Source organism: Vulpes vulpes, chromosome 13, assembly GCF_048418805.1.
Source record: "Vulpes vulpes isolate BD-2025 chromosome 13, VulVul3, whole genome shotgun sequence".
NCBI lineage: Eukaryota > Metazoa > Chordata > Mammalia > Carnivora > Canidae > Vulpes > Vulpes vulpes.
The window spans coordinates 116,605,574-116,748,566 of record NC_132792.1 but is presented as its reverse complement, the minus strand read 5'-3'; the positions used below and the strand labels follow the sequence as shown (position 1 = coordinate 116,748,566).

The window sequence follows — 142,993 nt, the reverse complement described above, 5'->3', positions numbered from 1 at the left end:
ATGCCAGTCAGGGCGCCCAGCGTCTCCAGATGGCGGAGAGCTTACTCTATAAATCCCATGCCAACTCATCACTAGGAAGTGTGTATATGTGTGTGGAGAGGCCCAGAGACAGAGACACAAAGCCATCATGGGGAGAGATGAAATATAAGATGGGTAAGACAGGAAAAATGAGAGTGCAGGGAGAAGGGAAAGTGCAAGTCAGGAGAGCCTAGATTCTGTCTTATAGATTAACCAGCAGGTGCTAAGGACCCTAACCTTCCTTCAGGGAAGCTTTCTCCTCCACAAGGTTGATGGTGTGTGTGTGTGTGTGTGTGTGTGTGTGTGTGTGTGCACGCATGCACGCATGCCTGAGGAAGCTTCTCTGGAGGACAAGGAGGCTGGTGGTTCTCAAAGTGTGTTCCCTGGATCAGCAGAGTCAGCATCGGGGGCTGGTAGAGGTGCAGATTTTCAGACTTCACCCCAGATCTCTTGAATCAGACGCCGTGGGTGGGGCCCAGGCATCTGTGTCTCAAGGAGCTTTGCTGGTGTTTCTGATGCCTGCTGAGAGTTAGAGAACCACACTCCGGAGGCTGCAGTGCCAACCCTCCACAGGGGCCCGAGGGCTCTGGCGGTGGTGAACCTGTTCTCCATCAGAGCCTCAGGGCGGCTGCCTTCCCAGAGGAGTGAGGTGGGTGTTCTTGAGAGTTGGCACCATCTTGGTTCAGAGTTAATCAAATGATACCTTTCTAGCTTTCAGTGAAAGGTCACCACTGATTGGCATTGGGGACACAGAGAGGGAGTCAGGGACCGGCCCAGAGGAAGCAAAAAGACAACCTGGAGAAAAATCTACTTAAATGGGCCAAGGCTCCAGCTAGTCTGTGACAGCTCATGAGTAGCAGGCCCTGGGCATCTGTTGCGCAGGACCAATGTGAAGGGGAGGCCCTCAGGGAGATGCAGCCGGACCCCAGCTTCAGGTGCATTTGACGGAAGGGCAACGTGGGGAACAGTTGTGGTGTGTGGCCTGGATTCTGTGGGTGACAGGGCACAGAGGGACAGGAAGTGTGTGGGGGAGGGGAGAAAGCAAGAGAATTAGGGGGAGGAAGGAAGAGAGACTCTAGGGAAGGGGCTGCAGGCAGAGACTACTGCTCCAGGCCTGGAGTTGCCAGCGACCATCATCTTTACCAGCAGCGGGGACAGTGCTCTTCTGGCCTCTGAGGCTAGAGACCAGGGGTGAAAGGCTTAGCGTGGCCCTTGGTGAGGCATCTGTTCTCACGTCTGCAGGTAGGGATGTTAGGTTTGGTCCATGTGCTGGGCACAGGGTAAGGTGATCTGTGACCTCAAAGTCAGAGGTCTTCAGGGTCTGGGTAGACAGCAGAAGAGCAGAGCACACATTTCTGCTGGACATTGGGTGACCCGAACATGCCAGCCTTGCCTGGATCATGCAGCAGTCACACACTCCAGCCTGTTGTCAGCAGCTGGAAATGCCACCAGCCTGCCACCAATTGACCTACTGATTTGAAGGAAGCCCCAAATCCAGTTGGAGCTGTAAGATAGCAGGTCCTGCAAGAGGGGCTGTAAGAGGCTCACATGCTGTGTGAGTGGCAAGGGTGATCTGTCTGGACCGGCAGAGAAAGAATGAGGTCATGAAGGGTCCAGGACTCCATCCTGTGGCAACAGGGGACACTGAGGCACCCTACAGCAAGAACCACTGTGGTCAGATCCCAGTAAGAGCAGGTCTTGAATTTCCTCTGTCTTCTGATGGCTGCTCCCTTCTCTTCTCTCTCAGGGGCCAGCATTATGCTGAGCATTCTGCATGCGTTCTTTCCATGAGCCCCTGCCTTGGAGAATACAAGATATTTATCTTCTCAACTTGATACAGCTGAGGACCAAAAAAGTGAAATAACCTGTACTAACTTCCCTGCCAGGAGCTGGGGGATTAGAAGCAGGACAAGAACGTAGCGTTTGGCCCTCGTGAGTGGCCTGGTGAAGACTCTCGTAGGGAGGGTCCTACAGCTGGGCAGGTGGGTGGGTGGGGAGCTTGAATGAGCAGGACTCTCTAGGGCCTGCATTTATCAAGGAATGCCTTTGCCACTGGCCTGGAGTCGCAGCTGCAGATCATCTCAACTTTGCCTCCTCCAGAGGTCCTCAAACACCCGAATATTTATTTCCACTTGATGGAGGAACCCCAGGGATGGCAAGGATGAAGGAATGCCATCTCCTGCTACAAGGCTCAAAGCCCTGTTTCTTACTTTCCAGTTTGTGTGTGCGGTCATTCAGGCGGATCTGTGGTGGTTTGAAAGCTAGAGGTGGAGGAGACTTAAAAACTATCACAAGTGGTTTCTTTTGTTTTTAATTTTCAGTTGAAGAACCGTGGTTACTTTTTATCTCACATACTTTGGTATGATTTGAGGGTGTTTTGTTTTGTTTTTTAACAAAGAGCAGGTGCACCATGTAACGTTTTAAAAAAATAAGAAAAAACAAACTAAAGGATTTGTAAAGAGAAATTATTATTTGTACCAAACTGTTCACTCTTGCTTATTTTAGTTTGAGTTTTGGTGGTGGGGCTAAGCTCTGAATGCATCCGGAGCAAATGAATTCAACATCAGGCTGCTTTGAATTCCCTTCTCTGCCAATTAACCCTCCCCAGGAAGACTGAAGTGCCTCTTAGGATTGGCTTTGGAGCACCAGCACAGATGGATTTTTCCATTTCAGTAGTCAAATGAGGTGGGGGCGGGTGGAGATTAAGGTGAATTAAAGGATTACATTTAGGAATATTTAATCGAATGCCCAGCATCTAAAGAATTGAATTTGGGATTGGGGTTAATAGCATATTTCTGTGAAATCAGGTAATTATTTTAGTGAGTACCCGCTTAATTCAGTGGGGAAGTGACTCCTGCTTTACTAAACACCCGTATGTGTCAATATCTCGAGTGCAGAATTGACAGCGATTGCTTTAGTAATGACCCGAAGGCGGGTTTGTTTGTTTGTTTGTTTTTCTAACCCTATTGATTAACTTGGTTTTCAGCAATATTTTCCTGTCTCTTCTGAAGTTGCAAACAGGAAATGATATTCTGAAATAAATTTCCCTGGAGCACAGCTATTCATTAAAAAAGGAAGGAGCAAAAACTGAAAGACTTGGTTCAATATATGGAAGATGCAAGACACCCCCCCCCCCCCCCCGCCCCGGGTGATATGCAAAACAGAGAGTGAGGTTGCAGGCAGCAGCTGGGCAAGGAATTAGAGCGCCCAACATATTCTGATAAAAGCAAAATAAATAGATATTGCTAATTGTCGGAGGAGAAAGAAGGGAGAAAATAGCCCTGTTCCCTCCTCTCCTTAGGTCCACCCATCCCCACCACCCCCTGGAATAATAACAGCTCGTTACACCTTGACAGCTCTGCTCCTGGACAGGTTCTGAAAAAAGAGAGTTTTGAGGGTTCTGCACCCCGGAGGGGGATTGTGTTGGCTTCATGGAGAGCTCTGGGTTTTGGAAGGCTGGCCTTTGGCTTGAGGTGAAAGAGATTTGTGGAGGCTGAAGGGAGGAGGGGAAGCAGGAGGGTGTTCCCGCCTGACTGGGCATTGGGTACAGAGCGTGGAGGGCCAAAGGCAGGCTCAGGCTCCCGCTGATTCCCTTCCGTGTCCTGGTGGCTTCGGCAGTGTGGGGGCTGGTGATGCTGAAGGTGGCCAAATGGGGAGCCAAGCTGAGCGTGTGTTGGTTTGGCCTAATGGGAGTGCAGGGGACCAGGGCTCTGGCTTCTTCCCAGGGGGATGAGAAGTCCTGTGGCATTGGGCTTGCCTGCAGGCTGTGACAGACACCCCAAGCCTGCTCTCTCAGGTGCCTGCAGGGCCCAGGATAAATCTGCAAAAGCCCTTTCACAACTTCAGTAACGGTTCAGATGAATTAGGTTTAAGACACAGAATCCAATGTGGTAAAGGAAGAGCCAAGGCTGAGGGGAATTAGGAAATGAGCTGGGGTGGCAAGCAGAGCCACTGATGGTAGCGTGGCTGGAAAATACACAGGGTGCCCAGTTAAATTTGAATTACAGAGAAATAATGAATAATTTTTAGTATATATACAGCCCAAATATTGCCTTTCTTTCTTTCTTTCTTTCTTTCTTTCTTTCTTTCTTTCTTTCTTTCTTTCTTTCCTTCTTTCTTTTCTTTCTTTCTCTAAATCCAGCAACCCTCTCTGATAAGAATTACACATGATTTTTATTTCCTCCTTTGATTCTTGTCTGTTTTGGCTAAATTAGCTCCCAGACAGGTATTACTTTGGAACCAAGGGTGGAAAAGCCTAATCCTACTCTTAGGCTCTCTGATTTCTGAGCAAATGGTCTCTTTATTTTTGGGTCAGGCTTAGGAGATGGGCAGTCTGGAGGCAGGGAGGACACAGAGCAGCACCAACACCCTGCCAGCTCCCATGTCTACCAAAACCCCCAGACTGCAGCGACTTCCAGGTTTCTGCCCTTATTATCATGTGTCAATCTCTGTCACATCCAATCTCCTTAAAACTCTGCGTTGCTTCTCTCTCTTACCCTCTAAACCCATTAGCAGCCTCTGTACCTTGAGTCCTTTGGCCTCCTAGATCTCTCCTGTCCATCAGACTTTCCTGGGAGGAAGGGGGTGAGCCCCATTGTCTGTTCCCCTCGAAAACTTAAGTGCTCAGGGCATCTTTCTTGTCTAAGACGCTGATCTCTTGGGACACCCTTACCGGGAGGTTAGATATAAAGATACCAAAATGTGTCCTGTTGCTCCAATGCTTAATCCTTGCTTATTTTTAGCCTATTTGAATTCTTAATGAAATTCTGTTTAAATATACATATATATATATTAGAAGCATCTTAAAATATTTAAAATCCAGACTATTGTCAGAGCACTCGACTGAATCTCACTATTTAGCACTAATTATAAACAATCCCGTCTAGCCTTTGTCTTTAATGGTTTTATAAGTGCTAGGCTTGTCTTTCTAATTAGACTATAAACTGGTCTTTTGCTTCCCTAATATCTCTCAGAGCACCTGCCACAGAGCGGGTGTGCACAATAGACATTTAATGACATGTCTCAAGCTACTTCACTCTGTTTGCTTCTCTCTCTGCTTAAGTGGCCCCCTCCCAACCCAGTCCTCACCCTCCATTAAAAACAGGCTCAGTTTTCTCACTCATGGCTTTTAACATCTGTATCCCTCAATGGACAAGTTACACTTTTTAAATTTAATTGGCACGTCATTTAGAATCACACTTTCTTAGCTATTAAGTATGTCCAGAATGAATTCCCACTTCTCTCAAAATGGGGGGCGAGTGGTGAGTCGCCCTGATTTCCTGATGTCTGTGAGAGTGTTTTCAACACTCATTTAGTTATTCACCAATATTGGTGTCTATAGAAACCTGTAATGGTTCAGATGAATTAGGTTTAAGACACAGAATCCAATGTGGAAATGGAAGAGCCAAGGCTGAGGGGAATTAGGAAACGAGCTGTGGTGGCAAGCAGAGCCACTGATGGTAGGGTGGCCGGAAAATACACAGGGTGCCCAGTTATGCAGAGCAATGCCACATAATGTCATTTAAAGAAATAAAATATACATTCTTCCTAAATACAAAAGTAACACAAACTTTAAAAATACAGAAAATCCCAGAGGCAAAAAACAAAAACCAAACTTTAATTATCTCTTACTGCAATCATTATTTCATATGTATCTTTCCAATATTTCTCTATTTGGATAGATATGTATCTACATACGCATGAATACATGTGCATAAATATATATATATTTTTATCACAAAGCAAAGGCATGCAGAATTTTGTCTGACTTTCTTCATTAAGCAGCATAAAATATTAAGCAAACATTTTCTTGTGACAAGTCCCTTATTATCAAACATTTAGGTTGTTTCCCCTTTTTCTGTGTTATAAGTCATGATGCAATAAAAGTTCCTCCTTCATCTTGTGCCTCTGTGATATTTCCTTAGCAAAGGACTTCTTAGACAGGAAATAGTTGGTAATGCATATTTGTAAGGCTTTAAATATTTAGCTAAACTGTCTTAGAGAGAGGATTGGCTAGTTGTTACCCTCTGCCCATGGGAATCTTGGCCAGAAGGTGGATGGTTTTGCATTCCTCAACCTATTTATTCAAGTCACTTGGTGGTGGTGGTAGTAGAGGGGGGTGACAATGGCTCTTTCTGGGGGTCCCCAAATGCTTGAGTATTTCTAGCCACCAAATTCCATTCTACCCTTTCCTTTAGGTGCATTGATTCTTCCAGCCAACAAAATTTGTTTTGAGCATTTACTATGTGTCAGGCCCTGTTCCAGGTGCTGGGGACATGGGAGTGAGCAAAACCAAGGGTCAGTATCAACTCTTGTCCTAGCCCACAGAAAGCCCCTATGTCATGATTTCTTTAGGACATTTTCACTGGTTATGAACAGAATACCCAGCACTGTACCAAGCTGGGGGGTCTGGGGGGTGTGGTGCACAGGAAGTTTAGGGTGGGCCTCTGCCCTCTGGAAACCTCCATCAATTTGGAGGAGACAAGCCTATGTCACACCTATCAAACAAAATAAATAAGCAACCAAACAAAAAAACCACCTAATCTTTGGCGAGAGGATGTAACCGGGTGCTACACTGTTGGGTATGGATTATTAAATGCCGCAGGAGTTCAGGAGAGAAGCGGTACTTGTAGTAACTTTCTTTCTTTTCTTTTGCTTTCTTTCTTTTTAAAGATTTTATTTACTTATTTGACAGGGAGAGAGAGATAGTGCACAAGAAGGCAGAGCAGCAGGCAGAGGGAGAGGGAGAGGGAGAGCAGGGTCCCCGCCGAACAGAAAGCCTGATGCGGGGCTCAATCCCAGGACCCTGGGATCATGACTTGAGCCAAAGGCAGATACCTAATCAACTGAGCTATCCTGATGCCGCCCCCCCACCCTAGTAACTTTCTAGGTGCATCAAGGGGCCCTTGACATGCTCTATCTGGTCTAGTCCTTTCCTATTCTAGATGGGGACGCTGAGTGCCCAAAAAGGGGAAGGAAGCACATCCTTTACATGTACGCCTTTGTCCAAGGCAGGGATTTCTTTTTTTTTTTTAATTTTGTTTAAAAATTTATTTATGATAGTCACACACACACACACAGAGAGAGAGAGAGAGAGAGGCAGAGACATAGGCAGAGGGAGAAGCAGGCTCCATGCACCGGGAGCCCGATGTGGGATTCGATCCCGGGTCTCCAGGATCGCGCCCTGGGTCAAAGGCAGGCGCCAAACTGCTGCGCCACCCAGGGATCCCCAAGGCAGGGATTTCTTAAGGGCCAAATTCAACAGAGGGATAAAGCAGAGTGTGGAAAATATCTCAGAAATTTAAAAGAAAAGTAACCCTTTGGGAACTGAGTTCTTGACCGGCACTCCCTTTAGAATATGGACCCCAACGACTGTGGGCCGCCAGCTTTTCCCCATGGGGCCTGCCAGGACATGCCATTGTCATTGCCTATGGTGGGGCCTGAAAGGTCACAGTAGGATTTTGGCCTTAGTTTATAAACGGAAGCAAAAAACAAAGAAACAAAAAAACCACAGCAACAGCAACAACAGCCACAGCAAAGCTGATCCTGTTTCCAGGGCTGTTCTACTCCCCTTAGAAGTGAAAGGGAAAGGAACCATTATCACCTATTTGACACTTGTAACACTTCTTCTTTGAAGTTTCTATCTTTATTCAAAGTTATACACATACAAGATATGTTTTATAACACTTCTAGCTTTGCTCTAAAAAACCCATATATCATTCCATTGCTTGCCTCCCCTCATCTCTCTCTCCCCAGAAGAACTTTTATTCTCTCCACTAATAATTTTTGTATTTTCACCTCCGTCTCTAGTATCCCTGTATTGAACTTTCTGCTTGGAGGTTGGGCCTTTTTTTTTTTTTTTAAGGTTTTACTTATTCATGAGACACAGACAGACAGAGACAAAGGCAGAGGGAGAAGCAGGCTCCTTGCAGGAAGCCCGATCCCGGAACCCGGGGATCACGCCCTGAGGTGAAGGCAGATGCTCAATCGTTGAGGCAACCTGGTTTAGCCATTCTTTAATGCCCTATGACCAGGATGGGAAAGACTGCGGTCCCCTCCCTACTGCCCCAGCGCAGGCGCGCTCCCTGCCCAGCCCCCGCCTCGCATCTAATACCACCACCTGTTGAGTGGGATCAATGTCCACTCTGGACGTTATCTGGCTCCGCCCAGCTGTGCACTAGGCTGTGATTACCTGTCTGTACTCTCTGTTTTCATTGGAATCGTTACGTTGTTTTTTTCATTTGCGGAGTGGTCTGCTTTTTCCAATTCGAACTCAAATTCTCCCTCCAGTTGTGTAGAAGCTTCTCTCTAGGGGATCACCTGTGTCAGTTTCTCTAGCGCTGGAATCTGCACGGCCCCAGCCCAGGGCCCTTGCTCCTGCTGCAGCCTGGAGCGGCTGCTCCCCCAGCGGGGTCCATCTCTGCTCCACACTCAGGTGATCCTCAGCTTTCCTGTGGCCCGCCTCTCCTTCTCGGTTTACACTCTCATTTTGGTGGAGCGCATCCTCTAGCAGCTGCCACTAAACACGGCGTGGGAAATAAATTCCCCTTCAGACTTGTGCGGTGTGAAAACGTCTTTTCCCTTTCATATTTAATGCGATGTATTTTTGAATAGCCATGACTAATAGTCTCCAGATAAGCTCATAAGCAAGTATTTGGAAAAATATATATTCAACAAAATATCTTTTGTTCCATTATAGACTTACCAAAAATTTTATGTCATTCCAATATTTTCACGTTTTTCCCCCAGCTTTCTAAAGATATATTTTATGTATTGTATAAGTTGTACAATGTGGTGATTTGATGTACATACTCATGTCTGGTGAACTGATCATCACAGTAAGGTTAGTTAATGCAGAGAATGTCTTGCTTGGTTATTTGGCTAAGCATGGAATTCTAGCTCAGAGACTATTTCCCTCCCAAATTTTGAAGACTTTGTGTCATTACTTTCTTGCCTCCAGTGTTACTGTCGGGAGATCATGTGCCTTCTCATTTTCTGCTATTTTACACCTGATTTTCCCCCTCACTGGAACTGGCAGGAGTCACTCTAACCTGGTGTTTTGAAATTACAGGCATATACACCTGTGTCGGTCCATTGGGACACTCATGGGCTTTCTAGTCTAGAAAATGTCTCAGGTCTCTAGGAAATTTTATTGGATTATTTCTTTGATTTTTCTTCCTTTTTAAAAAATATTTTATTTATCTATTTATTCATGAGCGACCCAGAGAGAGAGGCAGAGACATAGGCAGAGTGAGAAGCAGGCTCCCTGCAGGGAGCCCAAGGTGGGACTCCATTCCAGGACCCCAGGATCACAACCTGAGTTGAAGGCAGATACTCAACCACTGAGCCACCCAGGTGCCCCATTCTTTGATCTTTCTATTTTCTCTTTTCTCTCACTTTCTAGAGCTTTTATCCTTGGTTATGAGAACCCCACAACTGGTTTAATTATCTTCTCCTTTCTGTCCAATTTTTCATCTATTTTACATTTTACTTTGCTTTCTCGGAGATTTCCTCAATTTTTACTTCTAAGCTTCTATTATGTTTTTCAGATTTACTCTTGTATTTTCAATTTCCAAGAACTCTGTGTGGATATGTATATATACACAAAATACATACATTTTAATATATTATGTGTTTACATGCATTTCCACAGAAATATATTTTTATATTTTATATAAAAAATGGGGGGTGTGTGGTTGCGGGGTTGGGTTTTGTTCTCAGTAGCAGAATCTCCAAGCAGCTTTATTCTGTATTTGTTTTGGTCTTTACTGGTCCTTTTAGAGACTTTCTTTAGATGTCTGATAATCTTTATTTTGTCTGTGTTGCTCTCCATAACAATAACTGACATAAGTCCTCCTATGTGCCAGGCCCACTTCTGAGGACTTCACAAGGACCATCTCATTTTATCTTTACACCACTTCTATGGGGTAGGGATGTTGCTACCTCCACTTTAAGGGGGGTTGTTCATATTTATGTCCAGGAAACAACCTTACTGAAAGCTCTGGGCTAGAGGTGAATTTTTCAAATGTAGACCTCACCTTGGCATGTTTGGGCTCCTTCCTTGTTGAAGTCCAATGTCAGTATCTTTAGGTCTTTCCTTTGGGACTGATCAGGTCATCAGAGGTGACTCTATCAAGCTCTTACCTAGAGGGTAAAGGTCTGGCTGCCAGTCTTCCAGGAGCTGGGTGGGGGAGATGGCACCTAGGGACTTTGGCATCCCCAGGCCTCAGCAGTGCCTGCCTCTCCAGGGCCAGAGATTCCTCCTCCTGCCCTCCCTCTCTTGTCTTTTTCCAGAATGGGAGAGAGGCAGTCACTTGGCTGCGTGGATTTGGGGAAGGAATCTGGAAATGTGACTGCTTCACAAACAGACCTTCAGCCAGTTCTAATTTTAGCACCCCTTGCCCTCACCCACACTCCCAAAGGTACCCACTGCTGCCAGTTCATGATCCTTATGGGGATTCTGGCTTACAAATTGGGGTGGTTTTCCACATTCCACACTGTTAGGTTGGGATTCAATTTTCTCTCCATTTTCTTGGGCCAGCTGGGTAAATTACCCCTTCCCTAGCTGCTTCTCAGCTTTCAAATTTTGTTGCTGTTTTCTGCTCTCCCATTTTCCCCATTCGCGTGGGCTCGTACCTTAAAAAAGTCTCTACTGGCATCTTAATGGGGTTTCGGGAGGGAGTGAAATCAAGTGTTTGCATCTTTACACAAAACTCCCTGCTGTTCAAATTCCCCCTTCTTTTCCTCATCCACTTATTCTTCCACCTAGAAACCAAACAGTGAGAACACAAAATGCATAACCTTGGTCATAAGCTGCACAGCATTATATTTAGTGAGAGTAATCAAAGCAGTGAGAGTGAGGATGGACAGGAAGGACATGAATTGTGTGTATATGTATCAGAAAAGTATACTGAGCATGAACATATCATCTTAATCTTTATCCTTTTATAATAATACACATTCTGAAAAGCTGGGTTGAACAATGTCTTGGTTTATGAGATTACACTGAAATTACAGCAGTTCTTCCCTGAGGATTACATGCCGCTAGAACTTGATTTCAGAATCCCCAGGGAGACATGAGATTTTTTTTCTTTGTTTGTTTGTTTGTTTGTTTGTTTTGAGAGAGAGAGAGAGAAAGCATGCAGGCACCCGTGTGAGCAGGTGTGTTTGCGGGGGGGGGGGGGGGGGGAAGCAGAGGGAGAGGAAGAGAGTCTTAAGCAGACTCTGCACTAACCATTGGGCTAGACTGGGGGCTCAGTGTGGGACTCCATCCCAGGACCCTGAGATCATGACCTGAGACAAAAATCAAGAGTCAGACACTTAACTCACTGAGCCACCCAGCTGTCCCAAGAGATGAGATCTTAATTTTGATCTAAAAGGGGCATGAGTTAAACAAAACAAAATAAGACAAAACAAAACAAAACAGGAGGGGGTGCGATTGGACCAAGCCCTATGCAAATGATGATGCCCTTGGTTACACCTCAGACTCTGGCTCCCCAGGCTAGAGACCTCTTTGGACAGGCCACAGGCCACGCTCAGCCCACTCAGTGCAAACCTCAGCCAGGTGGCTTGTAGGTATGCTTATCTCTCTTCTCCAGCCTTCTATAAATTGTCGTTAATGTAAATTGTCAATAGTATAGTCTTTTCCTTTTTGGTCATGTCCATTAAAATTGATGTTTTAAAACCGTGGCTCTTAGCTCTGTGCTGTGAATCTCTGATGGAACTTTAAAAAAGATTCTCAGACTTCAAATGAGAACTAAATTCAACTCTCTGTGGGCTTGGGAACCACTGCTGGACAACAGCTCCATGGGGGTGGGGGGTATAGAGAATCCAGGAACTTCTGGAAATCATAGGCAACATTAAATCTTTTTTCTTTCTTTCTTTTTTTCTTTTCTTTCTTTCTTTCTTTCTTTCTTTCTTTCTTTCTTTCTTTCTTTCTTTCTTTCTCTTTCTTTTCTTTCTTTCTTTCTTTCTTCTTTCTTTCTCTTTCTTTTCTTCTTTCTTCTTTCTTTCTTTCTTTCTTTCTTTCTTTCTTTCTTTCTTTCTATAAATACACCTTAGCTTTTATCATATTCTTGTAAGGAAACTTCATACTACTTTATCAAATACTCTGCATTATATATATTATATGATATTGTATAATTATGTGTTAGCTTTCTGTTTTACTCATTACAAAAAGGTGGAAACTTTGTCTATTGCCTGTATCACCAGAGCAGAAATAACCCTCTTTCCAGTATTAGATAAATAATGGTTAAACGGATGAAAGAATGAATGAATGGAAGGAATTGATGAGCTGCCCTGCATCCTGAAGGCTAAAATTATTCCCTAGAACAAACTGGCATGGAAGCTCCAGAGGGAAATGAATTCTTTATTCAGATTCCATGGGCACGGCGCCAGACTGGATGCTGTGGGGTGCACCCAGGGACCCGTGCCTCCATCCCTTACCCTGAGTCATCTGCAAACTCCTACCTACACTCTCATTCAGGATGTTTCATTGGTGGGGGTATTTTTCAACAAAGACACATTCTGGCCGCTCTTCTGGGCAGTTCACCCTGGCTTTATTTTTAGCTTCTCTGATCTTATCAAATAACAGAAGGGACCCTCTGTCTCTTAAAAAACAAACCATTGTTTCACAGCCCCCGACTCTGGCTGCTGTGCAAATGTTCGTTGTGGTGAGGTGTCCTGTCCTAAGAGACCCTAACAGGGACTCGGTCCCATGTCTGGGGCGAGCTGTTTTGCTGGCTCAGGCCAGCAGAGGTAGGATTTTGCTTATCTCCAGAGTTGCAAGAATGCTGTCTGGCTGACATAGGGAAGGGGAGGTAAGAAGTAGCGGGGAGAGGGCAAGGGAATTAGCAAGGTGAGTACAGTTTTGTTAAGAGCTTGTATGATAGTGATTTGATCATCAGAGAATATCATTCTAAGAGACCACAGTTCCCACTGCAAATCCTTGAGAATGCCCCAGAAGAAGCAGAAATAACACAAACTGGTATACTTCCTCTTTACTGTCTTCTTAGCTCTCTCTTGACATAGCACAGCTAATACCTTCACTTACTGCTTTTAATCAGCTCTCAGTGACACCCCGACCCCTGAGGACCTCTGAGATGACCAGGCTAGTTCCTTCCTTACGGGGCACCCAGTGCTAGTGGCCTGGACTGAGAAGGCTCCATGCCAGGGGGAGGGGAGGGCACTTGTGGCAGAATTGAGGCAGAGCATAATGACTGAGGTGCTGGGGGAGTGGTGATAGAGGAGGGGATGGGGAAGATTTTATTTTTTAGGATATTATTTATTTATTCATGAGAAACACAGAGAGAGGCAGAGACATAGGCAGAGGGAGAAGCAGGCTCCATGCAGGGAGCCTGATGTGGGACTCCATCCCGGGACTCCAGGATCACGCCCTGAGCTGAAGGCAGATGCTCAACCACTGAGCCACCTCGGTGTCCCTAGGGAGGGTTTTCCAAGACCAGTTGGTATGTGGCATACCTGGGCATGTCAGAGGTGAGGGGCTGGGAGTCAGTGTGATGGGGCAGGAGTGGGGGTGAGTGAGAAAGAACTGCCTCAACTGGCTTGTACTTTAAAAAGAGGCCTGGGCAGCCCCGGTGGTGCAGCGGTTTGGTGCCGCCTTCAGCCCAGGGTGTGATCCTGGAGACCCAGGATCGAGTCCCACATGGGGCTCCCTGCTTCTGGAGCCTGCTTCTCCCTCTGCCTGTCTCTCTGCCTCTCTCTCTCTCTCTCTGTGTGTGTGTCTCTCACGAATGAGTAAATAAAATCTTAAAAAAAAAAAAAAAAGAGTTGCAAAACCTGTGTGCTGATCCTGTCTCTGTCCCTCACCAGCTTTTCTGGACCTGGACCTTCTCATCTCTACAATGGGAGGGCTCCCTTCCAGAGAGATGGCAACATGCACATTTGCGTCACTGCTGTCTTTGAAACCCACCAGAACAAACCGATTCCAAAACGAAGACAAAAAATTTCGACCCCATCTCACACAACAAATTAAAAAAAGACTCATTCATTCATTCACACTTCACTTATTCACCAAATATTTACAGAGCGCCTCTGAGGCGCCAGCACTCTTCTAGACACTGGGGGTTCTAGCTGCCAGATGTTAAGAAAGCTGAGCCTATGGGAAGGCGAGCCCCAAGGTCTGGCACCTTCTCCCCCTAATTTGAAACAGATAGAGATTTAGAAACTATGAGCGTTCGAGTGTTCGAGTGTTCCTAGGGGCTGCGTGTGAAGAATCTACTGTTGCCCAAAGAGATGTTTGGTCTTTGCCCTCTGCTTCTGGGAGGTAATCTCTAAAGCCCTTGGAATGTCATGCCTGCTAGGAATGTTTTTGTTTGTCTGGGAGCCTTGGGTCACTCCAGAGAGACTAACAATGCGTTTTAGGTGGGGGATTTGGGTCATGAGGTATCAGCCCTCCGGAAGGCCTGGAGGTTGAGAGCAGTCACCTGGGTGTTCACCCGCGCCCACGTGACAGAGCTCTGCTCAAAGCCCCCGGGGGCTGAGGCTCCTGTGCGCTGCTCTGGTTGGCAGCACTTAGTGTAGGTCATCAGGCAGCAGTACTAGGGAAAGTGGCAATGTCCCCAACACCACTGGGACAGGACAACTGGACACTGTGCGGTGAACTCTCCTGGACTCTGCCCTCTGCGCCTATTCCCTTGGCCGATCTTAATCTGCATCCTTTTGCTGTACTAAACCATAACTCTGATCGTAACAGCTCTAGTTCTGTGAGGCCTTCTCATGAATTTTTTTTAAAAGATTTTATTTATTTATTCATGAGATACACACAGAGAGAGGCAGAAACACAGGCAGAAGGAGAAGAAAGGTCCTCACAGGGAGCCTGATGTGGGACTCGATCCCAGGACCCTGGGATCACACCCTGAGCCAAAGGCAGACGCTCAACCCCTGAGGCACTCAGGTGTCCTGAAGCCTTCTAATGAATTATTAAACCCACGTTCCATAAGTTTGGGGACCCTCAGACTTTTGATTGTTGCAATTGTTGAAGTGAGGGTGTCATCGTGGGCTGCTGTTCCCTGCAGTTAGAGGATCCCTTACCACAGATGCGGAATAGGAGGCAGTGAGCAGACAGAGAGGAAAAAGGGACTGTGTTGCTCCAGGTCCATTTCCCCGGCAATGAAAAGTCAGTTAGGTGGGCCTCGAGGGAAGCTGCAAGGCTATTGTCTTGCCATTTCACTGAATTCCCTACCTGGGAACACCCTGCAGGATGTCTGGCTGGTCCTAAAGGAGGAAACAGTCCAAACCAGAAGGTCTCATCTTACATGGGATGAGCTATGTGCAAAGGAGGGAATACTGACGGTCTTTTCGGGCCCCTGCCTGCTACCGCTCCTTTCCCAGCCCTCCCTGCAGGCAGAGGTCACCCTCAGAGGCTGCCTTTGCTACCCCGAACTCCCACTCAAATTCTAAGTACACGTGGAGAAAAAGGGAGAACAATTAAGGATGATCCACACACAAAATTCTCAGGCATGTAATAAGCTGGAATAGAATGTTCTATCTAAAGATGAATTAAGACGCTGCCCCACACTCAGTCCTATGCATTAATACTACAAGGAAAAGAGAGGGAAAGATCGTAAGGAATATATCAACTACACGTCAGATAAAGAGCAAGAGAAGAATTACTCTAGAAAACAGAACACGGTTTTAGATTCAACCTCTGCAATATTAAAACCATAAAGTTTTCTAAAACAGTCTAGAAAAGAGACCCCACCACAAGATGATAATAATAAAATCTGCGTTTTATGTGTATTAGTCACTTAGTGCCCACAACAATACTATTGTTACCCCCATGTTACAGATGAGAATGGTAAACAACCGTCTCAGGTTTTCTGGTTAGTGGTGGAACTCGGCTTCCAGCCCAGATGCTTTGCTCTTAACCTCTGTGCTAGACTACCTGAAAGATTAGCAAATTTTTACCAAATAGGCCACAATGAAAACCTAAGTGACTCTTGAGAGGAACAGGCTTTGCTGACTCTATTATCTGACTGCAATGAAATAGTGTAATGCTTGCAAGAATAACTTTTTGCTCCTCTATCCTAAAAATTGAAAAATCTGAATGAAATAGACAAGTTTCTAAGAAATTTAAATTATTCGAAATGAATGAATAAAAAAGAAGGCCAATTCAAATTAGCGACACGAACAAAAACAATTGGATACACTGAGAAAGAAAGTTGTCGAAGCACCAGGCTGGAGAGTTTTATGGGTGAACACTTCAAGGAACAGAGTATTTAAGTATTCCAGAACATTGCTAGATAATGGCAATTTTTCTGCTGTCCTTTTTACCCCCACAAATCCAGCATTACAGTGGTGCTCAGAGCTGATGTATATGGCAGACGCACACGCTGATGAGATGAGATGCTCTGAATTACATGTAATAGAATCCTTGAGTAAAAGTAACTAAGGTACCAAGCCATTTATTATTAAACCTTACAGAAGTTGAGGGGTAAGTGTTTTCATTATTGGGTCAGACATTTAATGAGGCCATCGGGGACCACAGTCCCTGCGGTCCTGGCCTCAGAGGTGGAAGAAGGGGAGTCGATTGGTAGAGGTAGATCAAAGAGCCAGAGCCGACCCTGGAATAGATCTGTGTGGCCTGCACCCACCCTATGTTCTGATGTGCTGATGTCCTGTTCTCAGTGATTGGGGGTGTTCAGGTTGCATCTGTTTTAAAATATTTTGAATATCATTCCTGAATATACCAAAGATTTCTGGACATTTAATGTCTTCTAAAAATATTTCAAATCAACAGGGGAAAATATGGCTTCTAGAAACACCCACTTCAGTATTTAGAAGAAAGTAAAGTTGGTTCCTTGTCTCACTTGTCCTAGGGTTCATTACTGATAATTTAAAGATTAAATGTTAGAGAGAGAGGACATAAGATTACTAGAAGAAAGTAAAAATGACTTATTTTTATAATCTTGCAATGAGAAAGGATTTTTTCCTTTTCCTTTCTTTTTTTTTTTTTTTTTTTTTTTTTTTTTTTTTTTAGAGAGAGAGAGGGTGGGGAGGGGCAGAGAGAGAGGGAGACAGAATCCTAAGCAGGTTTCACACCCAGCATGGAGCCCAATGCAGGACTCAATCTCATAACATAGCCCTGAGATCATGACCTGAGCCAAAGTCAAGAGTTGGTCACTTAACTGACTGAGCCACCCAGGGACCCCAAGAAAGGATTTCTTTTCTTTTTTTTTTTTTAAGAAAGGATTTCTAAGTGTGATAAAAAGCATAAAATTTGATAAATTTGACCACTTAAAAAACTAAAACATTTTACATGGAAAAAAAAAAAAGAACATTTTCATAAAAACATAGGGGCACCTGGGTAGCTCGGTGGTTGAGCATCTGCCTTCAGCTCAGGGCATGATCCTGGGGTCCTGGGATTGGGTCCCACATCAGGCTCCCCACAGGGAGCCTGCTTCTCTCTCTGCCTATGTCTCTGCCTCTGTCTATGTCTCTCATGAATAAATAAATAAGAATCTTTAAAAAAAAAGTCAAAAACATCGAAACACAGCAAAAACTTATTTATAACACATTTGACAGGTAAGGGGATAATTTCCCTTATATAAAAATCAATGAGAGCTCTTACCAATTAAGGTCTAATAATGACAAAAAAAGTATACAAAAAAGGTAGCAGGCCAGACTTGGTCCATGGATGATGTTTTGCCAACTCCTGCTGTAAAACTTACACAAATGCAAATAGAACAATAATGAGATTGGTTTGTCCATTAGATAATAACCAATGTTGGCTAGGGTGTGGGAAAATGGACATGCTTACATAGTTGTTAATGTAACTTTTTAGGAGGCAAATTTGTCAAGTCTATTAAAACTTTAAATATTTATACCTATTGGCAGACTCATTCCTAGCAACATCATTTGTAGCTTTATGAAATTGAAAACAACTCAAATATCTATTTATATGGGATCAATGAACCAAATAAGAGTACATTTATTAATTCAACAACATGTTGGCTGTCTGCCGGCTGGTGAAGCCTGCATTCTTGTGGGAGGGACAGCAGATCAAATGAGGGAGCAGAGAGCTACCCAAGGTTCGTGATAGACGCTTTAAGGAAAACAAACATGATGATGTTTTATAGCAAGGGTGGGCAAAATATGACCCCCGGACCAGATCTGGCTGGCCAGATTTTTTGTCTCATTAGGAATATAGCCATGCCTGTTTGTCTGCACAATGGCAGAGTTGGGTCGTTTTCATAGAGCAAAGCCTGGAATATTTGCTATCTGCCCCTTTGCTGGAAAAACATGCTAACCCTTATATTAGAGGGGAGTAACAGAGGACTCAAGAGAAATGAAAACATGTCCATACAAACACTTGCTCACAAATGCTCAGAACAGCATTGTTTGTAAAAGCCCCAAAGTGAGAATAACACAAACACCCATCAACTACCAACGTGGGTCAATAAAATGTGGAGCTGCCTACTTGGTGTCCATGCAATATTCTTTACTGACTTAACCCTGAGTAGCACTGTGTCTGCCCCTAAAAGACATTTCTTGGCATCCCCTCCCTCCACCCCCATGCTAAGGGGGGAACCCCCAACATAGAGCCTAGCTCTGAGACCTACGTGAAAGTGTGCTGGGAATTTCTAGGAAAAGTTTTTGTTTCTTCATCTAGATGACAACCTTTCTTCCTTGTGGCTTCCTTCTTTTTTGTTCTGCCTGGACAGAGGACAGAGGAGGCAAGAGATTGGACAGTCATTTTGCAACCATGACTCACCAAGCGGATGAAAGCCACATGCTAAGGCTAGAGGTATAGAATGAGGCCACCTGGGAGACTAGGGACACTGGAGAGCCACTGCACAGTCCTGGACTTTTTGTTTCTGCATGACATATAATAGAAGAAAAATGATCTGCATTTTATTCAGTCCTTGTAGTAGGATTACTACTTTGTGAAGCTAAATGTAATTCCTAATCGATGCAGCAAGTTAGAGAAACCAGAGAGAAGGGAAGGTCAGATAGCTAAGAGGAGAACTAGAGAGGGGTAGCATCCCAAGGGCCAATGGACTAGAGTCTGCACCAAAGAGTGCCACTTGCTGCCAGTCGCCGAGTGGGCCAGCGGTGGAGGGGGCCGGCTAAGGCCCAGCTGTGCCCAGAGCAGAGCCGGGAATGAGAACATGCAGCTGGCTGGGTGGCTCCCAGGGACTGGAGGAGCAATCCATGGAGTTGAGTAGGCCAAAGTCAAAGCATTTGTCAGGTTGTTGACATAAATGTTGAAAGTGACTGGGATGATGGCAGCTCGGAGAGAAAGAATGAGAGTCTGGTGCCAAAGAGTTAAGTGAGGACTTTAGGAAAGGGTCCCGAAGAGCAAGACTGGGCATTGCATTTAAGAAGAGGAAGAGCCAGCATCCAGTCAGGGTTTTGCCAGCCAGTCTGGTCTCAGTGGTTTCACAGCAACTCAGTTTGTTTCTACGTATCAATCTGTTGGCTAGAGGCTCAGAAATAGGCTCTCACTCTTAATAAAGGTGGACCTAGAAAGCCAGGTGCCTACTGACTAACTCAGGGGCAAGTACACCTTGCCTTTGACCATCAAGTGCAGAGTTTGGTCTGTGGCTCTTGCCCCCTCTACCTGTATCCAGGTAGCTGGGAAACGGAACCCAGATTCAGAAGATCGATGAGCCCAGAACCAGAATAAAAGCATTCCTGCTTGAGTTCATGTGCTTTCCGCAAGAGTGGCAGTGCCAACGACCCCCTTTGGCTTCCCTTCCTCTGGGCTGTGTGCGTGTCTCTCAGCTCTGGTCCCCAAGCCTTTCTTGGGTCACACAGAGCCATCACTGCTGCCTGGACTATGGTTTTCCTCATCCTGTGATCCGAGCAGGACACCCCTTGGTCGCTTGGGTAGGTCTGATGCAGGTGTGTCCCTTGTCTTTTTGGCAACTAATTTAGAAGCCACCTGTACCTCAGTGGAGAGACTTCTGTGGTTAGTTTTTCTTTTTTTTTTTTTTTTAAAGATTTTATTTACTTATTTGAGAGAAAGAGAGAGAGAGAGAGAGAACACAAATGGGGGAGGGGAGGGTCAGAGGCAGAAAGGGAAGCAGACTCCCTGGGAGCAGGGAGCCCTGATGTTAGGCTTGATCCCAGGACCCCGGGATCATGACCTCAGCCGAAGGCAGATACTTAACCGACTGAGCCCCTCAGGCATCCCTGTGGTTGGTTATTCTCGTCTGTCATGCATTGATTAGTACCATTTTCACGTTCAGGGAGTGGTAGTTATCTAGCCTCTTCCTCAAAATCGGCAGTGCAATACTTAGACCCCTGGGAACCGATGACAACTGTGGGTAGTTGTCACTTCAATTCTTTCCAAGTCGACATCATAACTTCAAATCACAGAATCAATACAATGCCTCATGGTGGTCACCTGTCTTTTTCAGAGACAAGCTATGAACTTCTAAGAGCCGGGAACCCTTCAGCTGAAGAACCAGCCCACCTGTGCTTGTGCTTGCTCCTTTTCACCTGGTGGACAATGTGTGTACTTTTTTGGCTCAGAAAATACGGCCACTAATGCATGGGATGATGTTTGTTCTAGATGTTTTCAAAGTAAGTAGAGAAATATTTGGAAAGGATGAGCAAGGTCTCAAGCACTATCCTTCTGTCCTTAGGCATGACCCTGCCAACTGCTCTGAGCTGGCCAAGCCCCCGTTGTGTGGCCCTACCTGGTCTGAGCACCTCTTTTTCAGACAATATGGCAGCAAGGCACCTGCTCAGGACAGCGGGGGTGTGGATATCTGGGTGCTTCCAGAGAAGGGCGATCTGAAAACAAGACCTGGGTTGCCATGGTAGCAGTCATCAGATTCCTGAAAGGAAGGCAAGCTTTTCCTTGTTATAAGAAGACTGTAAACACCATGGAGTTAGGATGGCTTATTTTGGGAGGAAATGGGATGTGTATGGAGCTTACCTCAATAGAGATGATGTGACACTGTCAGGAAAAAATGTGTAAGGGATTCTTTTTCTGGGCAAAAAGTCAGACCAAATGACATTTAAAGTCCCTTCAAACACCGAAGTGTGACCTGATATGATGGCAGTTTATCGGACTTGTACAAGAAGCATGGCCAACATTTATGTGTGTGGATGACTTTGTATCCTAACCGTTAATTGTTAAAAATACTCCCAAATCTCATCTTGAAAAGAATAGAAAGAAAGTACTCATATTTGGTATTGAAAATCCACAGCTGCCTTGTTTTGTGCGTGCTAATGCAGAACAATAATCAAGGCATAGCAAGTGAAAACAAAGCAAAAGCAGCAGTGTAAATAGTATACTTCCCCCCATTTTCAAATGACAGATTTGTATATAAATATGTACATTTGTATATTCATGGAAATATGAAACATGGAAAAAATATATATATTCATGGAAAATCTGATAATAGCAGTTGTATCTGAGGATGGGAACTGAGTGTCTGAGCATGAGAAAGAGAATCACTTTCCACTAGATATTTCTTTGTTTTTATGGGTGTTTCTTGTTTCTATATCTGTGTAATGTGCTTATATCATCTATCAAAACAATAATAATAAATCTTAGCTGTCTTACTGAGAGACCCCCATTAATGGCAAGTGCTGGGGGCGGGGCTCTGGAAAGAGCAGCCTTTGTGGGGTGGGGGTTCCCAGGGAGAAGAATGCTTGTATTTTAATCCAATGCCAACAGTGCCCAAGGTTAGAAATGGTTTGTGGTATGTTCCTTGTGGGACTAGATTAGTTTGAACTTGAACTACCCCCAAATGAATCATAAAAATGAAAAAGGGTTTCATGACTGTTGATAAGTAAACAAATAGTATTACCTCAGGTTGTGAGCATTTTCACCTTATTTCTTGTACTCCTGGATGTGCAGGCCAGACACCCGGGCAGGATCTTCATTCCACCACCAGCCAGCGGTGTGACCTTGGGCAAGACATGCGTTGCCTCTAGCCTCCTAGAGAAGTAACAAGCATACGAATTCATTATCTAATTCATTCTGTCTGAGCCAGGGTGTGTGTGTGTGGAAAAACCACGCAGAGCAATAAAAACCAAAGGCTGGTCTTGGGAAATCAGAGAGCATATCAAGGAAACCACAGCCGAGTTGGGCTAAGCCTCGAGAGAATTACCATATCCTGTTTTCTGTCAGACTCTCGCCAGACTCTTCACCAGGTTCCAGTGAATCACCAAATCTCTGTCCCAGGCTGCTCGAGGCACAGCTCCCTGCACAGATGGCGCTGAGAGCCGAGCAAGCCTCGTTAGATGGTAAATCTCTCCTCCGGCTTTAATCCCAGTAAGCATATGCTTAATTAGGAAGGGTGTGTTGGCCTTCCACAATGCGGATGATTGGAAATCAGTGCAGGGGATGGCTCACTTTCATTTTAAACACTCTCACACACACACACACACACTCACACACACACACTGAAAGATACACATGGATAAGGTGTAACTAAATCAAGGAGGCCAGCTTTGTTAACCTTTGCATTTTTGTTGCATACCTAACTTCACAGAAACTAATTTTCACTGAAACACCACCCTAGATTCTCTTCTGATCTTGTTTAATGTACAAACTCTTTAAAAATATTTCTTCCACTTTTTAATTTCCAAGGTAATGCGTGCTTTTGTAGAAAGGTGATTGTATTTCAAAGGCAATACAAGCGTTTTATAGGAAAAACATCAGAAAATGCAGACATGGGTCATCGGAAAAAAAAAAAAACTTGTGATAGGAAAAGAAAGAAGATAGCGTGTGAGCAGGGTGGCGAATTACTCAAGCTACATTTAGTTGTGTTAAGAGACTGGTGTTTCGTTGTGGCTTAAAAATACTCTGATTTTCCTCATAAGTGCTGGATGGTGGGAGCCCTGAGGTTTGCCAGTGAGCAGTATTCCTGTGTCCTCTGGTTAAACATGTACTTTGGATTTATAAATTCAGATTTCTCAGAGGTCAGTTCCTGCAAGATGTCCGCTGCTGGGGGATTGGAGTGATCTGTTACCTGAGCCTGGTCCTGCTGATGGGCACCTGCCCCATCTGGCCTCTTGGGATTCTGTGCTAGCAACCGTTGCTCAGCCCACGAGCCAAGCAATTTAGCCCCACTTTGCTTCTTCGGTCTGTCAGCCCTGTTCCCACTAAGGCATTTGGCTTCCTGTGGATCCTTGGCTTGCAGCAAGCAGGCCGTGGAGAACAAAGAGCTTACAGTTTGCTAACTGCCCATCTGCCTGTCCCACCTCAGCGCCTCTCTGTGCTTGAAGGGGCCACAGGTGGGGATTCCCATACACTTTGCATCTGTAGAAGTGAGCTGCTGGCTCCTATGGCCTTGGGCTTCTCAAAACCCGTTTGGAGGTTTCAGTGCCTGCCTGGCATGAGCGGAGAGGAAAATCAGTCTTTCTCCTGTGTTCTTCCCACCCGAGCAGAACAGGTCTGCCTTTGGGCTCTCTGCTGTCCCTGTAGCATACCCTCCCTGTCCCTCAAGCAGCAGATCTCAGAGTTTAGCCATCACAGGCAGAGGTAGACAATCCTCCTACAGTGGAAGGAACTGTATGCTCTGACCCTTCTTGGATTAGTTCTCTAATCTGGTTAAACAGGTGCTACAGGAATTTAGAAATCCTGTTTTTCCTGACAAGGTCTGTCTTTCAAGACCTTTTACTGGTATATATCCCTATTTTCCATATCAAAAGCAAATTATTAACTCCTCCTTTTTCTTACACTGAGCACTCCCTGGGCCCCTCCTGCCTCCTAGACCCCCACCTCCTCTCCTGCTCCACCCAACACAGATGGGTTTCACAGGCCAATCAAAGTCTAATGCACAGGACAATGAGGCAAACACTCATGTTAGTATACTTGGAAATATGACTCCAGTTACACGATTTTTAAAGTGTAATTTTTTGGTGGCTAGTAAAATTGAACATTTAAAAAAAACTTTAATATAATATTTCCTATAAAATAACTTTGGTCCTATAAAATGTTTTATGTAGACAGGTATATCATTCTTGTATTTCTCTTGTAATTTTCTACTTAGAAAATCTGTTCCAAGACCATTTAAAATATTCACTCACGTTTTTCAATCACTGAATTTTTTATGATTTTAGTTTTTCCTTTTGTTACTTTGTGAACATGCTTTGTTAACGTACTTTAGAATGTAGTATAAGGTGAAAATCTAACTTGACTCTTCCTAAGTTCCCAATTTTTCCAAAATCATTTGGTGAATATTCTAGAAACATAAATATTTATATTGCCGTATTTGGTGCAGATGCATTAGTTTATGCTTTTCATCACTAAACTTCTTTCAAATGGTAAGCATATACAGCCTCTTATACCCAAACGGGTGGTTCCCCTTCTGAGTAATCTCTTTAGAAGACTACATAATTATTTCAAGGATGTTTCCATTTCTGAAAAGTTCTTTGCTGATTTCCTTTGGAAATTGTTTTCAAAAACAGCTTGTGAGCCACATAGAAAACCAATCTTATAACTTAATAATACTTTTTTTGGACTCAAAGTAGCATACTGCAGCTCGATTACCCACCTTATTTGCCAGATAATGTGGTTCCAAATTGTTCCTTCCTATAACCAGAGAGAAAATGCACTTTTGAAGCATTCTGAATATGGAGAAAGTTATGCTGTGTTTTAGAACTAGCCTTATAGCTTTATAGTCGCATTTGATCAAGTTTGTGCGTGCATGTACACAAATAAGGTTTAAGCTTCCTGCCCTGCCTATTTGTCTGTAACTATAAATTAAGTCCACTCTGACAAAGAGAAGCCTAAAGAAGGGTCATGTGCACTTGGGAAAGAAGATGGCCCATTAAAGATACTGACCTTTAATCTTACCCATTGGTCTTCTTCTCACTCCAGGAAGAGACTCATCAAACCTTGATCCTCCTAGAGTTAGATTCACCAATGGGGATAATAAGCCATTCTTGGAACAGGATGAGCTCTGTATAAACAGGATGAGCTCAGTAGCAAAGCCCATGGTTCCATTTAATTTTTTTCTAGGGCCTTACACATTTCTAAAAACATTGACTAGAGGAGAGAAATGCCAAAATTGATATCCCTCTGGATTTTATACATTTCCCAATTTTCTAATTGCTACAGCTACTGCCAACAAAACACACTGAAAGAATGCCCCATGAGGAGAGGTCTCAGAACACACCACAGGATAGGACTGCAAATTTCAGTGATTACAAACAATTAAAGTGGGCAGCCAACATGTAATTTTCTTTTTAGGCATGGACATAGAATGAGAAACTACTTACTGGGTTGGAAAAGATAGAAACAGAGCTGTTTCCCTTTGTGTAAAAATCATACTTGATCAAGTTGAGATTAAAGCTAATGTGCTCTCCCCCAATTTGCTTTTAAAATTGAGGGATGTGGAAATTAGTGAAATTAAATTCACAGCTGCATTAGTTGCAAGTCACACACACAAAAATTCTATTTGATCCTGCATAAGCGAAAAAGAGGAATGTTTGGCTTGTGGGGAAAAAAAAAAGAGTTGAACATCCAAACAATGAGAGAGGCAGGGATACAGTGGAGCCTCCAGGAACAATTGGAATCATAGCCCCAAATATGACCAGAACCATCTCCCTCTGTTCTGCATTTTGGCGTCTTTCCACACACTGATGTCATCCTGTCTCACTGCACACCAGCCTTCTCCGTGTGTCAGAGCCCGTGTCTGTCCTAAACTCCTGAATGTTATTATTTTTGCTACTGGAGAGACTGCTATCTTACTGTTTTTGTTCTGAGGTTTAAAAATCCTGCCACAGGGAGCCACTGCACAAAGCCCCGGCACCGTTCATACCATGAACTTTGTAGGTTGCAAAAATTTTCTCACAGATGGGCATGAAGTGTGTTGAGGAAGGGAGGCCTTTTATAATTTCCACAAAGTTGCCATATGGGCCGGTGCAGGGGGCTGCGGGTAGGGTTCTGATTGGCACAAGTCAGGTCGGTCAACTGTGGCTGTAGGATTGAGGTCATTGAAGAATATGGCAACCCCTATGGGATCTTTATACGTGAAAAGGGAACAGTTTGTAGAAAAGAGGATACAGTTCCATAAAGAAACGGATGTACGGGGGAAGTGATGCATTAATTCTCCACCACACTGCTAAAGCAGTTTCGTGAGCCTGTTGTACATTTCCTTCTCCTTTGAAAAACTCCTTGTTTCTACTCTCCTTTGCTAAATTTAAACTCTGGTAGGTTAATGATGGAGGCTCCATGTGTTCCCGGAGCCAGGGAAAATACTACTTGTTAAAAGGATACATCAACTCATTTATTAGGTGGTTAGTCTGAGTATGGAACATTCTCATTGAATTGATTGACCTACTTTCTTTGGCCTCTGTGCTATCCAAGCAAGGTTTGCTGGCCCTTGGTTTGCTGGTTTGTTCTTTCTCTTGGGAAGAGAGGCAGTTTAATGGACTTGGGCAGGCAGTGGAGTTCTAGTCTTGGCTTTAACTTAGCATGATACCTACCTTAGGTGATTAGGTAGCTTCCTTAGGATGGGTACTTCAACTCTCCGTGTCTCTATCTACTCTTCTGAAAAATGGGGTGAATCCTACGTGCTCAGATGTACCCCAGAAAGGTGTTGTAAAACCCAAAGGGCAAAATTAACAGATGCAAAAGTGTTGGTAACATAAAAAAATGCAACAATCTGTGTTAGAAAATTAATATTGATCTTCAGGTATTATTTGGTAACATGATTCCCTTCATCAGTACAAGTAAGATCCCTAATTATAGATTTTTACACTTTCATCAGTTGGCTCTTGTCAGACAATTGTGATGTGGCCATTGTTACTTGGGAATTAAAAATTGTGAGTGGTTGAATTTGATAATCCTATATCACATCAAAGATGTTCGCCTGAGGGAAGAGAAATACTTTCTACTACCAAATCATATTGTTCCTGCTGTTATTCTGGACTTGAGTATCTTGATACATTTTCCAACCAAATTTCCCTTTGTCTTTTCTTCATCTTCATTTATCACAACTCTACATCATTTTCTACTACTTAATCACATTAATATTATTTATGGTACTAGTTTTCCTTTACTAAATTCTACAGGTAATATTAATAACCCCTTACTGAATATTGTAGATGTGTCCAACACTATGTTTAATTTTTATTCCAATCATTTCTTCTAATAACCTCATTTGATAAGTACTATTATTATCTCAATTTAACAAAGTAGAAAAAAAAAGGCATATTAGACAGGAAATGGTAGAGCTGGGTGTGTCTGATACCAAAGCATGTAATTGTCTGGCTAAGTAATAAAGTAAATTGTTGCTGGACCATTGCTAGCATCTCGCTTATTTAATTTAATTAATTAAGTTATTTATTTATTTATTTTTAAAAGATTTTATTTATTTATTCATGAGAGACAGAGAGAGAGAGAGACAGAGGCAGAGGCACAGGCAGAGGGAGAAGCAGGCTCCACGCAGGGAGCTCAACGTGGGACTCAATCCCGGGTCTCCAGGATCAGGCCATGGGCTGAAGGTGCTGCTAAACCGCTGAGCCACCCAGGCTGCTCCCAATCTTGTTTCTTTAAAGGTAGGTTCTATGTCACTGTCTTTGTAATTTTTACAACTACCATTATGCTTTGCACATAGCAGACACTCAATATGGGCCAAGCATTTTGTTAATTTCTTCATAGATATTAACCAACAACTTGATTTTCATAACAAAACCCAGAGATATATATCTTACTATTATCTCAATTTTGTAGAATAAGAACCTGGAGTTTAGGAAGATCAAAGTGACTTGGCCAAAGTGACTCAGTTAAGCCAGGGGCCTCTGTCTTGAGCATCTACCCCTTTACTAGGTCCTTGCCCCACAGTACGCACCTCTGGGACTCCGCCCTGGAATTCAGAATTGGTGAGGCCTGGTGTGCTGCCTGAGGATGCCCCCATGCTCCAAAGCTCAGGCCTGTGAGTGTTCTTGTATTCTTCCACAGAGCCTGTAAACCAACCTCCCAATCGGCAGGGTTTCTCAATAATCTATTGGATCAGATTTCTTAATACTATTATTTCAGTCTCTTATATTCTTTCTATTATTTTGTCTGCTTAGTCTAGCAGTTTCTAAAACAGGCAGGTAATATTTCACACTATGATTACAGATTTGTTAGTTTCTCCTTGTGAATGTATAAGGTTTTATTTTGTATATTTAAAGGCTGTGTGGTTAGATGATCATGATTAATATATATTCTTGTTAGATTGTTACTTTTATCATTGTGTGGTGTATTCTTGTATAGGCCTCATGCCTTAAATTTTATTTTGTTTCATATCATTACTGGTGTTCTTATATTCTTTTGGATAGTATTCACATGGTATATTTTTCCCATACTTTTATTAACTTTTATTTCTTCTTCTTCTTTTTTTTTAGATTTTATTTATTTATTCATGAGAGACACACAGAGAGGGAGAGAGAGAGAGAGAGAGGCAGAGACATAGGCAGAGGGAGAAGCAGGTTCCATGTAGGGATCCCAACGTGGGACTCGATCCCAGGACTCCAGGATCATGCCCTGGGCTGAAGGCAGGCGCTAAACTGCTGAGCCACCCAGGGATCCCCATTATTAACTTTTCTATATGGATTTGTTTAGGTGTATCTTATAAATAGCAACATGTGGATAGATTTTTTTAATCCAATCTGATAATCTCTGCCTTTTAATATGTAAATATAATCCTTTTCTATATAATAAAATTGTTGATATATTTGACCTTGCTTCCACCATCTTCTTTTGTGCTTTCTGTTTACTTTCTTCTTTGCTATTCTTCTTTGCTTTCTGTTTGCATTCCTGAGTTCTGTATATAGATAAAATTTTCTATTTTTAAGTCTATGTTTTAGGAAGCTCTAAGTATTATTTTTATTCTTTAAAGCAGTTATTCTAATTGTTTAATTTGGGGCAGCTGGGTGGCTTAATGGTTTAGTGCTGCCTTTGGCCCAGGGTGTGATCCTGGAGACCCAGGATTGAGTCCCACGTAGGCTCCCTGCATGGAATGGAGCCTGCTTCTCCCTCTGCCTGTGTCTCTGCTTCTCTCTCTCTCTCTCTGTGTCTCTCATGAATAAATAAATAAAATCTTAAAAAAAATAAATGTTTAATTTGTACATATTTAACTAATTAGCCAATATTTCTATCCCTCTTTAAAGATGGTACAAACATGAATACACTTTACCTATTGAAAAATGTGTTCCCAATCTTCCTGTTATTGTCTAGAACATCAATTTACTCTCCCTTTGTAAACATATATCATCATTTATTTTTATTTTTATTACAGCCATATTTTTATTAAATTTATAAAAACATATCTTCTTGTTCTATGCTCACAACATTTTTCTGGTATTCCAAGCTTTGCTTCTCTTTCTTTCATTTTTTTCTTCCTTTTATTCATTTCTTCCTTAAATTAAAAAAGTACACTTATTCTCTTTTAATGAGGATTTGTGGGTGGTAAATGCTTGGATTATGTGTGTGTGTCTATATTTTGCAGCTCTTGAATTGCAGTTTAGCTGGGTATAAAATTTGAGCTTGCCAAATATATTTTCTTGCATTTTGAAGCTATTATTCCATTGGTTTTTGGTGCATATTGTTGACAATAAGAAGCTTATTCTTAATCTAATTGTCATTTATTTTTAGGTGACCTTTTTTTCTAATAAGATTTTCTCTAAGACATGCCTGGATGGCTCAGTGGTTGAGCATCTGCCTTCAGCTCAGGGCATGATCCCGGGGTCCTGGGATTGAGTCCTGCATTGGGCTCCACAGGGAGCCTGCTTCTCCCTCTGCCTGGGTCTCTGCCTCTCTCTCCATGTCTCTCATGAATAAATAAATAAAATCTTTTTTAAAAACAAGATTTTCTCTAAAATCTTTTTCTCTAAAAATACTTTTCCTTTATTTTTGATGTTCTGGAGTTCTTACTTGGTACTTGGTACTTTCAAATCAAGGACATGTAACAACCCTTAGTTCTGGTAAATTTTCAGCTACCACCTCTTCAATTATTGATTGTCCTTCATTTCCTGTTTTCATCTGGAACTCTTTTTGAATCTATTGTTTTGCTTCTTAATTTATTCTCCATGTCTCTTCACTATTCTTTAAAATTTTGTGTTCTGGGTGAATTTTGTGATAATGTTATCTAACCCCCTAAGTTGCTCTTTAAAAGTACCCAGTGGCCTATGAAGTTTTTATTTTTTTTAAGATTTTTTTAAAGATTTTTTATTTTTTATTTTATTTTTTTTAAGATTTATTTATTTATGATAGACATAGAGAGAGAGAGAGAGGCAGAGACACAGGAGGAGGGAGAAGCAGGCCCACGCAGGGAGCCTGTGTGGGACTCGATCCCGGGACCCCAGGATCAGGCCCTGGGCCAAAAGCAGACACTAAACCGCTGAGCCACCCAGGGATCCCCACCTATGAAGTTTTTAATTATGAAATCTATTTTTCCTTCAAAATTTCTGATCAATTTCATTGTATAAAGCTGTTCTTATTTCTACCTGTTCGGTTTTTTTTGTCTTTATTTTTATGAACCTGGTTTTAGCATATTAAACATACTTACATTTAAGTCTTTCCTTAGAATACCTCTACAATTTTTTTCAATGAAACAAATTTGCATTTTAAATTTGTGGTCATGATCACAGTCTTCTTTACCCTGGATTTCTTCAATGCAGTAATTTTAGTTTGTGAATTCATTTGAAGTGGGAAATTTGTTTCTACTTCTCTTCTCTATTTAGTTCATTTGTGAGTGCTTCCTATTAGTTTTCCCCACCTTCACCCAGGTATTAGAGTTTAAAACCAGATCTTGTTTATGGATGGAATTTCTTGCTGTATGATGATACTGAGGATTTTCAGATTCTGTTGCTAGACCAGTGTACAGATTGTTCTAGTTTCTGTGTATGGGACTGCGTTTCTGTCTCCTACCTCCCCAGAATTCCTTTCTGCCTTTATAAAGGCTGAAAGCTCATACATTAGCCAAGAACAGTTTTCTTTTCCAGCTTCTCTTGGTGGTCAGGTAGGTATTTCTGGCTTCAATACTTCATCTCATGTGGAGCACACTTTGTCCCCATTATTCTACAGGAACTGACCTAGCCATAGCTGTGCCTCTAGACCAGAAGCCCAGGAAGCCATGGCTTGAGCCCTGTTTACTTTTTGATGTTTTTATTTTGTTTCTGGGTCATGGAAATTTTTATTTTGTTTTTGAACCCAGTTGTGTTATTTTAGTTTTGTTTAGTCATCTATTACTGCCATATTTTAAAGAGGGTGTTTCAGATTTGCCGTCTCTGCCAGAAGTTTTAACTCCATCATTCGACAATGATGAGGCAAAGGGATACTTCTCAGGTTGAATACTAGGATGTGTGCTTATTTATTTATGCTTTGCTTTATTCCCCAAACAATTTGAGGAGTTTTTATATAACACTTGTAGAACTGAAGGGTTTATTTTATTTTATTTTAATTTTATTTTATTTTATTTGAGAGAGAGAGAGAGATAGAGATAGAGAGAGAGAGAGAGAGAGAGAGAACAAGCACAAGGAGGAGGAGCAGCAAAGGGAGAGGGAGAAGCAGACTCCCCACTGAGCAGGGAGCCCGATGTGGGGCTCGACCCCAGGACCCTGGGATCATGCCCTGAGCTGAAGGCAGACACTTAACCAACTGAGCCATCCAGGTGCACCTTTATATAACACTTGTAATAAAATAGTAAGGTATAAGTAAGTCAAAAGGAAAATACAAATTAGAATAGAAATTAAGATTAGTAGGAAAACATATTCACAAATTCACATATGCAGATTATATGACACGTCATGATTACGATCTTTCTGTACTCTCAGCTCTGAGCTTCCAGGTGACCAAAGTCACTCGGTCACCAAATAAACACAATTAATTACTTAGTTATTTCTTTCGACAAAGAAAACTTGCCAGTTCTTTGAGAAAAGTGAAGATTTTTGGCCACAAACTCTAAAGTAAGTTTTCCCTGTGTGCATCATAGAGAAGTCACTGAGAGGTGAGTAGATATATCTTCAACAACTTTGCTACAACATAAATTAGCTAGGCTGACTTTTACAAAATCTCTCAATGAAATGCTAAGGCATAATGCCCACTCAACAAGCAAATGGCTGAGTTGAGACAAACTCAGGTACATGTTTTCCTCAAATATTCTTTAAACTGCACAAAACTTCCTTCCCTCTAGGCTTGAAAAGATTTCCATGTATGAACTTTGTATTAGATCCCTTTGGCCAGCATGAGGCAAGAGGTTAATTCCCTTACCAATTATTTTATTATTTTTACTGTCATAGCAAGTGATAAGAACTCGACTCAAACTAGCTTAATCAAAGTGAAATTAAAGATTTTACAAAAGTCTAATTGAAACCTAAGAAGGTTTCAATTGTAGAGAAGGCAGGGTAAATCTGACTATGGAGACAACTGTCTCTAGAGAATCACACACTGCCAGGATGTCTCTTTATTCTTCTCTCTCCTCTGCCTTTATGATGCCCTAAGTCCTTCGTTCTCTCTGTGGGGCAGTATAGGTGGCCATAGGCAGCTGTGGCCTTTCCATTTTGCACTCAAAGAGGAAAGGGAGTGTGCTTCTTTCATGGATTGAGTTATAACAATCTTCGGGAGGGATTGCTGGTGCAGTTTGAATCATATGCCCACCGAGGACCTCTACTATTTGTTAAGCACTTACCATGTGCCAAGTTCTCTACTAGCATCTTTATGGAGATTACATCATTTAATATTCAGAATAATGCTATCAGAGAGGTAGAAGGCATATAAAAAAATAATCATTTATGTAGGTCATTTTGCCCTCTTGGGTTCTTGATCTTTCACCTACAGTGACTTACCCTCCACTTCACCAGTCATGTACACTAAAGTTTATCTTTACCTATAACTGCATAATCCCAATTTCAAGTGTCCCACTCTCTAATCACTACTTCAGGTACCCTTACTCCAACGTTCTTGGACTTCATTGGATCTTCCAATCCACTGATCATATCAACTTTCACTATCTTATCAACACTTCTTACTCTGCCATCATATTCTTAAATCTCTCCTCAGCTTAAAAACTATGGTTCATCATCATCCTAATTTGGTTCTCTCAGAAACTGACCCTGACACAAGGATTTTAGTGTGAGTAGTTCATTTGGAAGGTGATCCCAGGAAGCATTGCTAAGAGTTTAAGAAAGTCATACAGGGAATAAAAGGAAGATAATAAGGAGAATTTATTGAGCAGGTATGCAGAATACTCCTCAGGGTTGTTGTCCCCTCAGGGGCAGAGAGATGAGGATATTCTATCTATCATCGGCTGAAGGTCATTCCTGGGGACACTGAGTTACTAGTACTTCTGGCATGCCTACAACACAGATCAACAGGAAGTCCTCAGAGGGAGAGTTGCAGGTGTTTGGTATAAAGGGCCAACATATATATTATTATGGGGAGCACGGAGAGTGGGTAAGGCATACATGCCCATGCCCCCCTCTCCCCACACTTTCCTTGCCCACTCTGCCCCTCTTTGCTATGCCTGAACTGTCCTGCCTGGCATGCTCCTGCCTCAGGACCTTTATTATACTCACTGTTTCCACCTCCTGAGAACCTCCTTCCCCAGCAGGACATGGTGGGCTCCTTCACCTCCTGCAAGTCTTAGTTTTGATGTTACCATCTCAGTATGGACTTTTCTAACCAACCTGCTAAAACCTGCAGTGGCCCTCCACCCCTGTTCTCCTCTCCTGTTTTATTTCTCTCCACCAAACGTAACACCCCATGATATTTGCTGCTCACTTTCCATATTTTCTATCCCCCCCTCCACCCCAGCTAGAATGCAAGCCCCGAGAGGATGGAGATTTTTTTTTGAGCTTCATGTGCTATTTGCTGTTTTCCAGTATGTAGAACAGCGCTTGACACCTAGTGCATGCTTAGTAGATATTTTGGAATGACTCCCATTCAGGACCTGTCGAAACAGTACAATACCAACTCCCTGGCATTAGTAAGCCTGTCTCAGGCTTCCGTAACTCCTTGCTGGGAACAATTCCGCTCCCAGCCCCTCTGAGATGCAGTCCCTTGGCCACTCGGCACTCTTTCTGGACCCTCTGAGCAGCATTGCTTCTATATGTAGGCAAAAGCGCTCTGCTCCCGGCTGCAACTCTTGGCCTTCCCACCATCCTCACCATGCTCCAGTTCCCTGTACCCCACGATACAGCCCATCTTGGGAACTCACAGGGGCTTAGTCGGTGGGGGTGGAACCCGGGCCTGCACAGCAGTATGCCTGCCGTTGTGCTCCTCCCAGGTGCAGCAGTAGACCCAAGGCCTTACAGAAACACCCTCATTTCCCCAGTGGTCCACAGGCTTTAAAGAAACACCCTCATTTCCCTGGTGGTCCACTAGCCCAGCCTCAGGTTCTTTCATAACCTTCCCCAGAGCTAAGGAGTGGAGATGCAAATGAGATTCTTGCCCCACTGAACTAGGAGGTTGCCTGAATATCTGCACTTGGTGGGTATTTCCTGGGTTATTATCTCAATTGGAAATGTCCACTGTAGCTTATTGATTTTAGGCAGGTTACTTCCCCTTCCTGGAGACTTTGTTATTTATATGAAAGATTCCTTCTTTTGGGGATCATTTGAAGATGAAGTGAGATATGAACTGTAGGAGCCTTGCATGGTGATGGCACTAATAATAAAGGTTCACTCCCTTCCCTCCCCTCTCACACCACCTCCCATATTCTCAGGTGAGCGGAAGTTCATGGAGAGAAGGAACTACACCTGCCACTTTATGTTCTCCACAGCCCACGGAACAGTACTTCGGACATAATGTTTAATAAATGCTTAGTTATTATACCCCCAGTGTTCCATCCTGAATTGGAGTAGAGGATACAAAGATTTCCAAAGAAAAAATATTTCAGAGACTCAGTTGAAGGTCTCTTGGTAGAGAACTCTTCAAAAAAAATTGTATGAATTATAATTGTGCTAATGGGAGAGGTTAGTGCTGATACCGTTTGAATTATTGTGTAATGCTTATTCCTCTAAAGAAATTGTTCCTTAATTATATAATATATAAAATCTCTTTGTGGGTCTTTTTCTTTTCTTATATATCACTTGACTGGCCACTTCATGCCTGGAAGAAGCCAGCATTATGAGCCATTTTATAGCCTCAGATATCAGTGTGATCTCTTGTACACAGGAGGGCCTAAACACATTTATTAAAGAATAAAATAAAATAATTTTAGACATCACTGTTATGACAGATCAGTACCAAATCTGAAAAGTTTTGTTAAAAGAGAAACCTATTTGCTTCTAACAAGAAAATTAAAAAGTAGCAATCCATGAGTCCTTTTTCACATTGCACATTTTTCAATAAACTCTTGTGTCTGTTTTTTTTAGAGGGTCAAACACTCAGTGAATGTTTAATTTTGGTGAATTTTGAACCCTTCCCCTTCAGGCTATGGATCTTTTTTTTTTTTACCTGGCATTCAATGCCTTGAATGGTATGGCTTTTCTGCCTGGCTCAGTTTCATCTCCTTCGTCTCCCCCCTCCCCACGCCCTCCCTTCCCTCTCTCCCATCCACACCTCCTCTTTTCATATCAGAGCCTTTGCAATTGCGTTTTCCTTTGCTTTCTGTATTTTCCAGATGGCTAACTCCTAGCTGTACCATCTTAGCTACAGTTGCTTCTTCTGGAAAGTCTGCCCTGACCACAAGGACCAGGTGAGTGCCTCCCCAAAAGCTCTCTCTTCTAACACAGTAGAAGATTTTGCAGGGCGAAGAATTCTCTTCCCATGCAGTGCACATTCCCTTATACACAGTAGAGAGATTCCTCAGAACACATAACTATTTCGAATGAATGGAAAACCCGGCTCCCTGGCACCTTTGAACAGAAGTCAGAAAATGTCACTGGAGAGATAATTATTTTATTATTTCATTAAAATATTTTATATATTGGCAGCCAATTCCAAGAACAGCAAAGTCTTACGTTTGCCAGCCCTTCAATATTCATTAATAACCCTTTGTCAAAAAAAAAAAAAAAAAGTCTGGCAGGATCTTGTAAACTGATAGGCAGCGTACTTAGAGCATCAAAATAGGGGAGGGCATTTTAGAACAGTTATTGTGACCTAGAAAGTGGCAGAGACACTTCCACATGAATGGTCATGACAGCATTATTCATAAGAGCCAAAAAGTGAAAACAACTCAAATGCCCATCAACAATGTGTGGATAAACAAAGTGGGGCATATGGACACAGGGAATATTATTTGGCTGTGAAAAGGAATGGAATCCTGAGACATGCTACTATGTGGATGAACTTTGAAAACAAGCAAAGTGAAAGAAGAGAATCACGAAAGGCCACGTACTGTACAAGTCCATTTACATGAGATGTCCAGAATAGGCAAGTCTACAAAGGCAAGAAGGTAGATTGGTGGTTGCCTCGGGCTGGAGTAAGGGGAAGGATGAGGATTGAGTGCTAATGGTATGGGGTTTACTTCTAGGATATGAGTGTTCTAAAGCTAGATTGTAAAAATAAATAAATAAATAAATAAATAAATAAATAAAGCTAGATTGTGATGGTGGTTATGTAGCTCTGTGAATAAACTAAAAACCACTGCATCATGTAGCCTAAATGGGTGAGTTACATGGCATGTGAATTATATCCCAATGACACTGTTTTTACACATTAGTAGAGAACATTTGTTGCAAAGTTATATCTCAGTAGGCTATGATTAATTTTTTTTCTGTATTTATACTATTATAAATAGTATAATTCTACTTGAGGCTTCTTGGTAAGTGAAAAACCAAATCTCTACAACTGAGGCCTTTGAAACCCTATGCTCATAAGCCAGGAATCCCGCTCATTGTTGACCAGGCAATGGGTCAGAAGTCACAATCACAAGATGCTGAAGATGCCAGTGAAGCTGGTGCTGTATAATGAGCTCAAGGGACACAGCTGCACAGGAAATAAGTGAAAAGATTATTCAAGGGGCGTCAGTTAAGCATCCAACTCTGGTTTCGGCTCAGGTCATGATCTCACGGTGGGGAGACTGAGCCCTGTGTGGGGCTCCATGGTGATGTGGAGTCTGCTTGAGACTCTTTCTCCTTCCCTCTCCCTCTGCCCCACTTCCTCACCTTATGTTTTCTTTCTTTCTCTCTCTCTCTGTCTCTCTCTCTCTCTCTCTCAAAAAAAAAAAAAAAGATTATTCAAAGGACACAGCATAATTAAGAAGGAAATAGCAAAATTGTGTGTATAATGTAAAGCATAAACACATACCTGGAAACTGACAGCTGTAGAAATTATGATTGCTTTCATGTGGACTTCTTCCTGGCTAGCTGTCACCTCTGAGGAGTCTTCATTTCAGACACTGATGTGCTTGGTTTAATTGGAAGGAGTGTTAATCTGGGACTTAGGACACCCTATTCTGGTTTTGGCTTTGTCATTTATTCACCATTCAACAAACAGCTATTATAAGCCTTCTGTATGCCAGGCATTGTAATTTAGCTTCATTGACCCGAAGTTCAAAGACACAGGCTCTACCTCAAGCATCTCATTTTTCAGAGAAAGACAATTCAAAAGTATAATAAGTGTTGTAACAGGAAGGAAGGGACCTATTCCCTCTCGAGTAAAGAAGAAAGAAGAGATGGGGTGAGGAATAGGCTTGTCATTAATTGAAGTTGTTTCTTAGTTAATTGCTGTTGGACGAGCACGTCAGCATCTCGAGGAAAAGGGAGACTTTTTTGTCTTGTTTTTGAAGCCAGCTTTATTGAGACATAATTAACACACTGCACAAGGCATCCATTAGAGTACACAATTCAATGGTTTTTAGTATATTTAGATTTATACATTCATCATCCAATCTAATTTGAGAACATTTTTGCTCTCCCAGAAAGAAACCCCATACCCATTAGCAATCACTCCCCATCCTGCCCTCTTCCAATCCCAGACCTAGATAGCCCCTCTAGTCTACATTTTATAGGTTTGCCTATTCTGGGTGTTTCACATAAATGGAATCATGCAGTATGGGCTCTCTGTGACAGACTCTTTTCGCTTTGCACAATGTTTTCAGGAGTCATCTATGTGGTAGCCTGAGAACTTCATTCCTTTCTTTTTAAAAAGGAACTTTTTAAACTTAACTTTTTATCTCTACACCCAACATAGGGCTCAAACTCACAACCCCAAGATCAAGAGTCCCATGCTCTACCAACTGAGCCAGCCAGGCGCCCCTAGAACTTCATTCCTTTTCATGGCTGAATAATATCCCATTGTATGGGTGTGCCACCGTTTGTCCATTCATCAGTTGATGGGCATTTGAGTGGTTTCCACTTTTTTGGCTCTGATGAAAAATGCCACTGTAAACATTTGTGTACAAGTTTTTGAGGGGACATATGTTGCCATTCCTCACATATGTTGTATATCTAGGAGTGGAATTGCTGGGTCATATGCTTACTGTTTAATCTTTTGAAAACCTACCAGATTGTTCTCCACAGTGACTGCCCCATTTTATATTCTTCCCATCAATTTCTCTACATCTTGGCCAATGCTTGGTGGTTTTTTTTTTTTTTTTTTTTTTTATCTTTTGGATCACTGGCATCCTTGTGGGTATGAAGTGGTCACCTTATTCATTTTTGTATCCCTAGTGCCTTGGAGAGAACCTGGCATAGGCAGATGCATAATTTATCTGTTGAGTGAATTTGAGAACATGGTGAACATATGCCATTTGGGGGCTCCCTAGCCTCTGACCCACTTTTCTTTGGGGTAATCTAATGATTACTGGAGAGAAACAGATCCCAATTACAATATAGAAGTTAGAAAAAAAACCCCAAAACTCAGCTCCTTGCTTCCCCAGCCCTGCCTGCAACTAGAACAATAAACATATGCTAAGCTTAATAAGCCTAATAGATTTGACCCAGGCTTCAAAGAGGGAGCTGTAGTGATGCATCAGAATGATGGCAATAAATGGCACTGCAGTGACATCTGGTTCCAGGAGTCACAGAGCTGGTAATGCCAGTGGGAGGTGGTACCAGAGTCCATTGCCATTGAGCTGGAAGCGTGAGCTGAGGGATCCTGTGCTGAATGGTGGTGGCAGCAATGCCCCTTGACATGTTGTGCCATAATATTGGCTGTGACCCCAGCTGCTGCCCAGACTTCCTTGTTCTTGCTTATCATCTGGTCTGCTTCTGCAGCCTTCTCAACTACTGTGTCAGCCCGCCAATATCCTTTCACAAGTGTCCTTTCTCTTAAGTCTGGTACAATGAATACCGGAGGGGGGGGGGGGCGGTTGGTGGATGGACAGAAGCTGCAACAGCTGAATGGTGCTTCATGGAAACAGTGCTGAAGTATATGAGTAGAGGCTCATCAGGTACAGTTGTACTCCAGGCAGAACCCAGAGCAAGCACAGTATAGGGCACAGAGGAGGGAGCCAGCCTGGTGTCCTGCTGGGAGTTCAGATTGGCTGAGGTATGAGGAGCAAGGTGGGGAGGGGTGAGGTGTAAAGCTAAAGAGACTAGCCTGGCACAGATCATGAAGGACCTTTCAGGCTATGCTAAGGAGTCTTGATTCGATCCTGAAAAAAAAAAAAAAAAAGAAAAAAAAGAAAAAAAAAGAAAAGAAGAAAACTACCAATTTAATCAAGATAGTGACATTATCAGATTTGCATTTGGAAAATATGCTATAAAGAAAGCAAATTTTGGCAGCAGGGAGGAGAATGAATTGGAAGGGAATGAGGCTAGAGACAGGAAGACCAGTTAAGGAGCTATAACAATAATTCCAAAGAAAGATGATGAAGTCAGAATCAAGGCAGTGAGCGTGGAATGGAGGCATTGATCTGATATATTATGGAAGTAGAGCCAAGAGGAATTTTGCCCCCATTTCGATATATAAGAATTAAGCAAGAAGGATGATCACAGTGGCACCAAGTCTTCAGTTTTAAATAAGTCAGCAGATGGTGATGTCATTTATACATATATCCACTTATTCAACTAAAATTTGATTAGCAGTAATCATAGGGTACAATGCAGTGAATGAAACAGGCCTGGTCCTACCTTTACTGTAGTCCTCCCTTTGCTTTTTATCAGGTTCTGCTTATGTGTCTTCACAGATTTTCTAGGCCTCCTCTCTGTCTCAGCTGCCATGAGTGACTAAGTTAAGTCTCTTGTGATTTGACTGAGGCCAACCAGCCACATACCCACAGACTCTTCACCCCACTCTTGGAATCTAGGGCAGGGCACCTGGGTTTCCGAGGGGCTATCAAGGAATATGGACAACACAGTGGGAAGTATGGGAAAAAGTGAGCTCACTATAGGTTAAGCTTTGACCAATAGGAGACAGGAGACATGAAGATAAAATTCTTTCCTTTCTCAGATTGCTCCAAGACCTGACTTTTCCTTTATTGTCTGTCTGGAGCTGTCCTGTGTGGTCAAGTGGTTGCACTTGTCAGGAGACTGGCTGTATCTTTTTGAGGCTTAGCATGAAGCAGTGTTTAGCAGAGGAATGCATGGAGGAATCCATCATGCCTTGCTTTTTCTCTCCCGGTCACTGCCCTGGAATAATATCTCCTAAATAAAACATCAGCATCTTTGCATCAAACTCTATTTTCCAGGAAACTGGGCTAAAACACACTGCAAGAGGAAAACAGAAGGAGATGATGGCTTCCGTTTTCATGTGCTGAGTTTGAGTGAACTTGAGTGAAAATTATCCATCTATTCAAAAATGTTTATTGAGTGCCTCCATGTATGCTTACATTAGGGATAAGATGGTGAACAAAACAGACATGCCTGAACAGGGATACTGTGGTGAACAAAATAGACGTGTCCTGCTCTTATAGACCTTGCATTTAGTGGGAAGAAGTGACAAAATGATAAATCAGTACAGGAATAAATGGATGTAATTCCACATATTGAGAAGAGTTTTGAAGAGAAATTTAACACAGTGATATGATGGTGTGGCAGGTGTGCGTGTTTGAGGTGGGGGGTGTGTGCTAACCTAGAGTAGGTAGTCAAGGGAACAGAGAATAGGTGGAAGGAAAAGCCTTTTCCAGAATGAAGGGCAGGAAGTTGTAGGAAGGATAAATCTGGAGACAGACCCCCTCTTGTACTAGGGGTTTGGTGTGGACAGGAAATTTGTCCTGATTTTCACTGTGAAATAGTTGGTCAGTGCACAGAGGGTGATGGGAATGAGAGAGTAGCAAAAGCCTGGGTGAGAGTGCAGATCAGGGACAGGGAAGAGAATTAGTGGGCCGTGTCAGAGCAGGAAAGGTAGATGCCATGTATAATTTCTGGCACTAAGTGGCCATAGGACTTTGGAGAAGCCTGGGACTTGGTTACTCTATCGAAGAATAAGAGCACTGATTAGGCTCCATGATTGTATGAAGGCAAGGAAGAGCTGATAGGAAACTTCAATGTAGCTATATAATTGATTCCTTGAAATCCGCCATTGGCGCCTTTAGGAACCAATAGCAGTTAGCTCTTTCCCACCATTAAAGACATTCTAGCCACTCATCAGCAAACGCAATTGTCAGACTCCTTCAGCAAAATGTCTTTTTCATAGCTGAGGACTGTTTACAGTAAGGAAAAACAACTGGGGCTCATTAATTCAATCATTAGGACACTGATTATGCATCTATTGTCTACTCTAGTCAGTTATGTTAAGTAAGCTCTTCATTCTTCATCAGAGTAATTATGCTAACATGCTTGAAATTTTCCAAGAGCATTATACCTTTATACACTAATCCTGCCTAGCAGCAGTCTGGCTTAGTCAATATTGTCACATAGAGGCAATTATAATCAAGGCATAAGGCCCTGTTGTTGACATATGACTACCAGATTGTCCCTCTTTACAATAGAACTTTAAATAATTTGTACATTGTTCTTTCAGCGTTTAAACATGGGCCTTTGTCTATTTTTCCCCAAATATGTAGATCTCAAAATAATATTTAAATGCCTTTATGGGTGTGCTCATTGCATTAAAATTATATTGTAATTTACCAAGCAATATTTGAGCAATCATTGCATTAGCTCTCCCGATAATCAGTTGATCCAATGAGTATTTATGCTATTAAATGTATAGATACATATAATACTAATTATCAGATGCCTGGACAATAGTGACACTATAACTTTAGTTTTCACTAAATATGTTTTTCTCAACCAACTTCTCAATTCCTTTCTCTCTTTAAATCTAAAAAACCCTAGTGCATATCTTCTTTTCTTGAGAGATTTTGGCCATAAAATGAGAATTTCCCACCCTGCTTTTATGGTAGGCCTATCACAGATACCAGCTAAATCCCAAATTTAATTCTTTGTTCTTATACATACTTTATTCTTGTCGCCAGCATTTCCCATCTGATGTTGGGAAATCATATTGTAATTTTTTTAAAAAGATTTTTTATTCATTTATTCATACACACACAAACACACACACACACACACACACACAGAGGCAGAGACACAGGCAGAGGGAGAAGCAGCCTCCATGCAGAGAGCCTGACAGGAGATTCGATCCTGGTCTCCAGGATCACGCCCTGGGCTGCAGGCAGCGCTAAACCGCTGCGCCACCGGGGCTGCTCCATATTGTAATTTTTAATAAAAACTAGCGGGTGAATACAGACTGTGTGCCCAGAGGCAGGTGTACAGATCTTCAACATAAGTTTAAAACATGAAATTTCATTATATTGAGATAAAAATCCAGCTGCTATTGGATTTCTTCATTATAATTTGCAACAAAAATAACCCCACACATTAATCCTTTATGATTTTTACTTAGGTTTTCTCATTGAATTGGTGTCCTTTTAGTTGCAAATAACTGGCTCTTTCTTTAAGATTCAGTAATGCTCATTGCAATTTGGTTCCATTGGGATGAGCAAATATAGAGACTGGATGCTGACAAACAAGATACCTGACACTTGTGTGGAGGGCAACTGAATGGGTGGTGCAAACCTGTGTAGAACACCTGCAGACCCGACACACATAGAGCCCGTTTCTGCTGTACAAATGCTGTATATCCCCTTTCTTTGATTACTTAGTATTTTTTATCTTAGAGTGTGGGAAGACAACTGAGAACAAGATGCTGTCCTCGTCCTTCAGGGCTTTACAATCTAAATGGGGAGACAAAACATACACATAAGAAGTTAAACTGCTCAAGACTAAACTAACAGTTCAAGACATTAAAGTGAAGTCATGGTATGTAAATCATTGTGACCATGAGAGAAAATTCATAGGTGAGTGGTATACCCTTTGGGCTCGGGTAACCAGGAAGGGCTTTATAGATTTTTCGGAGAAGAGATGGAATAGGAGTTAAATCTTTAGAAAAATCGGTACAAGGATATATTTTTTACAGATTCAAACTGCAGAAGAATTAATGATGAAATTTAAGTTTTCTACTCATAGCTCCAAAACTTCCTTGAACAACCAGCATTACTATCTTTCCTATATATCTCTCCCGTAAACTGATTCTGAATTAATTTTGCTTTATTTATTTATTCATGAGAGACACACACACACACACACAGAGAGAGAGAGAGAGAGAGAGAGAGAGAGAGAGAGGCAGAGACACAGGCAGAGGGAGAAGCAGGCTCCATGCACCGGGAGCCTGATGTGGGATTTGATCCTGGGTCTCCAGGATCGCGCCCTGGGCCAAAGGCAGACGCCAAACTGCTGCGCCACCCAGGGATCCCATGTTTTAATTGATTTTGAAATGTTGTCTATCCACATAAAAGTAAGACCCACTTGATAGGATTTATGCAATAGGGACCTGTCTGTCTAGGTCTATCTTGAGGTACCCCAGTGGACTTCCAAGTTGATTGTCCCCATAGCAATCTCTGCTCCACCTGTCTTTAGTTTCTGTCTTGACCCACTTTGGTTTAGATGCATTTCTAGCAGAGGGATGCAGTAGGCATGCTCCCATTTCTAAGCCCGTTGGGGACATTGTTGAGGAGCAGGTTGTTCCTCTTCCCCTTTCCTCAATCCTAGAGATCCTGGAAAACTTCCTAAATAGAAGAGTTAGGAAACCAAATTCTGACACCTTGGAGAGATGCTCTAATGTAGACCGGAAACATATTATCTACTGAATTAAACCAAAGCACCTAACACCCATATTGGGAGCAAATTCTTCTGGAATTCCAGCCAGTCCTGCTTTTGTTTCTATTCCTACTCACCCACCCAACATGGACACCCAAATGCACATCCTGGTCACAAAGGAGAAAATATTTGTGGGATCCACAGTAGCTTTTTATAAGCTATTTCATATTAAATCTGTTGGCTTATGTCAGCGGGAAGAAGGGCTAAAAACCAAAAACAGCCTCGCTACTTCTAAATTGAACCACCTTTGCCCTAGACTATCCTCCCTGGTGTCTCTGGGAAGCAGAAACAGAAATCTTAGGAGGTGGAACAGCTCCACCAATTGGCTTCCTGGTTCTCCTCCAGAAGTTTTTTTTTTTTTTTTTTTTTTTTTAAGATTTATTTATTTATTTATTCATGAGAAACACACAGAGAGAGGCAGAGACATAGGCAGAGGAAGAAGCGGGTGTAGGACTTGATCCCAGATCCTGGGATCATGCCCTGCACTGGAGGCAGATGCTCAACCGCTGAGCCACCCAGGCACCCTAGAAAGCATTTTTTTCAAAGGGGTGACTATAGCGGGCTGTAAACTGACACTGGAAGAAAGCGCCCTGGACCAGGTAAACTTCTGAAGGATTTCTGCGGAGTAGGTTCATCTTAGCACAAACCCATGAAAGCAACAGAAGAGAAGAAATGATCATGATTACTGACTTTCACTTGAAAGCCCTATGCTGTGGGTGTTCATGTATCATTATTTAATCACCACAGGACTACATTTAAACCGCCTTATTGCAGGCGAGTTCCACTTGTCAAAGCTCACAGATGTGGAACGCAGCGGCATTCAAAACTACAATCTGCCTAACCCCAGGGCTTCCATATTTGAGGAGAGAGATGGCAGAAATGAAGGCGATTTTTGAGAGTAAGTCCGGAAAAGCTGTAAGACACCGAGAATGGCCAAGTATCTACCCAGGTCCATCTGAAGGTGCTGTCTTCCGGGAGGCTTTCGTTTCTGAAAAGAGAGTAAGCTTCAAGGCCTCTCGCTGTTTGAACGGTCATCCGGTATTACCTGTTCCTAAGGACTGATGATGCGGGCCGGCCAGGGAGCCAAGAAAATGGTGTTTGTAGTGCTGGCTCTGGCACCGGCACCACAGCCTGCCGTAAGACCGAAGTCTCTTTTCACCTGTAGTCCTACGGTGCTCGCCGCCAAACACAGTAGACGCTTAATAAGTAAATACTTGAACGTGATTAGTCGGGGTCCATGCTTCCAGCGGAGGCTTGGTGTTTGTAGGGTCGAGGCGACAAGGCTACGACAGCGCGGACACCCAGCCACCCACCGGCTTTGGGCGGCCTGGGCGGCCGGCAGCTTGGGGCCTCCGGGTCGGGGCCTGGAACACCGCCTGGGCTCCGGAGAAACGAGGAGGAAGGGAGGGCAAGAGAGCGGTGAGGAGCCTCGTGTTAGGCTCCCAGCGTCTAGACCTGGCGAGGGCCTTCCGGAGCATGCAGCAGTCGCGCCACCTTTCACCAAGGCGGAACCAAGGTCCCGGCTCTTCAGAAACACCTGGCGTCCCCCCGCCCGCCGCGGGCGCCCGGAGAAGAGCCCCGCCAGCGCCGGTGAGCGGCTCGGCCCCCGCCCCGTTCGGCAGCACGAGGGCCCCGCCCACTCACTCGGCGCGGTCGGCCCGGCCCCGGCTCGGCGCGTCCTCGAGGCGGCCCGCGGGCCTCCCCCGGGACGAGCACGTGTCCGCTCGCGGCTGGGTACGGGCGGTGGGCTCGGCGGCGGCCCACGGGCCCCACCCAATGGCGCGGGCAGGACAGCGGGGCGGGGCCGCGGCCGGCAGCGCGGCAGGTCCCGCGCCTTCCCGCCGCGGAGCCGCCCGTGGCAGCGCGCCCCAGACGTCGCCAACCGAGACCGCGGGCGTGCCACCCCGCCTCGGCCCCGGCCGCCGGCCGCCAGCCCGCCCGGCGGCCGCGCCTCGCCTCACGCTCTACGGGGGAGGCGGGACCAATCAGCGAGCGACGTCTCCCTTCCGATTCGAGGCCCCCGACGCGCGGCTCACACCCCGAGCACCGCGCGCGCTCATTGGCTGCGCGCGCCGCCGGTCCGGCCGGGAGGGCGGGGCGGCCGGGGGGAGCGGAGGTGGGGAGGTAGTGGCCCGCGAGTCTCCGAGCCCCGCTCGCGCCCCGGCCCTTCCCGGGCGCTCGGCCTCCCTCCTTCCCTCCTCCGCTCGCCCCGTCTTCCGTGCGCGCCGGGCGCTGCGCTCGGCCGGCGTGCCTCGCGCCCTAACGGGCGGCCGGGGGCGCCAATCAGCGGGCGGCAGGGTGCCAGCCCCGGGGCTGCGCCGGCGAATCGGCGGGGCTCGCGGCCCGGGGTGGGAGGCGGGTCTACCGCGCGGCCGCGGCGGCGGCGGAGCAGCTCCCAGCCAGCAGCCAGCGAGCGCCGAGCGAGCCGCCCGAAGGTGGGTGCGCCGCGCCGCTGCGGCCGGCGGCGGAGGGCGCAGGGCGGAAGCGGAGGTGGGCCGGCGGGCGCGGCGGGGGAGGGCTCGGCCGTCCGGGCGGCCCGGGGCGGGGGGCGGGGGATGCGGGCGGGCTCGCGCCCGAGGGGAGGAGGGGCGGCGGCGCGGCGGCGGCGGCGGCGGCGGCGGCGGGACGCGCGTCCCCACCCCCTCCCTCCCGCGGGCGGTGGCCGAGCCCGCGTCCCCTCCCCGCGCGCGGGGCCGCGGGCCGGGCACTGGCTGGGGGGCGGGGCGGGCCGGGCCGGGCCGGGCGGCCGCGGGAGTGTTTTCAGTTCCGCCTCCAGTCGCCCCTTCCCCTCTCCCCTCCCAGCCCCTCATCCCATTCGGAAGAGGAAGGAACAAAAGGTCCCGGACCCCCGGCTCTGACGGGGCGGGACCCGGAGCCCCGGTGCAGGTAAAGCGGCGGCGCCCGGCGGGCCCTCGGGGTAGGGGTGTGTTTGCGTCGGGCTCGGGTCTCGGCGAGGCTCGGCGCGTCGCACGGCCCTAGGGGCCGGGGTGTGGCGGGGTCGGGGCCGGGGGCGCGGGGGGGCGCGGGGGGGGCGCGGGGGGACCCCGCCTGGGTCGGCGCCCGAGCTGCCCGGCCGTGGCCCGTCTCCTCGGCCGCGAACACGCTTCGTACTTTGTGGTTCTGATTTTCAAAGCCGGAGGGACCGAGCTCTTCTTGTTTCGGGAGTTGTTGGCAAGCCCTGGTAGGAGCGTGCGGTACTTCGCTTCCACTTTTTTCTCTTTTCTTTTTTTGGTCCTGTAACCTTTGTTAACCATTCCAAACCCGGGGTTCGGAACTGCTCGCGTGTCCTCTCGCACGAGCAGGCACACGGCCGATCCTCCGTGGAGATCTGCGCTCGCTTGTGAAAGTTGCCCTGGGAGTGGAGCCTGTTAGTTTTTATCACACGCCTTTTAGAAAGCACGCTAATTGATTTCACGTATTTCAAACTTGGTTTACACATTTGCAACCTTAATGGTTTTGTTCTCTCTTGGGGGATACTGTCCTTGGGGTTGGGTACTTTTGCCTTTTACTTACTTAACCTTTCTGTGGTTATGGTTTCCTTTTGATCCTAAACAAAAGAAAAACAATACCTAGGTTGGTTTTGGTGTTCCTTCCTCTTGACCCCTTAAAAGCTAAATACTACCGGCTGGTTGTCCATTAAACCATTATTTTAAAAACCATCTCCGGGTGGAACGATTCTGGAAGTAGCATTTTCCGTGAAAACCGTGTCTTGTTTGTTACACTTTTGAGTGTCCTCAGTTTTGCTGTCTTGAACTTCTAAAGTAACACATGTAAAGTAACTGTTAATGAATAAATAAATGGTCACTGCAGACCTGCTTGGAGTTATTCCATTTTTCGAAAGTGCCCCCCCAAAATCTGAGTTAATTTACCGAATTTTTAATGATTCTGCAGTCTTAGTTCCTTTCCATTTTCCTTCTGAATTTTGTGTGAATTGAACCTGTACCACTGATTGTAAGGAAGTTTTTCCTTGAGCAGAATAAGAAAACAAATTTGCTACCACTCTGAAAATACATTTGCTATTATTCTACTTTTGACTCCCTTTAAAAAGTTTTCCTTAGGTAGAAGTGTAAGTTAAGTAGTTAAATGAAGTTTGAGGAGTTTTAATGTAAATAAAGAGATAAGCGAAGCAAATGTAACAGTTGGGAGAGATAACGTGAAACGGATTTCATAAATGTGTCCTAGTTTGAAGATTTTTTTTTCATTTGCTTTGAAAAAAACCAGACAGGATATTGGTGGAATTTTTCTGAATCAGAAAGTCATTTACCAAACATTTACATTAAATTCAGAAAGTAACACTGATTTTATTTTTAAAGTTAAAATAGTTTTTGCCATAAAACTAGTTATGGTAGTAAATAAGAATATTTTGAGTCCAAGTGCTCACTTAGTTCTCTTAAAGTTGAGTTTAAAGGTAGTTCAGTGGCCAGTTTTTATAAATGTGATAGGAAACATCCATTTCTGGGCTTGTTTAGTAAGAAATCGCTCTTTGGGCTTCGCTTTTGTACTTTGTAGCTATGCCTTCTATAGTGATTTCACATTGTAGGTGTTCAGCAAGAGTTAGGTTTTCGTGGCTGTAACTTACCTGTGCCTAGGCATAAGTGATCAAATCTCTACACAGTCTGTAAGGTTCATGTAATAATAGTCTTGTAAGAAACCATGCAGGGTAATTTCCTGTTGTTTGTGGCTTGTCAGGCCTGGTATGTGTTTTAACTAAGTAGGGATTTGGGGATGGTTTTGTGTATTTCAGCAGTCCTTTCTCTTTAATAGGAACAAAGCTGGTTTCTACTTCAAGATGGCAAAAGGTCCCCTTTTCATTTTCCTACCTTAAATATTAGAATCATATTGCTATAATCTTGTTACTTCACGTTGGGGGGAGGTATGTGAGTGAAAAACAGTTGAGCTGCATCATCCACTGATCAAAGACCCATTTTTATATTTAGCAAATATTTTCAGTTTGGGCTTTTAGAAATGTCTGAAAGCTCTCCTTATTCTTGTTTGGTTTTTATTCTGTTGGTTTTGTGCTTTAGGACTCCAAAGGCCTTGTTTTGTAGCAGCTTTTTATACAGGTGTTTTTGTAATGCATATAAAAGCTGTATTTAGTGCAGTCTGGCAGATGGGGGCTTATTCATGTTCTTGGGACAAGTCCCTTTTAAAGGATGGAGAGGGGCATGTCTTTTAGATCCCTTGTCTTCTGATGGGAGGAGAGGAACCATTTTTAAGCTTTTAGTTTTTGTAAGATGAAAGCTGTTTTCCACTAAGTGTTGCAAGGGTATGTCAGAAATGAGAAGTCCAAAGATTTCAAAAGCAATTCAGGCGAGGTTCTACATTTATTCAACAAAATAACTTGTATTTATTGAACAAGTAGCATTTATTCATTTATTCAACAAATAAAATAGCCTTTGCTCTGTGTCAGGCCCTGGACTCAGCAATAAAGGATCTAACAGGGAACAAGTATACCCCTGTTCCCTAATGGAATTGGAAAAGTGGAAACTCCTCCTATCTCCTGCCTTGTCCTCCAGTCTTTGGAGTAAGAAAATCATGTTATTGTACAAATTGAGGGAGCTTGTGATGCATTACTGGCCAGTTCCTAAAGTATGCTTGCATTGCTTTCTGTCAAATGTGGAGGGCTTCAGGAGGGAAGATGTCAAGTGTTAATTTATAGCATCACTAGGAACTGTCTGTATTGGGGTGGGGGAGGGGAAGAGGGGAACTTGTCACCGTTTTTGTATAATCCATACAAACTGAGGACATGGCCAGTGTTTCAGAAACATACTTGTTGCTGAACAGATGAACACTTGTAGCTTGTAAGCTTAATCAGGCCTTAGTTTGATTATCCATTGCCCTTTAGATGTAGAAACTTGCTGGAGAAAGAAAGCAAATCTGCATCAGACGGGTCCCACTGAAAGAATTGGAAATAAAATGCAAAGACACTCAACTGCATCGAGATTAAGGATTTGGCTACAATCTCACGTAGTGGAGCAGCCGTGGGTTGTGGAGTCAGAGAAACCTCGGTAATGGTTGGTTTCCCAGTTACTATGTTTGGCAAATTGCTTAACTCATGAGCCTCTGTTTTCTGACTGAAAACAGAGGTAGTGACACCTGCCTCTTCCCCTTATTGCAAGGATTAAGTGTTGTGATTGAAGTACCCAGCACATTGCCTCAGACATCCAGGGTCCTCCTGGATGATCTCTTGCTGTCTTCTTGTGGCTTTCAGTTGTTTTCTTTCTAATCCCAGATGATTTGCCTACACTCTGATTCTTGACCTATTATAAAATGCATTTGAGAACTAGACACCAAGCAAAAAATGCCTGGGGCAGCCAGACTGTCTTAAGTCCACACCTAAAGTTACAGTCATTAGGAGAGCCATCAGACCCTTCATCAAAACCTATTGGCATATATATATTTTAGATTTTTTTTTTTTTTAATGCCCCAGATGTTTCTAACAAAGTTATCTAGCTTCTAAGCCACAGTAGATTAGAAAGAAGTAGGTTGTGGGTAATGTGGGAGGTTAAGGAGAGTATAGTGGGGGGTTGGGTAGGAGGATGGGGAACTGTTAGCCTACTGTCTGTTGTAAGAAAAAACAAGATAACAGCCTGGTGAGGATAATAGAGATAATCTACAAGACACAAACCAAATATTCAAAGCCTAACTAGCATGTCTGGGACCATTCAGTGCAGGACCAGACCTGAAAGCGTAGTAATGAATGTTCATCAATTAGCTTAAACCATGTTTGGGAAAATCTTTTTAAGAGTGCAGTAATCTACATAATATACTTTAGATTGTCATTCGGGATGATTAACAAATGTTCCTAAAGGGGTAGAACATTGTGCTTTATCAGATGACTTATTTTATGAAAGATGCGTAGTACCTGCTATGACCAAGATGGTGTTCATTTGTTTTGCCATTTAGAGCAGCACCACGATTTCAGACTGAGAAGCCTATCGTGTTAGGCCAGTAGTAAAGAAAGGTGATCTAAGTGGTGTAGAACCCCATACCACCCCTTTTCTTCAGAGTAAGTCATTCTTTGTCAGTCTGCAGGGGTGTCATGTAAAACATTTCACTCCAGCTTTACGACTGAGTGTGCTAGAGATTTCAAGGACCAAACAAGTGTGGATAGATGGCTTGTTTGTTGAGGACTTATTGCCTCTTATGTGTGACTTTGACTCGGTATTGGCCTTAATAATGTTTTTGGGTTATTCTCCCTCTTATCTCTGAGTTACTTTCTAAATCATCTACTCTATTAAGTGCTTATTGGTGACATTGTAATTTTTTAAAGTTTTTTTTTTTCCCAACTAGTAGTACAAAAGTATTTCAGTCTTAAAAATGCAGTTTGAGGCTTATTGGTTGTCTCTGATCAATTTTGATTGTTACTCCAAATTGTTATAATTGTAATATATTCAATTAGGACATATTTCAGTGCTGATTCTAGATAGACATATCAAGGATAGCTCTATTTCAGTTTCAATTTCAGTAATTTCATGTGGGGAGAATATAATTTTGCCAGGCTGGTTGGATTTAGACTGCTTCTGACTTGGCCAGATAGCCAGAAATATTAGGGTAATTCTGTGATTTACATACTTGCCCTTACATTCTACAGTGTAGAGGTTCCTCTTAATGTCACTGAGCCACAGTAGTGGAACCAGTGCCTGGTCAGTAGACATATCTTTAGTTTGTGTTTGTAAGAAAACAGAAATCCTAAAGTCAGTGATTTTAATCCCGTTAAAAGTTGTGAGTTGATTGTGAAATGGCCACTAATTCTTCTAGGTTCAAAATCTGGAATTACTTTGGCCTCGAGACAAAAGCAGTAGAAAGTGAGTGTAGATGTTTGTTGCTAACTTTTCAGTTCACAGGTCCAGTTTGCATCTGAAAACCTTCATTTCCTCCAAACTAGTGTCCTAACTTTTTAGGGGAAGGTCATAGTTTCAGGCTTAATGTATTCAGTTAGTAAGGAAGAATAATCATCGGGGAAGCCACTGGAAGTCCATCAAGTTCATTACCTTGAGTCTTCCAATTCAAAAAAGACTAGATCTGAGGAAGTAACACGGGAAATCTGTGATCTTGTAATTTGCCTGTGTTTAAGGTAAAGTACATTTTCATACACTGCTTCGGCTCTTCCAAAAATTCTATAATAAGATAATGGTTAAGCTTTTTTAAATATTAAGGAAATGGCTCTATCTTAATCCCATCCTTCATTACAGAATATGGGGTGGTGGATCTGATTTGCAAAGTTCACAGACTAAACTCCTGATAAAGGCTACAATGGGAGCTGGGCCCATGAGCTTTCTCCCTTGATTTGAATGAACTATGGAAACTTTTTTGTTGACCAGAGATGTTCTATCTGTGGCAGTGAATGCAAATTTTCCATGTTTAGACCAACCTTTTACTTCCTAGACAGGTGGTTAGGGTGTAGTTCATGTAAACTGGCCAATTAAACTTTTATTTATAAAATGTTTTAAGTATCAGGAAGGTCCAGCTTTGGCCTGAGGTTTGTACGTTGATCATTTCTGCTCTAAACCCTTAGTTTTCAGACTGAAAGCACGGCACACACACCTGTGCACACAACGACAACCAGAAGGCTTTTGCAAAAAATAAAATAAATAAAAAATAAAACATGATGTAGAGTCTCAAAGCATAAGGGGAAAGGGCTGTTGCCCGCTTGCTTTTTTCCTCTTCCCCTGGAAACCTCTTGAAGCTCTGCTGAATATTAGATAGTGGAGAAAAACCTTGGTTGTAGACCCGAACTAACACGGTAGATACTAGCTAGCTACATGTGGTTTAGCACTTGAACTGTCACTACAGTAACTGAGGAAATAAATATTAAATTTAATTTTAATAGAAAGTTCTATGGAACAACCACTATACCCTGGACTTGGCTTTGATTGCACTTTCACGGCCTAAGGACTGTACCCACTTGACATGGCTGGAAGTGGCCCCCTGAGCAGAATGTCAGCACAGCCTCTGGGATTTTGGATTGGAGGGCAGTTGGAATACTGAGTATTCATGCTGAGTTGAGGCAGGCCTGGGCCTGTGCGATCTCCTAATAATTAGATGCTTTTCTTCTTCTTTTTTTTTTTTAATGATCTGGGAATGATAAACCAGCATGCAGTTTTATGTTTACAAGCTGATTATAGACACAGAGATTCCACACAACTCATTCAAGGTAAAGGGTACCAAAACCAGGTAGTCTCTTGACACAGCAATCCCTATAAATGTGGACTTTCACTGAACTAATGACCTACTTTCAGGGTTAAATTCAAGCTCTCACATTAGGTTTTAACAGTCCATAAAATTGAACACACGAATGTTTTCTATTTGCTTTAGTTTTAAAGGCACCCATCGTTCTCCATCCAGTGGGGCCACCTTAGGTTTCCAATGGCAGTGTCTTTGTTCTCTCGCTTAAAACTTTGGAAAAAAGCATAGTAACAATAGAATTGAGAAATCTGTTTTTCAGTTAGTTTCCATGTATCTTTATTCTTTTTTAATGCTTTCTGTTATCCTCATTTCTTTGACTAAAACCATTGTGAAAATCCAGGTCATTAGTGATTTGCTTTTTTCTATACCTGTGTAGTATATGTTTGAACATGTATTGCCAAAAATCCAATAGTGATTTTATTGCTATTTCTAGAAGGACCTGAGGTGTTCTTTGAGATAGTACCATCACACTTCAAGTGTTTTATGTTGAAGTATCTGACTTGATTTTCATTTGAAATAAAAAAAATCATATAGGTATTTGGGAAATATTTTGTATTTGCAGTTTGAAGATATTTGAAACCTACATTTGCTTTCTATATTTAATCACTTCCTTTGTTCTAGACTTGAACATCATGAAATGTTTTTTGCCGCCCTTTCATATTCCATTTACTACCTCTGTTTCTGAAGTCACCAGTGAATTCTGAACAGCCCAGTTTAGCAGTCTTTTTTCAGTTATCATACTACTGTTTTCAGTGTTTGCCATTATTGACTATACTCTTCTTAACCTAGGTTTCTTAAAATCTCACAGGCATGTTAAAATAGACATAGATTAGGCCCATTCCACCTGCTACAAGTATTGAATAAAATGTAGGACTCTTTTTTTTTTTTTTCTCTTATGTATTTGGTTGATCCAGAGAGGGAAGGGGAAGAGGAAGGGAGAAGGAGAGGTAGAAAAATGTTCCTACATATGAAAAACTTGGAAATCAGTCTGTGTTAAGGAAAAACTGGCTTTGGGGAATTTAATACATAACAGCCCAGTAGCTAGGGATGGAGTTGTAATGATAGGACTCTTGGAACTGTATGCTAAATGTGTGTGTGTTTGAATAGAAACTATTCCAATATCATTGAAACATCTGTGGCCTCTGGGAAAAACACGACTCAGACCTCCCTATGAAGGAACTAGAAAAACACTAGTCTTTATAGATGGACTTAATTTCACATGAAGGCCAAGCATGGTGAATAAAAGGAGACACCAGCTAGATGTAGAATGATGGGCTTTTAAAATAGGTAATAGATTATTATCATTCAAAAGGCACAAAAGGATATATGGTGAAAAGTCTTTGCTGGCGTGTTCCTTACAACCCAGTTGCCTTTCCAAAGGCTAGTAGCATTACTAGGTTTTTGTGTAATGCTGCAGAAGTTCTGTGTATATATGAGCAACTTTGTGCATATGTTACCTTTTAGTACAGTCATATTTTACATAACAGTGCATTTGTAGATTATAGCATGTCAGTACATAGTAAGTATCTTTTTATTCTGGTTTTACAGTATTCTGTTGTATGGGCCTATAGTGTATTTTTTTTTTTTTTTTAAGATTTTATTCATTTATTCATAGAGAGGCGGAGACAGAGGCAGAGGGAGAAGCAGGCTCCCTGCAGGAAGCCCGATGCGGGACTCCATCCCAGACTCCAGGATCACGACCTGATTCAAAGGCAGGGCTCAGCCACTGAGCCACCCAGGTGTCCCCCTAGAATGTATTTGACCAGTCATTCATTGATGGACATGTAGGTTATTTCCAGTTTGTGATATTAAAAACAGTTGTCACAACAAGTAAGCTTTGTTTATTCATAATTCTGCACGTGCATGAGGTAGATTTCTAGAAGCAGGTTAAAGGATATCCACATTTGTATGTTTCGGGAATGTACTTTGTTCTTTTTTTTTTTTTTTTTTAGTAGGTAGTACATACATGGTGCAAAATTCAAAAGGAACAAAATAGTATGAAATGTAATGAACGTAATGAAAAGTAAGTCTCTCTTAGATCTGCCTCCTGCTTCATAGTCCAGAAATGGAACCACTGTTAGTGAGCTGCTTTCCTGTGTATTCTTCTAGAGCTTGTCTGTCCAACATGTGGCCACTAGCCGCTTGTGGCCATTGAATACTTGAAATGTAGCTAGTCAGAATTGAGATGGCCTGCAAGTGTAAAATGCACAGGAGATTTATAACAGGACAAAAAATAGAATGTATTTTGATTTTTAATACTGATTGCACATCGAAATAATATTTTGGATATAGTGAGGTAAATTAAATTATTTGAATGATTAACCTCACATTTTTACTTTAGTTTTTTAATATGGCTAGTAGAAAATGTACAGTTACATGATGTGGATAGCATCCTATTTCTGTTGGGCAGCACTGGCCTAACAAATTCCATGTGTATACAAACGTAGGAATATATGAGAATTTCTCTTCTCAGGCACTTTTTTTTCCCCTTTTGCATTGTAGTCTGTGGGAGCAGAAATGTCTTGCTCAGATGATGGTTAAAAGAAATGTGTCAGGCGGTTCTTCACTGTCTTGTTTACTCCTAACCATTTGCCACAATAATTGTGGGTCTCATCAATGAAAGTCGTGTTTCCATTGACTTTTATGGTGTTTGTACACTTCGGAGAGAAGCCTGGCATTATTCTTGGCTCTATGTTCTTGAACCTGCTCCAGTTTGCACTGATTACCTCTACGCCTAGGACACAGCAGTCATCCTGGCATTCCCCTTCATGGTCATCTTACCGAGTTCCTTCACTTTCTCCTTTGTTAGATCTTGTATTCTTTTGGCTCTCTCTCTCTTTTGGGTAAATATCTGGAGATGTTATATTCCAGAAAATACCTTTATTCTACCCTGGTTGGGTAATAGAATTATAGTTTGGAAGTAATTTTTTTCCCCTCCAGAATTATGAAGGCATTGATCTTTTGAACTTCACTTACAGTGTTACTCGTGAGAAAACCAAAGCTCTTCTGATTCTTCTCCAAGTGACCTGCTCTTTCTCCAAAGAGACTAGGCTTTTCCTTTGCCTTCGGCATTCTGAAGTTTTACCCCCACCAGCCTGGATGTGGGTATGTTTTCTTCTGTTGTCCTGAGGTCTTGAGCCTTGATGGCCCTTTAGATCTGGAAACTTCCATCTTTCAGTTCAGGGGTTATTTTTTGAATTCTTTGACACCCTCCCTCCCTCACCCCAATCTCTGATGATTTTTTGAAGTCCTGTTTGGACATTGGACCTCCTGAATTGGTCCTCCAGTTTTCTTCACCTTTTTTTTTTTTTTGCTATTTTCCATCCTACTGTTTTTTTTTTTTTTTACCTTCTGGAAGATTTCCTCTACCTTACTTCCCAGCCTTTCTATTGGTGCTCCTCCCCCTTCTTCTGCTATCGAAAACTGCCCAGCTATCCAAGAACTCTTCTTTTATTCTTTGAATGTTTCTTTTGTAAAGCAAGCTGCTCTTGCTTCAGGGTTGCTCTCCCTTCTCCTGTTGTCTCTAGCTGTGGTGATGATTCTTACGATGTTTTCTTTTCTCTGTAGGGTCTCAAACTTCTTGAGTTGCATTTTTGTTTTTGGCCATTTTTCTCTCAGGTAATGAGAGTCATCCTTGATTACAAAAGTAAGGGTCCAAAAAGCTGCTTGGAAACTGAGTATGTGGGTGAGTCTTGTCTCCTTTCAGTTTCAGTATAGAGTGATCTGTGATCTGTGTGGGCTGTTTGTTGGTAAACTCTCAGTATTAGTATCTGTGTGTCTTCCCTCCTGGGTTGGGTCAGGTACCCCTTAGAAGAGTCTTGATCTGACTAAATGGGTAAAGGTCTGGCTGCTAGTGTTTTGGGAGCTAGAACTCAGTGGAGGAAGGGGTTGGGAGTCCACATGTGCATACTATTTACTCATTCTTTTACTCCGTCTCTTTTCCTAGTGGTTCCCAGACCATCTCCTAGTCCGGTGAACCTGTTTTACTCTCTGCTGAGAATAAACATTTAGTCTTCTGGAGAGGGAGAGGAACAGGTACCCAGGGACATAGAGTTGGGAAGCAGATCTGAGGATGTTATTGCTTCTCAAATAACTTTCACTCAATCCTGCCTGTTTTCATCTCTTCGTCTCTCAGCCTTCAGTTTTTGCTGTAACTGGTGCTGTCTTTTACTTGACCCTTTGAGGATTTTGCTGTGAAATCAGGATGTTTTCCCACACCTCGCTTAGAGTTAGTGGTTCTCTAATCTGTTCACAGTGACTGCTCCATTCATTTCCCAGTTATCAAAATTTTGCTTGTTTTCTTTTTTATTCTTCTCTATCCTTATGAGATTGTCTTTTTTCTATTTCATTTATTATAGTTTTTAATAGGCTGTTGTTTTCTTTTTCTTTTTTTTTTTTAGGCTGTTGTTTTCACCTGCAAACTACTGACTAAAGTTTTCCATTAAAATTTTTTTTAAGAAAAAAAAAATAAAAAAAAGAAAAAAAAATTTTTTAAGGATCACCCTCTGAAAGAATTGGAATACTGTGTATAACTTCAAAGTGGGATGAGTGGAAATGAAGAAATGTGATCATTCCAACAGAAGGCAGAAAAGAGGCAAAAGAGCAGAGATGCTTAGGAATTAGAAAACACAGGGCAGCCCGGGTGGCTCAGTGGTTCAGCGCCTGCCTTCGGCCCAGGGCGTGATCCTGGAGTCCTGGGATCAAGTCCCACGTCGGGCTCCCTGCATGGAGCCTGCTTCTCCCTCTGCCTGTGTCTCTGCCTCTCTCTCTCTCTCTCTCTCTCTCTCTCTCTCTCTCTCTGTGTCTCTCATGAATAAACAAATAAATCTTAAAAAAAAAAAAGCCCCCAAAACCACAAAATAAGATGATAGAAAATTAGCTAAAGTATTTTCATAAGCCTAGTACATAATTTCAGGTAAAGCTTGCTGGTTAAAGGAGAATGAAACTTAAACAAAAACTCAACTAAATGCTTTTAGTAGTAGACACACCTAAAAGTATGATGACATAGTTTCAAAATAAAGAAATAAATACACAGTAGGCATAATCTGTGTCTTAATCCATCTTGGGCTGCCATAACAAAATTCCATAGACTTGGGGGACTTAAAAACAACAGAAATTTGTTTCACACAGTCCTAGAACCTGCGAAATCCAAGTTCAGGGCACCAGCAGATTTGGTGAGCAGGTCTGGTGAGGACCTGCTTCCTACTTCATAGATAGCTGTCTCTTTGCTGTCACCTCATGTGGAAGGGGGCAGGGGATTCCCTAGGGTCTCTTTTATAAGGGCACTAATCCCACTCATGAGGGAATGTTTATTAGTAAAGAGCTAAAAATTAATGAGCTAACTGTACAATGTAATGAGTTAGAAAAAGGAAGGAAATAAAGTTGAGAAACGGTAATGAAAAAGAGTGTTCTAATCGGATCAACTAAATGAAAAGTGCTAAGTTGAAAAGACTACGTTTGCCAAGATTGATAGAGGAAGAAAAAAGGACACAAATATGTTAGAAATCACCAAAGGATATGACTATAGACAAATTGAGATTTTAAAACAACTGAGAACAGTGTGAACATCTTCTTTTTGCCTTATAAATTTAAAAACTGCACAAATTCTTGCAAAATAAATGACCAAAATTGGCTTAAGAATAAAGAAAACTGGGGAACCCTGGGTGGCTCAGCGGTTGAGCATCTGCTTTTGGCTTAGGGCATGATCCTGGGGTCCCGGGATTGAGTCCCACGTTGGGCTCCCAGCATGGAGCCTGATTCTCCCTCTGCCTCTCTCTGCCTCTCTCTCTGTGTCTCTCATGAATAAATGAATAAAATCTTAAAAAAAAAAAAAAAAGAATAAACCTGACAAGATTATAATTTAAAGACTTAGGCACCTACCTCCTACAAAATAAAATTAAATAAAACCAAAAATCCAAATCCCAAGTGAAAACTCTAGATGGGCAAGTTGTATAAAACATATGAAGAATAAAAACAAACAAAAACCCCCAAAAACAAATATATGAAGAATCATTAATTCCAGTCTTATACAAAATGTTATAGAAAATAACAAAAAAATTGTTAGGCTACTGTAATCTAGATACTCTGGGTGGAACAAGTGTAGTATGCAAAGGGAGATGAATAGGTCACAGCTCACTAATGAACGTGGCAATAGAAATTTTAGGTACAATGTTAGTATTTGCTTAAAAAATACCATGACTAATAAGGGTGTGTCCCAGGAATGTAAAGATGATTAAACATTAGAAAACCTGTAAATGAAATCAAAGGAGAAAAGCCGTATGATTATCTTGATGGTTGAAGGGGGGAAAAAAAGCATATGATTAAATTCTGTACTCATTCTTAGAAAACTAGGAGTATAAGAGAACTTGCTTAATTTGAGTAAAGGGTGCTGGTTAAAAGAACAAGACACAGAAGAGTACATATGGCATGATTCCAATTATATTAATTTCTAGAAATGGTAAAATTACTTTGCTAGAAATCCTATCAGTAACTGCCTGGGGTGTGGAAGGTAGATTGAAAAAGGACACAAAGAAACTTTCTGGGATGATGGTTATGTGGATGTATACATTTGTCAGAACTTATCAAGCTATACATTTAACAGCTGTGCGTTTTGTATGTAAACTATGCCTCAATAAAGTGGAGTTTTTTAAACAGTCACTATGTAAAAACCATGCATTTCTGTATGCCAGCAAGAAAATTTAAATTTAAAAAAGTTACCATTTAAAATGGCGACTCAAACTACAAAATGCCTAGGCAAAAATAAAGTAGAAACATAGGTGAGACCTTAATGGAGAAAATTTTAACACTTGTATAATTCAAATTATAAGAACATATACTTGTTTAGAAATGGAAGACACTATCATAAATATGTCAGCTTTCTTCCACTTATTTATGTATCTGGTGTCATTCCAGTTAGAATCCCAGGAAGTGAAAGAGAATTCACTTTATCAGATATCAAGATATACTCTTGTTTAGTAAGATGTGCTAGTGTTTGCCTCAGATTCAGATTAATGGAAGAAAAAAAGAGCCTGGGGAAACATACAGCGTTGTAATTATTAGGGAAGTTGTAATATATGGTACTGGTATATTTGGTTATCTTTGTTAGGGAGGGAAAGATCCCTGTCTCACACATCATATGCAAAAATAAGTTACAAGGATGAAAAGTAAAACTTTAGACTTTATGACTTTTAAAAGATGACAACATGGATTTTTTTTTTAAAAGATTTTATTTATTTATTTATTCATGAGAGACACAGAGAGAGGCAGAGACACAGGCAGAGGGAGAAGCAGGCTCCATGCAGGGAGCCTGACATGGGACTCGATCCTGGGTCTCCAGGATCACACCCTGGACTGAAGGCGGTGCCAAACCGCTGGGCCATCGGGGCTGCCTGACAACATGGATTTTTAAGAAGATCTCAATGTACACATAATATTTAAAATATTGGTTAAGTATGAGCCTATTAAAGTGAAATCTTAAGTATAAAAAGCCACCAAAAGTCACTTGATGGTGAAGATATGTGTAATTAACAAGATTTATCCAGGATATGTAAATGAACACTGTGAATTAAGGAAAAGATGGTGAATATGAACAGATGATTCAAAGGAATAGAATCCTGAAAAGTCAGTGAACATGAAAATATCCTCAAACTTAGTAGTCAGGGAAGTGCAAAACATCAGCAACCCTCTTTGTGTCACATCCATCCTTTTGGCAAAAGCTTGAGGGACCAAATAGTGTCAAATATTGGCGATGCTGGACAAAGTAGGAACTCCTACTGCCCTAGTGGGAATGAATGACCATTGCTACAGCCAGGTTGACAGTATTTGGTAAAGTACCTGTGCCTGTTCTAATATGCAGCATTTCTCTTCCTGGGCAGATTTCCTCAGGCAGTGGCTTTCATATGTTTTTTATGACCCCGGTGGAAAAATACAGTTTACATGTGACAAACACTGAATTAAAATTTTTAAAATAAATGCACTTTTGTTTTCTGCTGTATTCTGGCTTATTTTCTGTTCTTAATTTTTGTCTATTTTTTTCTCTTGCTCTTTGAAAGATGTTTTTCAGAATCGACTAAGTTGGTTTTATGTTCACCAATGGTTCACAACCCTGAATTTAGAGAAATAGCAGAGGATAACCTACAGTACATGTCTGTTTTAATTGAGAATTAGGTTGCAGTGTACAATGTATTTCTCTTACTGCAGATACTCTTTTGATCAAGAAGTTTGAAAGTTTCTGCCCTTGAACAACTCTCACATACATATAAGAAGATACACTTCAGACTACTTATGGCAGCTTGTAAGAGTAGAGAATTGTAAACAATCTTTTTTTGAAAGATTTTATTGAGAGAGAGAGAGCATGAGTCAGGGGGAAGGGAGGTGGCAGAAGGGGAGGGAGTTGCTAGATTCCCTGCTGAGCAGGGAGCCCAATGCAGGGTCAATCCTAGGACCCTAGGATCATGATACCATGACCTGAGCCAAAAGCAGACCTGAGCTTAACTGACTGAACCACCCAGGCACCCCTGGAAACAATCTAAATAGGAATCAAAAGGAGAATGGGCAGTGAACCGTAATAGTCACACAGTGGAATGCTGTATGGACAACAGAAATGCATGAACTAGAGTTCGAGATTCTATATTGTATCAGCGTGGATAGTTATAAAAAAAAAAAAAAAAAAGCAACATGAGCAGTATTAAAGTTTCACAGAAATTTATAAAATGTGCTAAGATTTATGAATACAATATGTAGCACACCCATTAAATGACGAGAGAATCAGTGATTATCTCTGAGAAGCAAGGAGGAAGTGAATGGGAGTGGAAAGGGTATATGTAGGGGACGTGAGCTAGATCCACTTATCATGTCTTATTTCTTATATCTGATCAAATACCATAGAATGCTAAGAATTGACAGAGCTGAGTGGGAGGCCCAAGGTTGCTTCCATATTTCTTTGGTATGACTGAAATATTTAACTATGTAAGATGAGTAAGTAAACCCCCCAAGATACTTGGAAGAATAAGTTCAGTGAGATGTGTGAGACCTTTCCAGAGAAAATGATACAACTTAGAGATGGATATTCAAAATAAGTAAAAACATCTCACTTTCATAAATAGGGATGCTCAGTACTATAAATATGTTGGTTCTCCAGAAATTAATATAAATTCATTGCACTTGTAATCAAAATCCTATGGAGTTTTGGTGGAACTTAATAAACTAAACTTAAGATCTAACATCAATTTGAGAAATAAGGAGAGGGAGACTCACCCTGCAGTTAATCAGCTTACTAGAAAGCAGGAGTAAGTAACATCCTGTGATACTGGTATAGGTCTGAATAAGTACAATGAACAGAATACAAAGCCCACAATCTGACATTGGTTTATAGGGATTAGATATGTGACAGGAGCTGTATAAATTACTAGTGAGGAGATAAACTATATTTAGTACTTGGTGTGGACAAGTAGGCCATCCTTCTAGGAGGTGTTTAGGTCACTATTCCACCCCTTAACCAAAAACAAATCCTCATATTTTAGAAACCTAAATGTGAAAAGCAGAACTAAAACATCCACAAGAATACCTAGGGAGGAGTATCTATAACATCTGGATCATCCTTCAAGCCTCAGATTACTCATGTGTACATAAGGGAACCTACCCCCAGTGGATGCTTGTGAGGATTGAGTTGATGTTTACCTGGACTCCGAGGCTAACCTGCTCTGTCACAGAGTAAGCACTCAAGCAGTGTTTTCTCCTGTGTTTGGGGACAGACAGGGATTTCTTTAGAAAGAAGCGAAGTGCATCAGAAAAGATTATCTAAAGTGTAAATCTGTGTACTCTAAAGGTATAAGAAAATGAGAAACTATTCTAAAGCTTTGGGAGATTTCTCAATATTCAGTGATAGGGTCTGTGTCAGAATAAGAACAAGAAGCAAAGAACAGCAGGGCTGAAGACAACATGAATTGTAGGTTAAGAAAATACGTAGAGAATCCAATTTGTAGAACTATGTTATACAGTGATTAATAACTTGCAGGCTTTCTTTGTGAGTTCAGGATAATCCGACCTCTTACTTAACTGAAACTTTCCAGTGAGTAATTTTTGAATCCCAATTTTACTGATCTGTCACTTGATAAGCTTTCTTATTGAGCTGTACAGATAAAGTCTTCCTATTCTAATGAATCCTACCTTGTATGTCTCACTTATTGCTGAAATTATGAACAGAATTAGTATTTGAACTTGTTTTTCAGTTCTTGGAGATGTTGAAAAAAAAATTCTAACTTCAGTACAGCCCTTGCTGCCACACTGTGGAAGGAAATCTGTATATTCTGTAAATGACTCGTTCATATTTCAATAACTTGATCATCAATCTAGTTTTCTTATTCTGTTTTGTCTTTACTTTGGAGTATATTGACATGGATTCCTTGTAAAAATCTAAATTCAGTCTATTAACATTTCAAGACTGTTGGTTAAATATATCTTAGCTATTTAAAACGCTCAACTGGTTGAAATGTATTATCAGCATTACTGAAAAATATTTTACTGAATAATTTAGAAATTCTCCAGAAGATAATTAGCTAGGTGTCAGCCAGCCGTAGCTACAGAGACATGACAAGTTGAGACTGGTAACTTTCAGTGATTACATCGTTCCAGAGTGGTCATAAGTGCTGTTCTAAGACATGGGACACTGAGATCATGTGGTACGAGGCCATGAGGTCACTCAGATGACCCAAAGTAGGCTTAAAGTTTTTATGTGTTTATTTCCACGAAGAAAAAAAATTAAAGGTTTCATAGAAAACTTTCAGATCCCCAAGAATACCTCTGAACTCCTAAGAAACATTTCTCCTAACAGGTATCACAGAGAACCTGATAACTCAGATTGTTCCTACGACTGAAAATCCCTTTCAGTGTTGCTGATTATATGGAAGTTTAATTTTTACTCATTTTCTTAGGTTAAGTTTTCATACATGGATTAATTGAACCAAAGGGGTAGGCACTTTTGGAGAAATACTTGTTATATTTTGCTTGTTCTATCAGTTTTTTCACAAGGAACAGGGATCCTGATGGGACCCACAGAGGGTTTTTGTTCTAAGGCTGAAATGGGTGTGGTGCTGAAACTGGACCTGGAGCGTCCTCAGAAACCAAGCCTGGAGACGGTCTGCCTCTGCTTTTCAGCAGGACTGGTTGTCTCTGCCTTGCTTGGGCACATTGTTACTTGTGTGCTGACTACCCTCACCCAAGCCTCTGTGGTCTTCTGCTCATGTGATGAACGCGGTGACTTACATAAAGGCCTGTATAATGCTGACACTGTAACAGCCTTCGGATTTGCTTCTCTTTCTCTTTTCCAGATAGTGATTGGTATACCACTACATGCTGTTCAGTCCTGTTCCTTAGTGACAGTTGTGTTTGAATCCTCCTCTTCTCTAAAATGTCTATATCCAGTTGGTCAATAACAGGTGAATGGTCTCAAAAATAACTGAAGGAATACTATGGTCATTTGCTCTGACTTCTGTCTTTAGCTCTGTAATCTGAGCTTTGGCCCTACCACATTGCTTCCTTTTACCCCATATGGTAGCAATACCTAGGGTTTTTTTTTTTTTTTTTTTTTTGTAACCCCTGAAATGTTACCTTCTAGAAGACATGCTGAGCTTTCTGCCTGATGGTCTTCCCCTCCCTCTCTCTTTTCAGGCTTCTGCTTTGGTGTCCCTTTTGTGACAACTCTCCCTTCTAAAGATTGAATTAATGTGCATGTTCTCTGTGCTCGGGTAAGACGGTGTCATGTGGTACTGAGGTTTCTACAGTTGGCTCCCCTTCAGCATGCTTTGTGGCAGAGTGGGATTGAGCAGAAGCCCAAGGTAGCCAGCTACACCTTTTGCTGCCTGGTAGTCCCAAACATCGACTTTGCTGGATTCTTACATGTGTGGGATGGAATTTTGTGTGTTTGCTTTATTTTCCAAGTTGTAGTTTATGTACTAGAGTGCTTATTTATTTGCATTATTCTGCACTGTAGACAGCTTGATGGTGCTACTCCCAAGTTCCCCCTTGTTCTTTACTTACCCTGCACATCTCCAGCTCTGAGCGAACCTCACTTTCTCACCAGTTCTGCTGTATTGCTAAAGAAAGGCACATAATCCTGCTTATTGGCTCCTTTCAGATTTTTAGTGTCTAAAGCACAGCTGGGCTATCAAGAATGCCAGGGCAACATTGTGAGATAGAGCTCCAGGAGATGTCTCTTCAGAAGTGTATCTGTGGCCAAAATATATTGATGAAATTTGGCGTACTATATTGCCTCTTCTGGGAGACCCTTGGAACAGTCCTGAATTGAGGCAGGGGACTGTAACCTCATATCTGTTCTTCCCTTTTGACGGAATGGGTAAGATTATTTATTAGGTTGTGACCTCCCCCCCTTTTTTTTCTCCTAGCAAACTATACCAGGGCCTAAGTATCTTCGGTTGAGACCATTTTGAGAATGGTCTTTTGAGAATCCAAAGTTCTTTTTTTTGAGAATCCAAAGTTCTTTTTCGAGAATTATACTTCTGTTTCTTTTTCTCAGTAAATATAGCTTTATTACAACAACCTTACCACCATGCAGATTCCATGCAGTTTTCCATGGAGACCATCATATCACCAGAGAATGTGCCTCTTTCTTTCCAGTCTTTATGCCTTTGTTTTTTCTCTTTCTTGCCTTCCTGTGCTGGTTAGAACATCCAGTGCATTATTAAATAGAAGTGGCAACAGTGGACATCCTTGTCGTATTTCCAGTTATAAGGGAAGGGGATTTAATGTTTCATCATTACATATGTTTGCTAGCTCTAGGTTTTTCATAGATGTCCTTTTTCAGAGTAAAGAACTTCCTCTTTTCTATTTCCAGTTTGCTGAGACTTTTAAATCATAGATGGGCATTAAATTAACATTGTCAAATGCTTTCTTTTTTTCTGCTTTGGTTAAGAGAAATCATAAGGATTTTCTCCTTTATACTGTAAATGAGGTGCTTGATTTTTTTAAAATGTCATATTGGTTTTGCTCCCAGGGCTAAGCCCCACTTGGCCATGATATATTACCTTTTATATATATGTTACTGATTGTGACTTGCTGATACTTGTTACAGATTTTTCCACCTAGGAGGAGCAGATCTTTGCTTTGTGTTAGTGCAGGATCTTGGGTCCAAGCCACTTTCTTGCTCCTGTTCCAGGATCAGATAGCTTTTTCTTCTACTCATTCCTCAGCATCAGTGCATCCTTGCCTGAGACTGGTGGTGGCAGTGTCTCCTGCCTTCCTCCAGCAGAGTATACTGTGGTTACACTTATGTGGTGAAAGGCTTATTTGTGTGTGGGTAGGTGGGCAAGTAGGTTCTGCTCTGCCCAACAGTACCATAGCTTTTGCCCTACTCTTTTCCTTGGGCCCTGGGTGTGGGAGGCTCTGCTGATCCTCCCCTCCTAGTTGAAGGCTCTTGTTTCATAGAACATGCCCTTAAGGGGGAAGAGCTGTCTCCCATCTCTTACCCCATGCCAGTCTTTTTCAAGAGATCTCCGTTGGGGCCTTGGAGAAGAGCTTATGAATGAGTGTAGGTTCCTCCTGTTTGGATCTTCCACAAATTCTTAACTATCATCCCAGCCGATACTCAGCCTTTATCTTTACTTCTGTCTTCAACATTGAGCCCATTGACTAAGACTCTGTTCCCTTTGTATTTGTGGGTTGATATCTGTCATCATTTCTGATAAGTTTTTGCCCAGTATCTCTTCATATATTTTTTTTCTGCTGTGGTCTCTTTCCTCCTCTTCTGGGACTCCAGTTAAACCCAGTAGACATTTGCTCTTGGATATTCAGGGTGAGTTTTTTCCCCCATGCTTTTTTTTTCCTCTTTGTGTTTCAATTTGTGTTTTAATTTGACCTGTTTTCAAGTTCACTGTTCATTACTGTCTGTTATTAAATCTATCAAAAGAAATCTTTAATTTCTGATGTCGTATTTTTCATTTCTAACATTTCCCTGTGATCGTTTTTTCTAGCTTCAGTGTCTATAATGAAATTCTCCATTTCTTCATGCTTGTTGTCTCTGTCTTCCGTCAGGTCCTTTAAATGTTTCTGTCCCAGCCATTTTAGTCAGTATAATAATTTTGACATCTGAGCCCTCTCTAATCTGATTATATTCGTAATTTCATCTTTTGCCCATGTCTTGCTATTCCCTGTATCTTGTGATTTTTGATTGAATGCTGAATATTTGTATAAGAACTGTACAGATTGAAGCAAATAGTATTTACTTCCAAGAAAACTGCCCATCATTTCCTGTGTTAGCTTAGTAGATGGTGGGGTTAAATCAATAAGCTGTGTTGTCGGGCTAGTTCATGGTTTTTGTTGCAACTTTAGATTGATTTAGTTCAAGTGTTTTGAGAGCAAAATTGAGACTCTGCTTTCAGAAGATTTGTTGTCTGAGTTTAATTCCCATTACCTCTTTGTGCTGTACATCTGAGCCTTCAGCTTTCTTGACCTGACGTGATTTCTCTGCTTGGCAGCCCAGTTGTCATTCCCTGGGTCATTCTGGAGTTCTTTTGGCTCTGGACCTGCCCCTGGCTTCTGTGCAGAGTGAGGTCTCGCTCTGCAGTAACACCTTCCAGGGGTTTCTTGCAGCAGCCCTTCCTTAATCCAGCCTTGGTAGTTCAGTGTCAGAGTATCTGGGTGGAAGTTTCTCTCTCGGCTCTCCTGTTCCACCTCAGCCTTTGGCAGTTGAATGTCTGAGATCTCTTGGGTTGATTTCTCACACTTGTCCTGTCCATTCTTTCTCCTCCTTGTCAGAGGACAGATTACTTGAATTTGAGGGAGACCGTAGGCTTCTTAAGGCATTTCTCAGCTTTCCAGGCTGGTCTCCCTACATTTGGCAAGCATGCAGTGGAGCCCTGTGGGAATGAGTGGCTGGATGGTACAGGTTTGTTCTGTGAAACCCTTGGAATTTTTGTCTTGTTAGTGTACATGTTGCTGTTAAAATTTATTAAAGAGTATATTGGTTTCTCCTTACCCTCCTCGAAGGTGGGATTCTTCTTCCTTAGCCACTCCACCAGGAAAGAAACCATTCTTGGGCCTCTCTTCCTTCATGGCTTGGCACTTTCTGGAATTTAGTTCCACTTAGGTTACTTGGCATCCTCCTGAACTCTGATGCGTTCAGAAAAACCATGGTTTTGTAGCTTTCTCTGGCTTGTTTTGATTATTATAGTGAAAATGAGGATCTGTCATCATTTCTACATCCCTGATTAGAAGTGGGGCTCCTCCCGTGTAGCCTGGAAATACATGATCATGTTTGCTGCTTCATTCTAGCTATTTTCTGTAGATCTTAGAGCTACATTTCTAAATCTTCATTCTTCTCAAGTCTCCACTCTCCAGTTCCGTCCTCAAGTGGTAACTGATTTGTCTCTTATTTTGAGATTAAAGTCATCCATGTTAAAATTTAATTATGGGGCTTGTGAAGAGTGTGTGGAGAATTTATGGTAGATGCACAGAAAACTAAGCACATGACAAACTGAGATCATTAACTGGGGGAAAAGAAAGAGTTGTACAAAAAGGGGAACATTATATAGTAGTTTACTACTGACCTCCTCAGACACAGAACTACTTCTGGGAGATAATTATGAAGGTTGGAGGAAAGTGAGTGGTTGAGTGTAAATCCTCATTTTCTGAAATCAGTAGATAATATCTCAACTTAATATTTTAAGGGATACCATCATGACCCTCTTACTTAGAGGATAAATAGCAAGAATCACAGTTAAAAGATTTTGAGGAATTGTACCTCAGTGTGCGAAGAGGAAATAGTTATGACTTTAGTTATGACGCATATTGTTTGTTATGTTACTTAGAGAAAAATGAAAAAATATTCTTGAAAAGAGGCCTAATAAAGTCTTCTCGAGGGATTGGAAAAGTGAACCAAACCTTTTCTTCACAGACTCTATTTGCCTTTGTTTTTTAAAATTCTTGCTGTTTATTTCACATGTGATGCCTCTTCCCTTTTTACGAGTTTAGATTTTACTTTATGATTCTTATTTTTGAAAATTTAAAACTTCAGGGAGAATGGACTTAATGCATTTTAAAAATATTTTTGCTAGGTGTTTGGAGACTAGACTGAAGCTAAAAAGTGAGAAGAACTTTCTAGTGAAAGTTTTAATTATTGGCAAATTGGTTTTCATTATTTGGTGAAAATGTTTTAATTGTTGACACTAGTAAAAGTTAGAAATGAAATTGTGTTGGTGGTGATAAGTTTGCCCAGTGCCAGTAAAGATTTTACTTGCAAAATTATTACCTTTTTCCACTCATGCCACAGTTTTCTGTTTTTTAGAATTTGTTTCCACAATTCCTTTAAAGTAGTAAAGGCATGGTTGGGGGAGGAGATGACCTCTGGAAGTCTGCTGGGATGATGTGAATTTCTGTCTCATCTTCACATGTGCTTCAGATACGACGTTGAAGGTATGCCTGGGTCTGCGAGTGAGCCTCACGTCCCTCCTGTCTTTTCCAGGTCAGGTAGCAGCGCGGCCTCTCATTGCGGGTCGTGGCCCCTGGCAAGAGCATGTCATCTATCCTGCCGTTCACTCCGCCTGTTGTGAAGAGGCTGCTGGGATGGAAGAAATCAGCCGGTGGGTCCGGAGGAGCAGGCGGCGGAGAGCAGAATGGACAAGAAGAAAAGTGGTGTGAGAAAGCGGTTAAAAGTTTGGTGAAGAAGCTAAAGAAAACAGGACGATTAGATGAGCTTGAGAAAGCCATCACCACTCAAAATTGTAATACTAAATGTGTCACCATACCAAGGTAAGTGTCACTAGAGCAGAACTCCTGATGTTCCTACTGTTGAAAATTGCTTAAAGGAAGCCAAAGGAAAGTGACTGAAATTTTGTTATTGTCACGTTACCTATACATAGTCATTATTAAAACAGAATAGCTCTCTTTAACCTGGCGTTTCAATTTCGCTTGCCTAGTTCAGGCTTGTTTTACAAGTCATTTTCTCTCAAACAATGAGGTTTAATCAAGCAAAATAAAATACTTAGTTGTATTATCTTCACCGCGTTCATTTACCTTCATTGCCGAAATGCTTCACTGTAGCTGATCCTAATTTCTGTGACTGAACAACATTTGAATAAAGAGTCAAAGCTTTTCCTCTGATAAGTGCAGTGGTGGCTGACAGTTCTCTCCCGCCTTGGTCAAAAGTCTGGCCAATAAAGAGTTAACAGAGGCAGCTAACACAAATGAATTTTATTTATGTAATTTTTGTCTTGAGTTGCAACATGAGTCCTTAGAAAGAACAGTCTCGGGGGCAGCTTTGTAGATGTCCAGGGAGTCCGAACCTGACTTAAAGACCTACCTACCTTTTGTCTTGGAAGGGCCTGTTAACTTAAGAGTTAAAGTTGTATTAGTGTAAATTTAATTATTTGCAGATAAGTACCACTGTCAGAAATGCTGTTTCTTTAACAAAGTAGCAAGTGGTTTTTAAGTGTTTCACTACTATTTGTAGACCTTCTGGGGTTTGTGGGGAGTGGCAGCATATAGCATTTTCTGAAATGACCTCTGACTGTGTCAGATTCGTGTGCTAGCATATAGCACATGAAATCACGCTACTTGATTGATGAGTTTCCAGTGAGCTTTGGGGAATACAGTCTAGATGCTTGTTGATAATAGATCCCAGGAACACCAGCCTATCTACTTGCAAACACTCAGTAGAATGTTTCCTGCCTTATTTGGTAGATTAATAATCTGTTTCTTTTACTTGATTCACTTACATCTTAAACAAGATTGACTTCTTTGGCTTATGCTTTTGTTTTCCAAATGTTTATGAGGGCCTGCTGAATCCAGGGAACTCTTTCTAGGCTCTTGAGGATACAATCTGATCAAAACAAAGTTCCTCCTTTTCTGATGCACTGATTTACACAGTAAGCAAGTGAACAAATTGATATAATTTGATATAGTAATGAGTGCAAAGAAGACCATGTCTGAGAGATAAGCTGCTTTGGATTGGATTGTGGCACTTAAACTGAGCTTTGAGAAATAGCAGCTAGCTGAAGGAAGAGTCTTCTAGGAGAGGAAGGAGCCAGTGTAAAGACAGGTGAGAAATAGCTTCTTCTTTTGGAGGATTTTAAAAGGCACTCAGTAGAGATGAAGGAATACAAAATGAATATAAAACTTGGAAGGAATCAGATAATACAGCATTGTGTAAGGCACAGTGGGGGTTTGAGTTTTAGTCTAAATATAATAGAAAACAAGAATTTTTAAACAGATATTTTTATTTAAGTAGTGGGATATATGTGTGTGTGTGTGTGTGTGTGTGTGTGTGAGAGAGAGAGAGAGAGAGAGAGAGAGAGAGAGAGAGACTGAGACTGGATCATGTGTCTCGAAGGAGGGAGATTGGGAAGCTCATAGGGTAGTCTAAATGAGAGATGCAGGAGGCTGGCCTGGCACGGGGGCTGTGCTAATACACGAAGTGGACACACTTGGGTGGAGTGAGTGGAACTGAAAGGGCTTGGTAACGAATTGGATAAGAATAAGTCAAGCTACATTTGCTAAGTTTTTGTTGTATAGTGCCTGGTATTTCAGTTCGGTAAACGTTTATTAAACACCCACTGCACGTATGATACACTCTTCCTCGCTGGAGTTAAAATACAGTCTTTGTTCTGGAGTTGCTTTCTAGCAAGGGAGATAAACTTTACAAAATAAGATTTCTGAAGTACCAGAGGTGTTAAGGGAGCTCAGGGAGTTATGTGCAGAGGAGAATCTTGCCTACCCTGCAACTTGTGAAAAGTTTCCTTCCAGAAAAGGATTGGTACCAGAGCTGAATCTTAATGAGTATAGAGGAGGGATTTAAGTCAGGAGAGGCCGGATCCTTCTGAGCAGCCCTGCAGTGTTGGGAGTGCTAGTGAAGGGTTCTGAGTCGACTAGTGTCCAGGGAGGCTGTAAAACGGAGGCTGGCTGAGGCTGGGCTGAGGCTCTGCAGATAGTAAGGAGCCACAACATGAGCTTGAACCTGAGCGTGGGTGAGGGTGGAGTCCCTGAACAGTCTCAGCACAGCGCCTGGCTGCAGTGAGAATGATTAGGAGACTGTCCAGAGTGGAGGCAAGAAGACCGGTTAGTAGGTGCTCTTCCTCCTCCCCGGAGCTTCGGGTGCCAGGGGATAGGGAGCCGCGGGGCTCACAGAGCTTCCTCTAAGGCTTATTACATTGCAGAGCAGAGCTGAAAGGGGGGCTGTGCGAGTCCTTTTTTTTTTTTTTAAGATTTTATTTTTATTTTTTTATTCATGAGAGACACAGAGAGAGGCAGAACACAGGCAGAGGGAGAAGCAGGCTCCCTGCGGGGAGCCCGATGTGGGACTGATCCCAGGACCCTGGGGTCATGCCCTGAGCCGAAGGCAGACGCTTCACCACTGAGCCAGCCAGGCGCCAGGCGTCCCATCCCTTCCTTTAGAGAGAGTACTACAGTAGGTAGCAACCTGATGATTAAAATGTGTGCAGGTCACTTTGGCCAACATTTTTTTCCTATCCTCCTTTTTATGGCCTATTAAAATTTTTTTTTTCCATATACTAGGGCTTTTTGATTATTAAATTTTTTTTTTAAACCTCTTCCTGCTGTGAAAGTGTGGTAGTGATAGACCATTATATTTTTTTAACTGTTAGAAGTTCTTTGAAGCTTAGAAACTTGGCTTGTCTAGTTTGGTGAGGTTTTTTGGCTAAGAAATGTAGATTTGTTAATATTGGTTGTTGTCTGTCAAGAGTTTAAGCTTCTTTTTTCACTATAGTTTGGCCTCACATATTTTCTAGAGTTTGCTTTGTTTTTAGTAGTAGAAGAGTTAATGTGTCTATTATTAGTTATTTCTTAACTATTAAATGTTCTTAAACATTCAATCAACTAATTATGTCTGCTATAATGGTTTAGGAATGGGGGCGGGAAAGGTCCATTATGGATAAATTCAAATGGTAGTTTAGGCAAAATTATTTAATGTATGATACAAAATGGATTTATTGTATAAGTTTATGTACTTAAAATTGCAAGGAATTTGTTAATAAAAAGTCTTAGGTTTTACAAACCTAAAAATACAAATAAGTTCATCCAATGAAGAACATGACACGTAAATTACTTAATTTTTAAAAATGGCAGATATTTTCTGTTAAAACATCTGTTGTATTATTAACAGTTTCTGCCTCCTCGACCCTCTTTCTTTTATTCTTAGAGTGGGACTGAATTGGGGGCAGAAGGAGTCCCGGCTCCATATCCCTTCCACCCTTCATATAATTACTCAGCCTTCATAGCTTTGTCTCTGAAGAGAGAGAAGCTGTAGGTACACATGTCACTACTTTTTCTCCGTTGTTGAATGTGGTGACATAAAGTGATTCATTGGTAGAATTTAACCTGTCAAGCTGCAATGAACTGAATAGTATTAATAAAGTTTCATGAGGCTTTTATATCTCAACCATTTTTGATACTAAGGAATGGAAGATAGCTCAGTCGTAAAATGAGAATGCAATTTGATATTTGGATAATGAATTGATCAGAAGAAGATAAAAGGCTTTCAATACATATTAGCTACCGTAAAGCAAAATCTAAACTGCTGTAGGGTTGGAGACTCTACAGTTAAAAGTAAGGGGCTGTGAGGTCTAATATGGCAATTTTATAGTGCCCATTATATATAAATGTGTAGAAATGAAGAGTTCATTTTCATAAACATAAATTATAAGGCCTTTCTTCTGGTAAAGCTTTCACCTTAAAATCACATTTTTGATGTTTCATCCTAAGGAAACTGTTAGGAATATGGTCAAAGATTGCTGGTCTTTATTTCAGTTTTGTTTGTAATAGCAAAGAAATAGAAAAATCCCAGTCCTGACTCTTAGTTTTCTTAACTCTAGTAATAGAGGAAAGTAACCAACTCCTCTTACACCAGAACTGAACATGAATAGTAAAAGTTTATACTAGTGTTACTTATAACACCAGTTGCAAAAATTACAAGTAAATATCAGTAACTTGAGTTATTAAAGTGACAAAATCATGATTAGGAAAGGTTTATTGCAGGAATGCAAGTATGATTTAATTACAGGAAAAATATTAATATGAGATACCCCATAGTCCTATTTAAGAACAACTCTGATCATCTTGATAGATCTAGAAAGAATTGTTTTTTTAAAGGTTTATTTATTTATTCATGAGAGACCGAGAGAGAGGCAGAGACACAGGGAGAAGCAGGCTCCCTGTAGGGAGCCTGATGCGGGACTTGATCCCAGGACCCCAGGATCGCACCCTGAGCTGAAGGCAGATGCTCAACTGCTGAGCCACGCAGGCGTCCCAAGCATTTTTTTTTTTTTTTTTAAGATTGTATTTGTTTATTTGAGAGAGATGGAAAGCTCATACATGGGCGATGTGGGGGAGGAACAGAGGCAGCCTGAGAGAATCTCCAGCAGACTGCAGTGAACACAGAGCCCAATGCTGGGCTCGAATCTCAGGACCCTGAGATCTTGACCTGAGCTGAAACCAAGTGTTGGATGCTTAACCAGCTAAGCCACCCACGTGCCCTCTAGAAAGAGATATTTATAAAATTCCATATTTTTTCATGTTAACAAATTAGAGATAGGGATTTTCTTAACTTGATAAAGCATACTTCTAAAGATATTAACACTTAACCATAAATCTTTAGACAGAATACACCGAATTGTTAATAGTTGTTCTTTACAGGTAATCTGAAAAGGGGAATGTCTTAAAATTTTTTCCTAATATGTATATATATAAAAGTGTGTTTTACTTATATAGCCAGCACAATTAAATGTTTAAATAGAACTTTTGGGCAATACTTAAACTTTTTTTTTCCCCCCTAGTACTTAAACTGTTCTTGTCTGTACTTTTTTTTTTGCCCTTTGAAATAAATTTTTCTGTTAAAGGGGACAATTATATTTTAATTTTGTTAACATTCTTTTAGAAATATATACATTTATAGCTGTATTTTCCTTTGAAAAGTATGTTCCTTAAAAACAAAAAATAGTATATATGCATGATCTAGAATTCACCTCCATATGATACAGTGGGAATGTCTTGCCCACTCTAGTGTTCCCCCATCTCCTCGCCCACTTTCCCTCTTTAGAAATCATTGTACTACAAGCTTCTTATGTATCCTTCCAGGATAATATGTTTCTTTTTGAATGCTGTTACTGATTTATGGTTTTGTTTTCCATCTTCTGAAGTTTTAAACATCAGAATACTTAAAGTAAATATGGATTTTCAACTTTTATTTCTAACTTCATATTCCTACCCTTTTACTTCTCTGTATAATCCAGGAAAAATTAAAGAGAAATCTTTTTAAACCCAAGCAATGGTATCCTTCTATTCTTCTTAAACTAGTTCCTTTTAATTTTTCAAAAGAAAGTAAGAATCCTTTCTCCCTCATTCATAGATACATACATACAACTTGTTGGTATCTCTGTGTGTATGTGTGTGTATGTGAGAGAGACAATACATGTGAGAGAATTCTGTGTTTGAAGTTTGGTAACCTGCTTTGAATCCGCTTCAGTACTGGATGTATGTGGAACCTGAGGCACATGACTATACTTTTCACTATTTCTATAACTGTGAAAAGGGGTGGTAGGTACTACCCTAAGTCTGTCCTCTACTACTGTTGGGTCTTTTGCAATAATGTAAGTTTAGTTTGTGACTTGTGAAGGACTCTACTCATGAATGTGATATATTTGAGATATTCACAGATATTCCATGCATTCATTTTCCTTCCGGTTTCTCCAAGAGGACTTAAATTTAGACATTAAATTGTATTGTCTCTGCTTAGAAAAAATTTCTGCCAGGTGACATTGCATTATGTATAATTTAGTTTATTTAAATATATAACATTTATTCATAAAATCAGAACAGTGAAACTTACTATAGATGCAAATGGGAACTTTGAAATTGTGGGTTACGGATACCTTCTCTCAGCCCCAGCCTCCCATTTGTCATTTTCTCTGTGTTCTGTGCAGAAGTTTTGAGAGCGCTTCTGATGAGGTGTAGGGCCACGTGAAACAAGTTTGCAAGATGCTTTGCCAGACCCTTAACCTATATCTGGTATCTACACTTAAAGTTAGGTGTTTTGAGGGTGGTCTTGCTGTAGGATACTGGTGTTCAGAGGTCTTTTGTGTAGGGGACATATTCTTACAGAGGACATTTTTATCATTTATCTTATCAGGGAAAACATCCTGCTCTTGGACTTCTGTCTCTTCATAAAATTACCGAATTGGTACCCAGATTAATTAACGTCTGTAAATGTAACATTTAACACCTAATAGTGAAAATAGGTGTATAAGTGCACCTGATGCACTAAACATCCTCTCCACTTTTTTTTGTCCCATTAGCATAATGTCTTGGCTTTAAAGAACACATTCATCAACCTAGCTAAAATAATAGGCATTTAAGAAATTACAACCATCTTTTGTTTTGCCAGCATCCTTGGTCTGTTTCCAGTTATATCTGGAGCTGTTCCAGCTTGCCCAGACCGTTTCTGTGTTGCTAACAACATTCTGGGAAGATTAGAATTATTGGGGACAACATTTAACCATACTGTTTACTCCTCTTTCCTGTCTTGTGTTTCCAGGCCTATGGGGTCCCCACTAGGATACACGAGTAAACGTACCACTATCTAAAGAACCTGAAATAGAACACACCAGAGACCGTGGAGATGGAAAATAATAGTAAAACATCAGTTTAGGATAACCTGCAATCTTGTTTCAAAACCTGTCTGATACTTGGGCTAAAATGACTGGATATCACATGTTTCTTTTCATTTTTTTTCCCCGCCCTTTTTCATTTTGGATATTTTCTGCCTAACTTTGCGTTCACTGATCCTGTTTTATGCTATGTTTAGTCTGTTGTTAAACACATTCAGTGAGTTCTTAATTTAAGATAATGTAGTTTTTTTTGTTCTACTATGTTCTTTTGATATTGTAGGTTTCAACTTTCATTTGAAATTCATCAAACATTTCTATTTTCTTGAATTTTCTTTAATATATTTATAATATTTTAAAGTCCTCTGCTGACTCTAAAGCTGGATCATCTGTCAGCCTGCTTCCGTCATGGTCTGTTCATTCTTTTGATTATCACATTTTGATGCTATGCCTTTTGTATTTTGATGTATTTCCTTTTGTATAAGGAAATTACAGTTGCTGCTAATCTTTTCCCAAAATGTATTTGACCTTTCATTTGTCAGGTGGATAGAGGGGCTGATTGCCTTAATCTAAGTGGTGATTGAGCAGGGTTGGGGCTTGGGTGCCACTTATTGCAATTCAGTCTACCACTGGCTCATACCTTTTCCTTGAATAGGGCTCTCCTGGGATTGTGATTGAAACCCTAGCAGGCAGCCTCTGTCACCTACTCCCCAAACACCATGGGAGTTTCATTTTTATCGTTATTTCCATGGTTTGAGCTTGGCTCTTGAGCCTCCTATGGATGGCAGCTTTAGTCTGGCAAAAATCTTTGCGGGAGGAGAATCCTGTGATTGTCTAGAGTTCTGTTATTTTCTTCAGTAGAGATTCTCTTCCCAGACCAAGCCTGACCCTCACGATATTCCTAGAATCTGCATATGAGCCCTGGGAAAGGAATGACAGGCAGTCTTCAGTTCACCTAGAATGTTTTCCTTACAACTTTAACCTGTCCTGGCCTTGTTACCTCAGCAGCTCTCCTGTCTCCGCACTTTTTTTTTTGTTATCTTTTTTCCTCTAGTTGTTGCAGCAGTCACATTACCCTGCTATGACCTGCTTATATCTTACCTGGAAGTAGAATTGTAACAGATTGCTCAAGTGAGAGCTCTTCTGGTATTTATTCAGAGACCCCCCAAATCTGAGATCAGTAGATTGCAGGTAACTCACATTCAAAACTGAATCTGACCATTCAGATGCAGGACTTGCAGACAGGATTTCACGAGACGGTATGGCTGTGGTTAACCCGTCACTCACTTCTAGGCTATATAAAAAAATGCAGGAGCTTGTAAGAGGGATCCTGTATGAGAACAACTTTGCAGAGAATAGTATATCCTGTGGCATTTCCACTTTCCTTCATCCATGTTGAGGGGCTTTTGGGGAACTTATCCATTTGACTTGCTGAAGTTTGGGAAATAAATAGGCTGGTACCTGCCCTCCACCTGAAAATGGCTAACAAGTGAGACCCCAGGTGGAGCTGCCCCTACATTGGTAGAGTGGAGAGCAGGCATGGTGAGAACGGTTTAGAGTTTGGTGGATCTAAGATGCACGAGTTTTCTCATGGTCCAGACTTCACTAAGGTAGGTGAAGTTGTCTTGAAATGATCGAGAGGCCCAACCTGGAGTGTCACAGTGACCCAGGCAGACTAGGCAGGGAAGTCCCTGCAGCAGGAGCTAACTGCAGGCAGGAAAGAAAGGCAGCACTGGCCTTCTGAGCCTCACTGGACCTCACCACCACATTACTGTCATGTCAGATCTCTACCTGCTCGGCCCCATAAGGCTGCTTCCCTTGCCTCTAAAACCTCCCTTTCCAGTTGCTCCAGAACCTCAGGGGCCCTTCAAAGTAACAGCTGCATAGTCTTGGGGATGGGGGAGCTAGCCAAATTGAGAGATGACAGTTTCCACTGAGAGCCAGCTAACCTGTTAATTCCTGCAGCGAGATCTATCTGTTCATCCGCAGGTCTGGGTAGGACTAGAGCAGCCCCGGGAGCCTTTGGAAATGTGACGCAGGAGGGAGGAGAGCAGTTGGAAGAGCACTTGTTGGAGGGTGGAAGGCCGTGAGCGAGGGTGGGGCTCATCAAATCCACCAGGCCGCCCCATGTTTGTTCTTGTTCTGATAGTTTGAGAGCCTGAGGTTAGTGGTGCTGGCAAGGGGTAGAATATATGAGGATGGAGGGATGGTGCGTACCATTTTCACAACACATGAAACTTCTCTTCTAAACACAGTATTGACCATGATACCTGTCAGATGATTCAATGAGGCTTTATTTCCCAAGAGACTATTTTATTGGAGTTGTCTTCTTTTACCGTCTTCTCCCCCCCCCCCCCCCCCCCCCCGCCCCTTGAACAATTAGTGTTTCAGAATCCATCTGTAGCTCTGCTTTTGACTAATTGTGGGAAACACTGCGGAATGGTGGTCTTCAGGCTCTTAGGAGCTGTGATCATGAATAATGCTTACATTAGAACTGAAATATGTAAGATTTTTAGCCTTCTCCTCTTATGCTTTTTTCTTTTATGAACTTTGCTTATTTGTATGATTTTATATGTTTGTAAGAGGATATCATTTCTCCTTACTTGGTTTACTTCCAAGTTTCCTAAGCCATTGTGGGAGAGTGGGTAAAGGGAGGCCATATTTATGTTAAGGACAATGTGAAAGTTCAGAGTTCGATACTGAACAAAATTTTATAATGAAAAATAAGAACTCTAGAGAACTTTTCCCTCAGTTTTTATGTGATGGCTTGTATAGTTTGCATTAACAGTTATAACTAATACGTTCATCTATGTATGTTACCTGCACGTTATAACTTCTACATGTAAATAAAAGCGCATTGTCAACTTTAAAGTTTTGTACAAATGTGAGTTCATTTTTATTTTCTGGGATGCTAATTAACATTGTCAGATTAAAAACCTTTCTATACAGCCAGATACAAGCACCACAAAAATCTATGACTTAGAAAGTTGAGATTTTATAGAGTTCTATTCTGTATTTCAATCCTTGTTTTAAGCATTTAATTTATTTTCTTAAATTTTTTTGAAAAGACTTTATTTGACAGAGAGAAAGAATGCAAGCAGACGGAGTGGCAGGCAGAGGGAGAGGGAGAAGCAGGCTCTCCACTGAGCAATAAGCCCTATATGGGGCTCTATCCAGGATCCTGGGATCATGACCTGAGCCAAAGGCAGATGCTTAACCAACCGAGCCACCCAGGTGCCCCTAGGCATTTAATTTAAAAGATTAGAATGATATGTACTTATATTTCCCATTAGGATTTTTTTTGTCATTTAGGATAAATGTTTAAATTGTTAAAAGCAAGTTAAATATTAAATTAGAAAATCCATTAGCTACATTATTAAAATAAATATTCCTGAGCTCATCTTCTTGTTAGCTTTTTTTTTTTTTTAAAGTAAAACGTTTGTTTTTGGATGGACTTGAAATGTTTTGAACAACTATTTTTAGAATTTATATTTATTTAAAAACATTTTTTTTTTAAAAGATTTATTTATTTCAGAGAGATTACGAGTGTGAGCAGAGGGATGCCTGGGTGGCTCAGTGGTTGAGCACCTGCCTTGGCCCAGGGCATGATCCTGAGTCCCGGGATCGAGTCCTACATTGGGCTCCCTGTGTGGAGTCTGCTTCTCCTCTGCCTCTCTATCTCTGTGTCTCTCATGAATAAATAAATAAAATATTTAAAAAAAAAGGTGTGAACTGGGATGGTGGGGATGCAGGAGAGAGAGAATCTCATGCAGACTCCCTGCCGATTACAGACCCAGAGGCAGGACTCCGTGTCGACGCTGGGACTCATGTCACAACGCTGAGATCATAACCTGAGCCAAAATCAAGAATCCGACCCTTAACTGACTGAGTGCCTCAGGTGCCCCTAGAATTGATATTTAGTCAATTGTAGGGACTTCAGTGGTAGGTACTATTTTATTTGTGTGGGAGATGTTTTTCAAAGATAGTTGAAACATCTAGCAGGGTCCCAAAGTAGTGCTTTCAATATAACATTTAGAGGTAAAGTTGAAATATTTTTTCAATCCTTACTTGATCCTTCTAAGAGGAGCTCTAACAAACCAAAGAAGAATAAGTATCAATTTTATCCTTATGGGACTCTGACCATAGGGATTCTGTTGTCTCCTATTTTGATTTGGAAGTGGCTGCCAACTTAACTTGTCTAAAGAAGTTTTTTCCCTGGAAAAATAATTCTTATAGTGAAATCTCTAGTTTTTATAATTAAGGACATTCTATGAAGATATTACTTAGCTGGGATACTATACCCAACTTATTGTTTTAGTTTTGGCTTGCTTTGTTTTTATTGTTTTTAATAACTATGTAAGAGAATAGCATAGGTAATTAAGAAGGCAACCTCTCCTGGTCACTTGCTGTATGATGAATATGTTACTTATCTCTGTGCTACTACCTCATTTGTCCAGTGGAGATAACAGTGCCTGATTCATGGGTTGTTGGAGGGTTAAGTGATTTAATATGTGTAAGGGGTTAGTGCTGATACGTACATTGTAAAATGACATCTGAAGTACTGACATCGAGAAGCGATTAAATGTGAAATGTGTACCTGCCTAATAAAAAAGCTTCAAAATCCATGTAAAACTTCGTAGAATTAATGGGTCAAAATAACAAATCCATAGTTATAGTTGGAGAGTTCAGTTAGGCCAAAAAAAATCAGTAAAGACATAGAAGATCTAGATTATACTATTAACTACTGACTTGTTATTTACAGACTGTTAAATCTAATATTAGTATAATACACAGTCTTTTCGAGTGCACATGGTAACTACACCAAGGAAGACTATTTGTAAGGCACAAGTCTCAATAAATTTAAAAAGATTGAAATCAACAGTACATTCTCTCCCAACAACAGAATGAAATTAGAAATCAATACCAATAAAACATCTATTAAAAAGTGGAGATTACACAACACAATTCTTCAATGGGTTATTTAGAAGAAAACCATGAGAGAAATTAGAATATAATTCAAACTAAATGGTAATGAAATTACAGCATATTAGATATGTGGGATGCAGCTGAAACAGTGCTTAAAGGGAAATTTATAGCTTTAAATAACTATATTAGAAAACTTAACTAAGACTTCATGTAAGAAAGTAGGAAAAAAGGTCAAAGAAAATGGAAAGTAAGTAGAAGGGAAAAATAATAAATATAAGAAATCAATGACTAGAAGAGAGACTGTAGAGATAATTATCAATGCCAAAAACTGGTTATTTAGAAAGATAAAAAGTTGGTAAACCCCTCTTAGACTGATGATGAGAACATGATAGAGACCTTAAGCATAAATGGCTTCTGTTAGAAATGAAAGAGGGATCTTCCTGCTTAGATCCAGACATTAAAAGTATAATATGCATTTATTTTAAATAACTTTATGCTATTAAGTTTGAAATGGTCAACTTTTCTTTAAAAATATGTTACCCGGGATCCCTGGGTGGCGCAGCGGTTTGGCGCCTGACTTTGGCCCAGGGCCCGATCCTGGGGACCCGGGATCGAGTCCCACGTTGGGCTCCCGGTGCATGGAGCCTGCTTCTCCCTCTGCCTGTGTCTCTGCCTCTCTCTCTCTCTGTGTGACTATCATAAATAAATAAATAAAAAAATTAAAAAAAAAATGTTACCCTAGGTCATACAAGAAGAAATGGAAAATTTGGTAGCTTTAGATCAATAAAAGAAACTGAATTCATAATTAAAATCTTTACCACAAAGAAAACTCCTGGCTTTCCTGGTAATTTCAAATATTTAAGCAAGAAATAACATCAATTTTAACAGAAACTCAGAGAAAAAGTTATGAGGCCAACGTAACCCCAATGCCAAAACCTGGCAAAGATGGTGCCCAAAGAAGAAAATTGATAGATTAGTATTTGTCATGAACATAGATGAAAGAAATTGTTAATAAAATATACTGCAGTAGCAATATATAAAAAGGATCCATCATAGGTGAGATTTATTCCAAAAATGCAAGGTTAAATGCCTGAAGAGCAAGGGGAGAATCCTAGCAGGGAAAGAGCTACAGAACAGAATAAGAGCCCCAGATTCTGTTTAAGAACTTCACCAAAATTGCTAGGCTGACCCCTAAACCCATACATTTGTGGGGTAGACTTAGTGCAGCCTAGGTAAAAGTAAAAATGTTTTTGAATCGTTCAAAGAATTTGCAGTTTGAGACAAATTAATTGCCTGCCAAGACAAAAACAGTTAACACTTATTGGAGAAATATAACAGAATCTAGCATCTCTATCACATACCAGTTACAGTGTCTAGTATACAGTCCCAAATTACTCAACAAACGAAAAACAAAGAAAATGTGATCCTCTCTCAGTGGGAGATCAATGGAGACCAACCCTGAGATGACCTACATGTTGGAACTACCATGCAATAAATTGACAGATATATTTATGAGTTGGAACACTCAATATTAGTCAGTTTCTTCTAATTTAGTCTGATCCAAATCAGTCTCCTAAAAAAAAAAGTTTTTTTTTTTAAATGGAAATACAGACTTACCCTAAAATTTACATGGAAGTGCACAGGGCCTAGAGTATCCAGAGTAAACTTGAGAAAGAAAAGCAAAGTTAGAGGACTTAAATTATTTGACTTTAAGACTTTCCATGAAGCCATAGTAATCAGTACAGTGTGGTTCTGGCATAAAAACAAACAGATAAATGGGATAGAATAGATAACCCCAAAAAGATAGAGTTATTTGATTTTTGACAGAGATGCCTGAATAATTCAGTAGGGACAGGAAAGTCTTTTCAACATACAATGTTGGAAGAATGAAATTTAACACCACCTTATGCCATTCAAAGAAATCAATTCCAGATAGATCATAGTTCTCATCTAAAAAGCCTGTATAGGAGAATATATTTGTGAGTTAAGGATCAGCCAAAGTTTTTTTTTCTTTTCTTTTTTAAGGATATAGAGAGCAATAAGAGGAATTAGATAAGTTAGACTTCATTAATAATAAAAGGATCTTCTCAGAAAACATTGTTAAATGAATAAGCAAATCACAAAGTAGAAGAAAATATTTGCAAAACATTTCTGAGCAGAGTACTGTATCTAGAATTTATAAAGAATTTCTGGAACTCATTAGTAAAAAGCTAATTTTAAAAATGTGGAAAAGACAGATACTTCACAAGAGAAGCTATACCAAGGGCCAGTAAACAAATGGAAAGTGTTCAGTATTGTTAGTCATCAGGAAAATGCAAATTGAAACCACTGTGAAATAACCACTACACAACCACCAGAATGACTATAATCAAGTAAACTGACCACACCAAACATTGGGGCGGCTGTGGAACAACCAAAAACTCTCCTGTATTGAAGGAGGGAGTATAAAATGGTACTTCCCACTTGGGAGAAAAGGTCTGGCAGTTTCTTCTAAACCTAAACCTGTATTTACCCAATAACTTCTAAGAATGTCACTTCTAGTTATTTACCCAAGACAGAGCATGTGTCCACAAAAAGGCATGCACTTACCTGAATGCTCTTGGCAGTTTTGTTCATGATGTCCCAGATCTGGCAACAGGTCAGGTGTCCCTGGGTAAAAAATGACTAAACAAATTGTGGTCTGTTGATGTAATGGAAAATTCAGCACTAAAAAGAATGGACTACTGTCACATGAGTGACTCTTAAAATCATTATGCTGAGTCAAAGAAGCCAGATCCAAAGCAGAATATACTGTATGGTTAAACATATGGTGAGAAAAACAGATCCATGATTGCCTCTGAGGGTGGAAGAAGGTATGACAGGGACTGACTCATAAAAAAGCACAAGGGGCTTTCTGGGTGGATATTCTTGACGGGATTGAGGATTAACACATTAGTGTGATGGATAAAACAAGGTGGCACCATTGAGATTTGTTTCATGTTATGTAAATTTTACCTAAAAAAACCCCAAACAAATCAAAAGTGAGTAGTGAATTCTGGCTAATATATGCATGTTTGTCTAGATTTGAAGAATCTGCAACTTAAATTTTAATGTATCAAAAAATATGATGGGTTGATATGAGGAGTAAGGACCAAGCACAGCTGAGAACCTTTGTTTAAGTTTTGCAGAGAAGGAATGGGCAATGCCAGGTAGATCTGCTGAGTGGGATTAGGACTGGGTAGTTTGAATAATTTCAGCAAGCTCTGGACTGGGAGTCCTTCCTGGTTGTCCATTACCTAGCTCTAGGGTGACTTACAGCAGGAAGAACATTGGCATGATGTGTGAGAATTTATTAGTTAGGGGTGTGGGCTGTGGAGTGGCTGGTTTTTATGTGAGAAAGATACACTCTCCAGGGAGTCTCTTTCTAGCTCTAGGAATTAGCCGTGGGAGGGACAACCTCCCTATCAAGGCCCCAAAGCCAGAGTATTAAGAATACAGAACATAAGAAAATCTAGTCAGTGCATACCTCTATAAAAGTTTGAAACCATTCATTTACACCATCATTCTGCAGAAGTGTGTATCTTGAAAAATTTAGGCCCTTAAGCCAGTCAGAAATGGATATAAGTCCTGGCTCTTACTTCAGTAGCTCTGTGACCTTTTAAGTTAATTTAATTGCTCAACGTTTATTTCTTTATATGAAAATAATGGTAATGTTAATTCACTTTATAGAGTTGATACGAATATAAATCAGTAGTATGTGTAAAGCAGTTTGAATATGCCAGGAACATAGCAAATGCTTAAAATAAGTATTGGCAAATTTTCTTTTTTAAAGATTTATTTATATGACAGAGAGCGTGCATTATCCACACGTGTGGTGGGAAAGGGCCCAGGGAGAGAAAATATGTTTAAGCCGACTCCGAAATGAGCACAGACCCAGATGTGGAGCTTGGTCTTTCCACCCTGAGAACATGACCTGAGCTTAAATCAAGAGTCAGATTGTTTAATTAAGGTGCCCCTGAGTGTTGGCAATTTTTAAAGTTTTCTATAGCCAATGAAAATTTAATTCTTCAATTGTTCACTTAGGCCCTTTGCTTGTTAAGGACAAGGTTGTTCCTAAAGAAGGAAGGCAAAACAAAAAACTAAACACACAGAAAACAACTCTCTGGAGATAAGTATTTTCTTTTCTCTTCTCTTCTCTTCTCTTCTCTTCTCTTCTCTTCTCTTCTCTTCTCTTCTCTTCTCTTCTCTTCTCTTCTTTCTCTTCTCTTCTCTTCTCTTCTCTTCTCTTCTCTTCTCTTCTCTTCTCTTCTCCTCTCTTCTCCTCTCTTCTCTTCTCTTCTCTCTCTTCTCTCTCATCTTCTCTTCTTTTCTCCTTTCCTTTCCTTTTCCCTTTTTCATTTCGTTTTGTTTCGTTTCCCACCCCTTAGCTGTAAAGTGGTGATGAAGTACACAGACAGATATACAGAATGTGTAATTATAGAGATATGATCTTTTTTTTTTTTTATTACAGTGATCAGTTCTTGATTCCTGGGCTATTTAAAATACGAACGTTAGTCCTTGTTAGTCATATATGAAATGAAAGGGGTGTTTTGTTGTAAGGAGAAATAATTACAGATGGGTAGTTACAGATTGTTCCATGGAAGTCTGTATTTCATGAGTACATCTGTAATCAAGAGCTGGAGTGAAGTTTCCTTTGTTGATACCATTCTGCTCATTTGTTTAACCCCTTTAATTTTACTCTGTGTTAAACATGCTTTATAATCTTTCTAACTGTGACAAGCTGGATTCTTATTCCTTTTAATTTGTAGAAGTAGACTCTTTAGGCAAGAAGGTAATGAAAAAAATAAATTTGTAAAACAATGTAAGGTGTATTACTTTTGACATGGGTAGTTGGACTGCTGCAGTAAATCATGCAAATATGGCAAGAACAGTAAAACTCACTTAATAGTTTTTAGGATTCTATGGTATGAGCCTTCAAAGTCTTGAACTTAATTTTCATCCCTTTTGTCTGTTGATAACAAATATAAGCATAAATATACATGTCCTTAATGCAGACAGTATGTTAATTAACAAACTTAATAACTGCTTGAAAATGTAAAATGTATAAAATACCCTTGCATGTATATGTAATTGTTAATAAGGAGTGACAAGTTATAATTTCAAGTATGGACAGTTCCCAAAAAATATTAAAAGAAAGAAATGCAGGAAAAATGTTAAATAGCACTGATTGTGACTATAATCTTTTATACATCTCCAATGTCAATAGATCTAGAAAGCTACCTATTTAAAATACATTATTTTGTGTTATCCGTAAAAGACTTTTTTTTCAAGATGCATCCCAAAGTGGAAATATGTTCATCTTAGAATCTGTGAAAATACATAGTAACAGTTATCTTTATGAGTTAGCTACTACATGTCAGGTACCCTGTAAGACTTTTCATAGGCCTTTATTTATATGTAAGACATCATAGACCTTTATAATAACCTGCAAGCTATGGATTACTATTTCATTTTAAATGTTTTTAAAAAGATTTTATTTATTTATTTGAGAGAAAGAAAGCAAGAGTGAGGTGAGGTGCAGAGGGAGAGGGAGAAGGAGACTCTTTGCTGAGCAGGGAGCCCGATGTGGGATCATGACCTGAGCCTAGGCAGACACATTACTGACTGAGCCATCCAGGCGCCCCTAGCCATTTAATTTAAAAGATTGGAATGGTAATGTACTCACATTTTCTGTTAGGATTTTTTTTTTTTTTGTCATTTAGGATAAATGTTAAAATTGTTAAAAGCTAAAATTATATATTTAAATTTTTTTAAGGAACTGTCCATACTTGAAGTTATAACTTGCCAATCCTTATTAACAAACTGGAAACCTGAGAGATCCATTTTTCTGCATTGTTATTTAAAATATATTTATTAGCGTGACTAGGAGTATTGTGATCCAGTTTTTAATGCTGTAAAAATACTAATTTAGTCACCAGTACCTTGTTGCTAGTTGGTATGTATATGTATATAGAAGTCTTTGGGAACTCAGGGTCTTATGGGCAAAATAAAATGTGGTTATAGAAAATCAATGTTTAAGGAAGGAAGGGATGATTAAAATTGCCTGGTTTAAATCCCCTGGACTGTTAGGTCTTAAAAATTGACCTGAATTGGTAGACCTATCTAAAGAATTAGTAGTTAAGTCAAAAGGTGGATAGGAAGGGGGCTGTTGACATAAATGCTCGTGGAAGAAAATGGGTCCCAAAGTCCTATGTTAAGAGAGAGAAGACATTGTGCCAGGGGAGAAGGAACAGGGCTGGCACTTTATTGTCTCCTACAGTAATGCCTGAAGTGAGCTGAAATGACGCAGAATAGGAAATAACAGTCTGTACTTATGCTTAGTTATCTAAGGTTAGAAGCCTATCTTTTTATAGAAATGGCAAGATAATTTGACCTGCATTTAATTCTGTGGCAGTATTTTCTTTTGTTTCATTTGTTTGATTTTGGAAAAAGGCAATATAGTCACATGGTTTAAAAATCTCTATCTAGGGACACCTGGGTGGCTCAGCGGTTGGGCGCCTACCTTCGGCTCAGGTCATGATCCTGAGATCCAGGATTGAGTCCCGCTTTGGGGCCCCTGCGAGAAGCCTGCTTCTTTCTCTGCCTGTGTCTCTGCCTCTCTGTGTCTCATAAAGAAATAAAGAAATCTTAAAAAAAAAACAAAACAACTGTATATGTATACATGCAGATGTGCATGCATACACACAAAGAGAACAAACGTTAGAAAATCTTCCTTCCTTCTCTTTACCTCAGATAACCTCTGCTCATGCTGTGTGTGTGTTTCCTGATGCATACACACGTATATAGATATTTCTATTCTTTTTTTTAAGAGAGTTTACTATACACATTGTGATTGATTTTTTCACAATATATTTATTTTTTGAAGGTTTTATTTATTTGAGAGTGAGAGAGCACGAATGAGGCAAGGGGCAGAGGGAGAAGCAGACTCCTGCTGAGCGGGGAGTTCGATGTGGAGCTCGAACCCGGGACTCCAGGCTCATGACCTGAGCTGAAGGCTGACACTCAACTGACTGAGCCACCCAGGTGCCCCTTAATATGATAGTTCATAGGGAGCTTTATCATATACTAAATTAACTATATGGATTTTTTTGTTGCTGATTTTTTTTTTTAATTTTTAAAGATTTATTTATTCATGAGAGAGAGAGAGAGAGAGAGAGGGGCAGTGACACAGGCAGAGGGAGAAGCAGGCTTGATGCGGGGAGCCTGATGTGGGACTCCATCCTGAGACTCCAGGATCACACCCTAGGCCAAAGGGAGGCGCTCAACTACTGAGCCACCCAGGCGTTCCTTGTTGCTGATTTCCATTCTGAGTTTTGTTTTATTGGTTGAGTTCTTTTGTTTTTTTCTTGGGGGTTTTTGTTTTTGTTGTTAATTTTTTTAGGTACAGTTTTCAAATGGTGAAGTACACGAATCATAAATGCCCAGTAAGATGATATTTGACAAATGCATATACAGTGTATCAAGACAGTAGAACTTTTTCATCATCTGGAACTTTCTTTTCTATCTTTCCCAGTGGTTTTTGAGGCAAACACTGGTTGAATTTCTTTTGTTTTGTTTAGTTTTCAGTTTGTTTTTTTCCCCCTTCTAGAACTTCATGTTAATGGAATCATTCAGTATCTAATCTTTCATATTCAGCTTCTTTCAGCCAACAAAATATTTTTGAGATAAATACATCTCATCTGTGTTGTGTCAGTAATTCTTCTTTTTCAGGGTTGTTTTGCTATTCAAGATCCTGTGCATTTCTAATCAGCTTGTCAATTGTTATAAAAATTACCTTGCTGAAATCATGATTACTAAGGATTTGGATTAAAAAAAGACCAGCTGTTAGGTAACTAGGGAAGATGGAAATATTAAATATTGAGTCATTTAATTTTTAGATACAGTTCATATCTTTAAGTTTATTTAATATCTTTCAGCAAAGTTTTTAGATGTTTGTGTATATAGGCCTTACACATCTTGGTTTAAACTTTTTGCCTAAATATTTTGGGTTTTGGTACTATTGTAATGGAATTTAAAATTTTAATCTTCAAATTGTTTATTGCTAGTATATAGAAATATAGTGGATTTTTATAAGTTGTCTCTGCATCCTGCTGCATTGCTAAATGTACTAATGAAGTTGTTTCAGAGATTTTTTTATGTAAGCAATTATATCATTATCCAAAAAATGCAGGGTTTTTGTTTGAGCTTTCTTGAGATTATTACCAATATAACATATAAGTTTAACGTGTATAGTGTGATGATTTGATATACATATACTGCAAAATGATTAACACAATAAAGTTAACATCTCCATCCCCTCACATACCCTTTTTTGTATGAGGAGTGATAACTTTTTAAGATCTATTATCTTAACAATTTTCCAGTATATAGTACAGTATTGTTAATTATAGTCACCATGTTGTACATTAGATCCCCAGAATTTATTCATCTTATAGCTGGAAGTTTGTATCCTTTGACCCGTATATTTGCCCATTTTTCCCCATTCTCTAGCCTCTGGTAAACAAAATTCTATTCTCTATTTCTTTGAGTTTGGCTTTTTTCAAAAAAAGTAATTACATTTCTTCCCTTTCCAATATTTTCTTTTTACTTTTTCTTGCCATATTGCAATGGCTAGGACCCCCATTACAACGTTATTAGAATGATACCATTGTTTATTAGGTCATTAAAGTATTTCTTCTAGCATAATTGTTAAGCAATAGATTTCCCTTTAAGCACTAGTATATATTTAGCATACCTTCCCCAGTTTCTCATATAGTAGATTCATTATCATGTATTTCCCTAATTTATTTTGTGATTTCTTCTTTGACTCATGGGTTATTTAGAAGTGCATTGTTAATTTCCAAATATTTGAGACATTTCTAAGAATCTTTCAGTTGTTTGTTTCTAATTTAATTCTCTTGTGACCAAAGAACTTCATCTATAAGAGTTCAAAGTTTTAAAATTAATTGACCCTTATTTATGGTCCTAGTATGTGGTCTCTTTTTCTTAATGTTTCCTGTACACTGAAGAGGATTCTGATATGTCCGATCAAGTGGTTGATAGTATCGTGCAGCTCTTCTTTGATACATAGATGGGGGGTGGGGGGTGGAGTCTAACTATCCAGAGAGTTACTGGAGTTTCTGATCATTGGTAAGTTCATTTCTTGGTAAGTTCATTTCTTCCTTTAGATCTGTTAGTTTTTGGTAAGTTCATTTCTTCCTTTAGATCTGTTAGTTTTTGTTTAATATCTTTTAAAACTATTTTTAGATGCATTCAGGATTGTTAGTGTTTGTTAATGTTACTTTTTCAGGAATGTTAATGTCTTTAGGAAATGTTTCTTTTTATCCTTGGTAATATTTTTAGTCTTAAGTCCTTATTATTTCTGATTTTATGTTTTATTAAGCTTATTGCTTGCATGAACTGTGTATTTCCATTCTTAAATATTCATCTTATCAGTGTGTTATATTTGAAGTATTTGTTTTGTAGATATTTTACATGTTGTATTCATTCTGACAAGTCTCTGCCACTTACTGGAATATGTGGTATATTTAGTGTAAAGTTGTTATTGATATGGTTGGATTTACCGTTGCTTTAGTCTTTACACTTTATTCTTTGTTTTCTAGTATCATCTGATATTTCTTCCTTTTCTATCCTTCCTTTGGGGTTAATTATTTTTTAGTGTTTCATTTTAATTTTTTGTATGCTTTTTTGCTTTGTCTCTTCTCCTTTTTTTAGGCAGCGGTTGCTTTCCCAATGATAATAGTAATCCTTAGCTTTGCAACAGTGTAGCTGTTTTTAACACAAATTGCATCTACATACTTTTAGAGTTACAGTTTTTTGCTGTACCTGATCATCTCCTTTTTGTAGAAAGAGAAAAATATTGTCTTTAACATTTACCTGCATACTTAATGCTTTCTAGTTCTCTTAATTTTTCTCAATGACTTAAGAATTTACATTTGTTGCCATTTCTCTTTACCCTGAAGAACTTTCCTTTAGCTTTTCTTTGAGCAAAGTCTGCTACAAATGAATTCTCAATTTTTGTTTACCTGAACATGTTTTTGTTTTGACTTCTTAGATGAAGGATATTTTTGTTGGATGTAGATTTTAGGTTGAGTTTGTTTTTTTTCCTGTCAGCTCTTTAAAGATGTTCTGTTGTCTTCTGGCTTCTATTATTTGTGATGGGAAATTGTTACTCATGTGTTCCCCATGCCTGTACATACATGGGTTGTTCTACTCTGGCTACTGTTAAAGTTAAAGCCAGACATTGTTTAAAGGTGGTAAAAACAGACTGTATTAAATAATCACGGGGGTAGAACTGAGCTCAATTTCGGTTTGCACAAAGTTGACTGGGAGAATGTAGGAGTGGAGCTGGGAGAATGAGTAGAGGCTTGCAGAGAGTCAAGGAAGTGAAAATTGCCCCAAAAATGGGTAAGAGGGTTAGTCAGTATCAATATGTTTGAGCCATCTGTGGTTACTAAATGCTATTTTTTGAGGTTAGGCTTCTAGACCATCCCTCTGAGGGTAATCTGGGAGATTCTGTCCTTTCTGATGACCAATTACATTTCAAAGGAATGGATTTCAAGTCCTTGAGAAAGACTCCTGAGTTGTAGGAGACACATGGTACATCTCAGACTGGGAAAGGATTTATAAGTGCAAGCTGACCTCCTCTAAGTAAAGGAGGTCAAGGGTCTACAGAAAAGTATTGGCAGGAACAAATGGAAAATTCTTTTGGCCGCCTTGATCTTTTCCAGACAGGAACTCAAAAGAGTCTGGGTCCTACCGGGACTCTTGGCCTTAGACTCCTAGAAGCCATGCTAGAGCTTGATCATGTCTCTTAGTGCAGGGGTTTAGATGGAGTCCTTTGTGCCAAGAGTTTTTGTAGTTCTCACCACTTTGAAGATTTTCTTTTAATCTTTTGTTTTTCGTATTTTGTAAATGATGTGCCCAAGTGTGATTTTCTGTGTTTTTAAACTGCTTGGTATTAAATGAGTTTCTTAGAAGTATAAATTTAGTTTCAATTGAAGTTGAAAATGTTTCAGCCATTACTATTTCAAATATTTCTTCTGGTTGGTTCTTGCTGCTTGTCAGATTGCATATGTTATTGAGACTGTTCTTTTTCATTTTTCCTTCTTCTGCTTAGAAATTTCTCTTGACTCATATTCAAATGGACTCCTCTGTCTTCTCCAACCATCAGGTTAATTTTTTATTTCTGATTTTATAATTTTCAGTTCTAGAATTTCCATTTGATTGATTTTTATAGTTTAATCAGCTGAGATTCCCATCTGTTCATTAAGTCCATCAACATATTCACGGTAGTTACTTTAAAATCCTTGTCAGTTCATTTTGGGGATCTGTTTCTACTGGCTATTCTTTCTGTTGACTAGGGGGTAACATTTTACTATTTTTTCATAGGTTTAGTAATTTGTGCTTTTTTAAGAGTTTAAATTCTGTTACCTTCCTCTAAAGAGTTGATTTTTGTTCTAGCAGATACTTTTGGTCAGCCTCAAAGTCCAAATTGCTTGCCTCTGATATAAACAACAGCTGAGATTTCAGGACTTTGTTCTTTTAGACTTCCAAATGCTCATTTTCAGCAGGTTGTGTAGTCTCTCCCACATATATCATTGAGAGGTCATGATTTGAGCAGAGTTCTCACTTGTATTTTGATATTTTCCCCCCTCGTGGCTCCTTCTTTACAAGATCTTCCCCTTTCTTTTTCCAGCCCCTCTGCCAGCCCCATATCCATTCTCTGATTGTTTGTGCCATTCAGTAAAACTGCAATTTTCTGCTTCAGGTCTAGGTGTCCTGCCTAGCTTAGACTGTGGGCTGTCCTTAGATACAAAGCCACCTAACTGTGGCTCATCTAGTCTAGTTCCTCCCTTACAGTGGTTGTATTCCTTTTGATTTTTGTCCTGTTGGTCTCTCTCCATTGTTCTCAAATAATTGATTTTATATCTTGTTCAGAGGCTGTCATTTTTATCTGAAGGAATGTTTGCATAATTGAGGGTACTCTACAGGACTTCTGTTTGTGTCCTCTTGCTAATTGCAAACTGTTTCTATTGAGAATTTAAAATGCATTTCAGAATTTGATAGAGCCGTTTTCTTCTCTTTGTTCAAGTTTTCCTGGTCGTTCTTATTTATTTTGGTATGTTATACTTGGAGTAATTTTGTCTGAAATTTTTATTGAGGTTGAATCAAAAGCCTAACTTTGGCAGAATTCATGTCACTATGATGTCTTCCTGAGTAGGAAGATAGATACTTTTCTCTGTGCTGACTTTGCTTTTATATTCTTTAGTAACAATTAAAATGTTTCTTTTTGTAATTTTGACACATTTATCCTTACATTTATTCCAGGTGCTTTGTGTATTTTATTATAAATTGATTCCTTAAAATAAATATTTTTTCTAATATAAACAGGCAAAAATTTTACTAATTAGAAGCAAATTTAATATTTCTAAGTAAACCTTCAAATTTTGAAGAGCGATGTTACAGTAAACAGTAGGACTCCTGCTTAAACATAGCCTGTGATGGAAGTTGGAAAGTGGCTGAGTTAGGGTGGGGATCTAGGTCCACTTGCCTCTAGATTGATTGCATGTTCTGAACAACAACTGTTTACTGTTTTCTGATTTATTTCAAGGCTTGATTCAAGCCCAACTTAAGCTCTTTGTGCTCTCTTTTAGATTCTGGTTCTGTGTTCATGTCAGAATTAATTGAGTGAAATCTTCATTAAGCTCTCATAATAGCAGAATAGCCTCTTGATCTAATATTTTGTTAATTATTTTTGCAAGATGAAGAGTAAGCTGTATACTTTTCTTTCTGAGGTTTCAATGCTGCGGCTTCATCACATTCCAGAATGTAGTTGATTTTATCACAATTTAAACTACTTGGTGCTCTGTGTTTTTGGTAGATATTTGATAAATATCTTTAAAAGAACCATGTATGCCATGGGTGTTTTAGTATATCTTTGGAGAAAAGAGATTTAAATTATCCTCCAGTTTCCTGACTGTTTCTTTCTTGGGTTGTTTAGGAAATGAAAGATTTCTACAGCCTAAAAAGCAAGAGACTGTAAAATACCTTAAAAGGGTACTGGATAGTGTCTGAAAATGCATTTGTAAAAACCACCAAGTATAGTTGCTGTAGCCCCCAGGGCATGGCATGGGGAGTTATGTCTGCAGCCAGGTGTCTCTGCAGGAGGCCCACTAGCCCCTTCTAGGTGTGTTGCCAGGCCACAGGAAGATAGCACTTGTCACCAGTATCCTTTGAGATGTTGATTAAGTTAGCTCATTAGTAATATATACATCTGGAGTTTAATCAGTTGCTTGATTTTATTTTAAAAAATTGTTTTGAAACGGTTCTTCCTCCTCTTTGAAATTTTGATGGTTTTGGAATATGTGAGAAATGGAGTTTGAATTTGTTTTCAGAATTACCTTTTGATTCTGATTGTAAAGGCACAGCTTGTGACCTGAGACGCGTTGACAGGCAAAAGTTTGCCCACCAATGAGAAGTTACTGTGAAATAAAGTCATGGCAAGGAAATAGGGAGAATTATCTCTAGGCTGCCCATGTTCTGGAAAGAAATGTAGAAGAAATGTTTGAGGTCTTCCTGGCCTGTTTCCTTCAGATGTATTGATTTTTGAAAACTAGATGTAGCAGATTTTTCATATGCATACTGTCTTTTAAGAATTTGGTGCTTTCACATATCTTTTGTCCTCGCAGCAATTTCTTAAAGCTTTTAAGGTGATATGTTATGTTTGAATGACTTTAGAATGCACTTCCTTCTCCTGTGTAGTAATAGGAGAGCAATAATAACTTTAATAAAACTGAATATGTAAGTTTCTCAAATAGTGTGAAAATCTTAACTTAAATGTATCTAATTTAAGTGAAAATTTTCCTGTATTAAACAGACCAGTTGACATCCATTTTTAGATAAGTTTTTTTAAAAACTAGATTATAAAATGAAGCAATCTTAGTAAGGCTAATGGCATAGGTATTAGTCTTTTGTTGCGAGTAGAGGAAATTGGAAGGGGCATTGTAAATATGATTTCATGAAGCTAGAGAGCATTGGTGTTCACATTTTTAAAACATAATCATAACTTATCTGGAGTCACATGTTCCATTTTATTGGCTTCCTTCATATGGAAAATATAGAAACTAGCACTAAAAGCCCGTGAAAAAGTGAAGCAATATATATTTTCTGGGTGAAGGAAGTATTCTGTACATTTTCCATGTTTTACATCATGGTATTTTGAATAACCATGCTTCCATGTTCACATCAATTTTTTGTTTTTCAATTTATGCACAGCACTTGCTCTGAAATTTGGGGACTGAGTACACCAAATACGATAGATCAGTGGGATACAACAGGCCTTTACAGCTTCTCTGAACAAACCAGGTGAATATTCTGCCCTCTATGGAATCCTAGCCATCTTGGGGCGGGGGGCTGTTTTGGAAGACCTGTTAACGGGTTGCCTAGGATGTTTCCTTAATGTAAATAAGGCATGCATTTAAAATACCTGCCTGCCAGTATTAACGATATATGAAATGTGTCAGCTGATGTTTTGATCAATGAAATTCTAGCTTTGAATCTTCTTTAAATTATTGCATCCCCTGAAGAATAGGAACTTTGATAAGTATATTCTCATTTGAGTTTGAGATTAGATTATAATCTGTTGTTGGCCTAATTTTCAAGTAGAGCTATAACCAGTTTTTGCTAAATTTCTTGCTATCATCTAAATCTCATCTTCTTTATACTAATAAATGCATAGTTATTTACCAAACCCCTTTTATCACAGTTAACGCTAGGCTAACTCATTTTATGTTCTCTTTTATTTTAAAAATCACCTTATTCTCTTTTGGAACATACTGGTATTGTCCATTTCATCTCATTGTATTCATCACCATCTGCATTACTGTGTGAGCTCTAGAACTACACCTTGGTACTCAAAACAATCACAACTGGGTAGTGAGCTACATTAGTTTGAGTAAGTTACTTTACATCATTGTTGGTACTCACCATTCTTCACACTAGTTCCTTTTTTTGATAATTCAGTCACCTAGAGTATTAATGCCCTTCAAAGCATCCCTAGATAAAGTTTGATTTACTCAAGAATAGAAATTGACAAAAAGTTTTTCAAGTATGCTATATGGTCCTTTTTTAAAAAATCAATTTTTTCCCAAGTGGTTAGCCATTCATTGACATTCGAGTCATTTATGTAGCATATTTATGAGAAACCTCTGCTAGTGCTGCTTACTTTTGTAGCAGACCCATCAAATAGTACATTTTTCTTCCTTTGTACTCACTAAAACTAACTAAATGTCTGTCATTCCTTTCTTTATGCTCTTATTGTATTAATGTAGCCCAATCAACTGCATCTACTTTGTTTCTAAACCTCCCACCTTTCTTTCCCCTTGCTTCTCAACAGGTCTCTGGATGGCCGTCTGCAAGTGTCTCATCGGAAAGGACTACCACACGTGATATATTGCCGATTGTGGCGCTGGCCTGACCTTCACAGTCACCATGAACTCAAAGCAATTGAAAACTGCGAATATGCTTTTAATCTTAAAAAGGATGAAGTATGTGTAAACCCTTACCACTACCAGAGAGTTGAGACACCAGGTAGAAAAATTGGGGCTTTTCCCTTGTTTTAAATTAAATGCTTAAACTTAAGTATATTAGATGCTCATATGTAATTGCCCCTGGAAAACTTTGGTGTAAAATTCTAATAAATTACCTGAAATTCAGTGTCTTATTCACTAGTAGTTTAAAGTACTTTTTAAATGTTTTAATTATGAAAAATGAACATGAGGTTCATTCAACCTTAGGTATGTCCATTTCTGGGAGAACACACCATTTGACCTCAGAGTTACATATCTAGGAAGTTCTAATCCCTAGATTCACAGTCTGCTCAGAACTAACCCGATGGACTGCTTTACCTATGTGCTGCCCAAGCTGCATTCACTCGTTTTGTTCTTTGAGCCTCTTTTTGAAGTATTTTAATGTCATTGTTTGCATGAAAGCAAATGAGTGAAGCTCATGGCAAGACTTTTAGTTTAGTTAGCTGTGTACTTGAAACTTTTAAAGAGCACAGAGCTATATTTTTAGAAATGTCCTAAATCTGACTTCCTGTGAAGGAGGGTCTATCCACACCTCCCAGAATGACCTTGCTCCTCAAAGTACAGGATAAATGGGAACTTGGAAATTTAGATGCTGGACTACATGGCGAGTTAAATCAGATTTGTCAGTTTCTCAGTAACTGGTATAATGCCAAGTTGGTAAACCCTAAATTTTAAAAAATTAAGCAGGCCACTTTCTTCTTTTTTTTTAAATGTGTGTGAAATTTTTCAGTAAAGGTCTGGTGTGGCCCCCTCTCCCCCGGTGCCCATCCTTTGTTCTTTGCTGTTAACTTGGATCCCTTTTATCCTTTTAGTTTTGCCTCCGGTATTAGTGCCACGGCACACTGAGATCCTAACAGAACTGCCTCCTCTGGATGATTATACCCACTCCATTCCAGAAAACACTAATTTCCCAGCGGGAATCGAGCCACAGAGTAATTACATTCCAGGTATTTTTGCCTTGCCGAGTCTCCTAAAAATTGGGATGGATACAAATTTTATTCATAAACTTGCAAGTATTCATAAATTGTGGTTTGACTTTTAAAAAAAATGTTTCTGGATTTTGAATAGAAAAATCTACTTTGTTGGTTGATGATGTTGTGAGCTGTGTAAGCCTCATATCTGAAACAGATAGGCCTGGAGAAGTTATACTTTATATTTCATTTTCTTTTGCAGTGGCTTTAATCAGAGTACTGTGAGAAGCAGAAAAGCAAAGATCTTAGTAAGTTTGTCTTAGTTGTTGAAGCTAAGAGAGATGCAGAATGTAAGCAAAATAAGTTGAACATGAAAGCCATGTTCCTGGAACAAGTATCACTAAAAATCTACCAAATAATCATTTTCATAGATAGTTTGATAATGGTCAAGAGAAATGGAACATTTCTGTAGGAGATGGAATATTTGATTTCTAAGATACAGCAGCACTGCTGTACTGAAAATCATAAATCCTCTAATTTAGTTCTTTTTCATCTGGGCTTCAGTAACCTCTGCTGAAAAATAGATGAATTTAACCACATGGTTCTCAAATCCCACTCTAATTACTATTTTATGTGATCTAGTAGTATGCCATGAGGCAGTTTTAGTTTTCACTATTTTTTTTTCTAGAAGAACAGCTAACATTTTCTTACTTTCTTTGTGTTTTCCTTTTTTTTTTTTTTCCTAGCCAGAAACTAAAGGTATAATAGTAGGATGAGGATTAAGTTATACATTGGATAGTTTAGTGTCTCAGTTTTTTTCTTCTATTGTAATATTTCTCCATTCCACTCTTACTTGCTGTAAGGAACTTAGTTTCAGGTACATTTAAAAAAGATCAATGTGTCTCATGGAAATAGTGCTTGTTCATTGAAGACAATTTTAAAAACATAACCCCCCCAAAAAAAGGATTTTTAAAAATAGCTCATTTTAAAGGTAGAAAGCGTTTCCTGATTGTTTTAATGTGCATCTTTTCCAACTATTATTTTACTCCAAAAGAGAGTTTAAGACTCCCTTTTAAGTTGACAGGAAGCAAACTTTTTGAGAAGTCAGGAGAGAAAGGCATAGAGTGGAGTGGAGTGTGTGGACTAGCAGGGGAGGGCAGGACTGGACCAGGCCACTTGCTTGGGAGAAGACTTGGGTGGAGGTAGCTATGTGTGTGTGGTGTAGGTGGTGCAAATTAAGTCTTTGGTGTGGGAATTTGTATTATTCAACGATACTCCGAAACCGTGGTGTATGCATATAGTCTTGTAAGACACCTCCCCAGTAATTATTTGGAAGGATGTTAAAGTGATTAATGGCTTTTACTTGTGGAGATGTTTGGATTTATTTTCCTTTCTTTCTTTGTTTAGATTTGGTTTATTTTACAAAGTTGGAAATCAAAAGTGGGTCACAACTATTTGCTTTTCTGGATAATGGGGCTTTGCTTGGTGCCGAATGACAGTAAAAGCTAAAAAAACGGACACTTTTTGTTCCACTTTCAAAGAAATTTTAGTATTTTCTCCAAAATGCTTAATAGCTTTATTATTTATTATTTTGTAGATAATAATGGAGAAAAGTAAAACAGGATAAAGCATTTAAAAATTCAGTATTTCTTCCTGTTTAGATCTTTGAGACACGGGTGGTTAAACTGACAAAACCTAGCCCTGTTTAATTTTGTTAGCTCTAACCTTAAGATCATTCATATTGATATGTATTCATCTTGTTTTTGTGTTCTTTATTGTTTGAGCATATGAAGGTATTTTATCTTATTCTTAGAATTTCATAAGGATTTAGGGTACTGACACTAAATGAAGACTTCTCTACTTAAAGTTCAGATTTGCACTCAGTGTATTGAAGGGAGAATGTGAAGGCTTTGGGGAAGGAGCCCTCTCACCCACATTTCTCCCTCTCTGTTTTGATAATTACTTATCTTGAATTTTCTTACAACTGCCCAGCCATGTAAATGTTAAACTGTTGATAATCACTTAAACTTATTTTTCTTCCTTGAAATTATAATTGGTAAAATTATATACACATGTATTTATTTTACATGAAGTTCATTCAGCTGTTCAGACGCCTCCTGAATGTAAACATTTTATTCATTAAGCATGTTGGAAGTGGCACACTAGAATCTTCTTTTCAGGGAGTATTTTGCCTCAGGTTTGTGCAGTAGTTTGTGTTTGAATTTAAATTTCTGCTTCAAACACTCAGGATTTCCTGGTTAGAAATCCCTGGAGAAATATACTTTTTAGGAGGAATTCAAGCTAGACTTGTCCTGAAATATATTACTGTATTTTGCCCTGAGAACCCAATGTAAGCCCATATTACTTTGTGACCCGAAATCTCATGAATGTTGTGTGTCCTTCAGTCATCTCCTAGGTGTATGCATCCATGATGGCCATTAGTTTAAAAAAAAAAAAAAATGTAGGTACTAATTCCTTTGAAGCATACTGATTCAGAACTGAAGCATCTTGGAAGTTCTATTTTTGGCTCTTGCCCCAGAAAATATACATATGGGAATGAGCCAGATATGTAAATACTAGCTAAGAAAATATGCCTAGAGAGCTTGATTATATTACAAATAGGCTTTATGGATTCACCTGTAAGATTTGGATCAGAACCTGAATCCTAAGCCCTCAGAACCAAATAATTGCACTTTATAATAATGCTATATAATATTCATATTTATTATTCATATTCTTTGGTTATCTTTGATAGCTAGGAAAAAGGTGGTGCTATTGATTGATTTGCAACTCTGCTTGATTTGTTCTAAACTTTTGTAGAAACGCCCCCTCCTGGATATATCAGTGAGGATGGAGAAACAAGTGATCAACAGTTGAACCAAAGTATGGATACAGGTAAAACCTATCTTTCCAAATTCCACAATAATGAGATACACATTTATGCTCAGTTTGAGACCCCCAAGAATTACCTGTGACTCTTTAATGTAGAGAAGTTGGGACATATATTACAAAAAGAACCTTCTATATTGATGTAGTTATATTTGAACCATCTAAGGGAGGACCCTGTTGTCAATGAAAAAGTAACACATGCTACTCTGCAGAATAATTGTTACAGTTTTCTCTCATTAGATTATATGAAAATTTGAGAGCACTCCAGTACTTTTCTGTTTAAGTATTCTGTGCTTCTGTTCAAAGTTTTAGTTACCCGATGAATAAATGTCTTTGTGATGAAAAACCATAATGAGCCCAGTAACAGATTTTCTGAGAAATACGGAGGTGGGAGATGGGGATCAGATTTTCAGTGCTCTTTTAACTTAAGAGTGAGTTCTCAAGGGTAGGAAATTGTTTACACAAAATACCTTGTACCTGACCTAATTCAATTAATTTCTAATTTTTAGCTATGGGCTCCAGACGCAGTGGAGAAAAAGTTTTTAGCAGCATGTCAAAGCTTTCAAACAGTTATTATGTAATAAAATGTATAATCTGCCAGAACTAATTAGGTTACCAGGGAAGTAGCTGTGGTGTCATTGTTAATTGTCTGGTTTGCTCTGTACCACCTGTCTGTAATCTTAAGGATTGGATATTTTAATATCACAGCCTGTCATTACACCATCAGCTTTCCTACACAGTTTATACTAGAACATTCTATAATTATGATAATCTAAGTTATTCTTAAATGAATTAACATTGACAGGAGTGGGGGGGCTGGGCACCGGCTTTCACAATAATTCTGTTGTTTAAATCTTTCTGCTATTAGACTTCCAGATAAACTTCTGCTGTAGCTTATCATACTTGTAACTGTTCAGAGTAGTAGATAACCAAGAAATACAAATAATCTAATGATCATTGGAAATAACATGTACATATTAATGCAGATGTCCTAACTGCAGATGATATTTGACTTTCCAAATATATCTTCCTAACACACCTGTATCGCATAGATCAGTATTCCTGAACCAGCCATGTTCCTTTTTGGACCACTGCCATTGTGACATTCAAAAGTGAATGCCAGAAAAAGATGCTCAACATCATTAGCCATCAGGGAAATGCAAATCAAAACCACAGTGCCATACCACTTCATACCCACAACAAAGGCTATGATCAGAAAAGGACAGTGGCAGGTGTTGGTGAGGATGTGGACAACTTGGAGTTTCATTTGTTGCTGTCGGGAATGCAAAATGGTTGGGTTGCTTTGGAAAAGTTTGTTGTTCTTTAAAAAGATAAATATAGAATAATTGTGTGACCTAGTAGTTTCACTCCTAGCTATATACCATGAAAATTGAAAATATGTTCACACTGAACTTGTACACAAATGTTCACTGAAGTATTACCCATTCTAGTCCAAAAGTAAAAGGAACCGAGTTGTGCATCAAATGATAAATGGACAAATGAAGTATATTTCTATGTCAAAATATTATTTAACCAGATAAAAGAACGATGTACTGATACATGGTACAACATAGATGAACCCTGAAAGCATTATATTAAGTGAAAGAAGCGAGTCACAGAAGGCCACAGGGATTCCAGTTAGTGCATAAATCCCTGTTTGATCATAGAGCTGTGGTGCAGGGGAGGAGCAATAAGGTTGAGATAATCAGTGGTTATGCTAAAGGGTCAAATTTGAGAAGGGGAAACTAAATGGAATCAACTAAAATGGATTCAGTGTTCTGGGGCTTGCTTTGAACCTAACATATTTCTTATTCTGTTTCAGTGGGGAAATGTTACTTTTTTTAAAGAATAAATGTAAATTATTTCCTGTAATGACAGTGTGCATATTTGATTCATGAGAGGCTAAAAGTTGGTTTAACTACCAGTCTTCTACCTGCTATCCATTTCTCTCTCAGCACCATGGCAAAGTTCTGATGTAGGACCACAATTTAGAATTAAATTTTAAACTTTAAACTCTGGTTTTTTAGAATTGTAGGGATTTTCTAGATACTTTATTGATTTCTAACTGAATTCTATTATGCTCCAAAATGTACTATGCATGATTTCAGTCTGGCGATTTACTAAAACTCTAAAAATCATTTTATGCCATAGCATGGCTTATTTGTGTTGAGAAGAGTCCCGTGTAAGATCAAAAAGAATGTTCTGTGTTTACAGGGTTCTCTACGTCATTTAGGGCATGTTGAACAGAGGTTTTAGATCTTCTAATCTCATTTTTTTCTACTTTCCCCATCTGTAATGGAGAGCAGTGTTAATGTCTCCAGCTCTGGTGTTGGCCCTATCAGCTTTGGCTTCATGTATTTTGAGTCTGTCATTAGCTGGCACACACTCAGAATACTTATGTCCTTCTGATGGTATAAAGTGTGTCTCCTGTTCACATCACCATATCTTACTTATTTCAGTGGTTGTGTGGTAGAGTTCTCATCCTTTTACTTTTGCTGTCTGTAGTTTTATATGGAAAGTGTGTCCCTTGTAGACAGCATTGCATGTCTTTATCATGCATGTCTTTATCAATCTCTGTCTTTCAATTGGAATATTTTGTCTATTTTTATGTAATGTCATTATTGATATCATTGGGTTTGGGTTACTATTTTACTGTTTCTCTTCTGTTTGTCCCATCTAATTTTTGTTCTTCTGTTCCTAATTTTCTGGAATTCCTTCAGATTAATCAAATATATTTGTATTTGAATCCATTCTGTTCACTCTCTTCACTTTTCAACAGTACCACTTAGTAGTTTTCTCTCGGTGGGTGATCTCGTTATTACAAGGTATGTTCCAGGTTTGTTGCCTTCTGCTTACATTATTAAGTTGTAATATTTTACAACTTCATGCACAGCTAACACCAGCTTCATCCCCTGCCTGTTGTCTGTGCTGTCCTTGTCATTTGTCTTACCTACACGTGTCTGTAAACCCCACAGTATCTTATTTTTGCCTTAGACTCTGAGAGATGTTTTTTTTGTGTGTGTGTGTGTTGTTTTTAATTTTTAATGGATTAACAAGTAACTTTTTGAATTGACCTGTATATTTACTTTTCTGCTCTTCCTTCCATTCCTCTAGACATTTGTCCAGTTGTCTTGGGACCACTTGTTGAAGAGCCCTTTCTTTCTCCATTGACTTACCTTGGCTCCTTTGTTGAAAAATCAAGTGATATAAGTGGGTCTAACTTTTGGTCCCTTTTAAGCCAGTTCAGTGAATTCATTTCAGATTATCTATTTTTCAGTTTTACAATTTCCATTTTAAAGTCTTTATCTGTTAATTGCAGTATTAGCTTCATATGTAGTTTGCTTCTGTTCACTTATCTTTCCATTAAGGGTCAGTTTTTCCTACTACTTTGCATGTTTCATATTGTTTTTTGTTTTTGTTTTTGTTTTTGTTTGAATTGGATGCTGGGTATTGTGTCTAATATAATACTAGAGAGTAATATAGATAATATTCTCCCGTGGAAAGCCTTCCCCTTTTCTCTTTCTAGTTGCTAGGTTGAAGAGCTGATCTGTTCCACATGATTAGGAGTTGAGTTGGTTAGGGGTGATGATTTGATGTTTTAATTAATGTCAGATCACTACAGGCTTGAAAATAGGGGCAACCTCCTACCTCAGCAGGTTTTCGGATACAAGTATGGCAAGACTGCAGGATCTCCTAAAACTTTCTGTGCTACCTTGTACTCAGCTAAAGACATGTGGGTTGGAATTAGCTGATGAAGAGCAGGACTGCCTCCATGCTTGGGCTTCTCAGATTCCATTTACCTGCACTTGGCCATTAAAATGTTAGTTGATTTTTTTCTTTGGCAAGCCCAGTCCTGTGTGTATCTGTGTCCTAATTTGGCAGGTGCTCACAGGGATGAAGATGGTCCCCACTTTCTGCTTCTATAGGAAGACTTCACCCTCTTCTGCAAACTAGTTCACTTAGACTTAAATAGATCTATAGCTTTTCAGTAACTCTAAAGAAAAACAAAATTGTTTTAGTGTTTCTGATATTTTCTTATGATTATTTTAGGAGCCAGGGTTTTTCTCTGTCTTCTACATTCTAGTTACAAGGGAACTCTGTAGAAATTGTTAATAAAAATAGAAGAAAAGCACCTTTATTCTCATTATAAACAGAATTCATGCTCATTGCAAATTTGAAAATGCAGGGGACATAGTAAGAAACACAAGAAAAAATATTTTTTGAGCTGGAATTGACAAATTACATATAATTTGTCTTTTTTTTTTTTGCTTTATCTAGTATTTCTACCATTCTGTGTCAAATAAAAGATTTTTTGCAGATGAAATTATGCTGAAACATTTTGAATTTTACTCTATGTGAATATTCATTATAAAAAATAAGGTAAAACAAGAAAATATAAGATTCCATGTAATTTCCATTATCTAGCAGTAATTATACTCTTAATTTTAAAAGACTCAGTGTTTACAAAAAATAAAAATAAAACACAACACTAAAATGGACATCATAGAAAAAGAGCTAAAAAGTGACAAATTTGGACTTAGGATGTCAGATTCTGTACATCCTTTTTTTTTTTTTTTTTAAGATTTTATTTATTTATTCATGAGAGACACACACAGAGGCAGAGACACAGGCAGAGGGAGAAGCAGACTCTGTGCAGGGAGCCCGATGTGGAACTCAATCCTGGGACCCCAGGATCATGCCCTGGGCCGAAGGGAGGTGCTCAACTGCTGAGCTACCCAGGCGTCCCTATACATTCTTTTCGTGACTACTGCAGTAGATTTCCTCTGGCTGATTTCAGAACATAGGGAGAAATGCATGCTTTTAAGATACATTGCTGAGGTAGGACTTGCTTGGTGATTAGGTAGGGCCAAAGCTGAAGGAGTACCCCAGCATGATTCCAAGTTTTTTCTGAAAGGTTTGTAAAAGCACTTAGTCTGTATTCAGTAAATTAGATTTTTTAAAGCTTGCTTTTTAAAGCTTTTTTTTTTTTTTGGTCTAAAAATGAAATAGTAGATGATTTCAGTTCTTCAGGATTTTCTCTAATATGAAAGCAAAGGTATACATTTAAGACCTGTAACTGTCCTTTTGTATATACCTTACAAAAGAATAATTCTCTTTTTATTGGTTTCATTTGCATGCTATTAATCTGTGGTTGGCTGATTTACTCAAACTTATTAATATATTTTTAGCCATTACTTTTGCTCAAGAAATTCAAACTAATTTTAATACTCCTCAAAAAAGTCCTAACATTAAATACTAAACATGTAATTCATCTCATACTAAATGAATTCCACTTGGAGCAAACATTTAAATATAAAAAATGAAACCCTGTAATTTTTAGTCTTTGACAATGAGGAGTTTTTAAAATAACCTGAGCAAGAAATAAGTAAAATATACAACCATCAGAGAAGATATTGACAAATTTGAATAAATAAGATTTGAAATGTTACCACCACACCTATTAAAATGGCCACAGTCCAAACACTGGCAAGGCCTAATGCTTGTGAGGATGTGGAATGACAGGAACTCTCATTCACTGCTGGTGTACAGCTCCTGTGGAAGACACATTGGCAACTTCTTACAAAACTAAACATTCTCTTACCATGTGATCCAACAGTCATACTCCATAGTGTTTACCCAAAAGAGCTGAAAATGTATGGACACACAGAAGCATGAAATGGTTGTGTATATATAGCAGCTTTTTCATAAATGCCAAAACTTGGAAGCACTCAGGTGAGTGGACAGATACACAGTACATCCAGAGAATGGACTACTACTCGGCACTAAAAAGAGATGAGTTATCACGTCATGAAAAGACATGGAGGAACCTTAAATACATATTGCAAGTGAAAGAAGCCAGTCTTTGTAAAGGCTACATAGTGTATGATTCCAACTGTATGACATTTTGGAAAGGGGGAGACTATAGACATAATAAAAAAGATCTGTGATTTCCAGGGGCCAAAGGGGAGGAAGAAATAAAGAGAGCACAGGGGATTTTTAGAGTAGTGAAGCTATTTTGTATGATACTACATTGTGAATATATGTTATTATGTGTTTGTCAAAATCCATAGAATGTACAACACCAAGAATGAACTCTGATGTAAACTATGGGCTCTGAATGATAATAATGTGTCCACGTCAGTTTCTTGATAGCAACAAATGAAACATTGTGGTGTTAGATACTCATTGCCGGGGACATTGTACATGTATAAATACATGGGTATATGGCATTTCTTGGTACTTTCTGCTTTTTGCTGTGGACCTAAAACTGCTAAAAGTATTGTCTCATTTAAAAAATTAATGTTGGGGCATCTAGGTGGCTCAGTGGTTGAGCATCTGCCTTTGGCTCAGGTCTTGTTCCGGGGTCCTGGGATCAAGTCCTGCATCAGGCTCCCCACAGGGAGCCTGCCTCTCCTCTGCTATGTCTTTACCTCTGCTGTGTCTCTGCCTCTCCCTGTGTGTCTCTTATGAATAAATAAATAAATAAAATAAAAACATCTTTAAAACTAAAAAAAAATTAATGTCACCTTGAAGGCTATATCAAAAGAAACAAAAACTCAGAGAAATATTTGCAAAGGAATGACCAGTCTAATTGATTTCAAAATTTAAAACCACTTATAAGTCAGGAAGAAAAAGATAACAGATAATAGAAAAATAGACAAAACGTGTATGAATGCACTATAACAAAAATTAAATAAAAAAATAGAGTAGGCAAATGTCAAAAGGTAGAGGTAGTGGCACAGTGTGAAGAAACAGGAGCTCATCAGTTGTTGGTGGGACTAAACATTTTGGGAGGTGGGAAGTACTTTGGCACTTATAAAAAATTTAATACACATTCCTTTTGATCTAAAGCTTCCTTGTTGAAAAATGAATCCTCCAACTAAATGCAAACTTGTATGCTATGATATACAAGGATTCCTCTAGATGTTTTAGCTGCCAGTACTACTAGTAACCACTGCCTAAATACTGAGGATATTTATTACTTCTCATTACCAGAAGTTTCAGACTTCAGTAGTAGCATGAATATATGAGTAACTAATAGTTTATCAATTAACCTGCCTCTCTACAAAAAAGTTTCAAATAAATTGTTAGCTTATTTAACTTTGTAAAATTTTATGTATTATTATAATGAAACATTCTTCTAAATCTGTAATTCTAACTGATCATTTCTGTTAAGTGATAAGTATTTAATAGAGGGATCAGTAGTTAAGAGATGTGAATAATTGGGCAGTTTCCTCCATTTCTCACAGTAGCTTTGTTTATTCTATATCAGCTTCAGGAAATGGTGAGTTTTATTTCATTGTTCTAAATATATTTTGACCTTTCTTAGTTGGATCTGTTATGACTTGCCAACAGATTTTTCAAACCGAGGAACAAAAAAGAACTTAAGAACTTAATTTTATTATGGAAATGGAAGATTGTTCTGTCTTCTAAAAAATAATTATCACCTGTTCTGTATTTTTGGGTCATCTGTGTATCTGAGGGTTGCCATTCCATGTGTGTCACCTGGTATTTTATGTCATGGTTATCATGGTGTGGGGAGGCTGGGGTCTGACCTGTCATGCTACATCTACACTATTGCTATCATGTTTTTTTTTACATAACTTTCCTAAAACATGTAAAAAAGATCAGAAAACGAAATGTATTCTGTAATTACAACATTAATTAACAACATTTGCAACAAATGTGTTTTGAAAATTATATGGAATTCAGTGGAATAGTCTCTGAGTAATTGTTTTTTCTCTGTGTTGTTTTTTTTTTTCTTATTTTTATATATTTCTGTCCCCTCTCTTTATTTTCTTGACTAGGTTTGACCTGTTTACCTAAAACTGGAACAATTGGATAATTTTCTAAGAAAATAGAATTCACCAAAACTGACTTTAGAAAATAGAGCTATCTTAACAATAAACATTCATTGAAGAAACAGAGAAATGTCTTAGGGTAAACCCTAGAAAATTACTAACTGCAAACAATTTTGCACAGGAATTCTACCAAACTATTAAGAAATATTTTTTTACAGAGCTATTTACACTTTTTATAGAATATAAAAAAGATAAAGCTTTTAGATTGTCTTCTTGGGGCGGTGTAACATTGCACTTACAATGTAAGTCTACAGACCAGCATCGTTTGAGATTATTGATGCAAAAATGCTACATAGGGAATTTTATCTCTCATATTTAATGGGTAAATACTAGAAATATCCCCTTAAGTTTAAGACTAAGTCAAGAATATCCAACTGTCATGATCATTTTATCAAAGTGTGACACACCCCAAAAATGATGGATAAAACACATGAAAGATTTTTAAAATTCTGCTTAATCAAAATTATGAGGAGTCATAAGACAGATGACCAAATATTTACAACCCACAACATAAAAGGACTAATAGCTCCAGTAGATAAAGAGCCTTCTGTAAATCGGTGAGAAGAGTGACCTGCATCACTGTAGAAATGAGCAAAAAGACTATTCACAGAAAGGAAATAAAATATCAAGAGGTATAAAGCTGCTTGCTCCATGTCATTTATAAGTGAAAAACGAATTAAAACTATGCTTGTTAAAACCATGTTTTTACCTGTTAATGATAGAACATAAGCATCCCCTCACATTTATGTTGCCACAGGGAATGTAAACTGGTACAACCTCTATAAGTGACAGTTTAGGCAAAATCTTTCAAAATCATAGATGTTTATAGCTTTTTGACTTGGCAGTTTCTCTTTTAAATGGTCAATACTATGAAAGTATGTAAAATGTACAAGATTAGTCACTGCAGTCTTGGTTCATAAAGCAGAAGATTGAAAATAGTCTGAGTATCCATCAGTATAGGATCATAATACGCCATAATGTGAGGTTACGTGGCTAATGTGTGAAGAGAGAGAAATAGGGACACATCAACATTCTTGATAGAGTAAGGAACATAAAATTATGCTAAGTTAGAACTGTTACATTTGTATATAAAAAGCAAGGTGGGGAGCACAGAACAACATATTTGTTTATGTGGTTCGAATATTTCTGGAAGGATACACAAGAAACTGGCAACATAGGCAGCCTTTGGGAAGGGGAAGCTAGGACCATTTATACTCTTGTACCTTTTATATATCAAAATTAAATTCACATATAGCAGTTGCATATTTAGAATTCTTAGTATGTAAACTTATCTGTATTATTTGTTTTAGTTAATTACAACCAGATGTAACTCCTCCCCCCCAGTTTTATTATTTGGTCAGAAGTTCTGGAAATTCTTGCACATCTATTACAAGATTGAATCCTTTTGTTTCAGGATCTCCAGCAGAACTATCTCCTACTACTCTTTCCCCAGTTAATCATAGTTTGGGTAAGTTGGAAATACTCCTCCCACTCCCCACCATTTTACTCTGTTACATGTCTTCTTTCTCTGAGGTTATATTTCATATATATGATAAACAGATTCCAGTGAATAGTCAAATGATTGTTTAAATTCGTGCTTTTTAAAAATGATAATTTGTCTTGATACTACTAAAACTGTTTTCATCTGGCATATATGAGCATAAAAACCTAATCTTTCTATTCATGGAAATCATTCTTTCTGGAAAGTTTTATGACCTATTATGGCTAGATTTATATGGACATGTTTATTTTAGGATATATTTTGTAATCACAATTATTATAAGAGGTATACATACATATATACACATGTATGGGGCATGGGAGAGGGGTGTGTGTGTGTGTGTGTTTACATTGTGTAGTCCATTCCTGGACTTCATTTTACCTCAGTATTTCAGAATGTTACTTCAGTTTCTACACATTAGGAATTTATTCTAAAAAATTATCATTTTTTTCATGATATTCCTTGTGTCTTTAATTTTATTTGAGAGCACAGAGAGAGAAAGAGAATACAAGCAGTGGGAGGGGCAGAGGGAGAAACAGACTCCCCACTTTGCAGAGAGCAGGACATCATAGGGCTTGATTCCAAGTCTCCAGGATCATGACCTGAGCTGAAGGCAGACTCTTAACCAACTAAGCCACCTAGGCAACCCCCCTTGTGTCTTTTAATCAATGATAGAAGTTAAATTTATGTGGTCCTAGTTTTCCCATGAAATATGTAGATTCTTTTGATTCCATATTCTGTCTCCACTTGCATGCTTTTTGTGTTTTATTACTTTCTGTTCTTTGTGTATGCGTGGGTTTTCTATTTTTGTAACTAGGGTAACTCACGGAAAATCTCCTGTTAAAATAGACAATGTCAAAAATATGTCGTATTTTGTATCCTATTATATAGAATTTTGCTTCTTGTGGCTTTTGACTCAATCCTTGCTCTAGCTTTATTCCACTCCCATCCTACCCCAAAATTAGTTTTATTATGCAAGTTGATTGACTTTGCCTACCATGGTTTTATATTTGAACAGGAACTTGGATAAAACTACTAGTAGAACATGACCCACCATAAAGTAAAAAAGATAGCTTGAAGATTAGATGACTTAATGAGATGGGGGATATTTGAAACATTGAAAATCTGGTATGATCTAATGGAAACTGGCGTTTGTGCTGTAGATGTTAAGTCAGCTTCCTGAGCAGTAGCCAGTGTAGGCTGGCATAGAACATGTACAGATATATGATGATATTCAATCTCTTTTTGGCTTGAACTGTTCACACAACATTTCTTGCTTTTATGGGTTTGGTTTTTTTCCCCAGATTTGCAGCCAGTTACTTACTCAGAACCTGCATTTTGGTGTTCAATAGCATATTATGAATTAAACCAGAGGGTTGGTGAGACCTTCCACGCATCACAGCCCTCACTCACTGTAGACGGTTTCACAGATCCATCCAACTCAGAGAGGTTCTGCCTAGGGTTGCTCTCCAACGTCAACCGAAATGCGACTGTAGAAATGACAAGAAGACATATAGGTATGTTTTTCCCTTTGTGAAGAACCAGTGCCATATATTCTCATAATGTGAGCGCTGTGTGGTTTACCACATCAAGAGAGGTGTGCAATGTCCCCTGCCTCATCTTTGGCAGGTGAAGTGCATGGCTTCGCTGCTTTAATAGATCTGCAGGATCTTCAGCTTCTCTTTATTTGGCACCCTTGATACTGGGAAGTCCTTCAGTAAATGTGTTAAAATTACTTTGCTGAGTCTCTACCAGTCATAAGATTATCATGTTCAGATTTCAGAATTATAATTTTAACAAATCATGACTTTTTTTCAGTTTGTTGGCATCTCCTAGTTTTTCCCCTTTCAATGAGTTCATATATTAAATAGTTAAATCTACCCACCATTAATCTGAAGCAAGAGATTTTAAACAAGAACGGCTATTTAGCACATAGCTCAAAAAATAATTCAGAGGATCTCCAGACATCGTAGTCTCAATACCCTTTTAGCAATTTTGTGAGGTCAAACGATTTTCATAATGTTACTAAGATCCTGTTTTCCTTTTTCACTCTGGTTCACTCATGAATATACAGTGAAATATTCCAGAAGCTACAAGGCATGTGATTTTACAAGCAACTACATGTAGAGTCTGACAAGAATCCAACTCTCTTCTGTTAAAGCCAGACATTAGAGAGAGTTATAAAATGTGAAGCATTGCTGTTCCCACTAATTTGGGGGGGAAGGGAAATAGTTATTTTTCATAACCTTGTTATTTATGTTAATATGTAATAGGTCTATTATTTAGATTTTTAAATGAATTAATGCATTTTTTAATCTCAGTTTTAGTATTAAATGTGGTAAGTTTCCATAGATGTAATCCACACAAACGACGACTCTTTGGGGTCTCCTGTATTTTTGTTGGCAGTGGGGTAAAAAAAAGTTTGAGTGCCACTAATATAATTGGACATAGTTCTCATTACTTTAAAGTAACCCTTTGTAACAATAGTTTGCTTCTGTTTCTGATGAATTAAACCATCACTTCTCATGAGAAGTAAAACTGGTCACTAAAGAGTGAGTGCAATTCTGCACAATGCTGTGACTTTGCTCTGGGTGGAATTTCTCAAGTCTTGCTTGATGTGTAAAGTTTGAAAAATCTTAGGTGTCTTGTGGGTCAGGAAGGCTTCTGAATACCCACCCGACCCTTAACTAAAATACTTCTCTTTTTGCCTGTGTTTTAATTGGGGGTGCTACATGCAGGTTTAATGGAGGATTTCCTCTACCATATATACTTCTCTGCACAATTTTAGATTGCTGTAATTATTGGATCGTCTTTTTCCTTTGATTTCTAACTTATTGGGTGGTTTCAATTAGAGCCTGGAAAATCTCTACTTTCTGGATTTAATCTTTTCCTGATGGTCAGGTACATATTTGATGGTCTTACAGTATTCTAGGGTCATGAGATCAGGATGTCAGGTTCTGTGTTGATGTATTAAATCTGGCCTATAGGTGATTCTGTTAGTTTTCTTGTGCTGGATAACACGTTAATACACACCTACCAGCCTGAAACAACAAAAATTTGTGATGTCACAGTTACTGCAGGTCAGGAGTCTAGGCATGGGTTAGAAATCTCCTCTGGGTCTCATGAGGGGAGACCATGGTGTTAACTGAGCTGTGTTCTTGTCTGGAGCTTTAAGTCCTCTCCAAGCTCACATGATTGTTGCAGAGTCCACTTCTCTGAAGTTGTAGCCCCAGGGTCCTCATTTCCTGCACTGTCCATTGAAAGCTTCTCTGAGTAGCTAGAGGCCATTGGCATTCCTTGCCACAAGCCGCAGAGAATCTCTGCTGTTGAACCCTCCCTCTCACATTTTGAATCCACTTTCACCAGGGACAATCCACTCTGTTCTAAGATACATCACCTGATTAAGTCAGGCCCACCAAAAGAGAATCTCCTTTTCTTGAGGTCAGCTGATTTGAGACCTTAATTACATCTGAAAAACTCCTTATTAACAGCAGATTCATGCTTGACTGAATAATAGAGATGCATATATACCAAGGGTGAGAATCTTAGGTGCTCTCTCAGATCTCTGCCTTTCACAGTTGGCTTTTTTTTTTTTTTAATTTTTATTTATTTATGATAGAGAGAGAGAGAGAGAGAGAGAGAGGCAGGCAGAGACACAGGCAGAGGGAGAAGCAGGCTCCATGCACCGGAGCCCGACGTGGGATTCGATCCTGGGTCTCAGGCAGGCACTAAACCGCTGCGCCACCCAGGGATCCCTCACAGTTGGCTTTTTAAAATTCTTATGTCTCTAATTAATTTTGTGTGTGTTTGATTTGTTAGATTCTGAAAGAAGTCTATTAAAATCTCCCAGCATAATTTTTTCTCACCTAATTCTGCTTATCTATTTAGGGATTTGGTCATCACCTTAACATGTGATTTTATTTTATTTTTTATTTTATTTATTTATTTTATAACGTAATTTTAAAAAGGGCAAATGACTCTAACCTCTTGATTTATATTTGCTTTTTTCTTAACATTGGTGGGATTGTTAAGGAAATACAGTTTATTACAGTGAATGCATGTTTATCCAAAGAGTTTTAATTCCTTCAAACATAATTTCTTTTACTTATTTTAGAATATATAATTTGTCTGAAATTCTTTGTTTTACTAGCCATGTGTTTTTCTGCATTTTCTCAATACTTTGGGCAATTATTATTTTTTGAAATCAATAAAATCATTGTTAAAAAATACTTAGAACGATATAGAGTGGTATATTTCAAAGTTAGACTTCAGAAAACCATTACTGTGGAAAAGGTTATCAAAATACCTTCTATCACTTTAAGACTCGTCTAAGAGAGACTCTTCCAAAGCGATGCTGAAACAGGAAATGTTATAAAACTGATCCCATATGTATTTTGTTTTAGGAAGAGGAGTACGCTTATATTACATAGGTGGAGAGGTTTTTGCTGAGTGCCTAAGTGATAGTGCAATCTTTGTGCAGAGCCCCAACTGTAACCAGAGATACGGCTGGCACCCTGCGACAGTGTGTAAAATTCCACCAGGTATGGATCCACCAGTGTTAATAAACCCTCAATGTGCTGAGTTTTTCTGGTTGCTTTTAATTTTAGGAATCAGGAGATGATTTGCGTACTTGTATTTTAAGACCAGTAGCCCTTTAAAAATTCTTGTCTTATAATGATACCCTTTTTTTACACAGTTTTTACTTTTTTCAATCCTAGGCTGTAATCTGAAGATCTTCAACAATCAGGAATTTGCTGCTCTCCTGGCTCAGTCTGTTAATCAGGGTTTTGAAGCCGTGTATCAGCTAACTAGAATGTGTACCATAAGAATGAGTTTTGTGAAAGGATGGGGAGCAGAATACCGGTATGAAATACATATTCAGTTCTTCAATTTCCACAATTCTTTTTTCTTCTATCCTTTGGTTCTCGTGGAGTTCCCACGTATCCCTAAGCTTATGGAGTCAGAAGAGCATATGCAAAGTAACATGAAGAACTTGGAGGTCTCTGCCTTTGAAACCCCTGCAAATGCCTGTGCTGGCATTGTAGAGGACAGAATTAAACCCTGTTCAGACATGCACTGTAATGTAGTGCAGAGTATTAAATACCATAAAAGAGGTATATTTGAAGGCTAATGTCAGTTTGTAGAAGGAGAGACATTTTCCCGGGGGCTCAGGGAAGGCTTCCAGTAGAGATGGCACATGATCTAGGTTGTGAAAGATGCCTAGGATTTCAGGTTGGTATGAGGGGTTGCGAAACTATGATGCTGACACTAGCATGCAGTTCAGTTCAGCTGGAGTACAGAAAGTAAGAATATATCTGGAGAGATCATTAGAGACCAGTGGAATGTAAGGTTAAGAGGTAGAACTTCATTCAGTAATAGAAGGGCATACTTGGTAGGTGTCAGGTGCTGTGCCGTGTTTTCAGTGCAGGACATCACACATTGCGGCCTGGCTAAGAATCACTATTTCTGTTGTCTCTTTTTTATACGGTTGCAAAAAGTAGTTCAGACTAATACTTAGTTGGAAATAGGCATAGAAAAGATTTGAGAATTTTCCAAGGGGCACTCTCTACATGGTGGAGAGGAGTCCATGGAGATGGACTTGAGGAGAGCTTTCCTTGCCTCTTAACGCCCTCTCCAAGGGTGGTAGTAACATTACAAAACTGAGTTCTACAGAAGTTAGGTTGTCAGCGGAGGATAAAGCAAGTTAGGTTATTACTAAATTAAAGCATGGACTGGATTCCACAAGAGAGGAACAGAAGACTCCCTTAGCATATTTAAGGCTGGAACCATGAGTAAAGTACTTAGTCCTCCTCCAGCTAGTTTTGCTAACTGTGAGCACTCACATGCAAAGGTATTCATGTACAGTAGTCCTCATATTCCTGTTTCTTACCTGGCAGTTTGAGCCTCTTCTTCAGAATGTGTTTCATTTCATTTGGACTTGATTCTCTACCTTCAACAAATTTGGGGAAGTGTGTGTCTCTTGAGATGGTGAAACCTGAGGTCTGCTGGGTGAATACTTTTATAAAAATAATACTGTTTCGTATATTTGTATCCTAGAATAAAAATTTGTCTTTATTTTGGCCAGGTTATAATTGTAGAAAAATTCATTTAATCATTTCCCTTTTAGGGTGTGATGCCTTAAAAGAGCACAGAGCTCCTTTTTGCTTTGGACTTGAATTGGCCTGAGTTGATATTAAAAATTAGATTGAGGTGACACCATCTGATACCAGGCTTTTAGGTCACAGGTTCTTTTTCTTCAAAAGATGAGAATATTACAGAACATGATAGTAGAAATTTAGTGCCATTAAACATGAACTGCCGAGAGCGGGGAGACTTCCACGTGTGTTTATAGCTCTCCTGCCAAGGGCAGTTTTACTTGGTGGAAGAGAGGTGCTGCCCTGGGTGCACTGTGCACTCTGCCATTCTTAAACCTGGGGAGAATTTAAAAACTGTAATGATGAGAAGTGGTAACATACAGTATGTTTTTATTGGTGTATAGTCCGATAGATCTACTTTGGGTAATAAACTAGTTTCCTTTAACATCTATGGATCAGAATAATGTCAGGTACCTGCTCTCTGTGAACTGTTGGTGGTTACCAGGAACCTTTTATCCTTAATGATGCTGGAGCTGTGGGGGTAGATCTCAGGGCTAGATTTCTCAAACTTTTTTTCAGTTTCTTTATTACCAGCATATTTGCCAGCATAAAAATCAGGAAATGTAGTAAGCAATATAGATGTGCAAAGAGTTTATATATTTAATTGAAGAAATATGTCTGAGTTAAGTGAATTGTTACTGAAGTGAATAAATAAGTAGGGGATAAATAATGTTTTGGGTGCATTTCTGTGCCCAAACAAGACCACTGACAGTATTCTGAAACCTACTCCCCATTCAGTGACTGGATTAGGAATGATTCCCGAAGGTTCATCTGATGAACCTTCTGACTGAAATGTTCTGACCGAAAACAAACTGAGAAGTACCCAGAATTCAGCAAATGACAGAATCAAAATTCAAAGAGATCTTGGCAAAAGCCTGCAGAAGGCCTGATCTGAGGGAGAGCTAGAAGGCAGGAGAAACTTCTTTGAGAAACAACAGGAAGAACAGAGGGTGGCAGATGGAGAAGGGTCAGTCTGGCCTCTGCCTCCTGGATTACATGAGCTAACTTGTAAAGCGTGCCAGTGCAATGCTAAGCTGCATAAGCCAAAATGTACTGTCCGAATCAAAATATGACCATGGGTTTGTACAGGTCAGATTTGAGACTGTTCTATTCTGCTCCACGTGTCATGTTTTAGGGATGATCCCATATCAACATCTTAGTGTATGTCTCAGACCCCGAGACAAGGATTCAAATGCTAGAAGTTGGTTCAGGAAATGGAGGACGCACTGGTAAGGAAGGAGGAAATAGAGAAGTGAGGTAGGGGAGGGAAGGCAGCCAAAACCATTATTAAGCCTGCTGCTGTGTTGGGTGGGTCATTAGAGCTTATTCCCCTAGGAAAACATGGGAAACTGTAATGAACGTACAGAATTATCCCACCCAGAAGGAAAGGAAACCGGGTGTTTAAATGCCAGTTCCCATGTCATTGGGTAAGGGCTGCTCCTGGGGAGGTAATTTCCTAGCGTTTGTGGTCTGCTGCACATGTGGCCTGAGCAGAGAAGTTGTTAGGCACAGGAATTCAGAGATACATGATTGTTAGTCGGCAAGAGAATGCTGAAAACTCCAGAGGGTACAGTGCGGCACTGACACCGTCTGCTATAGAAAACCACAACCTTTGAGATGCAGTTTTAAGTTATAGTGAGTGTGTGTCACTTGGAGCTGAAGGTTTGATAATGGCCTTTTCTTGTGTTTGTAGGGCGGTCACAGTGAAGCAGCAAGCAGACTCGCTGACTTACTGTAGATAATAAATAAGACAGAACTCAGATCAGTATGTGAGCAAGTGACGGGACGTCACTAAACAGTTTGTAGTTCCCAGAGTCCCATTATGTCGAAATGCTGGAGGTGTTTCTATTAAAAGCATGCACCCATGTTTCTAACAGAGATGTTGTTTCATTGGCCTTGTCAGGGAAGGCCGACCTCTAGCTCTGAACATTCTGTGATAAGCTTCGGTCAGAATTCTGTTTTGTTTTGGTACACTTGAAATTTGAACTCTGTTCTATTTAGACTTGACTTGGTATTTGAGGATCCTCTGCTCTGTGATTGATTAATCAGTAGGGCGACTGTGTTTTCTGGTTTGCTTGGGACAGTCTTGGTTTGAGTCCCTTGTTCCTGGCCTGATTATTAATAGTGACTATTCACTCTGAAAGGCGTCTCGTTTTGGTTGGTAAGTAGTCAGGTCACCCTCCTAATTTTAATTTGAAGAGAAATGAATGTTTTTGTTAATTTCTTTAAAAGCAAAAAAAAAAATAAAAGTCACTAGAAGTATTTTGTTAGACTTGGAGGATTAAATAATTTTCAGAGTAATAGCTATTCAGACTTAAATACTTGTCCTAAAGAATGTAGGCTTTAGTATATACAGCCTTTTAATTTAACTAAATTCTTAATGCATGTTGCTGAACATCGCCATATTGTTCTTTTAATTTCATAATTATTTTCTTGTATTCTTTTAAATAGAAGGCAGACGGTAACGAGCACTCCTTGCTGGATTGAACTTCATCTGAATGGACCTCTACAGTGGTTGGACAAAGTATTAACTCAGATGGGATCCCCTTCAGTGCGTTGCTCAAGCATGTCATAAAGCTTCGTCACCACTCAGATCCCATCAAAAGACTTAATGTAACAACTCTTCTGTCATAGTATTTGTGTGTGGTCCCCATGGACTGGTTACTGTCCAAAAATTCAAGAGAGAAAAACAGCACTTGAGGTCTCATCAATTGAAGCACCTTGTGGAATCGGTTTCCTATATTCAAATATTAGATGGGAAAATTAGTGTCTAGAAATACCCTCCCATACAGGAGAAAGAGAAGATTTTAAAGACTTAACTGATGTCTTGGTGGGCATAAAACTGAATGTCCCAAAGGTCTATTAATAACAGTAGTAGTTATGTGTACAGGTAATGTATCATGATCCAGTATCACAGTATTGTGCTGTTTATATACATTTTTAGTTTGCATAAATTAGGTGTGTGTGTGTGCTGCTTCTTGATTTAGGCAAGCCTTTATAAAGTTACAGTACCTAATCTGTTATTCCCACCTCTCCGTTATTTTTGTGTGTCTTTTTTAATATATAATATATATCAAGATTTTCAAATTATCATTTAGAAGCAGAGTTCCCTTGTAGAAAAACTAATTTTTTTGCCTTTTACCAAAAATAAACCCTTGGGGGAAGAAAAGTGGATTAACTTTTGAAATCCTTGACCTTAATGTGTTCAATGGGTCTTAAAAACATTCATCTTGTGTTATTTACTGCTGCATCTCACTGTATGGAAACTTTGCAGAAAATCTTTCCAGACCTCTTCTCCTTCCACTTTTGCCCTGATACCAAAACTGTAGCATGATATCCATCACTAGTAATGGTGGCACTGATACTGCCAGCACCAGTTAATTCTGGGGCACAGTGCAAGTTCCTATGGAGTAAGTCCCTTTGTCTTAACAACAGATTTCAATGGATAGTAATAGACTTGTGTAACCAAGCAGTCTGTTGATTTATCCTTACACCTCATAAAAACACAAATGGCAGTATAATTATTTTCAGGGATATGCTACAATTGCTTCAGTATATTTATCCTTTTTTTAAAGCCAATCTATAGATATAAACACTCTTTTTTAAAAGCTATTTTAAAATATTTCAATAGCAGACCTAGTGCTTTCTGAGTTTCATTTGATTTAATTACCAGATTGTATTATGAAATGGACCTTTTGTAATTGTAATTGTGTCTGCAAAATACCTACAAGAGTGATGCTGAGGTATGATCAGCAGATAAGGGTCATCTGTTTTTAAAGTATGTTGTATTAAATTTATAAAAAATCTATGTTATTTTACCTGATTATGAATTCAGAATTTTAAAAATTGGGGAGAAGCAGTTTAGCAAGTTTTTTAGCTTCTAATTACCTACAGTCTGAGCTGTTCTTAACTAATCCTGAATGTGTGGTTGACTATTATAACCAATGACATTTTATGCTCTGTGGTGAGAGAAGATTTCAGAAGCTCTGTTGGTAGTCCATTTGGTGGCAGATAATCCTGGTTTGATGTTGACTCTGCAGTTTAAATGCTTCTTGTTTGCATCTCTTTAGAAATGGGGATAGCCACTCCCAACCCCCTTCTAGTAAATTTTCAGGTTTTTGGAGATAGACACTTTTGGTACTTACTTTTTGAAACCATGTTCAGCTGTCTCTACAGGTATCATTTTTAATATTCACAGCATTTGAATGTTTTCTACTAGATACTGCCCCATTTTCCTATATTTGTGAGTACATGTTAGTGTTCATGCAGACTTGGTAGTCATTTTTAATTCTTTCAGCAAATATTTACTGTTCACCTGTTATGTGCACCAGGAACTTTCTTGACGTTGGGTAAAGGTGAACAAGACAGATCCAGTCCCGGCCCTGGCCAAGACTTCAGTTACTGTTGTAACCCTTAGTTAGTTCATTTGTCTATGAGGGAGATAAGCAGGTAGAGCTTATGGTAGAGCACAGCAAGAAAGGAAGCGATGCTTGAGCGGACATCTGCTGTGAGAAGGGAGCAAGCCACGGAGAGAGCCCCAGGAGATTGGTGTTCCTGGCATGGAGAAAGGCACCAAATGCCAAGGCTCATTGTGAAAGAAACTCATTATTAGGTATTAATGTTTACCCCGAAGTCTCTACAGAGATCCAAACTCGAGGACCAAAAGCGTTCTATAATTTCTAATAGTTGAGGGTGGCCTTACTTTGTCAGTTCATATGTCCTAGGTATGTCTGTCAGACCAGCAGCCTCTGCCCTTTCGAAGGCTTGAACTTCCGTGAGAACTGGTGGTGATGCTGGGAACGGTTGTGGGTGCAGAAAACAACTTTGAAAGTGGCAGAAGGGCCTGGTAGTCACTCACTCTTGGATTGAGGTGGTAGGTGAAGCAGTGCCAACGACAGCATTCCAGTAGTGATTACATCTCCACAACTGTGTTGAGGTTCTTCCCTACAGTATTGAACTGGGACTCAACTCTTTGGAAATATCTGTTGTACTGAGCACTTAGACCTGTCGAGCAGTTGCCCTGGTGTTTAATGATCTTACATGTTTTTTTGGAGATACTATTTCTTACATTCTGTCCTGTCTACTGTGGCCTACATTTTGTTGATTTCCCCCCCTCTTTATTGGGGTTTTCATTCTTCTAAATGATGAGTTCTCTTTGATGTTGAATTTTGCTTCTATTTAAATTAGCAACATTATTTAGAATTCCCCTCCCACAGTGGTCACTTTCTTTGTTTCACATGAGAACTGATGAACATGTTTCAGTCCCATTTCTAAGCTGGATGGTGGTCTGCACAGTCAAATCTGTAGATGCCGTGGGGAATCGGGAGGCTGGTGGTGTTCCCATGTTCCCACTGACTTTGGTTTAACTAGTGGCAGCTTCGTTTTTACCCTGTAATGGAGTTATATAGAGATTTCTTTCTTTCTTTCTTTCTTTCTTTCTTTCTTTCTTTCTTTCTTTCTTTCTTTCTTTCTTTCTTTCTTTCTTTCTTTTCTTTTCTTTTCTTTTCTTTTCTTTCTTTTCCTTTTCTTTTCTTTTCTTTCTTTTTTAAAGAGTTTTACTGCTTTTTTAGAAAAAAAAAAAAGTTTGAAAAGTCTGTGTAAGTACTGTTTAGGATTAGAACATATGAGTGGACTTCGCCCCCCCATTCGGAACAACCCTGCTTGTGTTCTTTCCTTCTATTTCAGAGAAACTTCTTGATTATATTTGAACTATACCAGTTATACTAATTACACATTATGTCATCCATTCACTCAGTAAACATTTATTGATGTATCCCTTTATCCGGCCATGGTGGTAGGTGCTGAGTAATGAAGAGATGGCTAGGATTTAGTCTGGCCCTCAAGCTGTGGGGTTATTCCTCACTCAGGACCTGCCACTTTGCCAGAAGGAATCTTCCCTAATTTTTCTTGAAAGCTAAATATTCTTATTCAGTACTCCTAGTCTGTATTCCAAGTACATGATTGCGAATTGTTTAATATCTAGGGTTTTTTTTTTTTAATCTTAAACTGTATCAGTTTTGCTTGATTCATCTGCCTTTACACTTGTCATATTTTCTCCTTTGTCAAAATTATTTTAATTCCAGTTTATTTGTGCCTTTTAGGTCGGTTTCAATCAAGACCAAGACTTTGAAGGTGAAAAACAATCAGTCTGGTCTCTCGCTAATTGAAATCAAGTAAAAGACTATATATGTGCCCAGATGGTTTCTCTACCTCTTCCAAAAGCTGTCCAAATACACCTTTAAGATCTTTTTGTGTTTTGTTTTGTTGTTTCTTTTCTTTCTCTCTTCTCTTTTCTTCTCTTCTCTTCTTTCTCTTCTCTTCTCTTCTCTTCTCTTCTCTTCTCTTCTCTTCTCTTCTCCTCTTCTCTCTCTTCTCTTCTTCTCCCTTTCTTTCTACACTTGGAGCATTTATTCAGTACTCACTACTCTCTTGGTCTGGTTGATGGTGAGTTATAAAGTAAGAGAATGTTCACCTTATTTAAAATTTGTCTTTGTGTTCATTTTCTTTTGTAGCTGCACATGATGATTTCATAGACTGCCTCCTTCCACACCATTGATAACTAGATAGTTTGTGGACATAAGCAGCACAGGATCTTTTCTCTTACTCTGATCCAACTCATTGATGTTCAGACATGACAAATTATTGCCCAGTTTCTTTGCTTCATGAGCGTTTCTCTGCTAAATTCTTAATATTTATCAACTGAATTGTATTTTTCCTCTCCTCATCACAGAATGTATCCCTTGTGGTCTTGCTGGTTGCCCTCTTCCGTGCCAGCCATGTTTTATCTGCAGACATCAGAATGTTTTCTCTCCATTGAACTCTACTAAAGATGAAAAAGATGGTGCTTTTCATACCCAGGGTCCTAATTTCTTCACCATGAAGGTTGATTTTGTTCCCATTGGTCAGTCACCTAAATCTTAAAAATGGCTCTTCAGTTAAATGTCTTTGTGACTAGCAAATAGCATGAATTACAGATTCTATTTTAAATTATGTTTAGGATTAGGAACTTTTCCAGCAGTTGCAGCCAATGGTTTCCTGTAATACTAGCCCATTTCCACCTTGGAGCATATTGGATTGTTGTATTTAGTACAGGCAAGAGTAACGATGGTAGTGAGTGGTCTCTAGAGGTAGTCAGAATCCTACTAATGAGTTCCTTTTATTTCTTCCTTTTCAAGTTTTCATGAATATTCTATCTGTTCAGACTACCTTTTATGTATGGAGATTGAGGGGCAGATCATCTCTTGGAGTGGAATTCCTGTGTTTGGAGCCTCCACCAGGAAATGTCAGCTATACTAGATATAGACAGCCTCATAATAACCTTTGTGATAAGAACTTGTCTAATGTGTTCATATAATTTCTTGAGAAGAACTGTTTTATCTTGGATATTATAGGTAACTTTATATATAGCATAACTGCCTTAAATCTTTTTAGTAGGAAATAAATTATATAAAGTGTGTGTATGCATTATGTATACCTGCGCACTCCTAGAAAAACCTGAACACAGCGTAGGGGTCATTTATCTGCTTACGTTTTAACACCGTTGAAAGATTCTGTTGTTTAAAATCTCTAACCTCAGTAAAAGTTCCCTAATTTGCTTGTGGACATTTTCCTTTCAGATCTTCAGAGTTATTTATTTATTCTGCCAGAGTTGTGATTTGGTGGTTCAGTTAGTATGCCATTTTTAAGGCAGCTTGATAATTAAGAATGATAACTGGAATTCATTAACATCAAAAAGAGCTGCAGTAGACACTCATTCATTACATTATTATATATCCAGTGGTCTCTGAAAGATACTAGTTGAGGGTTAACTTTTTTGTTGTTGTTAGATTGCCCCCCCCCCCCTTCTTTCCCTCTTGCTTTAAGATTGCTAAGCTGCTTAAGATACTGTGGCAAGTAGCACCACTGAGTCAAGTTCTCCTGTAGTCATGGGCAGCCTAAGGTGGCTGAGACCTAATTTTTTTAGCTGTGCTCAACAGAAATGGATTTTCCCAAGTTCTTTGGGTCATCTCTGGTTCACAGAGGATCTGTCCAGAGTGTGTTAGCCTTACTTAGTTAACTTCAGTGTTGATTGGTTTGCTGCCATGAGATCCATAACAGATCCCAAATTTCAGCCACTGGTTGCGATGTAAGGGCCCTTGGAAGAAAAATGCTGCTGCTGATGGGAATGAGGATTCATGAATACCACACAAAGGACTTTTAGATTTTTCTTCAAAACAATTCCTGGAAGATGATGTTCTCTCCTACCCTCCAGAAAGAAGAAAAAGGCTCTTAGTCTTCTTCAGGATTTTCACTTTGCTCTTTTGGGTGGGTGGGGGGCGATTAGGGATTTACTTCCTATTTCTACTTAAAGATGGTGATTTATTGAGCCAAGAAATCCATAATATATTGATAAAAAGACGAAAGTGAAGTTTTAGAATTCTAAAAATACTTCATTATGTACTTCCCATTTCACACTCCACTTTTCTTCTTTCTTTCTGTGGCTTTAAAGCTTTTGGCTATTTTACACTTAGTCACTAGATAACTTGCCATATTTCTGGTTCTATATTAAGTTCTACCCTTTACAATGCATAGCAGAAAGTTGATTCTCAGCATCTGTCTGTAGGGATAGAAATCTTACTAAAGTCTCTTCTCCCAAAGAGATTTTACCTTTTTCAATAAGTCCCTTAAGAACTACATTTGTCCATCTTATTTACAGTTTTAGATTGTTCAAACAAAAAACATACATTAGTGAGAAAGGATGGGGTGCTTTTCTGGTGAATGTATGTACCTGCTTTAAGAATGTAGTCATTTGTTGGTTTATGTAACTATACATACAGATTAATTAAAATTGGGGAAAATAATCACATATGTAGCAAGTAGGTAAACCTGCATGGATTTAGGGTTTTTTTTTTTTTTTTTTTTTTTTTTAAATCCTATTTGTTGGCAAAATGCAGAACCCAAATTGGTCACTTTTTAGACCAACTTTACCTCAGGTTTCCTTTTTGCTTTTCTGACCCTGACCTTTAAGGCATAAATATTTGTATCTTTTTATTAGTGATAGTGAAGCTGTGACACTAACCATTTTTATACAAGAGGGCAAAACAAGGAAAACTAAAGAGTAAGATGAAAGCAGTTCTTCAGTTGTTGAACTAGATCCCAGCATTGTAGGCAAAATAAAAATGTGCACATCTGAGAATACTCCTTGCCGTCTCTTCCCAAGGCCATCTCTTCTGGCAGAAGGCTGTTATAAGTAACAATTCAGGGCCTTTGTAATCTGAGGAGAATATCTCCAGTTGGCAATCTTTTCAATAGATGAAGCAAGAATGTGGGAAATAGTTGGCAATGAGTGTTTTCACCTAAAAAAAGAAAATGAAAAGACATATAAAATTGAATTATTCATTTGGCTCTGAAAATCTCATAAAGATTCAGTGAAATACTATATAACTGGACAAAACCAGGAGAACCTTTAGAGCATTTGTCTGAAAACAGGTTTCAAGAATGAACTTTTATATACACGAATCACTCATTTGCTTAGGTACCACTGACTGTTCTTAGAATTGACACCGTTAAATAAGGTGTGTGTGGACTTCCCAGGAGCTAGCCATTAGCAAGTGTCCTCAAAAAATTTTATGAGCTGATGCCCTCATAGGTAGCTTTACGCTCTTGAAAATTTTTACCATTTTCTTAGTGATCCGAAGGGAAGAGTGAGTGCTGTGCTCAGGGTGACCCACGGCCCCAGGGTGCTTGGGTCTGGGCCATTTCCTGGATGCAGGACTTTGACTTCCAGACCCGGGGAAGTCCTGGGCACAGCAAGAACGGTCGCCCTAGGTGTTCTTGTGATTGACCCTCACTCCCTTAAACGTTGTGATCGTTGCAGTTAACGTTCAGCTGTCTTAGGGCTGTCAACATTGCTGATACCTGGATGTGTGTCCTCCAATTACTTATTTACTGTGGGTGAATTGTGAGATTCACAACCAACAACTGCTAAGGCACCAGCATGATGGTGAGACTAACCCTTAGTAATTCAGGGAAGGTAAGCGGGGGCTTAATGAAACACAGAAGAGGCAAGAGAGTGAAGTTCCTCAGAACCTGTGTGTGTATGTAAGTACAAATCATTTGTTGATGGGGTTAAGTCTAATCTGAAGTTGACCTTTTTCACATCGCAGTAAGAGAAAACCAAGTGGGATTGTGGATTCCTTCTCGCTTGAGGGAGAATCTGGCCTTTGATGCTCTACCCTCTGCTACACTCCCCAGACTGTCCTGCTCAGGAAGCTGAACGCAGTGTCCATTCTCAGTGATTGTTGTATTGAGATTACTGCATGCATCAGCCAATGGCAGGTGAAGGAATTGGATGTCCTGATCCAGACTGAGCAGTGGCCTCAGTACCCGTAGCCCCCTGCCCTTCAGGTGCTTACCAGCCAGAACAGCAACCCCAGGAGCTGAGATTTTTCTAGTATAGCATTAATTTTGTAATGCAATATGCTGGATGCAGAGTCTGTTGTTGTTTGCCTGTGGTCCTCAGAGACTGCATCCTCCGTGCACTGTGATGTAGATGGTAGATGTGTTCTTTGTAAGCTTTAATCCTATGGTTGTCAAGAGTACCATGTGGTTCCACTGTTTTGTTTTGTTTTGTTTTTTTAAACGATGAGCTGAGGCTTTATTGCAGCTGGTTTTCAAGTTAAAATTGTGAAATACTGGTTTCCTTCCCCACCTCCCTCCCCGCCCACACCAAATATTTTAGTCTATTTAAAGTACAAAAAAAAAATAGTTCTACTTAAGAAAACATTGCTTAAATGTCCTGTGATTTCTGGTCAATTTTTATATATATTTGTGTGTGTCTGTATGTGCTTTCACTTTTTACCTTGTTTGCTCTTTACCTGTGTTAACAGTACTTTCACCATTGAAAGGTGAACATTTTTCCTAGCATTAAAAAAAAAAAAGCCATTTGAGTTGTTTACCATGTTATTATGGGACTAATTTTTAATTGTTTTAATTGATTTTCATTTAAACTGGTCTTTTTTAGAGGGGGTTTATATTTTGCTGTCCATGCCCTAAGTTATATGGAAACAGAAATTTGTATGTATTTCACATACTGGTGCAGTATGATATTAAGAGCTCATCTTTTTTTTAAGTTTTGTGCTATATAAAAAGTTTACCACCCCCCTCTGCCCCCCACCCCCACCCCGCAGACAGCACTGCTTAATACTACCACATCCTCCCAACACACATAAGGCCTACCCCACAGTGCTGGGAAGTTACACATTATAGTTTATTCTGGAGCTTGCTTGTGTCAAATTAATGGTCTCTGATACACATCTGTGCTACAGACAAAAATAGACTAGAAAGTGAAATTCACATTTACTCTCTAATGCACTCTTAGCAAAACAAACTTTTGTAAGATTCCATTGAAAAAATCTTAGGTAAGAGGCAGCTTACTCATAAGTAGTTACATTGTCATGAAGTCATTGAAAACACTAAAAAAACTTTTAGACCAGCCAGTTCCCTTGTGCCTTGCAGGGGAGGAATCAGTACTTCTCTGGTTAGCCTACTGCTCTCTTCTAATCACTGAAAACAGACACACTTTAGGATGTAACACAAGGGGCCTCAGAAGCCGAAGTCTGCTCCTCTTGCTTGGCATTGAAGGTCCCAGGCACTGGCAAGGCTTCATCAGCGATGGTGCATTGGTAGAAACCTATGTGAGCAAATCCTACTCCGATTACTCTAAAAAGTATATAACTCTATAAACAATCCATAGGGAACCTTCCTCTGACCAGCACCTCACTGCGCTTGGCTCTAGAGGAGCTGGTGCACCCTTTAGACAGCTAGAGGAGATGCTTTTCCACTGTCACCTCACCCTGGGAACATTCCTGCTCATTAACCTGTTAGTGATACTGGTTATCAGCACGGGGAGATTCTCATTAGAACCAATGTCCCTAATTGCACATACTCATCAAGAGGCTAAAGAGTAGGGGAGTCATATGTGGTATGTTTGGGTTTTATCCCCATTGGCAAATCCTTTTTTTCTCCCTCACTTCAAAATAGATTGAAAGCCCCTTAATTTGGGAAGCAGGCGTATTACCATCAAACTGGTCTGTTCCAGTGGGGATATTTTAAGTGCCTGGTGTGTCCATGGTGAAGACCATGTTCATTTGCTACTCAGGAACATACCTGCACCATGCAGTTGTCCTGCTTCCTTCCTAACAGACTCACCCTTTTCATCAAAATGTAAAGATGAGCCCAGTGTGAAAACTAAAAGTTGACAAATGTAGGAATCCAAAAGAAGTCAAAGACATACATAAAAGCTACTTTCTGCTATGATGACTAGGTTTGGGAATGTTTGTAGAATTGGTTTAAGTGATGGTTATTTTCTAAAAAAAAAAAAAAAAGCAAATGCCATGCCGGTTTGCACATAGGAAGACAATTTACATTTTTCAAGTTGGTCACATTATTAGAAGGCAAGAATACTGAATCCCGCCTGTGTGGGTAACAAGGTCAATGATAAGCCACAACAGACTAAGCCTGCCTTTGGGAAGCTGCAAGTCCCAGAATGAGTGCCTGTGCCCACCAGGGCAAGCCACATGACTTTGTGCTTGGTTATGGGATAAGTGGAGCTTGAAGTAGGGGTTGGCCACCGCTCTTACATTCTGGCTTCAGTAGTTTTGTTAGCTTGCCTCTGCACCTGCCTTAATCCCAAGAGGCAATAAGATAGCTCGGGAAGTGTCGAAAGTAGTTTAGGAAAAATGATCACAGAGGAAGGGGAAGGTGCTTCTGAATAATGTGCAGTAAGAGGGTGGACAAAATCCCATCAAAGCATGGTATCCAAAAACGCATGGAATGTGGACGGATGGAGAGGACTTGAGAAGCTGCTCAAAATGAGATCTTGGAGCCAGACTCGCTCGTGGCTTTGAATGTGCGTGAAAGCCGGGCGACATCACTGGGCTACTGCTATGTATGGTGAGCAGAAAACTGACTGCCACCAGCTAGGTGGATGCTAGCCCACATCCCATGGGAGAGCCTGGGTCTCCAGGGGGTAGAAGCCAGGGATAGCTGTGTAACACCCGGAGTTTCATCATGGACAATGAGCTCGTGTGCTACCCTGCAGGCAGTCTGGGAGAATTCTGAGCCCTAGCCGAGGCTTGTTTGGGTGTGGGAAGTCGAAACACATTGGTGTGTGTATTAACTGAAACAACTTTCTGCTCCCTTACAGCTGGAAATTATTAACCTAGAGAACCCTTTGGAATTTTATGCAGAATTCTGTGTATCTGTAGATTTTTCTGATGAAAAGTAGCCATCGTCAGAGGCCTTAACCACTGCCCAACAGTGATTCTCCGTTGAGACTACCTATGTTGAACCTTAGCTAGAATTTACTCTGATTTTAAATCTTGTTCAGGTTTTACTCCTGAGATACCTTATCTCTAAACTATACTTGATCCCACTTTTAAATAAAAATGCCATGTAAATAAGATTTTAATGCAAATGGTGACCCACTTCAAAATGTTTGAAGTTTTTCAGTGTGTTTGCTGCAGTGGCAGAAATGAAGAATTAAACAACTCTCACTTAACATCTGGGATAAAAGTATTCTAGGTCCTTTTTATGTTGAAAATATTTCTCTCGAAAAGAAAAACCAACAACCAGATTTGTTGTCTTTATTTTACCCAAGAACCACAAACTACATCGTTCCAACTTTTAAATCAAGATCTTGAATAATAGCATGTGGTAGCACCACATTTTAAAAACGTACTTAGTCCATCACAAACACATTTTCTAAGGAATTGAATTTTATAGAGATAATTGAATGCTTTCATCTGTAACAGAATTAGTGGCCTGCAAACCGCTGTGGTTTCTTCCTAGGCTCTGAAGTTGTCAAAGGGGATTTTTCCACTGCAAGTTACTTGTATAAAGGAAGTACCAGGCAGTTTTTAAACTCAATTTAAAAACTTAAATTCAGTTTTTAAACTCTCAAATGATGGCCGCTGACAAACAGTTATACTCTAAAAACTGAACTATTTTATGAACTAAAGCATTATTTTCTTACCTTCTTTCAGTATCCAATAGGTGCTTATGTTTTACATAAATATAAAATCAAGTATGTTAATAAAATCGAGTGAGATTTGGCAAACTAAATTTGGAGTTTCTAGCAATGTCTTTTTATAACCTCTCTCATGGTGCGATTGTTCATCTGCCAGACGTCAGCTTCCTTCTCTCCATGTCCTGTTTGCTGTTTTTCTGCTTTACCCCTAGAAACCCTTAGAAAACTGCCATATCTTAGCATATCTCACCGATTTATTTCTTAATTTTTAAAGAACTGAAATCACAAAACAGGAGAAATCACAAACACCCTAAGAACCTGGGTGGTTACTATGTGTTTTAAAGTATCACCTTTGAAAATTGGCACGTTTTGTGTGTCCACGATTCCCTGATTTATGTTTGCGTTGGGTGCACTTTGCCCCCTGATCCATACAACTGCCAAGGGATGACGGATTTGCAGATTCACAATTTGCTGATTTGGCAATGGGCGGAGGACGGGTGTTGAATGTTAAGTCCTTTAAGATAACCCTGGAAAACAGAAGGTCTATATGCTTCAGGTCAGCTAGGTGCTTCTCAGCTGGAGTAGCAGTACGCAAGGGCCACTCGAGCCTCAAGAGTGCTAAGGAACAGCCCTGTCCCGGTCAAATACTTGAGTTATCTCAGATGGTGGAATAAAAACTCAGTTGTGTTCTTTAAACAACCTTTTTGTCTTTAATTAGACTTCGGACAGAATAACATTCTGCTGCTTTGAAGCCTCGGTTTTTTCTGATGTAACAGAAAATGCAACTAGACTCAGGATCTGAGATCCAGGGCTTGGGAGCTGATTGTGCCAATGGATGGTGGCTTCGGATAAGCCGTGCCATCGGGCCGCCTCCAGTTCCTCATTTCCCCAGATCCCCCGAAGTGAGGAAGTGACTTTTCAGGCCGCCTGGGAGGATTAGACGGGAGCCCTTGGCCCAAAGCAGGCGCCCGGAGCAGACGACTGAATCTTTGTGGCCCACTGGACAGAGGAGCAAGTTATGGGGGAGGTCTTTACCACTGTCGCAGGCCAGGAGCCACAGAGGTCACTGTTTGAGGTGTCAAATGAATGAGGACCTATTGTCGCGATGATCTGTTGCCCCCAAAGCAGTGGGTAACAACCACAACAGTAAACATGATTGGTGCCCTAGGCTGGACGTCTCTGGGCGGGCCTTCTAGTCCTTGCCTTGCCTGCGGTGACCCAGCCCCCTTCCACGCCCCTCTCCCAGCCATCCGCTAGCCCAAGCCAGTTTTGGTGGGGGTGGCAGAGAGCAGCGGGGTCCCAGAGCCCAAGCCCAGGGCCCCTTCCGAGCCCACGTGCTTCCTGCTGACAGTGTCCCCCAGGAGCAAGCCACAGGCTAAGCACAGAGTGGAGAGCGCCTGGGAGTGAGATGGCCAAGGGGCAGGTGACAAGGGGCCATGGAGCATGGGGGCTGAGGGCGCTGTGTCCGCCACCCCCATGCTCTGCGCTGCCCGACAGTCGACAGTCATGCTCATCTGCCAGTGCAAAGTGGGAGATGTAGACAAGCTGACGCGATCCCAAGCTGGGTCTGTTTGTTCCTTTTTTTTTTTTTTTTTTTTTTTAAATTCCTGGAGTGTTCAGTAGAAGCCCTTTTTTAATGTACCCCAGGAAGTCAGGTTAAAACCGAACGAGTGCGATTTCTTTCTGCTCTTCAGGTTCCTCATTGGGCTTGCTCGTGCCACTGTCACGTGACTGGAATTAACACCCACTAGACTCTGAGCCTTGGACAGGCCTAGAGGAGGCCCCGTCATAGAGGGCGTGAAAGGAAGCTTTCAGAGGAGACTAGTGATGAGCATTTACGTGCGTTAGTACCGCCTCCAAAGCACACCTGGGACCTCTTAAATGCAAAGATGGGTCTGTACACCTGCTGTACTCCATGGCGGCCATTCTTAGAAGCATGGAGTGCTAGGGGAAGCTTCGCCAGTAGGAATGTTTTAGTAATGATCACGGTGTGTGGTGACCCTGACACAAATTTTTAACAAAAACTCGGCAATTATCTGTGTCATGTTTCTATATTACACATCAAAAATTGTCTGAGTAAAGAATCTGAGTCTGCTCTGGAGGAAGTCTTTGGTGGCACAGCTATCTCTGGTCGCCCTAGAAGGTGGAGTTGACCTCAGCCTTCAGCATTGGTTTGCCCCACAATTATTTACCACATTTTTCAGAGCACTGAATATTTCTCCTTGAATATATGCTTAAATGAGTTCCCCTCCCCCACACCTCCCTTTTAAGGTCACACAACTCTTTTTGATTATCACATTTGTGTAAATAAAAGTATTTTGTAGTCTTACTGGCAACCCAGGGAATGGGGCTTTTTTCAATCTTTTTTTTTTTTAATATACCCATTATTTTTGTGAAATACAAAAACCCTCCCAAAATCCCAATTATAACAATCAGAGAAAAACACTGGTGTATATTTTTTCCACTTTTTACTTTGTGTGTGTGTATGTACATTTAATAGGAAATGTTTGAACCTTCTCTAACAGCACATTCAGTTAGAGAAAGCTCTTAGAAATCATTTAAAAAGTCTCTAAAATGCATTAATCCACTCAGCAAGCCATAATGGACATGTAATATAATTTATTTTTACTGCTTTTGAGGAACACAAAAGATCTGTGATGTTCTACTTAAAATTTGGAGTTTGTGGCGCTCCTGGGTGGCTCAGTCGATTAAGCATCTGACTCTTGGTTTTGGCTCGGGTTGTGATCTCATGGGTTGTGAGATCAAGCCCTTCATTGGGCTCCGTGCTCAGTGAGGAGTCTCCTTGAAGATTCTCTCCCCTTTCCCCATAAATACACACTTTCTCTCTCTCTCTCAAATGAATAAAGCTTTTTTTTTTTTAATTTGGAGGGTATTTATTTTAAAGATTTATTTATCCATTTGAGAGGGAGATCATGCAGAGAGGGGCAGAAGGAGAGGGAGAGAGAATCTTAAGCAGATTCCCCACTGCTCGACTTGGGGCTGGATCCCACGACCCTGAGATCATGACCTGAGCCAAAATCAAGAGTCAGAGGCCTAACCAATTGAGCCATCCAGGTGCCCTGAGAAAAAATTAGGAGTTTGAATTAAATAAAAAGTTTTAGGCATCCTTTTCATACATGATTTCTTTTATCAACCTAAATTGAGTATATACTTTGATTATGTATTTGGAAGCAAACATTCCTTCGCCTTGTCTTTCTAAGGATCCTAAAATAGAAGTGTGCAGTGGATCCAAAGAATTTTATTGATCAGCTAGCATTAAGTGTTCAGATATAATGAGTATAGAGAAAGTCTGATGGACATTTGGAGTATTAAAGATGCCAAGTTGATCAGTTAGTAATATTACATTAAAACATTTGTGATTACTTCCTTGTTAATGTTGATAAATTGTTAGGCACCTATTGAGTCAAGATCTGTCTTTTCTTTTTTCCCAATTATAAAATGTCTTACACATTAAGTATTACACATTTCACATATAATCCAATAATCCAAAAATGTGATGAGATCCTTAGATTTTTTTTTACACTACATGGTTATACAAGGGACATTTTTTTGTAAAAATGGAAACTTCTGAACTGTCCATAGGTACAGGTTAAAGAAGAAATTAAATTTCCTTCCATTCCAGCCCATCTCTACTGCCCTCCCAGAAGAATGCCTTTTCAGTATTTTTGTCCTAGTGCTAAATGTAGAATGGGAGCTAAATGTTTCAAAGGAAGCTGAACTGGCCTCCAGGTTCCGAGAAGCCCTAATGGGAGCTGTGTCTTTGCCATACCCTAGGTGACCCTCCTGCTGTTCCCACGGTGACGCTCCAAACCCATTCTCCTCACCAGCACTTCCTGCTCACCTGTCAGCCTGACAGCAGAGCAAAAAGTGTCTTATGTCAGGGCTAAACCATGTGCTCTGAGCCATGGTTCTGCAAGACTTCTCTAGAACCCTGCCAGGCAGACGTCCCTTCTCAGATCTTCATTCTCTGTGCCACTTGCCTGTCCCTGGAGCCTATACAGCCTCCTTAACTCTCACTTTAAAAGGCAATAGGAACATGAAGACAGTTCCCTTGCAACCTGCATGACTACTTCCTGTCTCATCTGTGTGTAGTCCAGTGGCCTGAGACCACTTGACCCCAGCTGCCTCTCTTTCCTGTCCTCCCTCCTTATTGCACTCAACCTCTGCTTGCTGTGGTCGCCCTTGGGCCCTGCCCTCGTCTTTTTCCCTGGAAGAAATGTTCTGTCCCAGGCTGATATTTGCACCAGTTGCTTCCCTGTGCTTTCCATGAGGGAGTCACAAGGAGAGCCGTTCAAATGCAGTTTCCTGGGCCTCCCCTCCAGGATTCTGTGGCGGACTGGAGTTGAAACACTGGGGTCTGCATTTTTAGAAAGCCCGAAGTGATTGTCACCCAGCAAACCACTGCGTGAGGCCATGTTCCCAGTGGGCTTTCAGACCTTGCTCCTTTTCCCACCTCCCACACCATACGACTTTGATGGTGCAAAGTGGCAGTTTCTCCATTTCACACCGATTGAAAATCCCTCCTGAGCGCCATCAAGCTATGCGGAGGGTGTGAGAAGGGGTAGATGGCCTTAAACTTGCAAATCAAAGATAACTCATTCTCTTTGTCTTGGGCTTCAGACAGCCTCTTTATTTTTTTATTTTTTAAAGATTTTATTTATTTATTCATGAGACACACACACAGAGGCAGAGACACAGGCAGAGGAAGAAGCAGGTTCCCTGCGTGGAGCCGGATGCGGGACTCGATCCCTGGGATCATGACCTGAGTGGAAGGCAGATGTTCAACCACTGAGCCACCCTGGAGTCCCCAGAGCCTCTTTAGAATAAATGCCCAGCTTCTCGGAGCCTCTTCCTCTTTTCCTCTGGGGATGGCATCTAACAGAAGGCAGGCAGAGTAGAGGTTATGGGAAGTGGGTTCTCCAACCCTGGGGCTCAGGTCCTCGGAGGGTCTTGCTGCACTCCCTGCCCTTGGGCTCTGGCTGTGCTGAATCTGCTGCTTGATGTCAGGGGCTCCGTGGCCCTTGCTCACAGCACGTTGGCGTGTCCTGCCACTGACACAGCTCTGCCACCACCTCTGGTCTCAAGGTCTCCGCCTTTGACAGTCTTCATTTTCCAACGTTAGGCCCCGTGGTAGGGGTGGGGTGGGGGGGGAAAGAGGTCAGAAGGGTGCAATGTCCTGAACATCCTGCTCCAGCTTTGGGAAAAGCCAGTAGTGCTTTCTCAGAGCAGGTGGACAGTTCCCCTCCAGCGGAGCTGAGCTGGGGCCTCCGTGCCTCTGAGACTCGGGGAGCACTTCTCCTGCTCCCAGCCGCCCAGGACCCCACCCTGCACCTTCTGCCTCACTCTCCACCCCTCCTGTGCATGCCCCTACCGCCCCCACCCTCCACCGCCTGCATGAGATTTGGCCTCAGGATGCAGGTGCAGTCACTGGAGTCCTTACTTCATTACAACCCACCCTTCCTTTCTGAGTCTCTCCCCATGTCCTGGGAGCCATTCCCCTTTCTCCCTAGGAGGGGAGGAGCTCTGCTTTGCCGCAGGCCGGTTCCTCTGGCTACAGCTTCAAGTCAGTGTGCTCCTTTCAGGCCGCCAAGCTTTGCTTTTAGTACGTGAATGGGGCTCTTAAAATGTAAGCCTCCCTTCTCATTCTCAATGCAACCCGACTTCCAGGCCTCCCTATCATCTTCCTAGAGATGCCGAAGAATAATAAAACAATAAAGGGCTCTGAGGGGCACAGCTGAATAGTGGCTCCTTGCCCTAGGGTACCGCCTTTCCTTTGCATATGAACCTGCTCATGTCTTCATGGCCCAGCTATAGGGGGCAGACTGCGGGGGCCCGAGGGACATCTACTAGGAACCTGGGGTCTGTAATATTGTCAATGTATTGGCCCCACGTAGACACCCTTGCCCTGGACTTGCTCTTTCTGTCTCAGCTGAAGCTCTCAATACTGCAGAGGCTTCTGCATTAGCCAGTTCTGGTCTCAGGGCCTTGATGTCCTTCCCCTGATGGCTTGCTGTAACACTGGCTGCTCTCAAAGCCCAGCTCCCGTGTCACCCCCAGCATGGACCTTTGCCCATCTTCCCTCACTTTGAGGCCACTTCGCAGCACTCCTCTCAGAATCTGTTGATCCAGGGACACCTGGATGGCTCAGTCAGGTAAGCATCTGCCTTCGGCTCAGGTCATGATGTCAGGGCTCTGGGATGGAGCCCGGAGTCAGGCTCCCTGCTCAGCAGGGTCTGCTCCTCCCTCCCCCTCCCCCCAACCACCGCTATTGAAGGTGTCCTGCCCCAATAGCAGTCAAGGGCCACACACATGGGTGCTCCCGTGGGAGCACTGAAAGACTGAGGGCTCTGGGAAACAGAGGTGCCGGTGTCTAAGGGACCCCAGACAGCGAGTGTGTGATAGGGGACCTTTGGGAAGAGCAGTTTAGATTTGATCACACCACTTATATTAATGCTCCTTCAGGGCAGAAGCCAAAATCCGTTTTCCCCAAACATTTTTATACATATGCTCCATCATCACGTGCATGTCAGCATCTCCAGCAGCACCTTATGCATCAGCAGGCAGCCGATGAATGTTTTTGATCGACTGACAGGGGCTCAGAAAACCTAGCCTGATTGATTTTCTTGTGATGCCTTCCTTTCCCGGGTACCCATTAATTTTTAAGTTGTTTTCCTTGAAATGTTCGGTAGGCTTCCCCCCACACCACTTTTCCTTTTCCCCTTCCACAGGATTCCATCTTTATCAGTTGCTCTCATCCTCTCTTTTGTGATCACAGGTTTTGGCAAGCCTAAAAAATGCACGCATGGGGTGGGAGCAGTGGGGAGAGGCAGGATTGGGGACCAACCCAATTTAGCTCGTAGAAGTGAAGTGGCGCCTTCAGGCTGCAGGAGCGCTCCTGTGGATTTCAGAGCAGGGCAGGCTTCCCGCCACAGGAGGCTACAAGGTCTGTGGTTCTCAGCCTGCCCTGGAAGCCAAACAGACAGCAAGGAGTTCTTACCTTCTCTATTGTACATTTGGGTCTAGGGACTAGAGAGGTTAGACCTGTCTCAGCTGAAGCTCTCAATACTGCAGAGGGGACCAAACACACACCCCGTGGCACTCTAATCCTTGGGTGATGGTACTGCTCATTCTGAAAGGAACACCTCTAAGTCAACCAGACTGTCTTTAGAGAGCAAGGCAGACACAGAAGTCATCTTGGCATGAGAAAAACCAAGATTTACATCCCCCAAATCATGTGCAAGGATGGAGATTCTGAACACGGATGATGGCGTGAAAGTCGCAAGGTTCAGCCACGGCTGCTCTTGCTGATGCATGGAGTTCTGTTATTTTCATTTTTTTTTAAAGATTTTATTTATTTACTTGAGAGAGAGACAGAGAGGGACAGAGAGAGAGAGAGACAGAGAGACAGAGAGAGAGAGCATGTGCATGTGAGCAAGAGGAGGGGCAAAGGAGAGGCAGAGAATCTTAAGCAGACTCCATGCTGAGCATGGAGCCTGCTGCTGGGCTTGATCTCATTACCCTGAGGTCATGACCCAAGCCAAAACCAAGAGCCAGACACTCAACTGACAGTACCACCTAGGTGCCTTTATTATTTGCATTTCTAAATCAAATATATTGGAGCATCAACCAGTCTTTATTAACCACTGATTTTGTGCTCGCCCTCTGGGTACTGTGGGAGAAGGGCCTACGTGCCAGGGAGGACCTTGATCCACTGTCCTGGATGTACCCATGAGATTGTAGAGCAGCGTGGGATCAGATCACAGCCCCAGCAGGAGCAATTACAGCAGGCCAGGGTGGGCAGAGAGGTGTCACATTTGACTCTGAGAACACAGCCTGAACAGAGGCATGGTGGCAGTGTGAGCCTGGAGGAGGCTGGGTGCAGGGGTGAGTGGTGGAGAATGGGAAGAAGTGGAGAAGTAGAAAGCCCAAGAGGTTCCAGAATGAATGGGGACAGGCCTTGAAGGGTGCCCACTTCATTTCTTGTCCTGTGTATACAGCTTGGCTTCCAGTGTTCCTGGGTCAGGTAACTTGTTTCTAGGACGAGAAGCCATCCCATAGGCCCTGTTGACCTGGTCGTGGTATCCTCCGGGGGCTCCCCTGTGACTTTGCTGGGAGGAACTGTCTAGGAGGCCAGGATGGCAGGAGCCCTGTGGCTTCATGTCTGCAAGGGGACGTGTTTCTACTCTATAATTAGCGTTTAACAGACTATATCATCCCTTTTAGGATGGCTTTGGGCAAATGGGATAGAAATCTATTATGTATTTAAATTATACCCAGTCTTCTCTTTAAAAAGTTTTTGGCAGCAAGTCTATTCCACTCCACGACCAAGTATAGCTCAGACCTTGAGTCAAAAGGAAGTAGGGAGCTTGTCCTCTTGGCATGAAGAATTAAGAAATCTCCACCCAAATAACAGGTATGTGGTGGGAAGAAAAATAACATCTTCTTCCATGCTTAATCATCAGGCAAGAAGAGGGTCAGGGAAGTGCTCAGTAATGGGGAACCCTCAGAAGATTTAAAGAGAATTAACAGCCAGACAAGGCTAAACATTGGATGCCATCCAACAAAGCTCTTAAAAGATTGAAGTCACTGCCCTGTTCTTGAGCTCTGACCTGGAGGAAAGAGGAGTCTGGGAGGCCTGGCACGGATGCAAGAGTGCTTAATTATCTTTCTGGTTCTGAGTCCTCTTTAGCTCCCTGGGAAGGGGGGCGGGCGTGGGCCGTTCTTCCCGAGTGCACGTATCTGGACCTGCTAGGCTCATTTACAATCCCCTGTGGGTTTCCTCAACCTCTGCCTGGTTCAGTTTCCAAACTGGAGGGGTAATACAGTGGCACCCCCCCATCCCCGATCCTGCCTGCCTCTGGCCTGGAAAACTGTGACTCTCTTTTTACCACCAACTGACATCTGCCACACACTTTAGGTGGGGTTGGGGGTGGGATGGGGTATGACCAGGGAAACGAGGCTGCATAAGTTGTGAGCCCACAGGATAGAGACTGCCTATTTCCATAATCGTGCAGAGCTCCTCCACCCCCCTGAGCACCGTCTTCCTCAGAGGTGCCAGAGGAAAGTGCTTTTTCCCAAGACGTGATGCTAGTGTTGAGAGCATTACAGAGAACTCTTCCTTGAGTCCAGCCTTTGACATCTTTAGTCCTTCTTTACACGGGCTGGGTCGGTGGCAGACTGTTGGAAGCAGCCACAAATTCCTGGGTTGATTACCACATAAGATTTTATGTGGTGTTAGCAGTCAAGGTGGAACCAAAGCAATGAAACTGTTTTTCCTTGTGGTTTGTAAATTGATTCCAATATCAATTCTTAAAAGAGAAGTCCAGAAAGCAAGGCCCACTGAGATGTGTAGATAGTCTTGGGTGTAGCAAGTGTGCCAGGCATTATACCAAGGGCTTTATACACATTATTTCCCTTCACTCTTACAATGCACCTAGTAATAGCCCTATTTCTCAGAAGGGGAAACGGAGTCACATGTAGATCGAGCATCTTGCCCAGGGCCACTCAGCTGGTAAGTGGTGGAGTCAGGATTTGAATCCAGGGCTTTTCAATGTTGGAGCTTGAGCTCTTAATCCTGACACTGCATTGCCTTTCTTTACTTTGAAGGACATCTCTCATTGGAAAATAATAGAGCCATTGATTTTAAGAACTTTTACTCAAGTCACACTTCCTGTACTCCATGAAGGCAGAGATTGCCTTCTAATTAGTATCTCTATGGAAGCAGATGCTCAGCCGGGTTGAATAACTCTCCCAAAGTCACCTGGTTTTAAGTGACAGACCTGGGATTTGAACTAGAAGCTTTCTGGCTCTGCTCAGCCCCTTCACTACCCTTCACTACTATCTGGGGTATTTTGCTCCTGTTTGCATGGGAAGGAAGGAGGATCAAAAGGCGGGTTTTCCCAGCTGTCCCCCGGTACAACCCCTTGCCCATCTCCTTCATCTTGCCCATCGCTCCACTGGCCTTCCCTGCTCTATAGTTTCATCTCCCTTGGAGAGATGAGGTTAGTTGGTGATCAGAATAGCTCAAGTTCAGGATGGAGGATGGACATGGCTTCACAGAGGAGACGGAAGCAAGATCAGTATGGTTTTTTTACTCTTTTCCAACAGAACAGCTCTTTGGGTTGTTGTATTTGGGGCACTTTCTATGGTGAGTCTTGGGATCTCTTCTCTTGGGCTATAGCTGTTGGGAGGGGAACACCAGGAATAACAGGTAATGATTGCAAAAGTGCTCTACAGACTAGAAAAGGGCCATCAAGTTTGACAATGTAGATGATGTTATTTATTCACTTTTTCACTCATTCATCTATTTTTCCAGATTGAGCCCTCTGGAGATGATCTCTTTGGTATATACTATAGACACAGATTCAGTCCGGGAAAATCAGAGATACAAATGATCTGAGGCAATATATCACGAACACGTTGGGAAGGATGGATGGAAATGTTGCATTAGAGCACTATGTTGGTTGTGACTTTGCACAGCACTTTGAACTCTTCATTTCTAATGAAGGACAACACATTGGTTGAGTCATGTGTTGAATTACCAATAAATCCTTTAGTTATGCATATTTGCCTGTGTTACTTTGTGGCCAACCTGTATAACACACTGAACAAAGGAAGATGGCTGTAGAGCCCAGAGCCTGAGTCCCTGTGAGCACACAGCAAGTCATTTCCACCTTGAGGTCTGTGGCTTCTTATTTGGCCTAAGATCTGTCCATTCTACTTTTCTTCATGGTGTCGTGAGGTCAAAGTACATGGTGTCATGGAATCAAAGAGTTGTCCATGCATGAGCAAGACAGAGTCTATACAAGAAGGTTGTTGGAGTACAAAATCTTACCTAAACCCCAAGACATCTTCTAGCAAGCAAGATTCCAGGAAAAGAGTGGAGAGATGGATTTGATATCCCCGGAATTAGGTGAAAGCCTGTCCCGGAAAAAACACTCCTGTCTGCTTGCAAAGTGATTGTCATTCCCATAATTAGTCATTCTTGTTAGTAGCTCCCAAGGTTTCTGGTTCACATGCAGATATTTATGGGCCAGGGTAGGATTAATCCCCTGACTTCTTAGTTTAATATTAGAGTAAGAATGAGTAGAATAGAAAGCATCAGACTAGCATAGGGTCTAGAGACCTGGGTCCCATTCCGAGAGTCTTAGAGGGCAGTGGTGGTGTAGTAGGAAGTGCCTTAGCATGTATGCTCAGTGGATCTGAAAGGAATGGCTTGAAAAGCTTGCCCCTTATGCTTCTCACCCAGGACAGTGATGAAACAAACACCCTATTACCAATGCAAGGTGCGGTTGTTATTAATTAGATCATTTAGCAAAAAGGACTAAAAGTAATAGAGACATAGAATGGTCAACTCTTGAGCCTGGTGGGTAGAAAAGAATGTAGGTGGGTGTATGACAGAGAGAGAGAGAGAGAGAGAGAGAGAGAGAGAGAGAGAGGCTAGGGATCTAATGGGTCACCCTGGGAGGTCACATGGATGGAGACACTGTGGGGGTGGTCCTTGAGAGAGCTTAGTGTTGTGTGTGAATGTGTGAGGGTGTGCATGTGCATGTGCATGTGTGTTTGCGTATGTGTAGGGGGATCTCAGAGAAGGAGGGGTGGGATAATTAATTTCACAGCAGGGGTGAGAAGCAGGCAAGAGGGAAGGCTAATGAGACAAAAGACACAGGCAAGACCCTTCTCCTCTCTGGGCCTGACAAAAGCATTTTTACTGGGATGGTTTCTTCTTTAGACACATTCTTGAGAGAAAGTAGCACACAGAGGTTCTGGAGCAAAACGGGTTCAAATGGCCATGGAGGATGCACTACTTTTCACGTTGCCACCCAGGCTCAGCTACCACCATCTCTCTGTCAAAATATATAACCCGAATGTAATCATGATAAACAGTTGAAAAGCTCAAATTTGGAGACATTCTACAAACTCATTATCAGCAAAAAGGTAGAAGAGTAAGTGAGATAAACACAGAGATAACAATGAGCCTTGGAGACTATTCTAATGTCCTTGTGTTTTTTTCTTTTTTAAGGTAAATATGCCTGAAAGACAGTGGCATATCTGTATGGAGGCAAGGACAGAAGCCATGTGAAATAATCGAGACAGGAGATAGTGAGGACTTGGACCAGGGTGGTAATGATAGAGGTGGTGAGAAGTGGTTTTATATATATATATATAATATTTTGAAGATTTATAAAATAGAATAGAATACCAAGTAACCATATACCCATCACCCAGCAGCAACAAATACGATCTCATGGCTGATTTTGTTTCATTTAGACTCCTACCCACCTTCCCTTTC

The 142,993-nt window shown here is 40.5% G+C and overlaps 1 protein-coding gene across 8 annotated transcripts; it reads left to right on the top strand.

The window, feature by feature from the left end:
• The first annotated feature begins 46,103 nt into the window (after positions 1-46,103).
• Positions 46,104-124,287, top strand: SMAD2 (SMAD family member 2). Of its 8 annotated transcripts, none has more exons than XM_072732329.1 (12): positions 46,162-46,421; positions 46,789-46,872; positions 69,650-69,936; positions 96,042-96,131; positions 97,162-97,355; positions 98,167-98,301; positions 101,086-101,160; positions 110,431-110,484; positions 111,822-112,034; positions 114,921-115,058; positions 115,236-115,380; positions 119,124-120,495. In XM_072732329.1, exons 3-12 carry the CDS (start codon positions 69,701-69,703, stop codon positions 119,245-119,247), a joined length of 1,404 nt encoding a protein of 467 aa, XP_072588430.1. In that variant the 5' UTR covers positions 46,162-46,421; positions 46,789-46,872; positions 69,650-69,700; the 3' UTR covers positions 119,248-120,495. The 8 variants fall into 8 exon arrangements, with proteins under 8 accessions (XP_072588429.1, XP_072588430.1, XP_072588436.1 ...); XM_072732330.1 differs by having other exon boundaries at positions 46,377-46,476; XM_072732328.1 differs by lacking the exon at positions 46,789-46,872 and having other exon boundaries at positions 46,104-46,421; positions 119,124-124,287.
• Positions 124,288-142,993: the final 18,706 nt, after the last annotated feature.

Coding starts and splice junctions, on each gene's coding strand:
- SMAD2 (XM_072732328.1), top strand. CDS start 69,701: ATGTCATCTATCCTGCCGTTCACTCCGCCTGTTGTGAAGAGGCTGCTG. Junction 69,937..96,041: donor AAATGTGTCACCATACCAAG/GTAAGTGTCACT, acceptor ATTTATGCACAG/CACTTGCTCTGAAATTTGGG. Junction 115,381..119,123: donor GGATGGGGAGCAGAATACCG/GTATGAAATACA, acceptor TCTTTTAAATAG/AAGGCAGACGGTAACGAGCA.